A 144179-nucleotide genomic window follows, 5' to 3' on the forward strand; every position below is an offset into this window, starting at 1 on the left:
CTCAGCGGAGTTACCACTCTAGGAGCTAAGACACGTTTTAACATGAGGGAAGAACAATCCAATTGCTTCAAATGGGATTCACATTGGTTTACATCGACCATAGTGGTGAAGGGAGTAGTCAGAAAATTGAAATACCCCGCCCCTCCTTTTCAAACCAAAGCTCTTATGGCACCAAGCAAGCAAAGCAAGTCATTGCGACCCTCCTCAGAAGAGCTTGCTTGTCTCTTCTGTCCAAGTATCAGTCCATTCCTCTCTCCATCCTTCCATCCACCCTCTGATATCCACCATTTCACCGTTACATTCTGTCATTTATTCAATCTTTCATCGGACATTCACTGTCACCATTCCGACCATCCGCCTGTCCATGAATATCCACACCTATCCATCTATCCTCAATCCTATCCATCCTTTCATTTAATCATCAATCCTTTCATTTATCCCCTTTTGTCCATTCATCCATCCATCCTTTCAGTCATCTATTCATCCACCCTTTTACTCATCCATCCACTCTTTCACTCATCCATCCTTCCACTTAGTTCATCCATCTATCCTCCCTTTCCCTCATCCATCCACCTTTTCAATCAGCCATCTATCCTTTCCCTCATCCATCCATCCTTTGGCCCATCCAACTACCCACCCATCCATCCATTGACCCTTTCACTTATTCATGCACCCCCTCTGCAGTTGTTCTGCTAAAGTAGGGGGTTGTCGACGCCCCTGATAGTGGTTCACATATGGACTCTACTTTGTGTAGAAACACTCTAGGCCCCATTGGCCAAACTGGACAACTTCCCACACGTTAAATGTATCCATGCACAGTGTAGGTTTAAACACAATACAACTGACTTGCTGTATCAATATGTTGGTTAATGCAAAGGTAAACAATTGATACATATAGTAACTTCATAGAATTGGTATAAAAGCATATGCCTTTATTTTTGATGGTTTTGAAACAGAAATTATCATTTTACACTCACAATATACCAGATTATGTCGATAGCTGTTTTGTCTATTTAGAGCTGTAATGTATGAAATACTAGTGTGCTTGTGTAACACAAAGGCGTCAGTGTACAATGCGTCAGTTTATAGGAATGCTCTATTGGTTTGCCCTCAACATGTGCTGGTTCATTTGCATTAAAGTGTGGCTGACATAAATGATACCACACTGTTGTACGTGCATTACATACTGCTGATTTATACATATTATGTATCTTGTATATATGCATGTATTAATGTGTATACGTGCGATGTATATACTTGTGTGCCCTCATAATGTAATTTATGTATGCAAAACACATAAGTTTGTGTGAAAGTCATACTGACTATAATGTGGGACACGTTCAATGTACTGGTTCTTGTACATAGTATATTCGTCCATCCTTGTAATGATCTGGTTTGTAAGTGAATGTAAAACCTATTTGAAGACAATATATACTTATATTATGTGAATACATGAACCACTGATTTGCATGATTAACATACTGACTTGCATGGATGCGACACTGATGCACAAGATGCTCGACCATGTTTTATCTGTGCCAGTTTGTTTTTTTCCCACCATCCAGACTGCTTTATGAATGGCAAATGTCTCTGTTTGAACGAGGTTTCCAATCAAGCCTGTGTGTAAACACTTAGGCCCATATTTATACTTTTTTAGCTCCACATTTGCGCCACTTTTTGACGCAAAATCGGCGCAAACTTACAAAATACAATTGCAGCGCTAAAAAAGTATAAATATGGGCCTTAGTGGTTTGACTCACTCAGGGGAAGGAATAAAAGACAGGCTTCTCTGGAAGCTGGAGTTTCACTTTTGTCATGGCCCGTGAGAAGCAATATCTGATAAAATACTTAGGGGGTCATTCTGACCCTGGCGGTCCATGACCGCCATGGCGGAGGGCGGCGGAAGCAACGCCAACAGGCTGGCGGTGCTTCCTGGGCGATTCTGACCGCAGCGGTAAAGCCGCGGTCAGAAAAGGGGAGCCGGCGGTTTCCCGCCGGTTTCCCGCTGGCCCAGGGTATCCGCCATGGCGGCGCTGCTTGCAGCACCGCCATGGGGATTCCGACCGTCTTCCCGCCAGCCTGTTTCTGGCGGTGTCCACCGCCAGAACCAGGATGGCGGGAACGGGTGCCGTGGGGCCCCTGGGGGCCCCTGCACTGCCCATGCCAGTGGCATGGGCAGTGCAGAGGCCCCCTAACAGGGCCCCACAAAGATTTTCACTGTCTGCTTTGCAGACAGTGAAAATCGCGACGGGTGCCACTGCACCCGTCGCACCCCTGCAACTCCGCCGGCTCCATTCCGAGCCGGCTTCATTGTTGTAGGGGCTTTCCCGCTGGGACGGCCGGCGGTCTTCTGGCGGTCGGCCACCGGCCCCGCGGGAAAGCCAGAATGGCCGCCGCGGTCTTTTGACCGCGGAGCGGTCTTTCGGCGGGAGCCTTAATTTTAGGCTAACTGAACTTGAATCTTTAGCTTATGCCGTTTCCTAATAACTGAAAGCTAATTTTTAATAGTTTTAGTTACATGCTACACCAGGTTGAAGAATAACTTGCATTTAACTCTTATTTTGAAGTGGGTGAATTATTATACCATTGTTCACAGTAGCCTTGAACCCATCATGCAACTCCTGTGGGTGGAAATTGCTTGCATCTTTAGTTGTTTTAACCATTTACTGTTCACACAAAATCTATTTGTTTGATTTAAATCTGTTACTGCTCAGTTTGTCTTTTCTTGTCATTTTCTGGCTCACTTGGTGATATGGGTGAGCTCAGTAGTAGTAAAAAGCATGACATGATTTCATGAGACAGGAGGACTCGTATTGTGTTTTTAATAAAATACACTTAACCTTTGCACTTTTAGTCAACTGCTGCCCGAAAAAAGCTAAAGTAACAAATATTGCTGTACTTAAACAACTGTTTTTATTTATTGTGGTGAACTATTTAAAGTTTACCTGCTTTTTGGTACCCCAATGCTGGCATCTGGTACATCTATGGAACAACCCCCCTTTGAAAACCTAAAAGCAGAAAATGTTACCCTATTTTGACTTTCTTGATCCTCCTAAAAATTTTAGGAATGCATTTCAATGATGAATTAACCACGGATCCCTTTCTGCCCCTTAATTCTACAAATGTCAAAATGTTAATGTTATTAGTCTTACTTAGATCAATCACACTTTTGTCTGTATTCTGACCTCTTCAATAATTTAAAAAAGGCTTTATTTTCCTTTGTGCTTTGGAATCTTACAGCATAAATTATATTCTCCTGGTTTCAAGAAAACGTGATCCTTCGTGAAAAAGACTGGTTGAACAAGTTTGTTTTATACATGTGAAGCTACTGTATGTTCTCGCAGTAGGGGACTTAATTAGAGTGGATTTAATTTTACCAATCAACACAAAGAGGCACATTTAAAGATTGGTGGAATGGTATCCGGGAGAAGAGCTCCCTGCCCGATTGCAAGTGGACCAATCTTCCAGACACTGCGCTTGGTGGTGATTCAAATTAGAGCTTTTTTTAATCGCCAACATCCTGATTCCGAAAGGTAAGCTTACAGTTTAATGTAAGTTTACAATGTTTTCCTATTCACAAAGGTATTTTATGAGTATTACCTTTACGACTGCTGAGTCTCCACACTCATTACGGAGACTCCGCACATAAAAAGATAGGACTGTCTCCAAAGTTGTAAAGATACTACTCATGAAATATCTAAGTGTATAGGAAAATTCATAAACTTAAACAAAAGTGTAAGTTTACCTCTTTGAAGTGGTCCCGTGTGTCATGCTAAGGGCACTTCATGTCCCCGGCACAACAGGAAGTTCTTGTGTACTAATGGAACCACTAGCCGCTTGCTAGTACCTAGCTCAGTATTTACTAGACCACTATAAAGTAGGCTATCCTTCCAGCCAACATATTATTTACTGATCATTCCTTTGCTGACCTAATACTGGGCTACCTTCCAATAACCCATAAGGGTAGGGCACTTCTCCTGTGCCTTGCAGAAATATTCCTTGGTAGGCCCCCCTCAGCTAGCAAACTCTGCAGCTAGGGAAGCAACCCTGACTCCAGCAACTGGTCTGCTTTAGGAGCTTCATCTTCCCCTTCCTCCAGAGCAGAAGGAATGCCCTAAATGGCCATTCCCTTCCTGGAGTGTGCCCTTTACTGCAAACTACCTTGTCCCTGCAAATCAGGAATGATCCCAGTCCCACTCTGAGACTGATGTGCAGCCTGTGCTCTGATCAACACAGCTGATGTTGCCCAAGCCATAGAGGCTTCTGGTTCTGGCACCAAGCCAGGGGTAATCAAATCATTGCCCAAGAGACATCCAGCTCCTTGCTTATCCCCTTCCCTGACATCAATCATGGCCACTTTGCCATTGAACTCAATCTCAATCCTGGATAGCAGCTACTCCGTGCCCTCTCCACTGGCTACCAAACCTGTTTCCTTTGTCCCAGAGAGTATCCCCTTAGGTGTAAAGTACTTCTTCTCAACCATAGTAGGGCAGGCTCCAAAAGCTATCAGAGCAGGCATTTTCCTCCAATTGATACTAACTTCCTGCACAAACCCCATCATTTTAGGATGAATGTGCTTCAGAGCATCTGAGTCCCTCTCCTCATAGCTGCTAGACTGAGCACAAAAAGGCATTCTCAGGTCTCTTAACCCATGTCTAAACTGCTTGCTAACATGGGTGCTGCTGGGTCAGAATCTTTTTACCTGACAATCACTTTTAAAGTGTCCCACCTTGTAGCCCTCAAAGCAAGTCACCATCTTGAACCTGGATCATCTTTCCTGTCCTACCTTCTCATGATGACCCTTCCCGGACACACCATTACCATTCCTATGTTTCCTGGGCCCTACTCCAGTTCCATGAAAATTACCTTGGCTCTTACCCTCTGCTTTAGAACCAGTTTACAGAGATGTACTGTCCCCTTTTGGCTTAGCACTATGCTATTGAAGCCCTCTGTGATTCCTGTTAGCTTACTACCTGTCAACCAACACAGCAGATGTCTCTGGATCCCTCTCTGTCAAGTCAGACAGGTATTGCCTATGTGGGGTAGAGCACTCCTCCATGTGTCTCTCTGTCCTCATCAGCTCGGTAAAGGATTAAAAGTCCTTGGCCTCCATCCGTCTTACCCATTCATTCCAATTCTGCAATACACTAAGTATCCACGTTACAAACTGAACTTCATGCCCTCTCTTGCAATTGAGGAATCTCTGAAGGTATTGAGCTTTTATGAGCTCAAATCACCCAATCAGAGCTTCCTTCATTCGTTCATAGACCATTTGGTCTGCCACAGGCCTCCTACCAAAGAAGGCTATCCCTTCCAATCGCATGCACCCATTAAAACAACTTCCTTAGATACCTCATTTAAGATCTGCACCTTAATGAGGTACCTCAACTTCAGAGTTCACAAATCAATCCAAAATATCCTGACCTACCACATGCAAAAGATCTTTTGGAACCTTGGCTCCATCCTGGCCTAAAATGAATGTAAAGTCACTTATCCACCTATCCTAGATGGAGTTGTTTTTGCTGCCCACTTTAATTTTCCTCCCTCAAGCGATATTGTTTTTCCTTTTTCTTCTGCTACTCACCTCACTCTTTCTGGTTCCCCTAATTTGCTCTCTGTTTCTCATCCCTTTCTTGCAATTTCTCTTCCTGGGTCAATTCCTCCTGTTTCTCCCAACTCATCTTGTTTCCAGTGAGCTAGTCATTACTTCTCTGTCTGAAACTCTCTAGATTCCTTTTCTTCCTCAGTCTTAGCTTGCTGGAGTGCCAACTGCAAGCTCAGGGTCTACCCAAGAGATTTACTCTCAGAAGTGTTGACAGTGGTGTCCAAGAAAATCGAGGTAGGAATTCTATAAACTAAAGGTGGTGAGTGTCTTAGTGAAACTCTGGAAAATGCACTAGTGGACACACTCAGCATGTGTCTGTGATAGATATATGCTAAGGATGTCCTAGCCCCTAAATCTACAGCGTTCTCCTCCTGGATTCCTGACGTGGTTCCCTCCCCAGCGTCAACTGTAGCCTAATCCCTTTACCCAAAATCTCAACCTAGTCCCTAATGAAATTAGGGAGGACCTCTCCGACCCCACTTCTGAGAATCCTCCACCCTCCGTTCCTACATAATTCCTTCATCTGATCTATGCACATGGTTCTGAGTCCAATTTCCAGCCCTGTGATTTCCATTGTCTATGTGTGTCACCTTTGTACATTTAATAAATTGGATTTATTGCCCAGCTGAAACAAATTGGAAATGGCCAATGCCATCTGAACCCATGTCCTAAATATTAGGCACCCAACTGCTTATAGCCAATTGTCAGAACCCCTTTAAGAGGGCCACTGGGAAAGCAGAGGTTACTGGCCATAACTATAGGAATTTTACTCCCAGAGCCCAATTTACCATAGACTCTGAGTAACTGGGCCAAGTACCCCTTCTGCATTTGACTCTCAAGGATGTGTGGTCTGAGCAGTCCAAGGCTCCATTGGGAGGAGGGAAAGTGGTGTGGATACGGGATAGTGAACACGGGCTCACAACTCAACATGCATGCAGCAGCAATAAATTGTTGTCCAGCCAAATACTCATTTTTATGGCAAAAGAAAAGTACTCTATTTCTACAGCTAAACATCCAAAGGAAAATACGCCATCCACAAACAAATACAAAGCACTCCCCTGAGGTCAGGGATCTAGTGTTATTTTGGTGGTTCCCTGTCACACTCACTTTTCGTATTAGCAGTCATGATAATTGCCTTATTGGTAACATCCAGGGTATGCCCTCCTAGTGGTCTGAGTCTTAACAGTCCACTATGACTCTAACTTTAAGTCAATTGTGCCCTCTCACTGAATCAAAGAGCACACTTTGAAGTCTACAAGAGAAACCTGTTCTTCCCCTCCTCAATGTATGTCCCACCAAGTTTACAGGAATACAGCATTACACAAATCTGTCTCAGGGTGTCTCTCTGCCTCCTCTCCATGTTTCACCGCACAGGCATGGATCTCGAAAAGTAGAACTCAGGACCCCTCATGAATTGTACAATTCACAGGCACACATACACCCATTGTATGTGTACAGAACACACACACTATACAGAGCTGTTTCCTACATGTAATGTACCTCTCATAGGCACGCATACATTCAGCAAATTGCATTTAACATGCACTGCACACACTGCCCAGCACTGTATCTTTTATGTACTGTACCACTCACAGGTACACCTACACCCAGCACATGCATGCAACCTGCACTTTCCACACAGCACTACATCCTTCATGTATGGTACCAATCACAGGTACCCATACTCAAAGCACATGAATTTAACCTGCACCCACTGCATAGCACATCGTCCAGGTATTGTACCACTCACAGGCACACATATAATCAGGACATGCATTTCCCCTGCATGCATTGCTCAGTACAACGTTATCCCTGTATTGTACTCTTCCCAGCCACACATTCACCACGTGCAGATACTCCACTTCTGTGCTGTGCAGCACTTCACACGAAATTGATGTAGGCCAAGGGGGAGTTAAGGACACAGCAGCAGAACTTTAAAAGTGAGTTAGCCTGTAGGCCTCACTCCAGTGACACAGATTAAAAAAGGCCTGTGCATTCCTACTGATCACTTCATGGTAAGCTGCCACTGTTGAGCTTGTGCAGATGGACTCCTGGTGAAGGCACTTTGGGGACCCCTTCCTGTCCAATGGACAGCAATATATGTGTTAGGTCTATGTCACGGCACGCAAACACATGTTTTCCTGTGACACTAAAAATCAGCATTAGGGATCCAGAAAAAAAGAACAGTTGGGCACCCAGGGCAGAGGTGCACATTTATTACCATGTAGAGGACATTTCTGTACCTACATATTGTCACTAGTCATAAAAATAACTTTAAAATTACACTTGTCAATTGCATTTCTTGTACTGTAGACTCTCTCAATGCTGTTTTGGATGTTTTTCTAGTAAAATGTAAGGGTACTTTCTGCAGACTCGTAAATTTTGTTCTGGAGACCTCAAATACTTAAGTACAAACAAGTTTTGAGGTAATTTTGTTCTTGGATCTGTTAATTTATCAAACTTCTGCCTTCATAGAAGTTATATGAAAGATGGTGGTTTTGTTGCTGGGTTTATTTAGGGATTCAGACCTGGTGACTGTGAAAGTATATACAATATTAGAATCAAAATAACGTATGCCTTTTTGAACATTAAAGTAGGCCAAGGGCCTGATTTAGGGGCATATTTATACTCTGTTTGCGCCGGATTTGCGTCGTTTTTTTTTACGCAAATCTGACTCAAAGCTAACTCCATATTTATACTTTGATGCTAGACCCGTCTAGCGTCAAAATTCTTGGAGTTTGCTTAATTTTTTTGCGTGGACACTTACCTTGCCTTAATGAGATGCAGGGTAGGCGTTTCCACGCTAAAAATGACTCTAAGGCATTTGCGCCTTATTTAAACTCCCGTGCAAAAATGACGCACGGGAGGGGGCTGGCCTTAAAAAATGACGCGCATCCGCATTTGCATCATTTTTGAACGCCTGGTCAGGGCAGGCGTTAAGGGATCTGTGGGCTCGGCAGGAGCCCAGAGGGGCCCTCCCATGCCCCCAGGGACACCCCCTGCCACCCTCGCCCACCCCTGGAGGACACCCATGGATGTGGGGACCCATCTCAGGTAAGTACAGGTAAGTAGAGGTAAGTATTTTTTTTATATTTTTTAAGTGGCATAGGGGGGCCTAACTTGGGCCCCCCTACATGCCACTGTGCCCAATGGCCATGCCCAGGGGACAGAAGTCCCCTGGGCATGGCCATTGGGCAGTGGGGCATGACTCCGACTCCTGTCTTTGCTAAGACAGGAGTCATTTCCATGGTGGTTGTGCGTCATAAAATGACGCGAGTCAGGTTAGCGTCAAAATTTTTGACTCTAACCTGACTTGCACAATTGTTTTACGCACAACCCCCAGTATTCCCTACTCCAGCTCTGCCCGGTTCGCGTCATTTTTTTTACGCTCACCAGGCAGCAGCGCCGGCTAGCGTCATTCCATAAATATGACGCCCGGCTGGCGCGTTGGAATGGGGTTAGCCCACGTTATATTTTTTGACGCAAAACTGCGTTAGCGCAGTTTTGCGTCAAAAAGTATTAATATGGCCCTTAGTGTTTGGTGGAGGGGCTACTCTATGACAAACGTGACAATACGCTGTCCACGTTATTACAAGTACCACAAGATATAATGCGCTTGCAACAAGGCAGACAGAATGTCTGTCACCTATGTGATGGAGCAACCCCTCCACCAAACTTTAAATCAAACCCTAAGACCAGCCTTTCCAACATGTGAAAAGGATAACCTGCCCTGAAAGAGACAGTGTATACTAGAGCACATATCCAGAATATCAAATATGAGAAGAAGTGAAGGTAAATATTTTCTGCAGCTTTGCAACGTCACGACATCCAATCTATCTGCAGGGTTATCCAAATGGATAAAGCCATAGAGCACATGCGTGGCTGAAGTGAACTTCTGGGCTATAATATTCACTGTATTTTGTGACCAAGAAAGTCACTTTGCTGCACTGTGTGACAGGGAAAGGACAGGAATGTGCCTTATTCAAAAGAATACTGTACATCCTGGCCTTTGCCCCTGCACTGGTGCCGTTTTTGCTGCCTAGCTCCAAAGCAGGTACCCTTGCACCTAGGAGGGTTGATTTTGTGCATGGAGGAACACCTTCCTGCACAAAAAGAATCACCTGGTGAATTTCCCTCTTTCTATGTGTGCTGCAAAATGCAGCACACATAGAAAGAGGAAAAAACTAGGAGAAATAAAGTTATTTCTTCTTGTTATGCCTCACCTTCGGAGACATACCTTTTGGTGCATTCCCAGGTCTACCACTTCTGATAAATCTGGGAATGAGTTGAAATCCATGAATGTTGCGTGGGAAAACACATGCAATTCCCATGAAACTCCTCCCTGGGGCAGAGTTCCGCAATGCAGTGATTTGATCTGCATAGTTTTACTCTAGAGTTATGAAGGCACTCAGGGCCATGCAAGATGGCCTTGTGTTGCTTCATAAATTACATTTTGGGCTTGCATCTCACTTGTACCACATTGCACGGTGCAAGAGCAACATAAATCACCTTGTAAATATGCCCTCCAATGCCTGAAATGTTTCAAAAAAATGTCTAGGCATAGGATTTTGCACTGGAAGGGTACACTTCTAGTACGAAACCTATGCTAGACAGAACACACAACACACCCCCTTGTACTATGGTGTAAAGGTGTTTGTTTGGCCTGAGACAGCCTTAAAGAGACCCCACACAGGGTGAGAGAGCAGCAGCAGGCCTCCTCTATTAAATATGGCTCTCCGCTGCTCTGTCCCGCTTAGCGCAACGGAGTGTGGCAACTCTGGTTGCTATGTGACGTTAGGCTATATTTTTTTGTAAATCTGCCCCTGAATTGTGCAGGGACATAAAATAAACTGGGAAAACGTGATGCATCAAAGGGTTGAATAAATCTTAGGCCTCGGTGATTCCTGGAGCTACACCTCATTCCATTGTTTTTTTGCTCACTGTGCTACTCTAGACACAGACTACTCAAATGCAAGCCAGGAAGACAAGCAATCACAGACATATTTTTTGGAGAGGAAGGGGCCTTATGGTTTGAGCTGAATATTTCCCATTGCAGCAGTACAATGCTTGATTTCCGTACGGCGTGTCACTTTCTAGAGTCAAGTATGGGCACATCACTATGGAACAGACTACAATTTGAGTAATTAACTTTGTTTTAGACCAACCCAAGTATCCCACCTATAACTAGACACAAAAAGGCAAATTTGTAAATTGTACCTCAAAACCGCCTTTTGCGCTTCTAGCAAATCACTAGTTGATAAGGCCCATCTGTTTATTACAGTTATAGTCTATACCACGTTGCAGAACTGGTAATATTAAATTTATATTGTGAATTATTTATCCTTTGAATATTTGATAAAAATGTTTATTACAATCTAGTGAGTCTGCAGCTTTACAGTCAGCAGCAAATAAAAACAGCTCTCTATGTGATGGGAAACTATTCTGAAGGGCACTACAGAGGGTCTGCTATTCTTATTATCTTGCGTGAGCGAACACACATCTTTTATCTCTTCTCTGCAAATATCTTCTTTTCCACATGAACAAGCGACTTTTGTTAATTTACAGTGCAGATCTGGGCTTTGTCTGAGCGCAATAGTGAATTGCAGCCCTGTCCGCTAATTTGAAATGACGATTTTTAAGATAGGCCGGATTTGCATTTCCTTGTTCTATTAACAAATTGCAATCTTAGATACGATTTACTTATTTGTGCATTAAGAAGCCCTTTGAATATAACGTCATGGAATTACTGAGAAACCGAGACTGGGAGAGGCACTGTTCTCTTTTAGCTGAGCCATTAGGGATCGGGAGGGGAAGTTCACTAACCTCTTTGACCTTTGGCATGCCCTGACCCTAAGGTTTTTTTTTAATTCTTAGAAGTGATTTTTCTACCACAATAGCTTTTAGGTACAGGACAATTTCAGAAAGATTTTTTAGTCTGCTTTTTTCATTTACTAATCATTTCAATTACTATTTACAAACCTAACATATGTTTGAAGAAACTGTGAAGTGAAATTCAGGAATAGCACAAGGATTTTCAGCGCTCGAGTTTACTTCGAAATTTGCCAGCCAGAGCGAGACCATATGCCTAAGACAAATATTGGCAAAGACAATAGGTGTAGCTTTAAAAGTGGAAGTGCTACTTTACAATTTGACAGGTGTTGGAAAGTCATCTTTTTGCCCTGTTCATCCCAATTTTTGTTGCTGACTGCTGCTGATGGTAACTGACTCTGACTGTGCCCTGGGCTCTGTTAGCCAGACCCAGGCTAGTGCTACATCAAAACACACACATGTAGTAGAGTACACTAGGTATTAGGGTACCCTGCCAATTGACCTGACAGACCCTGTAAGACCCTAGTATATAGTAGGCCTATCTGCCTATAAGCCCCTAAAAGATAATAGGGCATGGAGATTAGACTCCCAACAGAATTTCAACACTTGCATGTGTGCACTGCTGTGTGTTTTCTGTCCTTTTAAATGCAGCCTGCCTTGCAGCCTGTGTTTAAAAGTTACATTCATACCATTTGGGTGACTGCCCCTATAAGTTCCTAGTAAATAAAATGGCAAGGGGGCGCCAACTACATATAAGACCCTAGTAGAAAATGTGGCACGGAAGTAGAGGCCCAGTAGAATTGCTGCCCTTTGCATGTGGGCACAGCTGGAGCTGCACACTCAGCAGGCTGCATTTAAATGGAAATGGTGTCCTAATTCGACGTTGGTGCAATGAGCACTTTAAAAGTGATAATGTACCTTATTTTCACATATTAGGTATCCGGAGTGTCTCCCCTAGTTGTCCCAGGGGTGGGTATCATGTAACTATAAGCAGGGTCCCTATAAAATATGTTTTATAAACCCTTGTGAGGGAAAAAAACTGTTCATTTCATTTTCCCCTATTGTAGATACTGCGTTCCATAGGCTAATATTACATTTAATATTGTAAATATGGGAGGGGAAAGTGTAGATAAGTCATTCAAGAACATCAAAGATTTGTTTTGATAAATCCAATTTGCTATTGGTGAATTCATCATAACACCTCCTGAAGTTTGGAGAAGCTTGGAGAACTTTTGGTAAAGTTGGCCCTTTGTGTTTCTAACCACCAGGAAGTGTTTATTCTTTAAAAATTAATATCTCTGGTTCCAAAAGATCATCCAGGCGATTCCAGAATATTGGATTTGTGTTTTGGACCCTTTGTACTTGCAAGGAGGACTTTAGAAAACACCTCCTGAAGTTTGGACATTTGGAGAATTTTGGAAAAGTTGGTGCATTGTGTGTCCAAGCACTAGAAAAGGTTTAATATTTAAAATGCATATCTCTGGTTCCCTACATTGGAGTTTTATCAGGTTGGTGTCTATTTACTCATAAAAATATAAAATAATTATATTAATTGGTGTGGGGTTTTTATTGTGTTTCACTTATTTACTGTATTGGTGTCTTTGAATGCTTTACACTCTTGTCTCCCAAATTAGGCCTGCCTGCTCGGTTACAGCTACCAAAGTCTGAGCAAGAGGCTAATTTACTGAGACTTTTCTGAACCTACATTTGTTTAGTGGCCTTGTTGCCAGTGGTAGGTTCATACTTAACACCGCCATTAACCCACTTTCCAACATCAGGTTTGTCTTTATTGTGGATGGGTGAGTCTGACCTGTGGGAATGAGTGGGTGTTGGATGGGTGAGTGAGGTCATGGATCGATGAATGGCTGAGTAACTAAGTGCATAAGAAATTAAAGGGTGAGGGTGCATAGATTAACAAATGGGTGAGTGTGTGAGTGAATTGATTAATGAGTTTGGTGAGTGAATAAATAGATGCATGCGTGAGTTATCTGATTGAAATAGTGATAATGTTATGGAAAATGGCCACAGTATGGCAAAATTACAAACAGTAAGCTTGTTCTGGTGTTATTTAATCACACCTCTAGGAATACCTTAACCAGGATAGAGAAAACTTACACTTAGCTTGTGCTCTTTTGATGTTAAACCAAACTCTGGGTGAATGGATGAATGTGGTTTCATACTGTAGGAGGCTGGCCTGGTTTGTAGTGGGTATCCTAGGTAATTAAACCTTATACAAGGTCCAGTTATTCATTATTAGTAGTGAACTGTAGTCAGAGTTCTGGCAGCTTAGGCTGCCTAGAGGTAGCTGTAGTAGAGCAGCTTAGGCTGAACTAGGAGACATGCAAAGCTCCTGCAATACCACTATAGTTACACAGTACTTATACACAATAAAGGACAATACACAGTGTTACCAAAAATAAAGGTACTTTATTTTAGTGACACAAGGAAAAAATACTTTAGAGGCAATACTCCTTCTGGAAGTAAGTACTGTACACAATATATACACTAGAGACCAAAATCGGGTAAGTAAATAGTCACAGAATAGCGCAAACAGTAGAAAATACCATAGAATGCAATAGGAAGAAATAGGCCTAGGGGGCAACACAAACCATATACTAAGAAAGTGGAATGCGAATCACAAATTCCCCCCTAGGCAAGTGTAGTGTGTAGAGGGGTGCTGGGAGTGTAAGAAAACCACAAAGGTGAGTAAAAAAACCCAACCCAGAGCCCAGGAAAGTAGGAGTAAAGTACTGTAAGTTTCTTCAGGACACACTACAAGTCGTGATAAGAGTTATTGCAAGAACCAAGCAAGACTGCAAGCAACAAATGGTGGATTCCTGGACCTTAAAACCTGTGAAGAGAGGAGACCAGGTCCAGAAGTCACTGAAGATGCCAGGAAGGACAGGAGCCCCTGCCAACCTAGAAGATTGTTGCAAAAGAGGATTCTCCGGTTGGAAGAAGTCTGCAGAAGAGCACCAAAGAAGATGGCTGCGGGTTCCTGCATGATGCAAAGGATGTCCCACGTCGAGATGCTGGATACAGGTGAGTTGCAGCGCTGGATTCTTCCAACAAGCCTTGGTTCAAGCAATGGCGCGGTTTGCATCAAAATGGAGTGGCCTGGACCCAGGAGGGATCTGGGGGCCTGAACTCAGACTTAGGAGGCAGAAGGGGTTCCCAACACTGGGGGAACCCACAGATGACTAGGCAGCACCCACGGGAGTCCCAGGACACGGGGACAAAGAAGGTGCAAATTGCAGTTGCTGCAGCACTACAAAAGAAGGTCACATGCCACCGGAGAACAACTCAGCAAGTTGATTGTCGCAGGATAGAGTGCTGAAGACCTGGGCCATGCTGTGCAGGAAGAATTCTTGCCAATAGTGCACAGAGGCCTCAGGCGCTAGAGATAATACAGTGCCCAGGGTACTGTCGCAAACCGATAAGGCAAGCTCTTACCTCCTCCAAATTTGGATAGCTGGACCCTAGGACAGTCTAGGTCGAAGGGGCCCACTACCTGTGTTCTAGGGAGCATGCTCGTCATCAGGAGAGGAGTCCCAGAGAACCAGTCATTGTCTTGGAATGGGCATGCTGGAGCAGGGCAGTGACTCCGTCACTCCACAGGAGATTTCTTTGGTCCTTCTGGTGCAGGGTGAAAGACAGGGAGTCCTCAGAGCATGCATCTTTGCATTTACTTGCCAGGTTTATTTGAGTTCTACAATGAGTTTTGCTTTGGGGGGAAAATGGTTTCCAGGATTTTAGAAGGAGTTGACATAGCCAAGGGTCACAAGACCTCAGATATTGCACTTGGGGATCGAAACTCACTCCAACAGAGGCCACCAGCAGGGTCAGGGCAGGTTTAGTTGGAACTGGTCAACTGGGCTCTTCAGGGTAACAGGTTCTAGCAGCTTGTTGTGTCACTGTAGCTTAAGAGGCAGTCAGGCACCTGACCCTCAGATTCCATTTCTTTGGGTTCAGGACTCCTCCCATCTCTTAAAACCATGTTCATTCCTTCTTCTGTCTCCTGTAGGCCTAGTAAGGTTCTGAAGAGGGTGCTCAGACGTGCCCAATTTATGCCTGGCACTAGCCTACTGGGGGGTGACTACATATAGCCAACATGGAAAAAGTTCTGAAAGGTAACCCTACCTACTTTTGCAGCAGTTCTTGTGTGTCCTTCTACAAACAACCCCACAGTGCACCTCTCTTCCTAAATATAACATGACAGAACCTGTCTTCCTCTCTGCAGAGTCTCTGCACCCATCCAGAGGTATGGCCAGGCAAATCAGCACTCTCTACTCTGTAGTCACTGAAAACCAGTTCTGTTGGCAGCTCATCTCCCACTGAGATTAGTTCTTGGCTGAATAGAGGGACAATGGAGGGGGCAGGCCCTGTGTTAGCTGCATCTGCCTGTGATAGGGTAGGCCTCCTTGAAGTTAATTAAGTTTCTGGGCACAGCCCAAACATTCTTGCTACCAAAGGACCAGAACACATCCTCACACAAAAGGCCTTTCTCACAGCTCTAGAAGCAAGTTCATGCCTCTTTAAGGTGAGATTCGCTCCTTTACGATTGGTGGAAGCTCATGCTAATGGGCTTCTAGAGGTTTTAGGCAGGTAAAATGTGACCTTTTAAATGAACCTTTTGCAAAATATTTATTACAACCCTAACTTTACCAATGAATTGGGTTTATAATAACTATTTTAACAAGTCCAAGAATGATCTTTGAAGGCGTTTCTGAGGCAGAGCTAACATTATTAAAATTAGCATTGTACCCCCTGCTAGAGTGAAAACAGTTTTTAAAGTCTTGTCACTATAAGGCTATATTGAACATAAAACTTTTCCATGTCCTTCTTTTAAATACCATGTACCCCTACTTATGGGCATTAAGGCTTACTTGAGGTGACTTATGAATATTTAAAAACAGGGTTCAGGCCTTTCAAAAGGGTTATTTTCACAGGTTGAGTTTGCAGCTTTAAACCTGAACAGACAGGCTACACTGGCAGGCCTGCAGTCATTTTTGTACTGTCACTGTAGTGTGTAGTACAATGGATGCTTCAGTTGAATAGTCATATTTAACTCACAAACTTGGGTACACATTGTATCATATACAAGAAAATGATAGATAAGTTAATTATGCCAATTAGGAATACAGACAATTTCGATGTGTTTTAGGGGGTCAGAGCAAATGCACTGGAGTCTGGTTAGCAAAGTCCCAGTGTGCAGTCAAAAAACCCAGCAGCATCAGTCCAACCAAATGGGAGTTACCGAGCAAAAGGAGGTATTTTCCTACTCTTAGCATATCAGAAATCAGGATTTTTTTCTCGATGTAGAAAAGGAAACCAGAGAGACAACCAAGCTGTGCTTAGTATGTTTTTCTTTGATAAAACCCAAAAGGTGAAACAACCACTTTAATGGGATCCCTGTCTCACTGTTATGCTGAACAATTTCTATCCAGCACAATGTTTGGACAGTGTTCTTCTCCTAAAGATGCACTCCATGAATATTACTCCAACCCACTATGATATTTACAGTCTTCTCATGTTAACGTGATACGAGAAGCCGGGTGACACTATGTGATTTTATTGGCTTCCTAGCCTTTTTTAAGACCCAGATAGGCAGCTTAGTTTCACTCCCTTCCATCTCCTTGCAAAAATACCCTATACGTTGATGGCTATTTATTCTTACGGCAGCCATCCTCAATGTCTTCCAGAATTGAAAGGCCCCAAGGTGATTCAACATCATTAATAAGGCCCAATGTCTCTCTGGTCCATAGCCTATTTATCTTATGAATGACAAACCATAGGGATGTTCTTGCTTATGATTGACAGCTTGGCACTCTAAACCCCATAATATACAAACAAAAGTAACTGGTGGACTATCATATAGGCACACCCAGACTGACACAACCTCTATAAGTTTTCGTATCCGGTTCCCTGCTGCCTCCTTTTACATCAGTGAAGCCTCTGTAAACTAGCAAATGCTAAAAAGTGGGTCAATTCCATCTCCAAGATCCACTCTCTCTTCTACTTGCTATGTTTGATTTACATCGCTCACACATCTACCATCATTATCTGCCCCACAGGTGACCATAACTGCTAATATGTGGAAGAATCCACTAGGTTTGATTATCACCTTTCATATAAGTTATTATAAACTGATGATCCCACTCTGAATTCTATGATCTAGATAACTACCTAACTGCCCTGCTTTCTTGAAATCCCTGGTAATCACTCAAGATGTGTCTGCTTCCAGTGCAGAACCCCATCTCAATTGTCAGCCATTGCCCTCATCCTATATTCTATAAAAAGGAAATGTCCAATCGTTAGAAAATCACTTACCTCAGTTGCTCATACCCATCATTCACTCTACAGTTAAAACAACAGTTTCCCACTTCCTTCACATACATGCTGCATGAGTCCAAATCTTGACATGCACGCCATGCATACATAGCACACCTCATCAACTATGAACATTCTGGTCCTCCTATGCATCACTGAGTCTTAGCTTAACATGCATTTGCAGTCTATACTTGACTCACCAGTAAAACAAGGCTAGTCCTCAACTAGAGAAGGCAAGCAGTCCAAAAAAGTAAATGCTCATGTGTCTTCCCATGTCTTTCCTTCCTTCCAATGCCTAAAGATTGTGATGTATATTACCACCCACTGGTTACATATCATTTAACATACACCTAAACAGAGAGTGAATCTTGAACAACTAATCGCTGGGTTGTTCTTGGAAAACGAAGTGCTATTATTGAAAAAAATATCTTTCCCATTACTTCAATATTTACCATGGCAGCAACAATGAATGGGAAACTTTCATGTAGAATCAAGTTGTTCTTTTGTTGGACTGCAGATATGACTAGATGTGTAGCTTGTAAATGAGGGTCAGTAAGTTCCTTGATGCATTTACTTTGCTGCCACATTTTCATTTCTGATTAGTGGCCAGGCTATTTAGGATGTGGATACTGTTTGTCAATCCTAGCACATGATAAAGAGACAGTGTGAGTCACTGATCATACCTGGACATTGAGACCCTCATTACAACCCTGGCAGTCAGTGATAAAGCGGCAGTAATAATGTCAAAAGGCCGGCGGTAACAAAAATGGAATTATGACCACTGCGGAAACCACTCAGACAGACAGCCACTTTAACACACCGACCGCCACAGCGGTAGCAACAAGCACCGCAGCAGTAACTGCCAACAGCCAGGCAGAAGACAATGTACCGCCCACACTATTATGACACACCTATCCACCACCTTTTCCGTACCACTGACGTCAAAAGCACGGCGGAAAGAGTGCACAGAAGGCAAAGGACTCACCCATGAAGACACAAGGAAAAACCACGCCTCCATGGAGCCCGGGTTGCAGATGTTCTCCATGCTAGTTTATCTCCTTCTTCACTATGAAAACACCAACACCGGCGAAGACAACCACAATGAGTACTGCCGCCAAGCACACAGGGGAGGGGGGGAGGAAAAAGAGAGTGACACACACACACAACACGCAACTCCCACACCCCCAACACCATACACATAACTAGATGCAGTAACATTACATATTCATCCCGTACCGCTCAGGAATAATGCAAGGACTACAAGAATTGATTAAAGTGAGTGTAATAAGGTAAAAGTGTAGAAAATCGTCCTTCAAAATCAAAACAATATACACATATATACAAATGGAGGGACACTGCCCAGACCACAATGTCCGTGGGCCACAGGGCCACATCACATAGGCTTAGGCCTCACTTGACTCCTGCAACAACACAGAGAGAACACCGCAGGGGCATCAGGCTGAAAATACACAGGCACCTCAGGGGGATGGGGAATGGTGGGCACCTCAGCCGGAAGATGGTACAACACCACTGGTCCTGGAGGGGGCTACATACCCTGTGCGATCTCCTGGGGAGTGCAAGGACACAGTCCCTCAAGTGGGTGGTTTGCCACTGCTTGGTCCTGGGGAGTGCAAGGCCACAGTATCTCAAGTGGGTGGCTTCTCCACTGGTCCTGGAGGGGGCCTTGTGCCCAGTGTGGTTCATCCTGGCAAGGATGGGGTGAGTGGATGACTTCTTCCACTGGTTCTGGAGGGGGCCTTGTGCCCTGTGATGCAGCACTTGGGGAGTGCAAGGTCACAGTCTCTCACCTGGGTGTCACACCCAGAGGATTTGCAGGGTCCAGGACGCACTACAGTCCATGGAGGCAGGACTACACACTGCCCACTGGCGGGGACAACTGCTCAGTGGTGGCAATGGCGGGGCTGGTGTCGGTGCTGGCAGTGGTGGCGGGAGACTCCAGCCCTTCCTCTGCAGTCTTGGACGACTGCCTACTGGGGCTGCTGCTGGCAGTGGTACTGGTGGCAGTGCTGGCAGTGGTGGTGGTAGTCTCCTGCCCTTCCCCTGCAGCCTCGGACGGCTGCCCACTGGGGCTGCTGCTGCTGGCAGTGGTGCTGGCAGTGGTGCTGGTTGCGGTGCTGGTGTCGGGAATGCCAGTGGTGGGGAGAGGCTCCAGCCCTTCCTCTGCAGTCTCCGACGGCTCAACCACCATGGTTGGTGTTGGGGGCTCAGAATCAGTCCCAGCACCAGGCCTCCTGTCCTTCCTGCCTGCAGGGGCAGGCCCGTTGCCCTTCCCAGCTGGTGGTGCCTCCTTGCCCCTGGCAGCTGGTGGTGCCTCCTTGCCTTTCCCCTTGGCAGCTGGTGGTGCCTCCTTGCCTTTCCCCTTGGCAGCTGGTGCAGGCACACTGTCAGTGCTAATGGCTGGTTCCCTGGAGCCTCTCACACCTGCAGTAGCTGCCGACACTGCTGTGGCCTTGGACTGGGTGGCTGAGGTGCTCGGCTGGGTTCTGACCACCCTGGCTGAACGTGAAGGATGGGGGAGTAGGGAAGAGGTAAACGGCGGAGAGGAAAAGCTTCTTAGGAACACTGAGGTGGGAAGAGGGTGAAAGTTTGAGAGTAGAGAAAGAGGGAGTGGTTGTATGAGGGGTCTGTCTGCTGTGTTTGGGTGCAGGTGCAAGTGCTGGATGCTGTTGTGAGGTGGATGGCTGTTGGGTGTTTGAGTGCTTGCGCTTGTGTACTTTGGGAGGAGGGGGCACAGACACACTGGAGAGGACACAGGGGAGGTGTGCATGGATTTGGGGTTGGTGACTGCCAGTGAGGGGTTTGTACTGATAGGCGTGATGGTGGTAGTGGATGAGGATGTAGTGCATGCAGGTGTGAGTGGAGATGCTACGGGAAGGGTGGTGGACGAGGAGGAGGAGGGGGACACAGTGGAGGCAGTGGATGTTGGTATGTCTGCATCTGGATGGTGTTTGTGTGAGTGCCTGTGAGATGATGTGTGGGGCTTGTGTTTGCCTGAGTCATTCCTCTGTGTTGTCTTGGATGCATGCTGTTCTGAATGTGTGCTTGGGATAGGTTGGGGTTGAGGGGAATGGGACTGGGTAGAGGAAGTTGGAGGGGGGAGGCTAGAGACCGGGACAATGGCTACCATTAGGGAGGAGGCCAGAGCCTGGATTGATCTCTGTTGGGCCGCCATGGCAGAGTGAATGCCCTCCAGAAATGCATTTGCTTGTTGCAAATGGCCTGCCAGCCCTTGGATGGCATTCACTATGGTTGACTACCCAACAGAGATAGATCGCAGGAGGTCAATAGCCTCCTCACTCAGGACAGCAGGGCTAACTGTAGCCTTAGGTGCTTGTGGTGAAGGAGATGTCCACCCTCCTGGGTGAGCGGGCACGGGAAACTCGCTGAGGGGCTGCAGGGAGGCCGGTGCTGGTACGTTGGGTGGCGGCTATACCTGTAGTTGGGGTGGGCACAGAGGTGTCCGCCACCAGCAGGGAGCTTCCATCAGAGGACGTATCACTGTCAGAACTGTCCCCACCTGTCTCTGCCATGGTGCTGCCCTCACCCTCCGTCCCACTGGTGCCCTCACCGTCTGTGGATTCAGCCTCATGGGCCGTGTGGGATGCAGCTCCCTCTGTTGCCGGTGCCACTGCTCCTCCGCCAGATAATGCTAATGCACATAAGGACAGGGTGACAAAACAAAAAGGGGGGGAAGAAACAAAGGATACACTTGGTCAATGGCTTCCCCAACAACACGTTGGCGTACACAGCACTCTCACAGAGGGAATAGGCCTACGCACTATGCAATGCACTACCAGTCACAATGCTAGTCACCAGCCCAAGGACAGGAACACCTAACGCCAATAGAAGCAAACCTGACACCCACAGACCCCTGCCCAGTAGTGGATGTCTACTAGCTTTGTAGGAGGTGGTGTTCATCAGCCCCTGCCCAACATGGGACCTACCCTGCAATGTCCGGTCTGGCCTAGGGGCACCCACAGGAAACTGTACTCACCCCCTTGTGGCTGTTGTGAGGCCCTCAAGCGCTGATCCAGCTCCGGATAGGCCACTGCCAGTATGCAGAACAAACAGGTGTCTGGGTTCAATAGGCACCCCTTCCTCGTTGGGAGGCCATCACCAGCTGGGCCTCTGCCGTCTTCTGTGCCCAGCGTCTCAGGTCCTCCCACCGTTTGCGACAGTGGGTGCTCCGCCTGCCGCAGACCCCCAGGGTCCACACGTCCTTGGTGATGGCACACCATATACCCTTTTTCTGATGGGCGCTGACCTGCAGAAAAATACACATAGAAAAAGGTATCAGCCATACCGTCTAACCTGTTACACTCATGTCCCACCGTAGCCCTCCCATCCCTGTACTTACAGACATTGCCCACCATACATGCAGCAGTATGCCCAGGACCCTTCCACCAACCCCCCCTTACACTAGGCCCTCACACACAGCACTACATTCATTCATGCCCCATGCATCGTGCTCACAGTGTACTCACCTGTTGGTCTGGAGGCCCATACAGCACTTGGGATAGGACCCCATTCACCAGTCTCTCCAACTCCGCAGCGGTGAAGGCAGTGGCCCTTTCCCCAGTGACTCAAGCCATGGTCGGTTCCACACACAGGTCATAGCAGCACTTGCAGTGTAGGTCCTCTCTTGTTGAATGTCAGGTAGCAAGTGAGAGAACAGATAGAAAATGGCGGTCACATCCATGGCGGTGCGTAACGTGCTAGCGTACTTCACCATTGGCCACAGTAACCCATAGGGCCCAATGACAACCAATGAGAAGTTGCACGATGGTACTCGACCGCCTCCCGCAACGGCGCATAACGTCAGTGGCATTACCTCATTTCCACATGTCCACCACACAGGACAGGCGGGCGCCATTTCTGGGGGGGCAGGCCATGGCAAGTAACTGCGTCACATTACACATAGGCACCATTTTGGCCTATCCAACACCATACTGTTCCTGTCACAATGTGCAATACAGTGTACAGTTTGGAAATGTGGAACACTGACCAGCTGCTCACTCTTTTGCCCCCTAGAGTACCACCGCTGCAGATGAATAGGAGATGGAGACATCCCCCTGTGTACAGACCCCTGGTGGACTTGGCAACATAGGAGGACAGGCACATTATCCTCACCTATAAGCTGGACAGGGCCACAATCACAGAGCTGTGTACCCAATTGGAGCCAAACCTGATATCTGTTATCCGTCCCCCCACTGGGATCCCCCCTCTTATGCAAGTCCCATCTGTGCTCCATTTCTTGGCAACTGGTTCTTTCCAAGTGACAGTGGGCTTGGCAGCAGGAATATCTCAGCCAATGTTCCCCATAGTGCTGACCAGAGTGTTGTCTGCCCTGATTAAACACATGTGCACCTACATCATTTTCCCCCAGGTGGCGGATTTGGCCACAGTGAAAGCTGATTTCTATGAAATGGGACATATCCCCAACATTATTGGGGCTATTGATGGTACACATATTGCATTTGTCCCCCCTCCCCCGGAGAAATGAACAGGTGTTCAGAAATCGAAAGAGCTTTCACTCGATGAATGTGCAGATAGTGTGCCTAATGGACCAGTACATCTCCCATGTCAATGCTAAGTATCCTGGGTCTGTGCATGATGCCTTTATCCTGAGGAAAAGCAGCATCCCATATGTGATGGCTTAACTCCAGAGGCACCGGGAGTGGCTAATAGGTGAGCCCATGGTTCCAACCCAGTATATGTTGGTGTATGGGTATGGTGTTGGCCCTAAGGGTTAGTGTTTGGCTAACAGGTATCCCTCAATATTTGTAGGTGGCTTTGGTTACCCCAACCACTCATGGCTACTGACCCCAGAGAGGAATCCCAGGACAAGAGCAGAGGAATGTTAAAATGAGGCACATGGGTGAACAAGAAGAAAAATCGAGAGGACATTCGGCCTCCTGAAGGCCAGGTTTCATTGCCTCCATCTAACAGGTGGTTCCCTGTGTTACTCACCCGAGATCGTGTGCCAGATCATCGTGGCATGTTGTATGTTGCATAACTTTGCCTTGAGACACCAGGTGCCTTTTCTGCAGGAGTATGAGGCTGGAGAGGGGCGTGTGGAAGCAGTGGACCCTGTGGACAGTGACGAAGAGGAGGCAGAGGATGAGGATGAGGACAATAGAACATCAATCATACAGCAGTACTTCCACTGACACACATGTAAGACACTGTAACTTCGCCTTCCATTGACAGTTTTGTGTTGGACACTGTACATGGCAGGCTGATTTTCCCACTACTATGGCCACTTACTGTACCCTTTGGCATGTCTATTTTTAGATATCTGTACCCGACTCTGGCTCGTGGTGTGTTGACTTCTGCCAACTACAGGTCATTCCTATGTATACATTACTGTACAGTTGAATTGCAATGTTTACAGCTTGTTAAATGAATACATATTTCAATCAATTGGCTCCATACTTGTATTTGTTCCAAGGGTGTTTATTTAGGTGCTAATAAGTGGAGGGGGTATTGCAATGGGCTGGGTTGCTGATGGAGAAAAGACGAGGGTAGAGTCAGGTCTATTGGTATCACAGGTGCATTGTCCAAGGGAGCATAGGAAGTGGAGCAATGGCAGTTGAAGGTGGACAGGGTGACAGAGTGGGACACAAGGGTGACATTCTAATTAGTCTTATTTCCTGGCGGGGGTCTTGGTAATGTTCTCTGGCTACTGTCTGGATCGCAGGGACCATTTGCGGGGTGGTTCTCCTTCTGCAGAGGGAGGGGTCCAGGTGGCCTGTTGTTCCTGTGGTGTGGCCTCCTGTCCACTAGTGGCAGCGAAGGTGGAAGGCTGTTCATCGTTTTGGCTAGTGTCAGGGGTCCGTTGGTATGCCACTACCTCCCTCATGGTGTTGGCCATGTCTGCCAGCATCCCTACAATGGTGACCAGGGTGGTGTGGATGTCCTTCAAGTCCTCCCTGATCCCCAGGTACTGCCCCCTCTGCAGCCGCTGGTCTCCTGCAACTTGTCCAGTATCTGGCCCATCGTCTCCTGGGAATGGTGGTATGCTCCCAGGATGTTGGTGAGTGCCTCCTGGAGAGTCGGTTCCCTGGGCCTGTCCTCCCTCTGTCACACAGCAGTTCTCCCAGCTTCCCTGTTGTCTGGTGCCTCTGTCCCCTGAACCGTGTGCCCACTGCCACTGACCCCAGGTCCCTGATCGTCCTGTGTTTGTGGGGTGGCCTGGGGTCCCTGTAGTGGTGGACACACTATTGATTGACGTGTACTGGGGACAGTGGTATGGGCCCACTGGGTGAGTGCTGTGGTGGTGTTTCTTGAGGGGGGAGGCTCTGTGGTGGTATGGGACTGTGCCTGGGTTACCGACTGTCCGGAGGTCCCTGATGGGACAGATTGATCATCCAGATCCAGGCGTCCAGAGCTGCTGTCATCACTGTGGGCCTCTTCTGTGGGGGGACTGGATGTTGCTGGCACCTCCTCTCTGTTGACGTTGGATTGGGGTCCTGTGGGGATGTAAATGCAGTGTTATTGTTTCTGTGTGTGCCATCTTCTGCATGGATGTGTTGCCCTCTATGGCTGTTATTGCCCTGGCAGCTTAGCCTTGTGTGAGTAGTGATTTTGTGGACTAGGTGATTGTCTGTAGTGTGCATGCTTTAGTGATGTGTGTCCATGCAGGTCTGTGATGGTGGTCCGTGCATTGGTGTTACGTGCAGGGCTTGGCATTGGGATGAGTGGGTTGTGATGGAGGGGTGTATGTGAGGTGGTGGGGTGATGGGGTGAGGGCAGGGGTGGGGTATGTGATGGCATGCAGGTAGAGGGGTGATAGTAATATAGATTTGACTTACCAGAGTCCAGTCCTCCTGCTACTCCTGCCAGGCCCTCAGGATGCATGATTGCCAAGACTTGCTCCTCCCATGTTGTTAGTTGTGGGGGAGGAGGTGGGGGTCTACCGCCAGTTCTCTGTAATGCTATCTGGTGTCTTGCTGCCATGGAATGCACCTTTCCCCGTAGGTCGTTCCACCTCTTCCTGATGTCATCCCTTGTTTTTGGGTGCTGTCTCACGGCATTGACCCTGTCCACGATCCTCCGCCATAGCTCCATCTTCCTTGCAATGGATGTCTGTTGCACCTGTGATCCGAATAGCTGTGGCTCTACCTGGATGATTTCCTCCACCATGACCTTTAGCTCCTCCTCTGAGAACCTGGGGTGTCTTTGTGGTGCCATGGGTGTAGTGTGTGTGGTGTGTGTGAGGCTGTATGGAGTAATGTGTGGGGTGTGCTATAATGTGCGTGAATGGTGTATGGGTGATGGTGTTTTGTGGCTCTGGTTTTGTGTGTGCTCTTGGTCTTTCTCTCTCAGTTGGCAATATTTTTTCGTTGTAAGGGGTTGTGGGTACTGTGGGTGGGTGTTTTATAGTGGTGTGGGTGTGTGGGTGTGATGTGTGTATGTGTGTCAGGTGTGTGTAGTTTGAATTGTCCAATGTGGTGTTGTTTTGTTAGGTTGTGTGTATTTTGAGTGCGGCAGAATGTACCGCCAATGGTTTACCTCGGTTGAATGTCACACGCAGTGATTCGTGGTTCATAATGTGGTGGCCGTAGGTGTGTTGACGTAACAGTGTGGGTTTTGCTACCGCCAGTTTATCACTGACCTTTGGGCTGGCGGACTTGTGTGTGTGTCTGTATAGTGATGGATTTGTATGTGTGTGTGTGTCATAATATGGGTAGCGGTAATCTGCCGTGGCGCCGGTATGTGGGTGGCGGTCGGCGGTCGGCTTGGCGGTAAGCGGGACTTACCGCCAATCTCATAACGAGGGCCTGAATGTTTTAATGTCCTGTCATGATAACATGTTGCTGGGGCTATTTCTTTCTCCACAAAGTAAGGGCATGTGTGCACCAAGGCTCTCTTAATAAGGAACAAAAATACCGGCCTCTTGTGTATGTTCTACTGCTGCAGACATTTGATATTGTAAAGAAGTGCATACACATGCTTTCCTTCAAATGCAACAAAATACTTATTTGTCTATTGTGCTATTGCCACACTGTTATTCCCATCCTATGACAACAAACAGCCTTGCACTGCTACTTTATATATGCCACTTTTGAATTCTAAAAAAATGCCCTCTTATATACACATAGATGTATTTGTTTATTATATAATACTATCTTTGAGTCCATAACACCTTTTTAACCACCTTTGCTTCCTTAACATGTTTCCATTATCTTTCAGAAAGTCCCCTTTACTTTTTCTTCTTTTATGACACAATGTGCACTTATTTACATACCAAAATAATAACTTCAAAAAAAAAAAAAAACTTCACAACAACTCTAGCTGTAGCATGTTAACAATGGCTAACAGTAAAATAAATTAACCTATTAGATTTTTTATTTTCATTTGATTTCTTTGTGAAATGTTAGACCTCAAAAGATACATCAGATACTGTTTTCCTGACTATTCCATCGTACTGCTTACCTAAAAATTTGCAAAACATCTGTTCATCTGCACGCAATAAACAGTATCTTGACCCTTTCACTCTATATTGGCCCTCCTTCTTACTAAAGGTAGCTATTGACTGACTGCTTATTAGCTCTGCTAATAACGTACGCCAGTATAGCTGTGTCCATCGGTCAATTATTACCCCTTGCATTCCATCCAAATCAACCCGTAACATGGGTGTCCAGCATTAATCCATTTGATCTGGATCCATTGCAGGTTTTCAGGATAACGAGGGAGCATGTAAATACATTACATTAATTGAGTGTAAATATATGCTGTGTGAATATGATGAAATGCTGGTGTGTTCTAGCATTTCTGGACCTACCTTGGCCACCCCGGACCTACAACAAAGATACATTTTGTTTTTCCTGCCTTTCAAAAGACTACGGCCATCATTATGACAATGGCGGTAAATCCGGCTTACCACCACACTGACAGCCACCAACATACTGCCGCAGTGGCGGATATCCGATCACCATATTATGACACACACACACCAATCCGACAGAATACTGCCATATACACATATCCGCCAGACCAAAGGTCAGTGCAAAGTGGTGGTCCCAATACCCATACCGTTACGCCAACAAAACAAACGCCCATCACATTATGACCCGGAAATCACCACGGCGAACATTCAACGGCGGTAAACCATTGGCAGTACATACTGCCACGCTCAGAATGGACACCCACAAACAAAACAACACAACATTGGCCTATACAAAATATACACCTGACACCCATACACTCACCACACCCAAATCACTATAAAACACCCACTCATATTACCCACAACCTCTTACGAACACCAATTGCCACCAGGAGACTGAGAAGAAGAGCACAGAGACAACTAGACACACACACCACTCACACCCATACACCCCTCACGCACTCCACATCACACACCCCACCATATCACCCAACACACCCTCATGAAGACACATCACACAACACCCATGGCACCACAAAGGCACCCCCGTTTCACTGAGGGGGAGTTAAGGGTCATGGTGGAGGAAATTGTCAGGGTAGAGCCACAGCTCTTTGGAGCACAGGTACAGCAGATATCTATAGCAAGGAAGAAGGAACTATGGCGGAGAAATGTGGACAGGGTCAACGCCGTGGGACAGCACCCAAGAACAAGGGACTACATCAAGAAGAGGTGGAACAACCTACGGTGGAAGGTACGTTCCATAGCAGCAAGACACCAGATAGCCATACAGAGGACTGGCGGTGGACCCCCGCCTCCTCCCCCACAGCTCACAGCATGGCAGGAGCAAGTACTGGTAATACTGCATCCTGAGGGACTCGCTGGAGTAGCTGGAGGACTGGACACTGGTAAGTCAATATTTGCTACCTATCACCCCCCCATACCTGCATGCCATCTCACACCCACACCCACACCCTCACTCCTATTTATTTATTTTATTTTATTTAATGCGTTTTTATATAGCGCGGACTTTACCCGAAGGTGTCAGAGCGCTTCACAATAGGCAAAGTAAAGATACAAGAGGAGAAGAATTACAAGTGAGCCTGTTACAAAACAAACGTTACATTACATGAGGCAATAGTGATAATTGTGCAAGTATCAGGAGCAAAAAATACACGAGGTAGCAAACGATACGTTACGAAAGGAAAAAGTGACGTGTGCAGGATACAAGAGCAAATAAAGTACGAGTAGAGGTAAAAAAATTGCAATAAATGGTAGATACTCAAAACACTAAAACAATAGTTACCTTACATGAGGCAGTGGTGGCCGTTGTGCATGTATCAAAAGCAAACAAGATATAAGAGGTAGCAAATGATACGTTGTAGAAGGAAAGGTGCCGTGTACATGTTACAGAAGAGTACAAAATACAGGTAGAGGTATAATACTGCACTAAATGGCAGACACTCAGAACACAAAAAACACCCAGGGAAGGCACTTCTATAGGCATGGGGAACAGATTTTCCTATAATGAAAGGACTTCCTTCAGAAAACAGAGGGCTTGAATTAAATTTGGAAGTGTCTTTGAAGGAGGAGAGCTTTGAGGTCAGTTTTGAAGGCCTGGGAAGAGGTGGTGGTCCGAAGCTGAGGCGGAAGTGAGTTCCAGGTTCTCACTGCGTTGCCTGAGAAGGATTGGGCCATCGATCTTTCCTTCTTGAAAATGGGAGGTTCAAGCAATAACTTTTCTGCATTACGTAATGGTCTGGAGCCCCCAGAGAGTTTCAGTTTATTCACCAGGTAGCGAGGGGAGGAGGAGTGCAAGGCTTTGTGAGTGATACATGCAGTTTTGTAGATAGATCTTGCCTCTATGGGAAGCCAACGGAGGGTGGATAAAATGGGTGTGATGTGGTCGCTTCTTTTGGCCCCATATATGAAACGAGCTGCTGAATGGAGAATAGACTTCAGGGGGGAAAGGTGGGATTTGGGAAGGCCAGTAAGAAGAGAGTTGCAGTAGTCCAATCTGGAGAGAACCAGCGATTGGACCAGGGTTTTAAGGTCGTGCTCCGGGAAGAAGCGACGAATTCCCCAAAGAAGGCGCAGTTGGTGTCGAGCAGACTTTGCAATGGAGTCGATGTGGGAGAGTAGATTGAGTTTTTTGTCAAGAATGACACCAAGGGATTTTGCGCTCTCGACAATGATGGGCTTATTATTCATTAGATTGATCTGATCCATCCATGATTGCACTGGGAGATGAGAAAGTGAGGAGGAGAGGAGGAGGAATTCTGTTTTGGAGGGATTCAGGATCAGTTGATGAGTTAACATCCAGTTTTGGATGGAGTCGAGAGTAGAGCTAAGGAAGGAGAGATCGTGAGTGGAGGCCACCTTCAGGTAGATCTGAGTGTCATCCGCATATAGATGATATTGGATCCCGGATTTACTCAGGAGATTTCCCAATGGTTCTAAATAGAGATTGAACAGTGTGGGTGCAAGTATGGAGCCTTGAGGAACACCTTGACTGACCGCTAAAGGAGTTGAAAGACTGTTAGCTATTTTGATCATTTGGGATCTATCAGAGAGGAAGGAGGCAAACCATTTGAGCACAGTGCCCTCCATGCCCATTCTCTGTTGAAGAATGTTAAGGAGAGTGTTGTGATTGACAGTGTCAAAGGCTGCAGAAAGGTCAAGAAGAATTAGAAGACAAGACACCCCTGAATCGAGTATCCGCAGCGCGTCATCAATCACTAACAGCAGGGCTGTTTCAGTGCTGCAGTTTTGAATGAAGCCGGACTGGAAATTGTCAAGAAGATCATTTTCCTTGATATGGCGAGAGAGTTGTTTCGCTACACATTTTTCTGTGATTTTCGCAAGAAAGGGTAGGTTAGTGATGGGACGGTAGTTGTTGAGGTCGTTCGCATCAGCGGTGGGTTTTTTAAGCAGAGGGGTGACCTGCCCCGTTTTGAAGGAAACAGGAAGGGAGCCTTGACTGAGGGAGAGGTTGACCAGAGTGGTCCAATAGGAACGAGAATTAGTATAGAAGTCAATGGCAATGGCACTAGGGATGGGGTCAAGTGAATGGTTAGAGGGCTTTGTATCGAGGATGCATTTAAAGAGAGCATCGTCAGAGATGGGGTCAAAGTCTTGCCAAATGGTTAGGGATTTGCGCTCCTCTGTAGGGGTAGGATGAATGACCTGATCTACAAGTGATTTAATCTTTCCGTCAAAGAATACAGCGAATTCCGCTGCTTTCTTTGTGGAATCTTCCAATTTGGAGGTTGGGGGAGAGCTGTTTGGGTTCTTGATGAGGTCGAATAGTTTTTTGGGTCTATTTTTGGCTGAGTCAAGGAGGGATTTGTAGTGCGACGCTTTTCCAAGGAAGATGCGCTTGTGGTACTTGGATCTTGCTGAACGAAGCAAGGCCAAATTTTCAGTGGAGGGCGCTTGTCTCCATTGTTTCTCAAGGGCTCTTATGAGCTTCCTTTCTTCATAGAGGGATTTGTTGAACCAAGGTGCTGAGGGAGTGGGCCTTTTCTTTTTGCTTTGGAGAGGAGCGACATTACTGATTTCGACTGCAAGGACTGTGAGGCATTGGGAGGTGAGTTCGTTAACATCTAGGTCCGGGTCTAGCCTTGGAAGTGATAGCAAAGCAGAATCACAGAGGGTACTGAGGTCAATATTTTTAGTGTCACGGAACCAGGAAGTAGCCCTCTTAGGCTGGCCAAGAGTTATAGAGTGTGATAGGTGAAGAGAGAATGGGATGAGGAGGTGGTCCGACCAGTCTACAAGAATAGGGGTAGCGATAGTCAGCAAGCCTGCTTTAGAAATAACAAGGTCCAGGATTGAGCCTTTAGAGTGTGTTGTTTCTGTGCAGTGTTGGATAAGATCGTTTGCAGAGAGGAAGGTGGCCAGCGAATTCGCATAGGAGTCTTGAGGCGAGCCCCAATGGACATTGAAGTCACCCACGAAGATCTGATTGTCACTTTGCGTGTATTGGTCGCTGAAGAAGTCCGTGAGTTCCTCAATAAACGAAGGGCTGCTACCAGGCGGGTGGTAAATAGCATGGAATCTGAGAGGTGAGCGGTGGTGCAATTGAAGCTCAAGAGATAGGCATTCAAAAGTGTGGCAGGAGCTGTTAGGAAGAGCCTTAAGTAGAAGGGAGTTTCTAAAGATGACTGCAACACCTCCCCCAACTTTGTCAATTCTGTCATTTCTAAGTATAGAATAGCCTGTGGGTACAAGGAGATCAAACATAGAGTGAGAGGTATCGTTGAACCAGGTCTCTGTGAGGAAGAGCATGTCAATATTGTGCAAGTTGATGGTATCGGAGATTTCAAGTTTGTGTTTTATTGCAGATCTGCAGTTGTGGAGCAAACAGCGCAGCTCTGACGCAACTGTTTTGGTGATGGGGGCACTTGGGCTATGAGGGGTGATAGGGATATTGTACTTATATGAGGGCGCTCTGGAGGGTTTAGGTGGGCGAGTGGTTCTGGCAGAGGAGATGGTCGGAATAGAGTAGATAACAGGTTTACTGGGCAGTGGAAGTGAAGGAAGGGTGGCGTTCGAATGCTTGTGTGGATTTGCAGACGACAGGCTATGCTTAGCTATAATGGGGAGAGGGGGTGAGGTGCATTTCGTGTAAGGGTGAGTGTTTGCCAAAGGAATTGAGGTGTGTGGAAAAGTCGAGATCTTGGAGCTTAAAACTAAAATGGTAGCTTCAAGTTGGGAGATGGCGGTGATTAGAGAGCCTAGCTTATTTTCCAGAGAGAGTAAGGAAGAGCACGGCATGTTGGGTGGATCGATGGAAACAGGAGGGGGTGCATTAGGCAGTGTCCGGCAGGGAGAGGTGGGGGAACGGGAGGGGAGCAGGGGTATAGGGTTCAGAGGTGCACTAGGCAGTGTACGGCAGGGAGAGGTGGGGGAACGTGAGGGGAGTAGGGGAATAGGGTTCAGAGGTGGGGAAAGGTTTTGGATAAGAGCAGGAGTTGGTGCGCCAGGGGTGAGAGGAGAGTTGTCGTCGTTAGCATTGCAAGAAGAATAGGAATTAAGGGCAGATTTAGGGGGCGAAAGGAGAGGAGTGGGGCGGTGGGGCGGTAGGAGAGGGAAGGAGTGTGAGGAGTGATAGGGAATAGGGAGGTATGGAAGGAAGGGAGGGGAGGGGGTTGGATAGGTCCTGGTAGCTAAGTGAGGTGGCTGTGAGGGAGCGGGTATCAGGCAGAGTGGGGGGGATTGGGAGAAAGGGAAGTTGAAGAAAGGAAGTGATTCTGCTAGGTCAGAGGGAGGGGAGGGGTTACCAGGGGAGGAAAGGGGGTAGCACAGTATTGCTGGAGGAGAGTGGGGAGGGAGAGAGATGGAATGTATTTGTGGGGAAATCGGGGTACATAGTGAGGGGAGGAGTGGGCGGAGGGGCAGAGAGGAGGAGGGAACAAGGGAAACGTAGGGAACATAGACAAGGGGAGAGGGCTGAAGGAGAGGTGTTCTAAGGAGGCGGGTGGCCGGAAGGGATAGGGGGGAGGAGATGAGAATGGAGTGCCGGGACGGTGCAGAATGGACGAGGAGCGTGTTAGCTAGAGGTGAGGCTGAAGTGAAGAGGGGAGGGGCATACTGTGAGGGGGGAAGAATGGGAGGGGAGGTCCGAGGGGAGGGAAAAGGGTCGACCTGTGCCTCCCCAGGGTGCAGCCTATTGGAGATTGGGGGGGTCAAGGGAGGAGAAAGGGAGTAATTGGTGGAGCTAGATGGAGAGTCAAGGGATATCTCAGTCGCAGGGGAGGGGAGTAGGGAAGGGAAGAGGCGGTCAAAGAGAGAGAGACAGGTGTCTTTGGCTTGGATCATAACAGTACCGTTGTTATAGAGTGAGATAGTGAGGGAGCCGTTAAAACCTACAGAGGGGGACATTTTTAGCTGTTTCCCATGAGGGATAGAGGAGGAGGAGGTGACGTTAAATGAATTGTAAAAGCTGGTAGACCAAGAGGGTATGTCGTGCGTGAAAAAAATTAGATCGGTTTTGAGCCCCCCATACCGACCATTGTAAAACTGATCGACGAAAAGGGAATCGGGGAAACATTCAATGGTGTTATGCTTGAAACGTTTTGCTGCAGCTTTAGTCAGGTTAGAAGGGTAGATGATTTTGTAGCAATTAATTCCAGACTTAATTCGAGCGGTGGCCATGTTGGGAAATTGTGGAGGAGGAGGGTCTCCATCCCACACACTGCACCTACACATCTCACTAATCCTAATGCCAAGCCCTGCATGCCATACCAATGCATGGACACCCCTCCCAGCCCTGCATGGATACCCATCATTAAAGCATGCACAGCATAGGGAAACTAACAATCCCACAATACATCACCATACACAAGTAAAAGCTGGCAGGGCAACACCAACCATAGAGGGGAAGCTAGGGAAGTAAAAATGTCATACACTTGAAGCATAATACATCACTTACATCCCCACAGGTATCCCAGCCTGTGTCAGTGGAGAGGAGGTGCCACCACTATCCAGTCCCCCAACAGTTGAGGCCCCCAGTAATGACAGTAACTCTGGACTTCTGGATCTGGAGGACCTGCCTGGCCTATCAGGGACCACTGGACAGCCGGTCACCCAAGTCCAGTCACAGACCACCACAGAGCCTCCCCCATCAGGAACCAACACGACAGCACTCACCCAGTGTACCCAAACCTCTGTCCCCAGGACACGTCAATCAGCAGTGTGCCCACCTGTATAGGCACCCCAGGCCACACCACATACCCAAACAATAAGGGACCTGGGGTCAGTGGCAGTGGGCACACCATTCAGGGGACATGGGCACAGGCCAACAGGGAAACTGAGAGGATTACTGTGCACCAGGGGGAGGACAGGACCAGGGAACCGACTCGCCAGGAGGCAGTCTCCGAGATCCTGGGAGCCTACCAACATTCCCAGGATACGATGGGCCATATCCTAGACAAGGTGCAGGAGAACAGGCGGCTGCAGGAGGGGCAGTTTCAGGGGATCAGGGAGGACTTGCAGGCCATTAACAACACCCTGATCTCCATGGCAGGGGTGCTGGCAGACATGGTCAACATCATGAGGGAGGCAACAGCACATCAGCGGGCCTCTATCACTAGCCAGTAAACTGAGCAGCCCTCCACTTCCGCTGCCGCTAGTGGCCAGGAGGCCCGGCCACAGGACCCACAGGCCACAAGCACCCCTCCCCCAGCAGAAGGTGAACCACCCCGCAAACGTTCTCAGCAACCCAGACAGAAGCCAGAGGCACTTGCCAAGACCGCCGCCAGGAAATGAGACTCTCCTGATTGTTCCCCTTGTGTCCCATTCAGTCACCTTGTCCACCTTGAACTGCATTGCTCCCCTTCCTATGGCCCCTTGGACACTGCACCTGTGCTGCAAACAGACTGGAACAATACCCTGGACTTTCCTCCATCATCACCCCATTCCATTGCACTTCTTAGCCCTACAATAAACACCCTTGGAAAAAATTTGACTACTAGTATATCATGTATTGAACATTTGTACTGATTGAAACAGCTGCATCCATTGCAAATGAACAGTATATAGTGAGAGCATAGAAAAAATGACCTGTAGCTGACTATAGTGATCACATTTGGATATTGAAAGAATAACCTGTAGCTGACTGTAGTGATCACATTTGGACATTGTTGTCATATCAGCAACATCTGTAAAATGATAATCCATAAGTGACAGTAAGTAGAGGTAACAAGTGGGTAATGCCAGCATGCTACTGCCACACAGAATACAACAATAGTCATAGAAATATGAAGTTGCACTGTCTTACCCGTGTGTCATTGGAAGTACTGATGGATAACTGATGTTCTGTTTTCCACATCCTCATCCTCTGCCTCCTCATCCTCACTGTCCCCAGGGTCCACTGCTGCCACAGAGGCATCTCCAGTCACCTCCACCTGCAGAAAAGGTACATGCCGTCTGAGGGCCAGGTGGTGCAACATGCAGCATGCAACTATTATCTGGCAGACCTTCTCGGGTGAGTAGCACAGGGATCCTCCTGTCAGATGGAGGCACCTGAACCTGGCCTTCAGGAGGCCAAAGGTCCTCTCAATCATTCTTCTGGTTCACCCATGTGCCTCATTATAACATTCTTCAGCCCTTGTCCTGGCATTCCTCACAGGGGTCAGCAGCCACCATAGGTTTGGGTAGCCAGAGTCACCTTCAGGCATTGAGGGACAACATTTAGCCACACACTATCCTATTAGGTTAATATCAGAGGCATACACTAACATATACCGGGTGAGGACCAAGGCTCACCTATAAGCCGCACCCTGTGCCTCTGTTGGGCCATCACATTTGGGATGCTGCTATTCCTCAGGACAAAGGCATCATGCATTGACCCAGGATATTTAGCATTGACGTGGGAGAAATACTGGTCGGCCAGGCACACCATCTGCACATTCAGGGAGTGGAAACTCTTATGATTCCTGTACACCTGTTTATTCTGGCAGGTGGGAGACAAACGCAATAAGTGTCCCGTCAATCGCACCAATAATATTCAGGATATGTCCCATTGCATGGAATCCAGCCTTCACAGTGGCCAAATCTTCCACCTCAAGGAAAGCTATGTAGCTGCACATGTGTTTTACCAGGGAAGACAAGACTCTTGCCAGCACGAATAAGAACATTGGCTGTGACATTCCTGCTGCCAAGCCCACTGTCACTTGGAAAGAACCAGTTGCCAGGAAATGGAGCACTGATAGAACTTGCACAAGAGGGGGGATCCCAGTGGGATGAGGATAGATGATATCAGGTCAGGCTCCAACTGGGCACACAGCTCTGTGATTGTGGCCCTGTCCAGTCTATAGGTGGGTATAATGTGCTTGTCCTCCAGTGTAGCTAAGTCTACCAAGGGTCTGTACATGGGGTATGTCTCCATCTCCTATTCATCCGCAGTGGTAGGTATGTAAGGGACACAAGAGTGAGTAGGCTGTCACAATTGGAACAACTAAACCTCAGCAGCAGTCCACATTGTGCAATTATGTATTGGGACAGTGTAAATTTCAAAGTATGTGCTTACTTATCCTGTGACACAGCAATTATCGATAGGCCTGTTCACCCCGTGCATTAAATGGCGACCGCCTGTCCTGTGTGGAGGGACAAGTGGAAGTGAGGTCATTCCGCGAAGGTTTGGGCATCTTGGCGGTAGGTGGTTGTGAACCACCGTGCAATTCCTCAATGGATAATATTGGGCCCTATGGAGTAGGGTGGCCAATGGGGATGTACACCGGTGGTGATGGTGTACACCGCCGTGGACGTAACCGCCATTTTCTACATCATTCCTCACTTGTTTCCTGACCTTCAACAGGAGAAGACCTACACTGCATGTGCTGCTGTGACCTGTGTCTGGAACCTTTCATGGTCCGTGTGACCTGGAAAAGGGCCACAGACTTCGGAGGAGTTGGAGCAACTGGAAGATGGGGTCCTACTCCAGTACGGACTGCTGTATGGGCCTCCAGACCAACAGGTGAGTACACTGTGGGCACGATGCATATGCATGGACGCGTGGAGATGTGTGTGAAGGCATTGTGTAAGGGAGGCATTATCTGTTGGTCGTGTACATGTTGTGCGCTGGGAAATGTGTGTGCCAATCGTGATGGAAACAGGTATGGTGGGCCATGTTTGTGACAGCCTGGACTATTAGTTTAATGGTGTTCTCCTGTCTTTATTGCTTCTGCAGGTCAGCGCCCATCAAAAGAGGGGAATATGGCGTGCCATCACCAAGGAGGTGCTGACCCTGGGGATCTATGGCAGGCAGAGCACCCACTGTCGGAAACGGTGGGAAGACCTGAGATGCTGGACACTGAAGACCGCAGAGGCCCAGCTGGGGATGGCCTCCCAACGAGGAAGGGGTCCCCGTCAGACCCTGACTCCCCTGATGGCCCGCATACTGGTGGTGGCCAACCGTGAGCTGGATGGGCGCTTGAGTGAATCACAGTCACCACAAGGGGGTGAGTACAGTGGGTATCATTACAAAATTTACCTGGTGGGGTGGTATCCGGGTGGTGGTTGTGTGTTAGTGGGTTCCGCTAAGGCCAGGCCAGACATTGCAGGGTGGGTACTCCGAAGGTTAATGTTTGCATGGAAAATACAGGCAACCTAGCTTGTTAGTAGTCACTTTTAGGCAGGGCTATGTGGGTCCCAGGTGTGCTGCAGTAGGCGGTGTGTGCTCATCATCATGCCTTTTTGACTAGCCATATCACTGGTAGTGCAATGCACATTACGTAGGCCTGTTTCCTGTGTGTGAGGGTGCTGTGTATGCCAACGGTGGTATTGGTGTAGTCATTGACCCAGTGTATCCTTTGTCTCTCTCCTCCCCTGTCTTGTTTTGTCATCCTGTCTTTGTGTGCATTAGCATCATCTGGTGGAGGAGCAGGGGTACCGGTAACAGAGGGAGCTGCATCCCACATGACCCTGGAGGCAGAGTCCACCGACGCCAAGGGAACCAGTGGGACGGAGGGCGATGGGAGCACTACGGCGGAGACTGGAGGGGACAACACAGACTCTGTTACCTCCTCTGATGGGAGCTCCCTGGTGGTGGCGGACACCTCTTTGACCAACCCAGCTGCAGGTACAGCTGCCACCCCCGTACCAGCACTGCCCTCCCAGTAGCCCCTCAGCGAGTTGCCCGTGCCCACTATTGACCTCCTGAGATCCATCTCTGTAGGGCAGTAAACCATTGTGAATACCATCCAGGGTCTGGCATCCCAGATGCAGCAATGCAATGCATTCCTGAAGGGCATTCATGGTGGATTTGCGGCCCAACAGAGATCGATTCAGGCTCTGGCCTCCTCTCTGATGGCAGCCATTGTCCCTGTCCCTACCGTCCCCCCTCCAACTACCACTTCCCAGTCCCACTCCCCTCAACTCCAACCTATCCCAGGCACACATGCAGACAAGCATGCACACAAGGCAACTCACAAGAGTGGCACAGGCAAACACAAGCACCACACTTCATCCCACAGGCACTCACAAAGACACCATACAGTTGCAGAGACAACAACATCCACTGCCTCCACTATCTCCCCCTCCTCCTCCTCTTCAAACTCCCTCCCAGTCACGGCCACACTCACACCTGCATGCACTGCATCTACATCCACTATCAGCATCACGAAACCAAGCAGAACACACACTGCACTGGCGGACACCTCCACAACAACCATGCATGCGTTCCCTGCGTCCTCTCCCACCGTGTCTGTCCCCCCCTTCCTAAGGGACACAAGCGCAAGCACTCAGACACCCAACAGAAGCATACAGCCCATGCACCTGCACCTGCACCCAAATCCAGCAGAAATACACCTCTAACAACCACTCTCTCATCCTCCACTCCCATTACTCCTTCCTCCTCCAGTCCCAACGTCTCTAAAAAGCTTTTCTTTCCCAAATTGACCTCTTCCCTATCCCTCCCCCCGTCCTGCACGTATGGGCAGGGTAGCAAGGACACAGCCCAGCACCACAGCCAAACAGTCCACAGGGACAGTGGTAGCACCACTTACTCGTGGTGGTAAGGATACCAGACCTACAACACAGAAGGGGAAGGAACTAGCACCACCAGGGAAGAAAGGGAAGAGTCCTGCACCACCAGGGAAGAGTGTGAAGATTCTTGCACCAGCTATGAAGAAGGGGAAGGGGCCTGCACCAGCAATGAAGAAGGGGAAGGAGCATGCATCAGCTGTGAAGAAGGGTAGGGAGCATGCACCAGCTGTGAAGAAGGGGAAGGAGCCTGCACCACCAGGCAGAGAGGGGAAGAGCCCATCCACCCCTGGGAGGAAGTGTAAGGGATCCACGACCCATAGACAGGAGGAGACGAGGCACTCTACGCCAGCAGAAGCTGTCAGGCTAACACCGCCACCACCACCACCAGCTGTCATGGTGCCCCCACCACCAGCTGTGGAAGTGCAGCCATCAGGGGGTGCAGGGGCTGATCCGGAGGCTCCTTCAACCACAACTACAATGAAGCCATCTTGGACTGCAAGGGCTGGCCAGGAGGCCCCTTGAACCACCACCACAGTACAGATATCGGACAGTGCAGGGGCTGGCAAGGAGGCTCCTCCAACCACCAACACAATGCAGATATCAGACAGTGCAGGGGCTCCCCAGGAAGCCTCTTCCAACCGCCACCACAGTGCAGATATCGGACAGTGGAGGGGCTGCCCAGGAGGCTCCTCCAACGGCCATCACAGTGCAGCTGTCACCGCCGGCAGACGCCATCTAGGCCAACCTCCAAGGGCTGCTCTGCGGGCTGCCCCCTCCAGGACGAGTGGGCAAGTCACCCACTTGAGATACTGTGGCCTTGCACTCCCAGCACAGAGAAATAGGCATGGAGCCCCCTCCAGAACCAGCGGGAAAGTCACCCACTCCCGAGACTATGGCCTTGCACTCCCCAGGACGAAACAATGGGCATGTTGCCCCATCCAGAACCAGTGGGCAAGTCACCCACTTGAGAGACTGTAGCCTTGCACTCCCCAGGACAAAGCAATGGGCATGTTGCCCAGTCCAGAACCAGTGGCCAATAACCCACCTGAGAGACTGTGGCCTTGCACTCCCCAGGACGAAGCAATGGGCATGTAGCCCCATCCAGAACCAGTGGGTTGTGTGCTCTCCTGACTTTGGACTGGGCATTGGCCCTTTATGGACATTTGTATATATTTGGTTTGTGTGGTGGATTTTGCTATGATAATACATTGTCGTTACTCCAGGATTATGGTCCGTGTTTTATCATGCCTTGTGTCGGGTGCCATTCGTTTACGTTTGTAGCTGGTTAGGTGTATGGTGTGTGTGTGGCAGGCGTGTATTGTGCGTGTGTGTGTCACACAAATTTTCCTCCCACCCTCCCTTGTGTGCTAGGCAGCTGTACTCACCGTCGGCGTCTTCTTCGGCGTTGGTGTTCCTGTTGGAGCATGACGTAGAAGATCATCAGGAAGACTTGCAGTTCGGGTTCCAAGGCGGAGTGGTTCCTCCCCGTGTCTCCATTGGTGAGTCCTACACTTCTGAGCTCTGTTTCTACCAGGCCTTTGTTGGCGTTGGTACCGCCCCGGAAAAGGTGGCAGTTTGCAGTGTCTTAATATGATGGCTGGTACATTGTCTCCCACCTGGCTGTTGATGGCTACCGCTGTGGTGACTGTTGTTTCTGCCGTGGTGGTTGTAGTGTGTAGAAGGCTTGCCTGGTTTGTAGTAGGTACCTTGGGTACTTACACCTTATGCCAGGTCCAGTTATCCCTTATCAGTGAAATGTAGTAGTGTTCTAGAAGGTTAGGCTGATAGAGGTAGCTATAGCAGAGAAGCTTAGGTTGAACTAGGAGACATGCAAAGCTCCTGCAATACCACTTATAGTTACACAGTACTTATACACAAGTAAAGACAATACTCAGTGTTACCAAAAATAAAGGTAGTTTAATTGGGTGACACAAGGCCAAAAATATCTTAGAGGCAATACTCCTTCTGGAGGTAAGTATTATACACAATGTATATACTAGACACCAAAATAAGGTAAGTAATTAGACATAGGATAGTGCAAACAATAGGAAATGCTGTAGAATGCAATGGGAGAAAATAGGTCTAGGGGCAACACAAACCATATACTAAGAAAGTGGAATGGGAATCATGAATCCCCCCCTAAACAAGTGTAGTGTGTTGCAAGAACCAAGCAAGACTGCAAACAACAAATGGTGGATTCCTGCACCTGAAGACCTACAAAGGAAGGAGACCAAGCCCAGAAGTCAGAAGAAGTTCCAGGAAGGACAGGAGTCCCTGCCAACCCAGAAGAGGGTGCAAAAGAAGAATCCCTGGTTGGACGAAGACTGCAGAAATGCACCCAAGGAAGATGTCAGTGGGTTCCTGCATGATGCAATGGATGTCCCACGAATAGATGTTGGATGCAGGCGAGTTTTGGCACTGGATTCATCCAACAAGCCTTGGTTCTGGCAAAGTCACGTTTTGCGTCAAAGTTCTGCTGTCTAGACCCAGGAGGGAACTGGGGACCTCAACTCTGTGTGATGAGGAAGAGGGGGGTGTCAGCACTTCAGAGAGACATCAGAAGATCAGACAGCACCCACAGGAGTCCCAGGACACGGGGACAAAGGAGGTGCAAAATGCGGTTGGTGCAGCACTACAAAGGAAGGTCCCATGCCACAGGAGGTCAACTCAGTGAGTTGAGCATCACAGAAAAGAGTGGTGGGGATTTGGGCCAGGCTGTGCATGAAGGAATTTTGAAAATAGTGCACAGAGGCCTCAGGAGGTGAAGAAGACGCAGTGCACAGGGTTACTGTCGTACTCAGGGAAGGCAATGTCTTACCGCCTCAAAATTGGGACAGCAGGACCTCAGGGCAGTCTGTGTAAAGGGGGTCCACCACCTGTGTTCCAAGGAGCATGCCCGTCAGCAGGAAAGGAGCCCAAGAGAACCGGTCGTCGACTTAGAAGCTGCCTGCATGAGCAGGGAAGTGACTCCGTCACTCCACTGCATATTTCTTCGGTCCTTCTGGTGCAGGGTGAAGACAGGGAGTCCCGAGGGCGTGCACACTGTGGAAACTGTTGCAGTTTCTGTCTGGAGCTGAAGTTGCAGAGGAAAAGTAGCCCTTCTGGATACTTTGTTGCTGTTACAGCGATTCCTGGAGCAGTCTGGGGTCAATCCGAGGTCAGAGGATGAAGTAGTAGTTGCAGAGGATTCCTGCTGGAAACCTGCAAGTAGAATTTGAAGAAAAACCCACAGGAGAGACCCTAAATAGCCCCAAGCGGGGAATGGCTACCTTATGAGGTATGGACCTATCAGGAGAGGTCTCTGACGTCACCTGCTGGCACTGGCCACTTAGAGACCTCCAGAGTGTCCCCACACCTTGGAAAACAAGATGACTGAAGTCTGGGACACACTGGAGGAGCTCTGGGCACCACCCCTGGGGTGGTGATGGACAGGGGAGTTGTCACTTCCCTTTTCTTTGTCCAGTTTCATGCCTGAGCAGGGACTAGGGGTCCCTGAACCAGTGTATACTGACTTATGCAAGGAGGGCACCATATGTGCTCTTCAAAGCATTTCCAGAGGCTGGGGGAGGCTACCCCTCCCCAGCCTGTTACACTTATTTCCAAAAGGAGAGGGTGTAACACCCTCCTCATAAAGGAAATGCTTTGTTCTACCTTCCTGGGACTGAGCTGCTCAGACCCCAGGAGGGCAGAACCCTGTCTGTGAGGTTGCAGCAGCTGTAGCTGAATAGCAAGCCTCAGAGAGCTGGTTTGGCAGTATTAGGGGTCCATGGTGGAGCCCTCAGGATGCATGGAATTGGCTCCCCAATACCAGATTTGGAATGGGGGGACAATTCCATGATCTTAGACACCTTACATGCAGTGCATGCTTGTAATGTCGTCCCCACATTCACAAAGTCCTGGGAATTGGCTCTGAACTATGTGGGGGCACCTTTGCTAGTGCAAGGGTGCCCTCACACTTAGTAACTTTGCACCTAACCTTCAGTAAATGAAGGTTAGACATATAAGTGACTTATAAGTTACTTCAGTGCAGTGAAAATGGCTGTGAAATAGTGTGTGCACTATTTCACGCAGGCTGCAATGGCAGGCCTGTGGAAGGGTTTGTCTGAGCTCCTTATAGTTGGTGAAAGAAATGCTGCAGCCCATAAGGATCTCCTGGAACCCCAATGCCCTTGGTACCTAGGTACCATATACTAGGGACTTGTAAGGGGGGCTCCAGTGTGCCAATTGAAATTGGTAAATGAAGTCACTAGCCTATAGTTACAAATTTAAAAGCAGAAAGAGCATAAGCACTGAGGTTCTGGTTAGCAGAGCCTCAGCGACACAGTTAAGCACCATTGATAACACACACATTAGGCCACAAACTATGAGCACTGGGGTCCTGGCTAGCAGGATCCCAGTGACACAGTATTAACACACTGACACATTCACAAACAGGCCAAAAGTGGGGGTAACCATGCTAGAAAGAGGCTATTTTCTCACAGTGTGGTACATTGGCTGTCTATGGGAGCTATCACCGCCATGGTCATAATTTGGCGGTACTTATCGCCAGCCTGTTGGCGGTATTACCGCCACTTTATCACTCACCGCCAGGGTCTTAATGAGGGCCTATATGTGCAGAAACATATTTGTATGAGCCAACCCGAGCAAAACACTCAGCCAAGAACTTTTTTTTTTTTGTTTTCTTTTGTTATTCCCCATCAACATGTCATTTTGAAACCAAGGTTGGTGAAATATTCCATGTAGTATATTATTACAAATCCACATGTTGACATTTCACTGTGTGTTTCCATATTACCCATTGTTGGAAAATGGGTTATTGGTAGGGGCAGGTAAGTACCTACACTTAGCAATAGGCTACCAACCTCCACTTAGGTGCAGTTAGGTCTCAGTAAATGAAACCCAGCAAAACCCTTGGTAGCTTGGCAACGATTGACAAAGCTTAACTTAGAAGACAGAGCGTAAAGCATTCAAATATCACAATATAGTAATTAAATAAAACACAGGAACAGCTTAAAAATCACAAAACCAATTTATAAAAATAGGAAATAATTTTAACTTTAAAATGACACCAAATCGAATAAAATCAGTTAAAAGGGAACCGGAGATATGAATTTTGAAAGAATAATGCTTTTTAGCGCTTGGAAACGAATAGCGCCAATCTGGTCATCTGGTCGCACCTCGATCAGGGCAAGGTCAAAGTTTAAGGAGCCCTGCTCAGCTTCAGCTCGCGTGAGGCCTCGGTCAAAACTTTACCTTCGACTTAGTCAGTTTTTTGAAGATTTTCTTCAGCTGGACCAAGTCGCCAGTCCACTCCGATCACCTGGAACTCTTCCTCAGATACGCGTCGCGGTAGCCCTTGGTGGAGATTTTTACCATTGGACCTAGTCGTTTTTTCGAGATGAAAATCCTTCATCTGGGGCAAACCTGAATCTTGATCCAACATCCGTGGAGCCCTCTTCGGATACACTGCCTGGGAGGTCCTGGTCAACTTTATACGTTCGGACTTATTCACTTTTTCTGAGATTTTCTTCACCGGGACAAACCTGCAAGTCAGGCTGTTGAGGCAAGCTGGCTAGACTTGCAGCGGCAGGTCGGTCCGTTTATGGAGCTTTTTTCAAAAGCTCTCCAAACTTCTTGATCTTCTTCCAGATGATCCTTTAATGTTCTTTTGAGGTCCACAGCTCACCCCAAGGTTCCAGAAGCTCTGAGATGCTCCTTCAGATTGTGGATTACAACTGCCAGAATGCACATGGCGCAAGCTCCTTTTTGGCCACTGGACAGTGGTCAGTTGGTCAGTTTCTTCAGGAGTTGGTGCAGGAGACTCTGGATAGCAATGTTTCACCTGTAGCAAACAGGGAGTCCCTCCTTGAACCAGTTGAAGCCAGGCAAAGTCCCTTTTCTTGTGAAGCTCAAGTGTGCAGCTGGTGCAGTCCTCCAGAGTGCAGTGTCCAGGTGCAGGTCAGGGGTCCAGCAGGGCAGCCCTTCATCTCCTGTAGTTCTTCCTGGTAGTGATCTGAGGTGGGGGTGCAGGTCTGCCAGTTTTATCCTTGCTCCTGGGTGAAAAACAGTAGGGGTCATGGTTCTCCAATCAGGTGCAGGGTCCATCCCCTGTGATAACCACTTCCTGGGAAGTGTGGCAAAAATCAATCCCAGGGAGCAACATTCCTCAAAAATCCATCATGGCTGAGCCTACCTACTGGTGTGGCTAAAAATTCTAAACAGAGCCCTCTCCTGCCCTCTCCTAATCTAACCAATGGGGCACCTAATTATCTGGGTTTGCAAGATGTGGGGCAGGTGCTGGGTTGCTCCAAATGTCCTTCCCTGCCTTTGAAGACCAGTTTGGCAGCCCTCCCCCCTTCCTGCTTCCCCATCTGCTGAGGGAAGATCTCCTCCCCCAGGCACATCTCTTTGTGCTGTGCCAGGCCTCTTCACACCTCATCAAGGCAGCCAGAGGCTGGCCAATAAGAGCAAAGCAGAAAAAACACTGCAAGGCTGAAGTTGGCAACGTTTTAGGTAAAGTTTAAAACTCTTTACCTGAACAAGTTATATTTAATCCAATAATTGTAAGTTGTGGGATGTATTATAACAATTAATTTGATACTAAACTTGTGGTATCTGTCACAATTTGTCTTTATAAATTAAAATAAAGTCTCCCCTTTCTAGCCTGTGAAGGCCATACACTACAATGAAGGAAAATCAGATGTGGCTGTTTCACCTCACCAGTGCTTATAACATTATTTTTATAAGGTCCCTGCTCATAGTTACATGGCACCCAACCCTAGGGGCACATAGGGCACACCATAGGGGTGACATATATGTGCAAATAAGGTAGTATAAGACTGGAAGTACTTTTAATTCCAAAGTCGAATTTGCATGTGCCTTTAATTTAAACTCAGCCAGCAAAGGCAGGCGTACCTTTAAAATGACACTGGGTACCTCAGCAGTGCACCTATGGGTGCACTACCTATGCTCCGGTCCCTAAACCTACATGCCCTACCATATACCAGGGACTTATAGGTAGGTTAATGTTGCCAATTATAATTAGCCTAATTTGCATATCCATTTTACACTGGGCACTGGCCCTGGGACTGGTAAGCAGTACCCAGGGCACAGCCAAGAGTTAGTAACCACCAGTATCTGTCCAAAATGTTTGGGGTTGACCAGGGCAAAAAGGAGGACTTTCCTACACCCATGTGCAGACCAGGAGTTTAAAAGAGTGGCTCCACTGTGTCCTGTGACTCAGTCACTGTAACAGACATGTTCTTTGGTAAAAATGCAGGCCTTCCTTTCTGAACATGCTGTGTATGTGAGCTTTGCAAAAGCCTGTGCTTTTCACTGACAAAACACTGACCTCCTACTTTGCACATTTTCTATAAAACATTGGTAGCATGCTTATTTGGGGGAGTAGGGAATGCGCACTTTGGCTCTGTTCCGTAAAGGGCCTGTCAACACCTGGCCAATGTCAAGAACCCTGGTCCTTCAGGTCCTCACAGATACTCCCCCGAGGAAGTCCTGCAAATCAACACCCGGTGCCACCAAGACTGCTGCAACCTTGCGTACCTCAATCCACAGTCTTACAGTGCAGTTTCACCTGCTGCTAAAGTCTTACACGCTCCAGACACACTAGACACCTACTCAAACTGCACCTCACCTGACTGCACCTCCCACACCCTCACATCACACGACACCTCACCCGCTCACTAACGATTGCCTTCATGCATGCTCCTCAACACTCACTTGCTTAACAAGCATGCCACTGAGGTTTGAAACCTCATCCACACCTACCTACCTGACCTGGTCTTCCTCACCGAAACCTGGCTCAACCCTTCATCTGCTACTGACATTACCAATGCCAACACACCAGGACACATGTCATGCACTAGGACCGTTAGAAAGAAAATGGAGACCCTCACTAGAGCCCGCCTCCAGGAATGCCTTCAAGGTCCCACACAGGACTTACCACCATAACTGAAAGAGACCACAAAGAAATCTCTGACCCAGAGGATTGAAGCCAGTGAAAAGAACTATTCACCATCATGAAGGAATTCACCCATCATGCAGCCACCCTAACTCCATCACCACATCACAAAAACTGTGTAACTAACTGTCTTACTTCTTCCATGGCAAGATATCTACAATCTACAGGAACTTTGACTCCTAAGCACACCTTCCCATACTTCTCTCAGCTCTGACCTCCACCACTAAGGTCACCCCTCTCACAGAGTGGACCTCACTGACCAACGAAGACACAGCGGCCATTATGGCATTCATCCAGTCGAGGGGCCCCTCGTACCCATGTCCCCACTGCTTCTTCAACCTAGGGAGACCCAAGATAAGCTTGGCACTCAAAATAGTCATTAACAAGTCTATCACTAAAGCCACCCTCCAGGATGCCAGAAAACATGCCAAAGTCATCCGGCTATTCAAGAAACCATCCTTGGACCCCGAAATTCTCAGCAACTACCAACCCATCTTCCTGCTCCCGTTCCCAGCCAAAGTCATAGAAAAGGCAATCAACCATCAGCTCTCTCACTACTTTGAACATTATGAACTCCTAGACTGCTTGCAGTTAGGCTTCTGTAGCAACCACAGCACCAAGACAGCCCTCATCATAGCTGCAGACCACATTCTCACCATAGTAGATCAAGGCCAGACTGCTGCCTCATCTTGCTGCTCATTATCCTTGCCCATTCCGTCTCCTTCAACCACACACTCCCCTCAGGACTCCACAAAACTGGAATCCATGGACCAGCTCTCAAGTGGGTAGCCTCATTCCTGAAGGGAAGAACTCAATGGTTCACCTTAGAACCTGAGGACCTCATCTGTGGAGTCCCACAAGGCTCTTCACTCAGCATGACTCTCTTTAACGTGTAAATAACTCCTCTAGCAAGCATCATTGGGACCCAATGACTCAACATCATCTCTTATGCCAACAAAACCCAACTTATCCTATCCTTCTCAGAAGACAGAAACACCACCAAAAGTAAGTTGAAAATGTTCATGACCACCGTGGACAACTGGATGAGAGATAACTGCCTCAAACTCAACACTGACACAATGGAGGTTCTGAGATCCTGCAAAAAGAGCTTACCCTTGGACTCCACCTGGTGCCCCAAAACCCAGGCTCCACCTCCACACCTTCTGACCACCCCACCGGTATCCATAAAAGCAAGACAGGAGACAGGCAGTTATCTTACTTGGCAGCCAAATCTTGGAACAGCCTTCTCCAGCACATTAGGATAGCCACGTCTCTTATAGAGTTCTGCAAGAAACAAAAAAAACGGCTCTTCTGCTGAACCTACTTGCATAGCCCACATCTACTCAGCACCTGGATACCCTCACAGGTGACATGGTTGTGCTCTATAAACCAATGTTACATTACATTTCAAGGAGTGAGAGAATCACCAGAATCACCAGAAGATGCTGAGCCCCGAATTCTAGGAAGTGAAAGAATGAAATACTCCCTCATTTATAGTAATATCTAACAATGAGACCACCAAGCTATCCAGCATGCCTGGAAAACATGGCTTTTCAAACCAGCAAACCAGCTCATCCCACTGACATTATGGGGGTCATTACGACCTCGGCGGTCTTTTCTCAAGACCGCTGAGGTACCGCCGTGCTGAAGACCGCCAGGGGTGGCGGTTTTCCCCGCTGCGCATTATGACCGCTGGCAGCCCGCCGTCCTTTTTTGTACGGAAAGCCGCCAGCAGCCATACTGGCGGACGGCGGGAAAGTGGAAGTTGCTCAACATCCACCGCCACGTCAACAGAACACCGCTCACTGAATCACGTCCCATGATTCGGTGTGGTGGTGTTCTGCTGACGGTGTGCTGGTGGCGGAGCTGCTCCCATGGACCCCGGCCCCTCCCGGAGGATCAACAGACAAGATAAGGCGATCGTCCGTTAGGGAAGGGTGTGGGGGGGTGTTGTGTGTTGTGTGCATGCATGGGGGTGTGAGAGTGTAGAGGGGGTGAGTGAGTGAGTGTATGCGTGCGGGGGTGTTGTGTGTATGGGAAATGTGTGCGGGTCAGACGGTGTGCATGTCTGTTTGTATGTGTGCGGGTATGTGTTGTCGGGGTGTATGTGTGCGTGTAGGGGTGTGTATATGTGCATGTTGGGGGTGTGTGCGTGTAGGGGTGTGTATATGTGCATGTTGGGGGTGTGTGCGTGTAGGGGTGTGTATATGTGCATGTTTTGGGTCGGGGTCGGGAGGGGGTTGTGCCACCTTTGGGGGTGGCAGGGGGTGGGGGGGTGGTGGGAGGATTCGGGGGGGTAGCAGGGGGTGGGAGAGACCCCTATCAGTGCCAGGGAAGGAATTCCCTGGCATTGATAGTGCCTACCGCCATGGATCTCATGGCGGTTCCCAACTACCTGGGATCCATGGTGGTATGCAGGGTCCTGATGCCGTCGGTGGTCTAGTGACGACCGCCGGGCTGGAGACTGCAATCTCCAGCCCAGCGGTCTTCACCGCCATAGCGGTCGGAATGGTGAAGTGGCGGATGACCGCGGCGGTTACATAATTCAATTTTTTTTTCCACCGGCCTGTTTGCGGTCTTTTACCACCGACCGCCACGGTTGTAATGAGGGCCTATATCATTCTGCCACCCACCAGGTCTCTTTCACGTCCACATTAAAGCATGGTCTGGCCCGCCTTTGACATATGCTATTAAAGCTACAAAGGCTCAGGGATGTGGTAGATGGAAAGAGACAAAGGCCCTCATTATGACAGTGGCGGTAAATTCTGCTTACCGCCACACTGACTACCCCCAACATACCTCTGCGGTGTCGGATAACCGTTCTGCATATTATGACTCACACACACCAAACCGACAGAAGACAGCCACATACACAAATCTGCCAGCCCAAAGGTCAGTGATAAAGTGGCTGTCCCAACACCCATACCGTTACGTCAACAGAACAACACCTACCACATCATGACCCACGAATCACCACAGCAGACATTCAATGGAGTTAAACCATTGGTGGTACACACGCTGCGCTCAGAATGGACACCCAAAAACTAAACTACACAACATTGGCCAATTCAAACATCACACACCTGACACCCATACACACACCACACACACCCATTCACACCACTATAAAACACACACAACATTATCCACAACTCTTTACATATGCAAATCATTGCCACCAGACAGACATCAAGACCACTGCGACAAATACACACAAACCCATACATCCCTCACACGCTCCTCTACACACACCAAATCACACCACACAACACCCATGGCCCCACAAAGGCACCCCTGTTTCACAGATGAGGAGTTGAGGGTCATGGTAGACGAAACACCACCATGCTCTCCATAGCTGGGGTGCTGGCAGACATGGCCAACAACATGAGGGAATGGACAGCACACCAGCGGGCCCCTCCCACTAGCCAGTCTATTGACCAGCCCTCCACTTCCGCTGCAGCTAGTGGACAGGAGGCCCCGCCACAGGACCCACAGGCCACCAGCATCCCTCCCCCTGCAGAAGGTGAACCACTCCACAAACGATCCCTGCGAACCAGACAGAAGCCAGAGACACTTGCCAAGACCAAGACCAACACCAGGAAATGGGACTCTCATGATTGTCCCCCTTGTATCCCACCCTGTCACCTTGTCCACTTTGAACTGCCATTGCTCCCCTTCCTATGGCCCCTTGGACACTGGAACTGTGCTACAAGCTGACTGGAACAATACCCTGGATTTTCCTCCACCATAACCCAATTCCATTGCACTTTACACTCAATTATATAGCACTACAATAAAAACTGTTGAATACAATTTGAGTAACACTGTTTTATGTGTTTTTAATGTGCATTTGCGGGAACAGTCACATCGAATGCAAATGATCTGAACACTGTGATAGCTAACAAATAATGACCTGGAACAGTCTGTAGTGATCACATCAGGACAATGTTGTCATATCACCAACATCTGGAAAATGAGAAGCCATAGGTGACAGTAAGTTGAGATGCAAAGGAAGTGAATGCCATCATGCCACAGGCACACAGATAACTCAATAGTCAGAGTAATGGTCAGAACCACTGTCTCACCTGTTTGTCATTGGAAGTATTGTCGTATAACTGATGTTCAGTTGTCCTCATCCTCATCCTCTGCCTCCTCATCATCACTGTCCTCAGTATCCACTGCTGACACAGGCTTGTCTCCAGTTCCCTCCTCCTGCAGAAAAGGCACATGTCGTCTCAGGGCCAGGTTTTACAACATGCATCATGCCACTACTACCAGGCAGACCTTTCTGGGTGAGTAGCACAGGGATCCACCTGTCAGATGGAGGCACCTGAATCTGGCCTTCAGGAGGTCAAAGGTTCTTTCAATAAATCTCCTGGTTCGCCCATGTGCCTTATTATAATGTTCCTCAGCCCCTGTCCTCGCATTTCTCACAGGGCTCAGCAGCCACAATAGGTTTGTGTAATCAGAGTCACCTGCAAGTATTGAGGGACAACATTTAGCCTTACACAATCCTATGGCGAGAATACCTGAAGTCATACACTGACATACAGTGGTTGGGGAATCTGGCTCACCTAGAGTGAGTAGTTTGTCACAATTTGAACCCTGGAACCACAACCACCATTTAGGTGATAGGACACTGGTAATGACAGGTATGTGCAAATCTAGGCAGTGACGCAGTTAAGGTTAATCTGATGGTTGTCCATCTCCATGACATGACGTCCGCCTGTCCTGTATGTAGGGACAGGTGGAAGTGAGGTAACTCCGTTGATGTTGGGTGTCGTGGCGTAAGGTGGTCTTGTACCGCCGTGCTATTCCTCATTGAATAACATGGAGCTCTATGGAGTGCAGTGGCCAATGGGGATCTGTGCCGGTGGTGACGGTGTACACCGCAGCGGACATTACTGCCATCTTTTATCTGATTCCTCACTTGTTTCCTGACCTTCAACAGGAGTACACCTACACAGCATGTGCTGCTGTGACCTATGTCCGTAACCGACCATGGCCCGTGTGTCCGGGTAAAGGGCTCCTTCCTTCACTTCGGAGGAGTAGGAGCGATTGGATGATGGGGCCCTACCCAAGTACAGACTGCTGCATAGGCCTCCAGACCAACAGGTGAGTACACCTTGGGCATGATGCATGTGGGAAGGAGGCATGGAGATGTGTCTTTAAGCATCGTGTCATGGGGGGATGTAATGTGGTGGTGTACATGGGGTGCACTGGCCGATGTGTGTGCCAATGGTGATGGAAACAGAATTGGTAGGCCATATGTGTGACAGGCTGGATTCTATGTGCAATGGTGTCTTCCTGTCTGTATCTCCTCTGCAGGTCAGCGCCCATCAAAAGAAGGGATTATGGCGTGCCATCACCAAGGACGTGCGGACCCTGGGGGTCTATGGCAGGCAGAGCATCCACTGTCGGAAACGGTGGGAGGACCTGAGACACTGGGCACGGAAGACCGCGAAGGCCCAGCTGGGTATGGCCTCCCAATGAGGTAGGGGTGCCCATCAAAACCTGACCTCCCTGAAGGGCATTACTACAATAATTGGTAGGTGGTATGGGATCCGGGTGGTGGGTGTGAGCTAGTGGGTGCCCCTTAACGCCAAGCCAGACATTGCAGCGTGATCCAGCTTCCGGGGTAATGGTTGAAAGGGAAAAGAAGGTAACTTAGCTAGGATGCATTCCGTGTCAGTCAGGGCTTAGTGGGTCACAGGAGGCATGCAGTTGGCGGTGTTTGGCCCTCATCTTGCTGTGGCATCTAGCCAAATCAATGGCAGTACAATGCATAGTGCTCAATCCTGATCCCTGTGTGTAATGGTGCTGTGTATGCCAACTGTGGTGTTGGTTCAGTAATTGACCCTGTGTTCTCTTTTTCTCTCCCCCCTTTATCTTCTGTCATCCTATCCATGTGCATTAGCATCATCTAGCGGAGGAGCATGGACACCGGTGACAGAGGGAGCTGCATCCCACAGGACCCAGGAGGCAGAGCCAAGGGAACCAGTGGGACAGAGGGTGAGGGGAGCACCACGACGGAACCAGGAAGTGACAACACACACTCAGATACCTCCTATGATGGAAGCTCCCTGGTGGTGGCGGACACCTCTGTGACCACCCCAGCTGCAGGTACAGTCGCAACCCCATGTACCAGCACCGCCCTCCTAGTAGCCCCTTAACAAGTTGCCCGTGCCCGCTCACCCAGGAGAGTGGGCATCTCCTTTTTCCCAGGCACATCAGGCCCTGCCCCAGTGAGCCCTGCTATCCTGAGTGAGGAGGCTATTGACCTCCTGAGATCCATCTCTGTAGGGCAGTCAACCATTGTGAATGCCATCCAGGGGCTGGCATCCCATATGCAGCAATGCAATGCATTCCTGGAGGGCATACATGGTGGATTGGTGGTCCAACAGAGATCGCTTCAGGCTCTGGCCTCCTCTCTGATGGCAGCCATTGTCCCTGTCCCTACCGTCCCCCCTCCAACTACCACTTCCTTGTCCCACTCTCCTCAACCCCGACCCATCCCTTGCACACATACAGATGAGCATGCACGCGAGACAACACACAAGTCAAACACAGGTGCCACACTTCAAAACACAAGCACTCATGCAAACACCAGACATTTGCAGACACAACCACATCCACTGCCTCCACTGTCTCCCCTCCTCCTCCACCTCCCTCACAGTCACGTTCAAACTCACACCTGCGGGGACTTCTTCAACAACCACCACCAGCATCACCACACCAAGCAGCACACACACCTCACTAGCAGACACCTCCACAACATCCATGCACATGTCCCCTGTGTCCTCTCCAACCCTGTCTGTCCCCCCTCCTAAAGCACACAAATGCAAGCACTCAGACACCCAACAGCCATCCACCTCACATCAGCACACTGCCCATGCACCTGCACCCAAGTCCAGCAGACGTACTCCTCAAACAACAACTCCCTCAACCTCCACTCCCATCCCTCCTCCCTCTTCCCACCCCACCGTCCCTAAAAAGCTTTTCCTTGCCCAACTTGACCTCTTCCCTCCCCCTTCCCCATCCTGCCCGTAAGAGCAGGGTCCCAACGACCCAGCCCAGCACCTCAGCCAAACAATCCACACGGACAGTGGAGGCGCCTCCTAGTCGTGGAGGCAAAACAGTGATGGTTCCCACTCCACCAGCCAGGAAGAGTAAGGATCCCACAGTCACTGCCATGAAGGGAAATAAGCCCTTGACTTCTGCTATGAATGGGGAAGGATGCCACACCTCCAGCCATAAAGGGTAAGAAACCCTTGAGTTCTGCCATGAAGGGGAAGGAGCCCTCACCTCCTACCATAAGGTGAAGAAGCCCTTGACGTCTGCCATGAAGGGGAAGAACCCCTCAACTTCAGCAGAGGCTGGCGGGTGACACCACCACCAGTGGTCATGGAACCCTCACCTGCAGCTGAGGCAGTGCAGCCCACTCCTCTTGTAAAGGCTGCACCTTCACCCGCTGAGACAGTGCAGCCATCCCCTCTAGCAGAGGCTGACTAGGAGGCACCTTCACCTGCTGACACAGTGCAGGCCTCGCCTCCAGCAGAAGCTGGCAGGATGACATCACCACCACCACCAGTGGTCACAGAGCCCTCACCTCTAGCTGAGGCAGTGCAGCCCACTCTTCCTGTAGAGGCTGCACCTTCACCCGCTGAGACAGTGCAGCCCTCACCTCCAGATGAGACAGTGCAGCCCTCACCTCCAACAGAGGCTGCCCAGGAGGCAACTTCACCTGCTGAGACAGTGTTGAGAAATGGGCATGGAGCCTCCTCCAGAACCAGAGGGAAAGTCACCCACCCGAGAGACTGTGGCCTTGCACTCCCCAACACAGAGAAATGGGTATGGAGCCTCCTCCAGAACCAGTAGTAAAGTCCCCCACCTGAGAGACTGTGGCCTTGCACTCCCCAGCACGGAGAAATGGGCATAGAGCCCTCTTCAGAACCAGTGGCAAAGTCACTCACCTGAGAAACTGTGGCCTTGCACTCCCCAACACGGAGAAATGGGCATGGATCCCCCTCCAGAACCAGTGGGAAGGTCACCCACTTGAGACACTGGTATTGCGCTCCCCAGCAAAGAGAAATGGGCTAGAGCCCCCTCCAGAACCAGTGGGCAAGTGCCCCAACTCAGCTGAGGTGCCCTCCAACCCACTTCCCCCTGAGGTGCCTACCCACTTACAACATGATGCACCTGCAGAGTTCTGTGCAGTTGATGTCAGGAGACAAGTTGGGCCTTGGACTGTGCCCTGTTGCTATGTGGGCGCATTGTACTATGGTCTGGGCATTAGCTCTTTGTGGACAATTGTACATATCATGTTCATGTGGTTGCTTTTCCCTTGCTAATACATTTTCAGTACTTACGTAATCTGGTCCATGTTTTATTGTTCTGTGTGTCATGTGTGATTGGTTTACGTGTACAGCTGGTTGTGTGTATGGTGTGTGTCTGGTGTGTGTTGTGCGTGTGTGTGTCACTCTCGTTTTCCTTCCTCCCTCCCTTGTGTGCTAGGCAGCTGTACTCACCGTCATCATCTTTGTCAGGGTTGGTGTTCCAGGTGGAGCATGCCGTAGAAGAGCATCAGGAAGATTTGCAGTTCCGCTTCCATAGCGTCGGCGGAGTCCTCTGTGTACTTGTTTGTGAATCTTTCGTTTTCTGAGTTCTGTGTCCGCCAGGCTGTTGTTGGCATTGACACCACCCCAGAAATCGTGGCAGTGTGCTGTGCTATAATATAGTGGGCAGTACTTTGTCTTCCGCCTGGCTGTTGATGGCTACCGTCGTGGTGCATGGTGTTAATGCCCTGGCGGATGGTGTGGTATATTGGCTGTCTATGGGAGATCTCACCGTCATCGTCATAATTTGGGGGTAATTACCGCCGGCCTATTGGCGGTATTTCAGCCACTTTATCACTCACCGCCAATGTCATAATGAGGGCCAAAGTGCCCTTAGCTTTTTTCTGGTAATAGCACTTGATGCATTTGCTGAGACTAAAACTCCTTTGCAGTTGGCGGGTAGATACATTTATGTCACATTGTAAAGTCCAGGTCCCTTTCACTGCATGAAACTGTTCACAATGGTCCCCTCTGCAGGGTCACCGCCAAACATTTGGCCTTCCTCCTCCCCATTTTGCTGAATTTGTTTTTGTTGGCTTTAGGATACTAGGCACTTTACCACTGCTAACAAGTGCTAAAGTGCATGTGCTCACTTCCCTAAAGCATGGTAACATTGGTGGATCCACAATTGGCATGTTTAATTTACTTATACGTCCCCAGTGAAGTGCACTATAGGTGCCCAGGGCTTGTAAATTAAATGCTACTAGTGGGCCCACAACAATAATTGTGCCACCCACTTAAGTAGTCCTTTTTAACAGGTCCCAGGCCTACCACTACAGAGCCTGTATGTGGTTTCACTGCCATGTCGACTTGCCATTTAAAACCTCTTGCCAAGCCTTAAAGTTTCCTTTTATTGACACCTCTAAGGTAGGCCCTAGGTAGCCTATAGTGCATAGTGCTATGTAACTAAAAGGCAGGACGTATACTTTTTAGATTTACATGTCCTTTTGGTGAAAAACTCATACATTTGTTTTTCACTTCTGTGAGGCCTACCCCCCTCATAGGATAACATTGGGGAATCTTAATAGGTTTATTAAGTGTAATTCCTGATTGGAAGAAGGTAGAGCTGTCATGTTTACTACATATGGGACTGTAATAATACATAATGGTAGAGTCAAATTTATCAGAACAATTTCAAAAATGCCACTTTTAGAAAGTAGTCATTTTTCTGCTCTTAACCCTGTGTGTCTGCTGCCTGTCTTCAATACCCATCTGGGGAGTGTGATAGCTGGGCCTTGTGCATTCCCTCTACACAGCCACACACAATGGAAGATTCGGTGTGACTTGTTGGGCCTGAATGGGCCATCTACTGGCATGATGGAGAGGGGGAGCTTAGCACTGCCTCACTCACCCTGAATAGGCATGTCCAGTCCACACACAATAGGGCTTAACAACCCTGCATTGTCACTCCAGCCACCGTAGAGTCAGGACAGGGGAAGCAGGGCATCTGTGCACTTCAAAGTATGCCTCTAGAAGCTGCTTTCACCTTCCAGAACCAGGGCACCAAAGTATAAATACTGGACCTCAGACATCACTACTTCAGTACACTTCTGGACCTGTGGATACTCTACCAGGAAGAAGGAATGACATGCTGCTGAAAGCACTGTCACTCTGCTGGACACCTGCTCTGCTAACCTACTGCCTGCTTCCCTCCTTGCCTGGTAGTGAGAAAGGACTGGACATGCATCTCTCCAACCCAGAACCAAAGTAATTCCAAGGGCTTTCTGGCTTGTCTCCTGTTTTCTGACGTCTCAGGGACATAAAAACCTTCCAATTCACCCACTACATCACCTGTACCCTGCCATCTATCAGTCTATCCTGGCAAGAGGGGCCACCCCAGTCCTGGGTCCTTAGAAGTGGGCCTACATTGCTCTGCTTTCTGTGGATCTTCTCTGAACCAACGCCGGACGACACAAAGCCTTGCAAAGCAACGCCTCAGAGACTGCACACTAGGATGCAAGGTACTGCTCCGCTGGCGCAGGTGGGACTGTAGCTGGCCCACGCTCCATTGCGGTTGGTCTGAAATTGTGACTTTGTCTCAGCCTTGCGTGACCAGACCACCACAGTTGGCGCATTTTATGTGCTATTTTCACCTAAATCTTTAAACTTGCATATGTACTTATTGGATTTCTGTTGTTTTGGTCTTGTTTTGTTCACTAAACAAAGCTCTATTTTTCTAAGCGTGTGAACTATTTTTGTGTGATGTTTTCACTGGTTCACTGTTATAAGTGTTGCACAAATGCTTTACACATTGCCTCAATTCAAGCCTGCCTGGTCTGTGCCAAGTTACCAGAGGGTGAGCCGAGATTAATTTAGGGTGTGTATCTGACTAACACTGGCTAGGATTGTGGTTCCTGCTTGGACAGTGTGCATACGTCTGACAACTAGAGACTCCAGTTTCCAGCAGAAATCATACTCAATGAGACCGAGCTTACAAGAGGAGTACTTTTTGCAAGTATTTCTGAGTTTGCGGTGTTTGCATTGACCGCTTAGAAGAATGCAGACTGAGCATCTGGTTAGTTAGATCCTCCAGTTCTGTTGGGAACACTGGGCAAAAGGGTACTCTGAAGAACCTTGGTGTACACATACTTGTAATGTGGGACAGTGTCCAAACAAGACCGGTGTGTTTTTTGTTTCATCACCTATTCACTTCAAATGTTTCTATTTTGAGTTCACCTTACAGCCTCATTTAACTTGTCCATTGCTTTTATATCTTCCCCTATTTAACACTTGAGTGTTTTAACCCATTGACTGTTGTGCAAAGTAAGTAACGTACACATTGTCAGTGTAAATATTTTATCAACGCTCTGATCGTGGGTATTCTCTGAAATAAAACACATATTTCACATTGTTGGGTCCATGGATCATTTAATGTTTATCCTTGTACAGTTTTGATGGACACTTGTGCCTTCCAGAAGCCGGGTAAAACTGGGTAATAAGATATATATATATATATATATATATATATACATATATATATATATATTTATGTGTGTCTATATATATGTATGTGCATATATATATATATATATACATATATATATTTATTTATATACACATATATTTACACACACAAGTATATATATATATATATATATATATATATATATATATATATATATATATATACAAACACCGATGGTCTTTTTAGTGACACACTCTAATTGCTGGTGCACGCGTAGGGTTAAAGACCAAACCCTAATATCAATCCACAAAGAAAAACGCTGCACTCCCAGAGACTCAATGAATCCACTCCTTTAATATGTAAAAGGCAAAAAGCTGACAGACTCCACAACGCGTTTCGACATCTCCGTCTTTGTCAAGTGAATTTGTCTGTTATCGCTTGCTTGCTTCCAACCTCAAAGCTTTTATACTGCATTCTGGGATAGTGAGGAAAACGCTCTGCAGCTGGGAATTATTAATTGTAAAGAGATACACTCCAGTACGATTTCATTCAGTTCTAAATCAATCCTTCATAGATGGACTGTGCCGTAATGTTCTTAACAGTTTGTATTATCACTTTGGTAATATCAAAAAGATATACATAGTAGTTAATACTGTTCCCAGTTACGCATTTAAACATCTTCGTCTTTGTCAAGTGAAAAACGCGTTTTTCTCACTATCTCAGAAGGCAGTGTAAAAGCTTTGATGTTGGAAGTAAGCAAGCGGTAACAGACAAATTCACTTGACAAAGACGAAGATGTTTAAACGCGTAACTGGGAACAGTACTGACTACTATGTGTATCTTCTTGATGTTACCAAAGTGGTAATACAAACTGTTATGAACATTACGGCACAGTCCATCTATGAAGGATTGATTTAGAACTGAATGAAATCGTACTGGAGTGTATCTATTTACAATTAATGATTCCCAGCTGCAGAGCGTTTTCCTCACTATCCCAGAATGCAGTATAAAAGCTTTGAGGTTGGAAGCAAGCAAGCGATAACAGACAAATTCACTTGACAAAGACGGAGATGTCGAAACGCGTTGTGGAGTCTGTCAGCTTTTTGCCTTTTACATATTAAAGGAGTGGATTCATTAAGTCTCTGGGAGTGCAGCGTTTTTCTTTGTGGATTGATATATATATATATACATATATATAGTACCTTCTGCTGGTGGCCAGTAGGTAGTTTTAGTTAGTAACTAGTTTCCTTGGAAAAAGTATTTTTTACTTGCCTATATCTTTGGTTTAGTGCCGTTTGATGAATCTTCACTAAATTTGCCTTAAATGTGCTCCACAAATCTTGTTGTACATGGGAAGTTTTGGGGTGATCCGTCAAGTGGGTGCTGAGAAAAAGGGGGGAGCAAAAAAAACAGTGTTTCTATTATAGAACACAACTACAGCACAGACAGCTGGATGGAATTCCACCCAAAGTGGCAGAAAGAAGCCCTTTTGTTGTTTGGTTGAACCACATTCAGTAATTTTGGGGATATTAAAATAAATTAAATATGTATATATGGAGGTACGAAAGCTTCGCAAATACTCCCGATCTCGTGCAGATCAGCCAGGAAGTGTTGGCAGCCATTTTCTGACTCGTCTGAATCTGAGTTTCAAAACAAAAACAAAAAAAAATGAAAAAGAGTAGAGTACTGTTACCCTACCTCTCTAGCCTTGGTGTGGGGTCCCCCAGGGACCCCACCCCCAAGGCTTAAAAGTATTTTTTTAAATTCATGGTGAAAATCGTGGGCGATCTACAAACTTCACTGTGATTTAAAAAAAAAAGGAAGCACAGTCTCCTGCACTTTCTTTTATAATAGCCCCTGGGTGGGTCATGTCCTTGGGGCATTGGAGTTGTGAAAAAAGGAAAGGGCACATGGGGCCACCCTTCTAGGGCTTTTCAAAGCCAATGGGACCACCACCTTCCCCGGACAAAACATTTATTTTTAAAGTGGGGTGGCTGGTACGGCCTCTCCCGCAGCCTGGGGGACTGACATCTCCTTAGAGCTAATTATGAAATTAATGTGGGTGGCCCCTTTGGCTAAATAGAAACAATGGAAGGGGGCCTCACAGCCACCCCTTGTGGAGCCATACATGGGCTTGGGGACCACCACCCCAAGGGACGACTCCTGTTATGTCCCGGGTGCCCACCCTGGGGACATAGCTGTTTGCTCTGTCTTGGAGGGAGCTTTGACAGCTCCCAACAAGTCAGAGCAATCACTCAGGTTCCAGTGGGTGAGAGCTGTCAAACTGCTATTCCCAACTGGAAGCGGAGATTTAATGTCTTTCCGTGCCCGCAGAGATGCTTCTTGCACCCAGGGAACTGCATGTTTACCAGCTCCCTGTTTGCAATAGCAATACTGGTTTCTGCAGGAGGCGGGAGCCAGCTGGGACCGCAAGGGTTTTGAGGCTCCCCCTGCAGTCCCATTGCACACTGGGTGCCCTAGGTGCACCCAGGAGACATGGTCAGGCCCGGCGGGAAGAGGTCCCTCGGGCAAATTTGGCCCGGGGAGGGGGGGACGCACGGTCCCCTTCCTCATTGAATTGTGTTGAGCCCTGGGATGGGGTCCCCGGGGCCCAAATTGGATGGGGATCGGGGCTGCATGGCCCCTCCCCCACTTGTATTGATATTGACAGGTATTCCTGCCTTTTGCCAGAATTATGAACAGCTTACCAAAGCCCCTCCAAGTGCCTTTGCCACCGATTTTGGTGCACCTTATTGATTGTGAGGGATATGAGGACATCTCCACAAAGCAAACAAGCACTTATGTCATATAGATAAGAGGAAGGACCCTGGTTTGGTGGAGTCTTTGTAGTCTTGTTGGACTCTTAAGGAGTCATGTTATCACAGAATTTTAAGAAAGACACATGAGTCACAATCACATTACCAAACATACACAAGATCACTGGAGACATTCCTCATGGTCAACTACACAGCTGTAGTGTAGAATACATACAGGACGTTTACCCAAGGAGGCAGAAAGAACTCCACTCAGGTAGATATTTTGTGCAAATCTGTGGACTCTTGTTGGTTAAAAAGTCAGGTTAGGTTCCTTTGTGGTCGAATCACTCACACACCCACACTCACATACACACTCAGAGATGCACTCAAACACTTACTCAGGCACCCACTCACAGAAACACTCAGACACTGTGCATGTCGGGGGCTCGAGTTATAGTTACCTTAGGGCACAAGTTATAGTTACTTGACCTAACTATAACTGCTGAATTTCAATGGTTTTGTTTGTTTAAATTCAGATCCTAACAATAACCTCCCTGTAGCCTTTGATTTTTTAAGTAAATATATAGATATCTGTAGATATGCGTACAAAACCATAGAAACTCAGCAGTTATAGTTAAAGTTCTTTCAAGTAACAAAAATTTGTTCCCTAAGGTAACTATAACCCGCGCCTTCGCCAGGCACAGTTGTCTTATCAATACGTTTAATGCAAATGCTGCACTGAGAGTATGAAAGATGGCATAGAATATGTCATCAATGATATAATATGTAGAGTAATTAGCTGTGCATGGTGAAGGCAAGACTTATAGTTACCTTAGGGCGCAAGTCCCCTCCAAAGAAAAACTTTGACCCAATCCATTGCACTACTCTATGGCTCACCCAATACCTCTCATATCCTCTGCTTCCACTCTCTGACTCATCCTAAACCTTCATTCTAGTACTATGATCTCCAAAATAATCCTTTTTAGACTCTTCCCTTCTCCATTCCATCCTGGATCACTCCAAACCTCATTTTACTACTATGATCGCCCAAACAACCCTTTTTTAATTCTTCCCTGGTGTATCCCTCTTTTGACTTATCCCAAACCTCATTTTACTAGTATGATCTCCCTATTCAATTTCTAGAAACTCTACCATCCTTCATCTTACTACTATGATCTCCCATAGTATACTTTCTAAACTCTCCCCTCTCCTGTGCCTCTATTATCTTATTCAATCCTACTAACAGACACCACACACATTAACTCATATCTCCCCATACTAATCCACTATTATTCCTTTTTGGGTTCTGGAGTAGTGTGGTACTCACCAAAAAGTACTTTGATGCCTCGTCAGGGATTGTAAGTGCTATAATATACAATTACAATATATTTTAAATCTCTCCTAGAACTGCATCACCATTTGTCATTATAAACCACAATAAAGGAAGAGATTTAGAGCTTGTTATCACTGATTCTTTTTAAACAAATTGAGTTATTCTACTGACACTGACTCATTTGAACACTTCTCATCCCTTTCCAGCTTATCATTGCATACTAGTGCCCTTGGCGCCACCTTCATCCCCAGATAATCTGGAGGCACTCACACATGAACTTAATGGCCACTGCATCGGTTGGACCCATAACCCAGAAATAGGCTCACTGCTAAAACTACCACAAGCTCATAAAGATGGCGGTAGTCACCCTAGAATCCCTCATGATAAAACAACAATGTAAGAAACCTAATCAGCATTTGTTTTCAGATGACCTCAACACAAAAAGAAGAGATATTCACATGAAGTATGCGTAGAGACAATCCAACTTGCCATCTCTCCTGATAAAACTTAAAGCTCTAAGGAAAAACTATAAGCCATCAAATACAGCATACAAGGTCAACTTTCTTCAAAATAAACTGGAACCCTTCTCCCATACAGCTAGCACAGTATTTCAGTATGGGCATTATAATATCACTACTGCTGACAAAACCATCCTAATTGTTTTTCCAACCAAAGCACCTATTTCCTAACCAATTTCACCAGTAAGATTCTCTCCATCGGAAATGCTTGGACACCCGTATCCCAAACCATCGGACAGTTGTCATCCCAAACCGTCCCAAACCTTTAGAACCAAAGTAGCTCACATTAATAATGAAGAAGCTCAAGCCAATCTTCCATCAATGGGACCAATCCTGGAAAGCATCATCCAAGTAAGGGGGTCATTCCGACCCTGGCGGTCAGTGTTAAAGCGGCGGCCAACCCGCCAACAGGCTGGCGGTCCAAAAAATTGAATTCTGACCCTGGCGGGAACCGCCAACACAGGCTGCCGCATTAACACACCGATCGCCACGGCGGCACAAACAAACAGCGCGGCGGTCACCGCCAACAGGCAGGCGGCAGACAATGTACCGCCCTCCGTATCACGACTCACCAATCCGCCACCTTTTCCGGGGCGGGAGCCCCGCCGATAAAAACACGGCGGAAACAGACATTTCCAATGGAAAACGCTTACCTCGACACACTCCACGCGGAATCGGGACAGCATGGAACCCGAACTCCACATCCTCCCAGCCATTGCCTTCCTGCTCTTCTTCCAGGATCACGAACCTTGCCGCAGACGACAACGGTGAGTACTGCACCTACGACACAGGGGAGGGGGGAGGAGGAAAGGTTACGGGCACACACATACGCGACACACCCACCCCCACCCTCACCCCCACCGAAATACCTACACACCAATGCAGTTAAAAAAGTCAGAGTGACACCCCCAAACCCCCCCAAAAAAACAAGCAAAGACAAAAGCCAATTGTTAGAAATGGGGTTTTTGGTTGGCAGTTAGGTTGCCCTCTGTCCAAGCAAGAACCCTCACTCTAGTCAGGGTAAGTCACACACAATCCAAAATCAGCCTGTGCTCACCCTCCGGTAGCTTGGCACGAGCAGTCAGGCTTAACTTAGAAGGCAATGTGTAAAGTATCTGTGCAATAAATCATACAACACCATAGCATAACACCACAAAAATACACCACACAGTGTTTAGAAAAATATAGAATATTTATCTGGATAATTGTAGGTCAAAACGATCAAAGTTGCAATACGAATTTGTAAAGATATCACTGAAAAAGTGATATTAAGAGTCTTTCAGTCTTTAAAAAGCAATAAAGTGTCTTTCAAGCACAGAGTACCTGGTTTCTGGTGGGAAATCTCCTCAGAGGGCCACAGGAGAAGAGATGCGTGGAAAAAGGGGTGTGTGCGTCGTTTTCCGCTCAGCACACACAGACTTGCGTCGTTCTTTTCCACGCGGGGAAGTCGGGCGTCGTTTTCCGGCGCGCAGACAGTCTCTTTTTGTGGATCGCGGGGATTACCAGATGTCCCGGGTCTGTGCGTGGATTCTCCTGCTTATTTTCCGGCTGCGCGTCGTTCTGCGGGGCTGCGCGTCGAAGTTTCGATCTCACGGTAGGCGTCGCGTCGATTTCTCCTTGGAAGTCGGGCGTCGTTTTCCTTGCGAGGCCGTGCGTCGAAATTTTGGTCTCACGGCAGGCGTCGCGTCGATTTCTCCTTGGAAGTCGGGCGGCGTTGTCCTTGCGAGGCCGTGCGTCAAAGTTTCGCACTCACGGTAGGCGTCGCGTCGATTTCTCCTTGGAAGTCGGGCGGCTTTGTCCTTGCGAGGTTGTGCATCGAAGTCTCGATCGTCCCGAGGGTGTCGCGTTGATCAGCGTCGGTGTGCGGCGTTTTTCTCGCCGCGAAACAAGCTGTGCGTCGAAATTTTCGGCGCACGGAGCGTCCACGTGAAAGGAAGAAGTCTTTTTGGTCCTGAGACTTCAAGGAACAGGAGGCAAGCTCTATCCAAGCCCTTGGAGAGCACTTTCACAGCCAGACAAGAGTTCAGCAAGGCAGCAGGGCAACAGCAAGACAGCAGTCCTTTGGAGAAAGCAGACAGGTGAGTCCTTTGAGCAGCCAGGCAGTTCTTCTTGGCAGGATGTAGTTTCTGGTTCAGGTTTCTTCTCCAGCAAGTGTCTGATGAGGTAGGGCAGAGGCCCTGTTTTATACCCAAATGTGCCTTTGAAGTGGGGGAGACTTCAAAGAGTGGCTAAGAAGTGCACCAGGTCCCCTTTCAGTTCAATCCCGTCTGCCAGGGTCCCAGTAGGGGGTGTGGCAGTCCTTTGTGTGAGGGCAGGCCCTCCACCCTCCCAGCCCAGGAAGACCCATTCAAAATGCAGATGTATGCAAGTGAGGCTGAGTACCCTGTGTTTGGGGTGTGTCTGAGTGAATGCACAAGGAGCTGTCAACTAAACCTAGCCAGACGTGGATTGTAAGGCACAGAAGGATTTAAGTGCAAAGAAATGCTCACTTTCTAAAAGTGGCATTTCTAGAATAGTAATATTAAATCCGACTTCACCAGTCAGTAGGATTTTGTATTACCATTCTGGCCATACTAAATATGACCTCCCTGCTCCTTTCAGATCAGCAGCTGCCACTTCAACAGTGTATGAGGGCAGCCCCAATGTTAGCCTATGAAGGGAGCAGGTCTCCCAGTAGTGCAAAAACGAATTTAGGAGTTTTACACTACCAGGACATATAACTACACAGGTACATGTCCTGTCTTTTACCTACACAGCACCCTGCTCTAGGGGATACCCAGGGCACACATTAAGGGTGACTTATATGCGGAAAAAGGGGGTTCTAGGCTTGGCAAGTACTTTTAAATGCCAAGTCGAGGTGGCAGTGAAACTGCACACACAGGCCTAGCAATGGTAGGCCTGAGACAAGGAAAAGGGGCTACTTAAGTGGGTGGCACAATCCGTGCTGCAGGTCCACTAGTAGCATTTAATCTATATGCCCTCGGCACCTGGAGTGCACATGACTGGGGACTTATAAATAGATTAAATAGTTCAATCAGGTATGATCCAAAGTTACCATGTTTACAGAGAGAGAGCATATGCACTTTAGCACTGGTTAGCAGTGGTAAAGTGCGCAGAGTCTAAAAACCAGCAAAAATGAGGTCAGAAAAAGAGAAGGAGGAAGGCAAAAAGTTTGGGGATGACCCTGTCAAAAAGCCAGGTCCAACATGACCCCCTCCCAGCCTAAAGCCAGGGTAGACTAATCAACACTCTGATGGACTTCCCTGCTTAAGGCGATAGAACATGGACAATGGCCCACTACTGCAGGGGCACTCGCCAGTTCTACGCCTTTCCGAACTCAGTGAGGCTTCTTTGTCTATACTCTCTGGGGCCACTGATCTGGCCCATGGGGAACCCTTCTCATCACCTGAGGACCCCATCTGTACAGCTCCTAACTTTAATTTGCTTACAGATGTATCCCAGTATGCAGACAGTATCACCATGGCCAACAACGTGATGTGGCCCATTCCATTCCTTGGGTCTGACTTCTGTCCCCAACCCAGGGAAAACTCTGCCCACAAGGACAGAAACCAATAGATGCCACTGACAGCTGTCAGTGTCATGAGCCAGGCCCCTGACCATCCACTGCTAGGTGGAGACCCGGAGGGAGGCCGTTGGCTGAGCTTCTCCTCCAGCTGGGTGGCTGGTAGGGAGCTCCCAAGGGATTCCTGTAGCATCCCAGAATGGGGGGTAGTAACCCCAGGGGTCTGGCACCCCTTCTCCACTCTCACCAGGTCAGGGGTGGGTCCCTGATACTGGTCCCTCAGCCCAGGGTCTGTACTCTGAGGCTGAACAGAGGACAGGGGTGAGTCCTTTTTCCCCGTGCCTCCCCATCTGGGCTTCCATACCCTCCTCTGGGGAGTGGTACCGCCAGATATCTGAACTGTTAGGGCACCCTTGGGGGTCGGCCCTCTCAGCTCTCCTGACACTAAGGGAAACTCATTCCCCAGAATGCAGTCAATGGGCAGCTGGGGACTAACTATGACCCGCCTCTGGGTCACCTCCCCACCCCATTCTAGGGACACCCGGGCCAGGGGGCGGAAGAAATCTTCCCCAATGGCTGGAGTCACTCTACACACCTGTCCGGTGTACTGCTCTGGTGACACTAGTCTCTCCACAATCATGGTAAGACTAGCCCCCGTGTCTCTCAGAGCGGTGACTGGGATCCCATTCACTCCCACCTGGTGGAAGTGACGACTCCCACCCTCAGGGATCACCAGTTTACCCTCTGAGTCCACCTCCCAACTGAAGGAGATGGAGGCATGATCTACGACCTGCCCCTGGGGATGACATTCCCCTAAGGCCACATTGGCCACCCCTGTAGAGGTCCCAATAGTGGGTGAGTTCTTTGGACAGACAGAGTCCCCCTTCCTGTGTCCTATCTGGGAACACTCAAAGCAGCGGGGTTGGGAATGGGATGCTTTGGGCCACTGCCCACCAGAACCCCCACCCTGTTTCTCAGAGGGGGTATGGGAACCCTTTCTTCCCCCCTTACTCTGGAACTCGTCTGGGTCATCTCTAACCTCCCCCTCACTTTGTTGGGGGGAACCGGAACTACCCTTCTCGGGGTCACTCCCAGATACCTTTTTGGACACTCTGGTGCTTGCCCAGAGGTCCGCCTCCTCAGCAAGCTTCCTGGGATCAGTCAGCTTACTATCCACTAAGTGCTGGCGCAACTCTGTAAAAGTAGTATTAAGCATATGCTCTCTCAGAATCAAGTCATATAAACCTTTATAATCAGTTACTTTGTTGCCCCGCACCCATCCATTCAGTGCCTTACTAGAGAAATCAAAGAAATCTACCCATGTTTGTGTGGTTTGTTTGGTGCTGTCCCTGAACCTCTGACGGTATCCCTCAGGGGTCAGCCCAAACTTGGCAAGTAAAGTGGCTTTCTGGAGTGGGTATGTGTTTTGATCCGGTGGATCCAATGTGAGAAGTGTGTCCCTCCCCAATGGCGGCACATAACCCCACATAGCTACCCCCCATTGCCCTTCAGGAACCTCATGAGCCCTTAGTGCAACTTCATAAGCAGCTAACCATTTATCTATGTCATCTCCCACCACAAAACTGGGCACCACATTTTTGGGTATACGAACCTTCTTTTCTCCAGCAGGTCCTGTCTGTATGCTGCCACCATTATTGCTGGATTCAGACTGTCTTGCCTTGATCTCCAGCTCCTTGAGACTCAGTTCATGAGCCAACAATAGTTTCTTTTCAGCCAACGCTCTTTCAGCTTCTGCTTGTTTGGCTGTTCTTTCAGCTTCAATCTGTTTGGCTGCTCTTTCAGCCTCAGCTTGTTTGGCTTCTCTTTCTGCCCTCCTCTCCTCCTGTTGTGCCTCAATTTTCAGTTTTGCCATTTGCAATTGGAACTCCCTTTCCTCTCTCCTTTCCTCTGCGGTCAGGCTTTGCATGGAGACACTGCTCCCTGGTCTGGAAGGGGGCACAATTGCAATGGTAACACCATCCATAGATAGTGAAAATCCTTCTGAGGGGCCATTTTCTGGCTCCTCTTCCTCATCATCCTCTAAATGGGCTTCTGCCCAGGCCCTCAGCGCCACTTGAAAGTCCTCCTTTCTGGAGGCCCCTTGGGTGGGTACCCTTAATGCCCTGCAGAATCCTCTTAGTTGTTTGACCGTGTATGTATCCAACTGGACTAGGTCAAAGTCCCCTGTCTGAGACCCAGTCAGAGACATGTTGAGTGAGGATTTAGTTTTTGAAAATTGTCAGGAACAAAACGGATTTTCAAAAAGAGATAAAAACCAAGTTGACCTTCAACTGTGGGTATGTAGTGAAATACTTAGCTACTGTATGTCACTGCACAAATACAAGTCCTATCCTCACCGCTGATCACCAATGTTAGAAATGGGGTTTTTGGTTGGCAGTTAGGTTGCCCTCTGTCCAAGCAAGAACCCTCACTCTAGTCAGGGTAAGTCACACACAATCCAAAATCAGCCTGTGCTCACCCTCCGGTAGCTTGGCACGAGCAGTCAGGCTTAACTTAGAAGGCAATGTGTAAAGTATCTGTGCAATAAATCATACAACACCATAGCATAACACCACAAAAATACACCACACAGTGTTTAGAAAAATATAGAATATTTATCTGGATAATTGTAGGTCAAAACGATCAAAGTTGCAATACGAATTTGTAAAGATATCACTGAAAAAGTGATATTAAGAGTCTTTCAGTCTTTAAAAAGCAATAAAGTGTCTTTCAAGCACAGAGTACCTGGTTTCTGGTGGGAAATCTCCTCAGAGGGCCACAGGAGAAGAGATGCGTGGAAAAAGGGGTGTGTGCGTCGTTTTCCGCTCAGCACACACAGACTTGCGTCGTTCTTTTCCACGCGGGGAAGTCGGGCGTCGTTTTCCGGCGCGCAGACAGTCTCTTTTTGTGGATCGCGGGGATTACCAGATGTCCCGGGTCTGTGCGTGGATTCTCCTGCTTATTTTCCGGCTGCGCGTCGTTCTGCGGGGCTGCGCGTCGAAGTTTCGATCTCACGGTAGGCGTCGCGTCGATTTCTCCTTGGAAGTCGGGCGTCGTTTTCCTTGCGAGGCCGTGCGTCGAAATTTTGGTCTCACGGCAGGCGTCGCGTCGATTTCTCCTTGGAAGTCGGGCGGCGTTGTCCTTGCGAGGCCGTGCGTCAAAGTTTCGCACTCACGGTAGGCGTCGCGTCGATTTCTCCTTGGAAGTCGGGCGGCTTTGTCCTTGCGAGGTTGTGCGTCGAAGTCTCGATCGTCCCGAGGGTGTCGCGTTGATCAGCGTCGGTGTGCGGCGTTTTTCTCGCCGCGAAACAAGCTGTGCGTCGAAATTTTCGGCGCACGGAGCGTCCACGTGAAAGGAAGAAGTCTTTTTGGTCCTGAGACTTCAAGGAACAGGAGGCAAGCTCTATCCAAGCCCTTGGAGAGCACTTTCACAGCCAGACAAGAGTTCAGCAAGGCAGCAGGGCAACAGCAAGACAGCAGTCCTTTGGAGAAAGCAGACAGGTGAGTCCTTTGAGCAGCCAGGCAGTTCTTCTTGGCAGGATGTAGTTTCTGGTTCAGGTTTCTTCTCCAGCAAGTGTCTGATGAGGTAGGGCAGAGGCCCTGTTTTATACCCAAATGTGCCTTTGAAGTGGGGGAGACTTCAAAGAGTGGCTAAGAAGTGCACCAGGTCCCCTTTCAGTTCAATCCCGTCTGCCAGGGTCCCAGTAGGGGGTGTGGCAGTCCTTTGTGTGAGGGCAGGCCCTCCACCCTCCCAGCCCAGGAAGACCCATTCAAAATGCAGATGTATGCAAGTGAGGCTGAGTACCCTGTGTTTGGGGTGTGTCTGAGTGAATGCACAAGGAGCTGTCAACTAAACCTAGCCAGACGTGGATTGTAAGGCACAGAAGGATTTAAGTGCAAAGAAATGCTCACTTTCTAAAAGTGGCATTTCTAGAATAGTAATATTAAATCCGACTTCACCAGTCAGTAGGATTTTGTATTACCATTCTGGCCATACTAAATATGACCTCCCTGCTCCTTTCAGATCAGCAGCTGCCACTTCAACAGTGTATGAGGGCAGCCCCAATGTTAGCCTATGAAGGGAGCAGGTCTCCCAGTAGTGCAAAAACGAATTTAGGAGTTTTACACTACCAGGACATATAACTACACAGGTACATGTCCTGTCTTTTACCTACACAGCACCCTGCTCTAGGGGATACCCAGGGCACACATTAAGGGTGACTTATATGCGGAAAAAGGGGGTTCTAGGCTTGGCAAGTACTTTTAAATGCCAAGTCGAGGTGGCAGTGAAACTGCACACACAGGCCTAGCAATGGTAGGCCTGAGACAAGGAAAAGGGGCTACTTAAGTGGGTGGCACAATCCGTGCTGCAGGTCCACTAGTAGCATTTAATCTATATGCCCTCGGCACCTGGAGTGCACATGACTGGGGACTTATAAATAGATTAAATAGTTCAATCAGGTATGATCCAAAGTTACCATGTTTACAGAGAGAGAGCATATGCACTTTAGCACTGGTTAGCAGTGGTAAAGTGCGCAGAGTCTAAAAACCAGCAAAAATGAGGTCAGAAAAAGAGAAGGAGGAAGGCAAAAAGTTTGGGGATGACCCTGTCAAAAAGCCAGGTCCAACACCAATGAATGTAAAAGTAGAACTATATTATTGCAACAATAAAGTAGAGCGATCTTACCAATATATAAAGAATTTTTACACATCTAGAACTATATCCATACAAGTTGCAAAAGTCCGGCACAGTTTTTCAAAGTCCAAATGTCCGTGGGCCAATGTGCAGCAACAGATGGGCAAAGCCCACACACGAGATCGAGTCCATTGGAGAGAACACTGCTGGTGCATCACAAAAATAAAAAACAGGCACCTCAGGGGGAAGGGAAGGGGGGGCACCTCAGCCACATGAGTCCACAACGCCAGATTCACGAAGGGCCTCCATGCCCACTGTGCCATCCTGGGAGTGCAAAGCCACAGCCTCTCAAGTCTCTACAGTGGGTGGCTTGCCCACTGTGCCATCCTGGGGAGTGCAAAGCCACAGTCTCTCAAGTTGATAACAGTGGGTGGATTGCCCACTGTGCCATCCTGGGGAGTGCAAAGCCACAGTCTCTCAAGTCTCTACAGTGGGTGGATTGCCCACTGTGCCATCCTGGGGAGTGCAAAGCCACAGTCTCTCAAGTCTCTACAGTGGGTGGCTTGCCCACTGTGCCATCCTGGGGAGTGCAAAGCCACAGTCCATCAGGTGGAGTACAGAGTCCACTGGTCATGGAGGAGGCATGGTGGGCAGAGTGCCTCGTGAAGCCCTGCCCGACACAGAACCGGGACTGCCAATGGGCCAGCGGTGCTTGAGACGGCGGTGCCCAGCGGAGCGGTGCTTGACAGGAAGGGCCCAGCGGAGCGGTGCTTGACAGGAAGGGCCCAGCGGAGCGGTGCTTGAGATGGCGGTGCCCAGCGGAGCGGTGCTTGACAGGAAGGGCCCAGCGGAGCGGTGCTTGACAGGAAGGGCCCAGCAGAGCGGTGCTTGACAGGAAGGGCCCAGCGGAGCGGTGCTTGACAGGAAGGGCCCAGCAGAGCGGTTTTTGAGACGGCGGTGCCCAGCGGAGCGGTGCTTGACAGGAAGGGCCCAGCGGAGCGGTGCTTGAGACGGCGGTGCCCAGCGGAGCGGTGCTTGACAGGAAGGGCCCAGCGGAGCGGTGCTTGAGATGAAGGGCCCAGCGGAGCGGTGCTTGAGATGAAGGGCCCAGCGGAGCGGTGCTTCTCACGCCGGGGTCCTGTTCAGCGGTGCTCCTCATGGCGGGGCCCTGTTCAGCGGTGCTCCTCACGGCGGGGCCCTGTTCAGCGGTGCTTCTCACTGCGGGGCCCTGTTCAGCGGTGCTCCTCACGGCGGGGCCCTGTTCAGCGGTGCTCCTCACGGCGGGGCCCTGTTCAGCGGTGCTCCTCACGGTGGGGCCCTGTTCAGCGGTGCCTGTCTTGTGTTTCGAGTGAACCACACCTGGCCAATACTTGCCGCTCAGTCAGCATCGGACCTTTCCGTTGCGGGGCCCTCCTGTGATGGAGTCCTGGGGCCCTGGCTCTCCTCCGATACCTCCGGAATGGGGCTGGTGGGGCATTCATGGCCAGGTCGGCTGCTCCCTGCCTTTTGCTCTTTGCTGCCCTTGCCCTCCTTGGCAGACTGTCCGTGGCCCTTGGCTCCCTTACCTGATGTGGCAGGTGACGGTGCAAGGCTACCCTCCTTGGGGGCAGGCGTATCAGGCCTGTCGCGCCTGCCCTTCAGTTTTTTGCTCCTCTTCCCAGGGGGGAGGCTGGCTGTGCCTTTGCTGCTGGACGATGTCTCAGCCCAAGGAAAGGGCGGACTCCAAAAACCAGGCACGACGTTCTTGGGAGCTGCTGGGCTGGTGGTGGCTGAGGTGTTTGTGGAACTCTTACGGGATGGAGGGGGTGGGTCAGGTGAGGAAAAGAGGTCCACTTTAGAGAGGAAATTTTTTTGGGGGAGCCATGGGAAGAGGAGCGGGAGTGGGTATGGGAGTGGAGGAAGAGGATGTGGTTGTAGGAGAGTCAAGTGTGCTGTCTTTGGGTGCAGGTGCTTGGCCTGGAGGCTGACGTGAGGTGGATGGCTGTTGGTTGGGTGCCTGCCTGCGTTTGTGTGGTTTGGAAGCTGGGGTGACAGACACACTGGGAGAGGACACAGGGGACGTGTACATGGCAGTGGGGGTGGTGACTGCACGTGTGCGGACTGGTCTGGAGGGTGTGCTGGTGATGGGTGTAATGGCTGATGGTGGTGTGCTTGCAGGTGTGAGTGTAGACGTCACAGGGAGGGAGGAGGGAGACGAGGAGGTGGTGGACACAGAGGAGGTAGTGACTGTTGGCATGTCTGCATCTGTATGTTGCTTTGGTGAATGCTTGTGTGATCTGTGGTGCTTATGTCTGGATGAGCTTCCCTTGGGTGTTGAGGTGTGTGCAGGCTGGTCTGTAGGTATGGATGGGATAGGCAGAGGAACAGGGGAGTGGGACTGGGTGGAGGGAGTTAGAAGAGGGAGGCTGGAGACAGGGACAATCGCTGCCGTCAGTGCTGAGGCCAGAGCGTTGAACGATCGCTGCTGGGCAGCCTGACCCGAATGAAGGCCCTCAAGGTATGCATTGCTTTGATGCACCTCCCTCTCCACACCCTGGATGGCATTCAAAAGGGTAGACTGCCCAACAATGATGGTCCTCAGGAGGTCAATGACCTCCTCACTGAGGGCAGCAGGGGTGACTGGGGCAGGGCCTGAGGTGCCTGGGGCGAAGGAGATGGCCGGCTTCCTGGCCGTGCGGGCACGGGCCGAAGGCCGAGGGGCTGCTGGGAGGGCAGAGCTGGTGCGCTGGGTGGCGGCTGTACCTGTAGGATCGGTGGGCACGGATGTTGCCGCCACCGCAAGGGAGCTCCCATCCGAGGACGTGTCGGTGTCACTGACGTCTGCACGGGTCCCCGTGGTAGAGCCCCCCTCGCCCTCCGTCTCACTGGTCATGTCGGAGTCCGTTGCATGGCCCTCCGGGGCCATGTGAGATGCAGCTCCCTCTTGCGCCGATGCCACTTCTCCTCTGCCTGATGATGCTAAACCACACATTCACAGAAAAAAAAAGAAAAGGGGGGAGAAAACATAAAGACAAGTTGAGAGCTTGCATTGGGGACACTGTTGGCGGAGAGGACAGACACAGAAGCCCCCTGCACTACGCTGCACACTTGGGGTACACTACTCATTCACTGGGACATGCCCTACAAGCCTATGGGTGACAACTGCCCACACAGAATACACAGGTCCATGAATCGCGTTACTAGGCACCCTACAGAGGTGGGGGGCGGGGGCACAGGATCATACCTCACGGACGGGCCTATCCTACAGAAATCGCCCTGGCCTAGGGATACCCACAGCCCTCCTCCCCCACCCAGGCACCACCACTGCGCGCAAAATAGCTGAATGTGCTGGTACTCACCCCCTTGTGTCTGCTGTGATGTCCTGAAGCGCCCATCTAAATCGGGGTAGGCCACCGCCAGGATCCGGGACATCAGGGGGGTCAAGGTACGACTGGCACCCCTCCTAGGTTGGGAGGCCATCCCCAGCAGAGCCTCGGCGGTCTTCCTCTCCCGCGGCAGATGTCCTCCCACCTCTTGCGGCAGTGGGTGCCCCATCTGTTGTGGACCCCCAGGGCCCGGACGCCCTTGGCGATGGCACGCCAAATGTCGATCTTCTGATGGGCGCTGACCTATGTGACATGTACAGGGGGGGAAGAGAAACATCATTACTTTTCTGCATGCTCGATGTGAGTGGCCCCCCCTCCCCAAACTTGCCATGTGGCACATGCTCTCATCTGTCGTGCCATGCATTCGTCATTCGCTGCCCTCCCCTCCATCGTACATCCTCCCCACTCATCACAGGCATAGCCCACTATGCATTGCCCCCCGTGTACTCACCTGTTGGTCTGGAGGGCCGTAGAGTAGCGCATACTGGGGGAGGACCCCGTCCACGAGCTTCTCCAACTCTTCGGAACTGAAGGCGGGGGCCCTTTCCCCAGTCGCAGTAGCCATTGTCACTTCCAGACCGAGGTCACAGCAGCACTTGCAGTATAGGTCCTCTCCTGTGGATGCTCAGGTCTCGTGTGATTAAGCATAGAGAAAATGGCGGTTACGGCCGCGGCGGTGCGTACCGCGACCGCCGGCGCTCACCGCCATTGGCTCCTGAAACCCATAGGGTTCAATGTTGGCCAATGCGGCTTTGCGCCGCAGACTGCGACCGCCTACCGCCACGGTGTGCCACGCCAGCGCAATGACCTCACTTCACATTGTCACACTTCACAGGTCAGGCAGCTGCCATTTCAAGGGCCCACATGGCTCAATTCCTACTGCGTCACACATGGCTAGGCCTTGCACCGACAATCATACTAGCCATTCAATCCCGAGAGATTCGTGTTATGTGCATGCTGTGGGCACTTACCTGTGGGTTGCTTGACTCTGTGCTCCATGTTTCCTTCCTAGGCACCGTCCACTGGGACTTGCGAGGAGACGGAGGAATGTTCCTGTGTACAGACCGCTGGTGGACCTGTCGACAATGGAAGAACGACACGTCATCCTCACCTACAGACTCAACCGTGCCACTATACAGGAACTGTGTGCCCAGCTGGAGCCAGACCTGATGTCCCCCATCCGCCAACCCACAGGGATTCCGCCTCTAGTGCAGGTGCTGTCAGTACTGCATTTTTTTGCCAGTGGATCATTTCAAACTACAGTGGCCATTTCATCTGGGATGTCTCAGCCTATGTTTTCAAAGGTGTTGTCCAGAGTGTTGTCTGCCCTGATGAAATACATGCGGAGCTACATCGTTTTCCCTGAGGTGGGTGACTTGCCAACAGTGAAGGGTGATTTCTATGTCCTTGGACACATTCCCAATATCATTGGTGCCATTGATGGTACCCATGTGGCTTTGGTCCCCCCAAAAGACAATGAACAGGTGTACAGGAACCGAAAAAATTATCATTCGATGAATGTCCAGGTGGTCTGTTTGGCTGACCAGTACATCTCCCATTTAAATGCCAAGTTCCCAGGGTGAGTGCATGACGCGTACGTCATGCGAAATAGCAGCATACCTTATGTGATGGAACAGCTACAGAGACACCGTGTGTGGCTAATTGGTGACTCTGGTTACCCCAACCTGCCTTGGCTATTGACCCCAGTGAGGAATCCCAGGACCAGGGCAGAGGAACGGTACAATGAGGCCCATGGGCGTACTAGGAGGGTGATCAAGCGGACCTTCGGGCTCCTGAAGGCCAGGTTTAGGTGCCTGCATATGACAGGTGGATCCCTAATGTACTCAACAAAGAAGGTGTGTCATATCATCGTGGCCTGCTGCATGCTTCACAACCTGGCTTTGCGACGCCAGGTGCCTTTCCTGCAGGGGGATGGTCCAGATGGTGGTGTTGAGGCCGCTGTGGAGCCTGCGGAGAGTGAAGAGGAGGAAGACGAAAAGGACGACACAGACAACAGGGACAAAGTGATACTGCAGTATTTCCAGTAACACACAGGTAAGAATCTACTCCTGCATTGTATTATATCTGTAACAGTACTGGCTCTCTACTGTCTGACCTTTCACCCCAATGTATGGTAACTTAGTTGTGTATTTCCCTTCCTATTTCAGTGATCTGGTCCCCACGGAGTGCCCTCTGGTTTATTTCCCCATGGACTACCGCTGTGTGACACTGGTATGTTGTCTTCACAATGTAATTGGACATTTTTGGTTGGTTATATCGAATACATTTGGTTAAAAAAAAAAAAATAGCAGACTCCAGATGGTTTTTGTGCAATAATTGTGTTTATTGAAGTGCAAAAAATTGGTGTATAGTTCAAAAAGGGTGATGGGTGATGGTGGAGGCATGTCCATGGCAGAGTCCAGAGTCTCGTTCGCACAGGTGCATTGTCCATATGCCCGTGGAAGGTGGAGCAGGGGCAGTTCAAGGTTGGACAGGGTGAACAAGTGGGACAGTGGGATGACATCCGGGGGGATCCGTGCATGGCGGGGGTCTTGACATCCTACTCTGGCTTCTTCCTAGGTCTCAGGCCTTTCTTGCGGGGTGGTTCATGTTCTGCAGGGGGTGGGGTCCGGGTGGGCCGTTGCTGTTGTGTCGGGGCCTCCTGACCACTAGCGCCGGCGGAGGTGGTGGGCTGTTCTTCCTCCATGCTAGTGGCAGGGGTCCTTTGGGGGGCCACATGGTCCCGCAATGTGGTGACAATCTGGTTGAGTGCCTCCACGATTGTACCCATTGCGGAACTGATGCTGCGCAGTTCTTCCCGGAACCCCATGTACTGGCCCTCCTGCATGGCCTGGATCTCCTGGAACCTGGCCAGGACCGTCGCCATCGTCTCTTGGGAGTGGTGGTACGCTTCCATGATGGTGGTGAGGGCCTCTTGGACAGTGGGTTCCCTAGGCCTGTCCTCCCTCTGTCGCACAGCAGACCTCCCAGTTCCCCTTTGTTCCTGGGCCTCTGTCCCCTGGCCGGTGTGCCCACTACCACTGCCCCCAGGTCCCTGTTGTTGTTGGGGTGGTGGGTTGCCCTGGGTGCCCTGTAGTGGTAGACACACCGCTGCTTGACCTGTCCTGGAGACAGAGGCATGGGCCCGCTGGGTGGGTGCTGTGCTGGGGTTTCCAGAGGGGGGTAGGTCTGCTGTGGCCTGTGGCTGCCTGAGGGGAACCGACTGTCTAGAGGTCCCCGATGGTCCGGGCTGGTCATCAGGTTCTAGGTCGACAGAGCTGCTGTCATCACTGGGGGCCTGTTCTGGGGGTGGGATGGACATTTCTGGACCCTCCGGGCCGGTGTGTTGGCTTTCGGGCCCTGCAGGGGTAAAAGAGTATAGTTATTGCTTCTGTGTGTGCCATGGCGTGCGATTTTGGGTGCCCTTGTCCCCCAGTGCTGGCATTCCCTTGTGGGAGGAGTTGTGAGGGTGGTTTGGGGGGGGATGGGTATGTGCAGTGGTCATGCTTAGGTGATGGGTGTCCATGGTTTGTGTTGGCATTCAGGGGTTGGTGTTGGTTTGGGTAGGTTGTGCTGGTGAGACATTAGCAGGGAGGATATGTGCTGGGGGGTTGGGGGTGAGGTTGGGGGTGTGGGTTGGCATGCTGGTGGTTGGGGGGGTGAAGTAGTTGAGATTAGACTTACCAGAGTCCATTCCTCCGCCTACTCCAGCGAGGCCCTCAGGATGCAGGATGTTCAAGACCTCTTGCTCCCATGCTGTGAATTCGGGTGGAGTGGGTGGGGGTCCGCCGCCAGTCTTCTGCACAGCGATGTTGTGTCTTGACACCATCGCCCGCACCTTCCCCCGTAGGTCGTTCCAGCGCTTTCGGATGTCTTCCCGATTTCTGGGATGCTGTCCCACAGCGTTGACCCTGTCGACGATCCTTTGCCATAGCTCCGCCTTCCTGGCTATTGTGGTGTGCTGCACCTGTGTGCCGAAGAGCTGGGGCTCTACCCTGAGTATTTCCTCCACCATGACCCTGAGTTCTTGGTCCGAGAACCTGGGATGTCTTTGGGGTGCCATGGGGTGGTGTGGATGAGGTGTGGGGTAGTGTTTGTGGTGATGAGTGTAGTGGTGTGTGGTGTTTTGTGCGTAGATGTAGTGTGGGGGATGATGTTGGGTTCCTGTGTGTGTTGTGGTTTGCGTTCCCTGTGCTCTCTCTCTGTGTATTGCGCCTTGTCTCTGAATTTCGAATTGTGGGGGTTTGTGGGTGATGTGGGTGTGTGTTTTATATAGTGTTGGGTGTGTGGGAGTGGTGTGTGTATGTGTATCAGGTGTGTGTATTTTGAATTGTCCAATGTGGTTGTGTTTTGTAAATGTGTGTGTATTTTGAGCGCGGCGGTGTGTACCGCCAATGGAATACCGCGGTTGAAAGACCGCCGCGTGGATTCGTGGGTCGTAATGGCATGGGCGTATTTCTGTTGGCGTGACAGTGGAGGTTTGGTCATCTCCAGTTTATCGCTGGCCGCTGATGTGGCGGCCTTCAGTGGAGGTCTGGTTTCTGGCGGTTTGGCTGTTGTGGGTCAGAATGACCATGGCGGTTTACCGCAGCCGCGGCGGTGTTATGGCGGTCTTCTGACTGGCGGTAAGCGCCTTTTACCGCCGAGGTCAGAATGACCCCCTAAATGTCTCATTTTTGGCTGCACTTTGGCACAAGCTTATCACTGCCTCCCTCATCCAGGGAGCCTTCCCTGACATATTGAATTGTGGCTACATCTCTTATTAAATAAACCAAACATCGAGCTGTATTCACCAATCATCAACCAGAATGCATCCTGCGCTTGGACAAAGCAATGGAAAATTATGTCTTTATTCATCTGTCATCTTATACCTACTCTAAGAATCACCTGCCAGGCTACAAATTGGACTTTCAGGCTGGATGCAGCATTTAGAAGGTCATGATAAAAACTGAACATCCCTGGTACAAATTTTGGTCATGTTCGAACTCAGATCATGTGGGTGTGCAACGACCTCAGTCTGTCCCACATTAATGCGGACGGCAGAGACCACAATGATCAAAAACAATGTGAGCCAGTACTGCTCAATTTATTGAAAACTATGACTATTTCAGTGTAATGTGATCTGATTAAGCTAAAAAGATTCAATACCCAGTGCTAATTAACAATTTAATGACTGATGACTTTTCTCCCTCTCTCTCTATTGCACTATAACCTCATTTGGCATTAGATGCTTACCTTCCCATGATTCTGTATACAACTGATTTGCAAACGTGGCTGTAAGAAATTGAGGTATTAATAGACAGGGCTGAAAGCCCTACTCAAATAATAAACACACTGTCATTGTGAACTTCAAAAGTCAATAAATAAATCTGTGCTTAACCCTCTGATAGCTCTGCAGAAACACAGTCAGGCTTAGCTTAGGGGCAATATGTAAAGTAATTATGCAGCAATCAAACAGTAATACATTGAAAGCACAACACAAGAAACATTGCAAACTGGTATAGAAAGATAGACTAAAATAAAATTGATAAAATGACACAAAAACAACAAAAATGCAAACAGAAGAACCTGAGGTATGAATTTGTAAATATGTTAGGTGAAAATAGTGCCAAAAAGCACAAAGCAGCACTCACAAGTGTGTGGTCACATTTGACTGGGTCAAAATTACAAATTCAGTTTGACCTTGATGGAGCACAGGTCAGATACAGGAACCAGATTTGTCCCAGTGAAGAGTTTACCTTCCATGTCCACATGAGGAGCATCAGCAGGAGCTTCATGTTGGCAGGGGTCACGAGGAATTTGTTGTGAGCAGTAGGAGCAGTTGTCAGTAGAGCACTGCATTGTTGGTTGACATGTCCACTCTAGCAGAGGCCAGCATCAGCGCTCAAGCAAGTCCAGATGGTGCTGGTCAGCAAGGCAGTTGCAGGGAGGCCTCGGGAAGTATGTTGTGTCTCTGTAGTTCAGACAGGAGCTAGCCAACTGACCCCTGGTGCCACTTCTGAGGATCCTAGGCTTAAGGCAAGGAGACCCAATCTTTCTTATTCGGAGACCAGGGCAGCACTTCCTGTGAATTTTCCACAGGTCTAGGAGTGTTCTCATGAAAGGTTCTGAAGGTGCTATTCTTACACTGAGTGCTTGCCAGTGTGTGAGTGTGTGGGGATGCGCTCTTTGTCTAACCTTCTCCCTTTCCACGTTTTGACTGTGAACTGTCTGAGGTAACAAAGAGCTGGCAAGCCTAGGTGTGAGTTATTTGTCATTGGCAGATGGCCTCAGGTGTCAGGAAGGGTGTAGGCATAAACCTTTGGCTAGCCTTTGAAATTGAGGAAGGCTGGGTGTAAGCCCCCAGAACATCCTGCTCAGAAAATGAACACCCTGTCCACACCCAAGGCCCTTTGGTCCCCATGGCTAAAAGAAGCACTCAACACACCACTGGAGAGTCATTCACAGTAAAATGACCCTAGCCACTGGAAGTAAGTAACATTTGGTTTAGGCAGAAACATGCCAGCTTTCATAAAATTGGCATTTTTAGAATAGTTCCTTATAATCCAATTTAACCAAGAGGATTTAAAATTACAATTCAAATGAGTGAACAAACCATTCTCTACCTGTACCAAAACTGAAGTTATCACTAGGTAAGGGCAATAGGATAACCCATTGTTAGTCCATGGGAGAGATAGCCTTGCTGCAGTGTCAAAATACCTGATAACGATTTCCTCCGGAGCAGAAGATTTCTCATCAGTCCTCACCACCACTGCATGCAACAGACAAAGAACATCTGCTTCATGCACCAGTGGGACGGAAAGTGGAAGGGAATAGTAAGATAAACTGCCTCAGAGGCTTGGTGCTTCTACTTCACTATTGGACTGAATCTTTTAGTGTAGTAGTTTCCTGAAGAGGCACCTATATTAGATTATATCAACAATAACTAAGTGAACATGCTCTGTTATCTCAACTTTTACTCAAACAACATGATATTTAACAACCTTACTTTTACTCGACTATTCTTCAGATCTCATTACCTGAGCTCATCTGAGATTTAGCTTCTTTCTTTTTAGATTGATAGAAATCTGTGTATATTAGTTCTTTTAGCAATGTTGAATCTTTCTTATTCTAACTTCTTTTTTTTACAAGTTAGCATTGTAGTTGAAATGTTTGTTTGTTTTTAGTTTCTCTGAAGTCTTTACTTATTTAGAATAATACCTTAGATAGTATCTCATTTCTGTATGGGTTTTGTGTTCCTATATATATATATATATATATATATATGTATATATAGCGAGAGAGATAGTTGAGAGGAATCTTATTTAGCGGTCTCTATTCTTTTATATCGTATTGTATTGTATTTTTCATTTCAGCAATGTACAAATTCTCAATAACATTGCAGTTTCTTCAACAAGTGACACGTTGTTCAGTTCCTTCAATTCTGTGTTAATTGCTGTCAAACACATTCATGAAGCACCTTCTAACACTTTGCAGGCTGCTTGCTTCTTGAGGCACTATGCTCTCTGACTGGAATTCTCTTCACTGTGACAACAATAACTAAAAGCACTGTGACAGGAAAATTGCGCCACTTTGTAACTTCTTGTGCTACCTGCCTGCCAAGGCATAATGTATGAAAAGGGAGGCGTTCCCCCTTTAGGGGAGGCCGAAAAAATGGCAGAAAGAAATCTAAAAGATTTATTTGCACCATTTTTTTGTGCCATTTTTAACGCCTGCTCAGAGCAGGTGTTAAAAGTGGCACACCATTATCTATAATGGACCCCCAAGTACTGTTCAGGGTTAGCTCAAACATTTTGGCACTAACCCTGAACAGTACATCAATAGCATCCACAATTTTAACGCTATCACCCCCTAACCTGTGCCATGGTGCACCTTATTTTGAATATGGTGCACACATGGTGGCAGTAGGGGGCGCTAAGGGGTTCAAGTGCCACTATTCTTAAATCTGACCCAATCTCTCTTCATCAAAGAAAACAGTTGATGTGCTCAGGTCGAAGTTTGCATGTTCACATTAACGTGAATCTCAATTTTTAAGGCCCAAGCAACTAGACAGCATTTTAAAAAAAAAATAGTAGGATTTGTGAGCACACAAAAGAATGATAGACATGAAGCAGCAATGAGTAGTATGTAGGGCATTGCGATAAAACCTTGTATTCAGTTGGTAACAATATTAAAACACCTTATATAATTGCACAGCAAGACTGTTGATTAGGTAAAGAACTGGTAGTTGTCATACATAAATGCCCAGTTTCCTCCCTAGATGCCACTCTGCTCTTTTCTGGAACAAAACAACGCCCCACCCTCCACCCCCCAACTAGCACTGTGTCTATACATTGCCTTATTTGCTCTAAGCATATTGACTCCTAGGGGAAGGCCAGGGAAGAGTACACTGGTGTAGGTGTAATACACAGATTTGTAACTGATGTGAGGAAATCAGGATGATGCATCAGTTTTAGTGCAGGCAGATCCATACTTCACAATTAGCTAGGCCAACCCTCCATTATTTAACAATAGGCTATTGGTTGTCAGACTCTTGATGTTGTAGCTATTCTAACATCAAGTCCCAAGTTGCGGGTATGGGACACTTCCGCAGTCCTCTATACCCCTCTCCCACACGTGAGGCTGAGCTTTCCACTTTTCCCCAGTGGATCCTCTCCACCCTCCATGCCATCTCTGTTAGGGAGGGGGCTGATGATTTCCAAGGTATAGGTATTAGTCGTTTTGCTAGTATTAAGGCCAAGTCTACAAATCTTTTCAGTATGCTAGAACCCCTGGATCTTGTCTAAAGTCCCAGTATGCAGTGTCCTACTGAGTCGCAATATGCCAATTCAGCTATTGCCCTTAGTGAATCACTGATGCCTTCCAAGTAGGATCTCAAGGAGGGGCTTGCGCTCAGCATGTGGAGGAGGTCAGTGTCCTCCACGTGGCAGCAGGGCATGTGGATGCTGCAGAAGGAAAGAGATTGTGCACCTTCATTGGCATTAGATATGCCCTACAGAATGTTGTGTATAGTATCACTTTAAAATGTGAGGTGCAGGAGATTTGGGTTGCATATTCCATCACAATTTCCATAGTTTGTCATGGAATGGGCAGGATAAGTCTAATTATCATTTCTCTTGGTGCGGGCCAGTGATATGTGTGAGTGCGAGCGCTGAGCTTTGTACAACCATCTCACCAAGTGTCTACCTGACCCCATGTTGTAAAGTGCCTGCACCTGCGCGTCTTGAGTTCTTCTCCGGAAGTCATCCAGTGTTGACTTATATATTGCAATATATTAGCATATGTTAGGAAAAGGGTCTCAGGCAGTCGGTACGCGGTCATGAACTCTCAGTGAGGGATCAGTGTGCCCTCCTCAAACAAATCTCCCAAGGTGGCCACACCTGCTTCCCAGTGGTGCTGCCTTGATAGTGACAGTACTCTTGTCTGTGTGGGAATACCACCCAGGGGTATGTTCGGGGCATACATGATCGTGGTACTAGTCTGGCGGATCGCCATGCACCAATACCACAGTGTATTATGTAATAAATGCAGTAACTTTTGCTGGCGGTTGGTCTTCCCGGGTAAAAGCAATGCATATAGCTCCCCACTATTTAATCGCGCTTGCGTATAGTTTATTTACTGAGAATGTATACCCCTGAGCCAATGAGAGAGACATAGTAACTGTACTGCTAGGCAGTAGGCACGAAAGTCAAGGGCTCCAATCCCACCCTCATCTGTGGACATCTGTAGTTTTTGGAAGCTAATACGGCATCGTCCCCTAGCCCAGATCAGCTCTGTCAATAATGTGTTCAGTGTTCTGAAGACCCCTTGCGGTATAACTGTGGGGAGATTCACAAAGTAATACAGCGTCACCATCTTGGCCAATGCCAAGCAGCCAACTACTGCCAGAGGATGAGTAAATCCAGAACTTCACCTGGGCAGTCAGTGATGTTATAGTCTTTTGTAAATACCCATCTTACAAATCAGTGTGGGAGTGACATATGTGGATTCCTAAGATTCTAAAAGTGTGCTGGGTGCATGGGATCACAAGTGTCCCAAAGGAGACTGTGTAAGATAGAGTGTCTCGGAAGGAGAATGCCTGTGATTTTTTATGGCTCACCGCAGGTCAGACGTTGCTCCAAATCGATGGAGAGTATTGCCTATTTATGTGAAGTTCTTGTCCATGTCCTGAACATAGATGAACATGTCAACTGCATATAGGGAGCCTGTGTGCAATTGACATACGTCAACTATGCCCCACAGTTCTCCTTCTTGTCGTAATCGTTATGCCAGTGGCTCCATTGCAAGGACAAACAGCATTTGGGACAAAGGGCACCCTGGCGCGTGCCCCGGGATATTAAGTAAGACAGCAAAATATTTCCTCCAGTTTTTTATCTGCCAGTTGAATGTGCATATAACACTTTAATTCATTTAATGAAAGCAGCCAGAAAGTTAAATCTCCTGAGTACTGAAAACAGGTATTCCCATTCTAGCAAATCGGACACCTGTTGTAAGTCCAAAGAATAGCAGGCTGCTCATGGGAAGGCAGCATGTGCTGACTCAATGACCTGGCATAGGTGTCTAATATTTAGGGACGTGCTCCTATTGTGTATAAATCCACATTGATTTATATTGATCAAATGACAAAGGTGCAGGAGTAACCTCTGTACTAAGACCCTGCAAAGGCTCTTGTAATCTGTGGTTAAGATTGACAGCTTTCTGTATGAAGATAGTGCTTTTAGTGGACGACCCAGTATCAATAAGGTGACAAGGGCCTGGCTCGACGTCACCGGTAGTTTCCCCACGTCATATATGTTTTCATACAGTTTCACTATCCTTGTTATTAATCGTGTAGTGAACGTCATGTGAAATTCAAGGGGCAATCCATCCATCCGTGGAGGTTTATTGTGAGTCATCTCCCTCATGGCCTTTCGGACCTCCTCTTCTGTGATAGGTGCTCCCAACTGTGAGCGTGCCTCTCTATCCAGCTGAGGGAGCTGAAGGTCCCCAAGGAAACTCTCACAAAGGTCAGGAGGAGGTGGATGTTCAGCCTTGTATAGTGCAGTATAATATTCTTAGAATGCTTGATTCACTGTTAAAAGACACTAAAGATCGGGGTAGAGGATCTGGGGAAGGGTTGTATCATGTGTGCTTAAAGTGTACCAGCTCTTTCCCCTTCCACCTGGGTTTGGTGCGTATAGGTGATGAGGTCATAGGTATGCGATTGTTCCAGTGCTTTAGCGTGCTGCATCCTAATTTCTTGCAGTTCTGTGTATTCGGTAGGGTTGTTAATTAGTTTCTGCTCTAGGCTGCCCATGCAATTTTCAATATGGACTAGGTCCTTTCGAATTTTACGTCTGGTCCCTGTCATTGTGTTTATAGACACCCCCATAACTACCAGTGTAAAAGCTTCCCATTCCTTCAGCAGTACCCTCATTAATAGCAAAGTAGTCATCTATGGTAGTGCCTATTTTGTCTCTAAATACTGCATCTTCCAGAAGGGATAGTTGCATGTGTCATGTTGGTATGAGCGCAGGGACTCTGCCCCACTGCAGTGCCACCTCCAGCGGATTGTGATTTGAAAAAGTCTTGCCTAAATAAGTCAAGCCAGTACAGAGCCCTGACCTGTGGGTGAGGCAAAAGATATGGTTTAAAGGGGCATCAAGACCGTGTGGGGGGGAGAAGAATGAATATTCCAGCATTTCTGTGTTGTGCACTCTCCACACATTTACCAGGGCCCAGTGAGAGATCCAGTCTGTGAGGGAATGAGCTTGTCTAACTGAGTTTGTATGTGGTAGGGGAGGATGAAAGCAATCTAAGGTAACATTCAGCATTGCGTTGAAATCCCCTCCAATGTACCAAGGTACATGCACACTATCCACTAGTATTGTAGACAGGCGCTGTAGACAAATACCTTGTTCGTATTAGGTCTGTATATGCTACCCAAAACCACTTGTACCCTATCTAGTTGTCCCTGAGCAAAGGCATAACATCCTAGGGCGTCAATCTTGGTTTATTGGATCTTAAAGGCGACCTCGGAACAGATCCATATGGTCGCCCCTCTATCAAACCCTGGATATTTTGTGGCAATTAATTGACCTCTCCACTTCACCTTTAGCTTAACCACTTCAGGAGCAGAGAGGTGTGTTTCCTTTAGATAAATTATGGAAGCCTTCCAGTGATGAAGTTGTGCCAGTACTCTATGCCATTTGTGAGGGGAACCCAGTCCTCTGACGTTCCACGTCAACATCTTGTATTGATTCAGTAAAGTCACCATAACCACAAATGTGAAAGAATGTACTCTTCGATGTACCCCGTCTCCTCTGTAGACAGTAGGGCTGTAAGAGACAGCTGGTGCAACGACAGGTAAATCCCAACTACAAGGTCCAACATAAAATGCCTGTTTGACCAAACAGAATCGTTCAACTCAACCATAGTTAACTGGTGATAGTAGATACAATTGCTATTGGGGGACCCAGCAAGGCCTTTGAATAACTGGGTAAATCCCACCGAGCATGCGTTGAAGGCTCCTTCTTATCGTGCCCCTAACGCCCCCTGAGAACCCTTGGTGGCAGGCAGGCCGGTCGCCAAGCAGTGTGGTGTGTAAATGTCAGAAGACTGATGGAGGGAGGGGAGAAATTGAACTAGATCATCTTTCTGTGTATGCCTCGCTTGTTTAACATCACCGTCTTTGTTACTTTCAGAAAAAAAAAGTGGGGAAAGGAGAGAGTAGTTATTAGAACATCAGGCATGGGTGTAAAATAGTAGTTAAAGGAAATATAGTATAAAAATACATAATTTAGCATTTAAACAGTTAATTGTGTGGATTATTTTTGCATAGTTTAAATGATTGAGTCTGCCATTTGTGGCATCACTGTGGAGAAGAACACTAAACTGGCATTCGAATCTGAGTCAGAGTGGGATGTGGTGGAGGAGAACAAAGGCGACTAGGGAGGCTGACCATCCATGAATTCCACAGTCAACAATGCTGCTTCTCTTCCCTCGTCTGCTGCGGTGAAGGCATCATGGCTGCTACTCCTTTCTGTTGGGATTTAAGTTGTTTTGTCAGTTTGCAGTTGTCTTTTTAGGAATGTACTACTGTGAGCTGTTGATGGGACGTGGGTATTGGCCAGTCCCAGGCCACTTCAGGAGAGTCAAAAAACAAAGATTAGTCCTCATGAATAACTTTCAGTTGAGCTGGAAAAAGCAAGGCACAGCTGACACCCTCATTGCAGATATGTTTCTTAACTGACTGGTATGATGCCCGATGCCTTTGTACCTCAAGTGTATAGTCAGGGAAAAGAGAGATTACATCATTGTTCACAGTAATGGGTGCCACCTTCCGGGCCATTTCGGAAGATGATCTTGGTCCCGATAATTCAGGATTTTGGCCAACATTGGGCAGGCCAACATTGGACAGGGCTCTGTAAGCCCTCCCCATGACAAAAATGGTGGGGAGGCCCTGGGGAGCCACAGTTTTTTGAAGCCACTCCTCCATGGACAGGGTAGGGTTTAACCTTCTACACCCTCCGGCAGGCCAATTATTCTCACATTTTTGCATCAGGCTCGACCTTCTGCATCTTCTGCATGATCATGTAGAGTCTGGAGCCGGCTTTGGAGATCAGAAATTACATCAGTGTTCGGAACATGCTGGGGGACCAATTCCGCAAGGGTACTTTTGGCTGTATGCATCTTGTCGGCCAGTTTATGATGTTCGTCCATCAAAGTACCAAGGTCTGTGGCGATAGTGTCTATGCAGTATTCAAAGGCAGTATGCGAGTAGTGTATTTCCTTTAAGATCATCCAGCTTGTCAGTAGGAGTTAGATTGGTGGCAAGAATACATTCCTGTGTTGCTGGTAGGTTAAGGTCATCAGATAGGCGCTGGTGGGTGGCTGTGACCATGTCCCCGGATGAGGTTCATGCTGCCTTGGTATGCCCCTTAACAGCAATCAGTGGTGTTGGGCATGGATTGTGCAAGCATAGTCAGCATTCGGGGCCCCCAGGCTGTTGATATATAGCACCCAGATCAAGAGACAGCAGGGGTGAGGGCCTGAGTAAGGCGGGCTGTACTATATATTGCCCAAGGGGGCGACCCGTCTTGCGGTGTTCACCCAGTACTTCTATGCCCACTCAGGTGAGGAGGGACAGAATGCGCACAGATGTGTGATTGTTACAGGTCGGTTTCCTTGTTGGGTGTTTGCCACTGTTCAACAATCTAATGCTGTCTGTCTTTCAACCTCCTTCAAGCTGCGGAGATTGCAAGGTATAAGCCAATAACATATTGATTTTCCTCAGCAGCTGGTTCTGACAATGGCTGGGGGGGAGTCACCAGGCCAATTGATTTCCACGTGGTTAAAGTTGTCCCAGTATCCCAGCCAAATACCACCCATTGGGCAGTTGCAGGAAATCAGCCATCTGCTGATGCTAATGCGGGCCGCATGCTCAACAGGGTCTCATTCAGGAATGGAAGGGCCTTGTTTATAGGCCCAATACAGCACTCTTGGCCCCTGCGGCTATTCAGTTGTGTGCCAGTTCTTTCTATATGCCTGCTCTCTGTGTCCAATCTGTTATTGTGAGGGCGCAACTTGCCTCACTCCAGAGCCGTCGGGCCTGCGGCATCAGGCTCAGCATGACCCCAGCCTGCCTCTGCTTTACATTCACTCACAGACGCCTCTCTCTGCCAAAATGCAGCATGGGCAAGGGTGCCTCCACTCCGCTTCCTGGGAGCCACACCATCTGGGCTCAGGGCAGCTGTGACTCATGTCTCTCCCTCACGTCCCCGCCCCTCCTCCAGGCAACAGTACTGACTGTGCAGGTGCCGCGACCTCACTCCTCCGGTGCCGGAGGATGAATCTCAGATGATTCTTGCATTTCTGCAGGACTGTTGCAAGCTTGTGCAGGTCCCCTGACTTTGTTCGATGTGCATCCCTGTAAAATTATGACAAGATGGAGGTGGACTCTCAGGTGGACTGCGGGAGGAGTTGTGTTCGCCATGCTTGGCGTTAGGCCACGCCCCAAACAAGACAATTAGACAGCATTGTGGCATCTTTCAGGACTGTGGTGGCCATATTGTGAATCTGTCAGAGTCACCAGATCCTCGGGGTCTGTGCACGTACCCAACAATTCCACCACAAGACAGCTCCAATACTCTGATTAGAATTATCACAGAGTCTAAGAGAGTCCAAGTGGGGAAAAGGGGATTAGGAAGGGAACAGCTGGGGAGGAGACCTGTGGGAAGCAAAAGATTAAAACACACAGGCCCATATTTATACTTTTTGACGCAAAACTGAGTTAACCATGGTAGGCCAAGGATTATTCCATATTGGGGAGCATGGATCACGTCTCTTTATGTTTCTTTCTTTGATTCTTATCCTGACAACTCATCCACAAGGGGACAGTCTGATGAGTTACTGGACCTCCAGTCAAGAGTTTTCCGTTGACTGCCTGGATAATTTCTGAGGTCTTCTTTTCAATACATGGGATCCCCCATGCACAAACCAATTGGGTGTCAACAAAGTTCCCAGTAGCTCCAGAATCAACTAGAGCCTTCTTGAAATAGGTCTTTTTTCTTAACCTGAACCCTTATTCCCAGTTTGAGATGTCTAGATTGTGAAGGGTCCACGTTGACACCCAAGAGCAACCCTTCTCTGCATCTTGGGTGCTTTAGTTTTCCGACTCGACTTGTGCATTGGCTGCAACCTTGAACTGGACCTCATTAGCTCTTTGGTTTGATTGAACAATCTTTGGCAAAATAACCCTTGCGTCCACAATAGAGACATTGTCCATTCTTTCTACGTAGGTCTTTTTCATCTTTGGTCAACGGTCTCCTGATGGTTCCGATTTCCATCAGTTCCGGCGTTCTTTCTTTCGGAGTTCTTGAGTCTCTATTACCATGAACACGCCAGAAATATTTTTCCATCCTTTTGAGTGTTCCTTTACGTTCTGATAGACGATGACCAAGCCTCAAGACAAGGTTTATCAATTCTTGACAGTCTGTAGGTTGCGGATCGATTTGAGCTAGGATATCTTTCAACTCTTCTTTGAGTCCTTTATAGAACAAGGCTGCTTGTTTCTCTTCAGGCCAGGATGTCTCAGTGACCAATTGATTGAAGTTGGCTAAATATGATACTAAGGGGGTGATTCTGACCGCGGCGGTCGGCGGTCGCCGCCCGCCAAGCGGTTCCCGCCGAAAGACCGCGGCGGTCATTCTGGCTTTCCCACTGGGCTGGCGGGCGACCGCCGAAAGTCCGCCCGCCAGCCCAGCGGGAAACACCCTTCCCACGAGGAAGCCGGCTCAGAATGGAGCCGGCGGAGTGGGAAGGTGCGACGGGTGCAGTTGCACCCGTCGCGAATTTCAGTGTCTGCAAAGCAGACACTGAAATTCTTTGTGGGGCCCTCTTACAGGGGCCCCTGCAGTGCCCATGCCATTGGCATGGGCACTGCAGGGGCCCCCAGGGGCCCCACGACACCCCATACCGCCATCCTGTTCCTGGCGGGCGAACCGCCAGGAACAGGATGGCGGTATGGGGTGTCAGAATCCCCATGGCGGCGCAGCAAGCTGCGCCGCCATGGCGGATTCCCATGGGCAGCGGAAAGTCGGCGGTACACTGCCGGCTTTCCGCTTCTGGACGCGGCTGTACCGCCGCGGTCAGAATGCCCGGCGGAGCACCGCCAGCCTGTTGGCGGTGCTACCGCCAACCTCCGCCATGGCGGTAATTACCGCCAGGGTCAGAATTACCCCCTATGTCCTGATTCCCTTGGTGTAAGTCTAATAATTCACGATATGCTGACAGTGTTACAGTTCTATGATCAAAAACTCGCTCAAACTCTCGAACAAAATTTCTCCAGTTGTACAACAGAGGACTATCTTTACGCACAAGAGGAATAGCCCAGGTAGCTGCATCTCCAGACAAATATGATAACAAGACAGCTACTTTGGACTGGGCATCAGGGAAAGTCTGTGGTCTGCAGGTAAAGTGTAGTTCCACTTGAACCAGGAAAGATTTCGCTTTCATGGGGTCGCCTGGGAAACGTTCGGGGGAGCTAAAGGAATGGCTGAAGGGACATTGAGGGCGATGTTTGTCGGATTACCTCCAGAAGTTTGAGAAGAAGGACCTGGCCAAGACACACCTGTAGGATGTTGTTCCTTCTTCTCTACCTTATCCTGTAACTGACTCACTCTCTCAGTGAGGCTAGATGCCAAATCTTTTGATGATACCACCTCGGCTTGGAGCTGAGTGATAGCCTTGACTAGCTCGTCCAGTATGGCCATGCTGAGAACATACCAAACGAGGAGGATAATAACTTGTGGGCTCACTATTCTGTCAGAGTCACCAGATCCTCTGGGTCTGTGCACGTTCCCAACACTTCCACCACAAGACAGCTCCAATACTCTGATTAGAATTATTACAGAGTGTAAGAGAGTCCAAGTGGGGAAAAGGGGATTAGGAAGGGAACAGCTGGGAAGGAGACCTGTAGGAAGCAAAAGATTAAAACACACAATATCAAGATTATATATAAAGAATCAATACTAGATTAGAACTCTAAGCATTGTCGTTCTGAAATCATAGACAACCTATGAATGGACTTAAAACTACTAGGCTTCAATATTACTGGATACCTGAGAGGAAAAGCAAGGAATGGTTAAATGCAATGTTCAGATCAAGTTAAGAAAAAACATTAGTATATATACTCTACATCACATCTAGAACTCTATCATTTTGTTTTCTAAAGAAAACTGTAGGTAACATGAATTGTGCACATTGTATACTTTCACAAAGAATGTAAAAACCATAGAATGATGGTGCACCATGAATAACATAAGTTAGACTTGAGAAATAAATCACGCGTCTTACTGGCTAGAAAACCACCCCGTAAAATGTCATGAAGAGGTATCACATTATGAACACCGTGATATTAAAAACAAGAAAAGAATCGCGCTTCCTGCCGATTCAAATGTCACTATGAAAATGGACATTGTGAACGGCCTAACTGGGATCCGTAACAGAGCGGTCCGGAAGAAAGGTGATGACCTAACTGGGCACCAGTAGGCTGAAACATGTTGACATTTTGATGAGCAGGACATGTAATTTGTTCCCATCACATCACATTGTATTTATTTTTTATCCTACCTCAGTTATAATAAACTAGGAACCTACTTGGGTATAGAGGTAATTTAAATTCACTTTCACCATCACTGCACTTTTTCACAGATCCCACCATGTCTCCATAACCAGTGGTGACATTCTCTCCTGGTTGAAGGAAAAAAAGCTCCACTGATGATGCTATCAGCTACTAGTACACCATAGGCAACACCATACCACTGGTAGGAAATAGCTGGGAGGGTCTCAGAATTCATGGGTAACCCTGGTGAATTGTATGGAGAGGTTTTACTTGTATTGATGTTTATAATGATTTGATTGGAAACTGACAGCTTTGTACTGCTTCTATATTCCCCTTTTTTTATTTGTTGCGTACTACACACATAGCCTAGGAATCACCCAGAGTCCATCATCAGAAAAATGCAAGCACCTTGTGTAGTGCAGGAAAAATCGCTGTATAAAGAGGATGTATTGGTTCAAACAATAAATGAATATGGGTGAACAAAGGTTTTTTCTTGTGAAATGTTCGTATTTCTTGCAAAATTGTGAAAAATATGAGGTCTAAAGCAAATTGGGCTTCTACCTGAAAATGTGGACTTTAGCAAGCAAGTATTAAGGGGGTCATTCTGACCCTGGCGGCCGGTGACCGCCAGGGTCACCGACCATGGGAGCACCGCCAACAGGCTGGCGGTGCTCCCAAGGGCATTCTGACCGCAGCGGTTCAGCCGCGGCCAGAAAGGGTAAACCGGCGGTCTCCCGCCGGTTTACCACTGCCCTACAGAATCCTCCATGGCGGCGGAGCGCGCTCCGCCGCCATGGGGATTCTGACACCCCCTACCGCCATCCTGTTCCTGGCGGGTCTCCCGCCAGGAACAGGATGGCGGTAGGGGGTGCCGCGGGGCCCCTGGGGGCCCCACTGTGTATTTCAGTGTCTGCAATGCAGACACTGAAATACGCGACGGGTGCAAACTGCACCCGTCGCACATACCCACTCCGCCGGCTCCATTCGGAGCCGGCTTCCTCGTGGGTTGGGGTTTCCCGCTGGGCTGGCGGGCGGCCTCCTGGCGGTCGCTCGCCAGCCCAGCGGGAAAGCCTGAATGGCCTCCGCGGTCTTTCGAGGGAATCACCCCCTAAGTCTGTTTTGTGTTAGGAATAGTTACGCAAAATATGCACTTACATACAGAAAATGTTCCCTATGTTTTGTCTTGAAATAATGTCTGAGCTCAAAAAAAGCTGAGCAATAGATGCTCCCACTCAAAATGCTTGCATGATACTTTCTCAATGTGGTTTCAGATTACTTGCAAGAAAAAGCTAAGCAAGTTATGTACTCACAACAAAACACTAGTCAGTTACTGGTATCCAAATATACTCACAACAATAAAAAAAACAAGGCAACTATGCAGGTTTGTTAAAATACCGAGAACTCTGTGAACTATGACTGGGACAAAAATTCAGAACTCCATGTAACTAAGCTCATATTATAAAAAGAAGTACTGCCTCCCTAGCCCTCTTCCCCACGCTGGGAATGATAAGGATTCAAAGAAGAATCAGAAATGAGCATTGACCTTCAGATTTAAGTTTTTCTCCTAAACAGGTACTATTGCGATTTTATTCAATTTTTTTTATATAAGGCAAATATAGCCAAAGAGCACTCTAGCACTTTACATGAGCACCAGATTACATTAGACAAAATCAGATTATGTTTTTTTTTATTACGGGAAGATTAAGGGAATTGCCTAGAACCACAGAACCTTGAGCAAACACCAGGATCCAAACCTGATTTCTAAGTTCCAAAACCAGCAGCTCTGGCCGTGAGGCTACATCTCCTGCGACTGACCAGGGAAAAGGAGTAAACTGTGAAAAAAAAGGGTGCAAAAATTGTTTTAGCAGCGAAACCAAAGTGAAAGGCGTATAAAAGGCATATTTCTAATTTCATCTGCACTGCTACATAAATACTCTATCTTTGAATGTTGAAAGCAAAGAGACAACTCTGTTGTGTACCACTGCTAAAATTTACCTTTGGACAGAAGAACACCAACTATCCTTATTTGACCAATATTCTGTGATAATGGTGCTTTATTTGTAGTTTTTAATCATCAGTGCTAATGAACTGGACAAAGGCGTACATTATGTTATGGTGGATGGGCTGACAAGGCGCTTGGGCAGGGTAGTATGACAATATAGAATTCCAGAATATAGTCCTAAATGTATATAATGACCAAAACATGGCGCACAAATATATATTTTTGGCATGCCCTATGTAGTTTTACTAGAATATCATGTACTCAAATCATAAGGTATTGTAACAGTCGGATGTATGTTTTAGATATAGGTGTAGACAACAATTGTAAAATACATATTGAAACAATCATTAGCAAAGTCAATAGGTCTGTTGTTGGTTGCCAGTTTGCCAATACTGTTTTGTTTCGCCTTGTCTTTTGTAAAAAATATAACACTGGGGAACAGAGTTCTGTTAGGTACTCACACACATTAAAAAATTGATTAAAAGCAATATTTATGGGGTCTCAATGTAGCTGAAATATTATTGCTACTTTGACATCACATTAATCATCTGTATATGACATAATTTGCATTATATCAGTAGAACAAGTTAACTATAAAGTGGTGCTCTGAAAGCCCATATTAGAGTGAATTTATTGTAGAATAGTGAAATAATGTGAGATGGTATAGCCTAAAACTCTGAGTATGATTAAATAATTTTATTCCTAATTATGTTAATTCATAGTTTTTACTGAAACAATAATGAATTTCTGGAAGAAAATATTTTAGATGGCACATGTGAATCTGGTTCTCAATTATAGCAACTGAAATGCATTAAGAAGTTAATTTTCTTTTGCTTTCACTGTGACATGAACACTGAATAAGGTTATTAATGATGATTTTATAATTTGAGTGTTATATGCACCTTGCTTGATATAAATGAATGTGCCATTTTAATTCTCTTCAGTCAGCCTATTTGAGGCTTGCAAAGCCCTGTTTCTTAAAATGTGAAAAACATGTTTAGCCATCCTTGCTAATGTCACATTTCTTTCAGACTTTGTTCCCATAGAACGTTAGCTTGAAAACAGATGTCCTATTGTTTTATGCATAGTGAGCCTGAGAAAGTAACCTTGAATTTGTTACATTGAGGAACTTTGTACATAGACAATATACAAATGTTTCAAATCGCACAAGAGAGAAAGACAGATGCTTTTCCCATGTTGGTAATAGGACTCTTTCCTGATGTTTCAAGTAACTGTCATATGGTGGATTATGATTAGACAGTTAAACCTTCTGATTCCTGTGGTGTGATGGATGCACAAATCACCACACACTTTGGACTTTAATTTTACTGTTCCCCAGTTGGATTACAATGAGATCTGATTTGGACATTGAGCAGACATAGTTGGATTTTAAGAGGTACAGACCTCTTTGCCCATACCCAGCAGCTTCCCAAATGCTGATATGAAAAGACAGATTTTTCTTTTGGCCCAAGAGAAGACTCTTGACCAGGCTTCTGACATGCTGACACCTTAGTGTATTATTTACTTTTTGCCAACCTCAGTTAGCTATATCCTGTCCCAGATGTAATTTTTCCAAAATGTTTTCATCCTTTATTTCCTTTTTGCCCTCTGTCTTGTAGCCCAGCACTAAGAGAAATTGGACACATTGAAACTTTGAGGGATCCCCACTTGTTTGGAGAACTGACTGGATAGTTGAGGTTTATGCAAATGCTTAGAAGAACTGGTCAACATTTATTCTCAGAACACCAGGTTCTGGTTCTCATGTTTTGTATTGTGTTGATAGATCTCAGTCTGTTGGATGTTAGTTAAGCATTGGTTGTTCCCAAGACTTGGACATCCAATGGTAATTCTGTATCTTCATATTTTTGTTTTGAGAATTGTCCCTTCTGGAACTGAAGGGACATTTTTTGTGTGCAGAGGTGCTGCTTGTGAAAAAGCAGAATGTCATTACTCACAGTGACGTAAGCCAATAGATGAAGTGGGCTGACTAACTTCCCCATACCCTATGCTCTAGTGGGCGACAGAAATATGTAGATTACACAACAACAGACCAATAGAGGAAGAGAGTTAGTTAAATCCCCGTATGTAAGTATAATATGTATGTAATTTTATAAAATCAAAGAATCTTTGCAAATGCAAGACCTAACTGTACGAGCATACTCAGCCCTATCCCCCAGTCAGAACCCTAACCGTAAACCTGACCGTACATCTGATTCTAACCCTAGATCAGAACCTGGCACTAGACATGAACCTTACCCTGGTTCTGAACCTAACTTTTCCCCTAAACCTATCCCTAACTCTTACACTTACCTAATATGTATCTTAATACTTACCTGATGATATAAGTGCACATGATATTTTGGCTTCTGATGTCTTTGTCTTGTCTTTGCAATGCCCACAATATTTTTATAGCATGATGGTTTGGAGTAGATATTGTGGTGCTATGCCATGGTCAGTAGAAAAACCCATCCACCAACCCAACTGGAGTCCATCCCTCTGATTAAACAGCTCTCTGACAGGTTGGCAGAGCATTTCTCCCTAAAGTACTGCAGCTCATGTGGTAGAAGTAGTGGTGTAATGCAAAAGGTGGTCCCTGAGAGGTTACGGGTCCCCTAATAGGGTGGGCCCCCCTGCCCCAGACGGGCTGCAGGGTCTTGCATTATGCCCTTGGGTGGGAGTTCTTTTGTTAAACAATCGTTCTTAGGCAAACCACCATCTCGTCTTGATATGCTGTGTAATCTTGTTGTTTCTCAAAAATAAACCCCCAGAGCAGTGGTGTTCTTTAGAGAAAAAAATGATAAATGTCCCTGATGCGCTTGTAATTTCTCCTTTCATGCTAGGGACATTTTATCTTTTTTTAAATTACTCCCAGGCCTAGTCTAAATCTGTGGCAGAACTTTTGCAGTGGAAAATTACGATTTTTAGGTACACATATTTTTCGAAGTTTGGAAACTACCTGTTTGTTTTTGCTTCTCTACCTAAACCTATTATCAGGGAAAAATAAAATGAACTGTGACTGGTGCCAAGGCAGCAGAGCCACAGTGTCAGATATTAATCAATGCTAGCAATACTACAGGCACTAGCTGGGTGCTCATTTATTCTAACAGCAGCTTAGCTATTATGCAGGTGAGTGAACAGCTGCATATTACGTCTATGCATATAAGATGTCTAGCAAAGGCCACTTAGTCACCCAGTGATTCATGTCCCCTGGAAATAAAAGTGGTAACTATTTGCAAATAATGTCGTCCAAGCAAAGATATACGAGTGTGCAGATACACTGATAAGACACAGGAAGGTTGCGAAACAGAGCACTTGAGCCTGTGGTTGTAGGTGGGACCACCAGCACTCATTTTTAGGGACTGGCACTCATTAGGAAATTGTGTCTCAAGAGAAATGTGTACGACGGGAGGCATAGACTCTTTATATTTCACTTACATTGTTTTCTAAACTTTGAGGAATTTCGAAAATAAATAGTGCAGTGATGTACTTATTATTTTTATTATTTTGACCTAATAAATAATACCACAATTTTCAACATCGTTAACACAGATTTTACATCATTTTCCTTTTGAAATTTGATAATATACGACATTTTCTACATACTATTTTGCATAAATTTAAAATGCTGCTAGTATTAGGCCCATATTTATACTTTTTTAGCGCTGCATTTGCGTCGTTTTTTGACGCAAAAGCGGCACAAACTTACAAAATGCAATTGTATTTTGTAAGTTTGCGCTGTTTTTGCATAAAAAAATGATGCAAATGCAGCACTAAAAAAGTATAAATATAGGCCTTAGTGTCCCCAGTTATAGGTCCACTTGTGCTTACTAAGAACAATCTATATGGCCTCGTGAGCAGACTGGTGTTGTGCTGCCCACTTAAATGCACTTCTGAAGAATTCAGGGCTAGATCAAAAAATATTCTGAATGGTGCTATTTCATGCCCTTTGTGGTAAGCTAAGGCAGTTGTTTCTCTACACACCTTTCACCAGTGTACTATGAAAACAGGTTTCTGGAGGAGGTAATGTGTGACAAGACTGTTTGTGCACATTTAGGGGCATATTTATACTCTGTCTGCGCTGAATGTGTGTCAAACATTTGACGCATATTCAGCGCAAACCTTGCCCCATATTTAAACTTTGACGCCCGAGCCCGCGGACGTCAAAGTCCTGCCTTGTGCGTCATTTTTTGGATGCGGCAAAACACCTTGCGTTAATCATGTGCAAGGCAGGCGTTCCCGTCCAAAAAATGACTTAAACGGCCCTGTGTCGTATTTATGCTTTCAGGCAAAAATGCCGCACGGCCGGGAGGCGGAGTCGGAAAATGATGCACAGCCCGATTTGCGTCAAAAATTAACACCTGGGTCAGAGCATCGTTAAAATGGGGCAAACACACCTGCATTTAATCAGAACACACAGAAGCAACAGCAGAGCAGCAAAAGGGAGACATGGAGGTGCTTCTCATCAAGCGTGCACGCAGACATGGAGCACAGCAGCAACAACAGCAGCTACCACAACACCAGCAGGGACCCCAAAGGCAGCGCAGAAGGCAGGAGAGGATATTCCGCACCAGAACAACCCTTCATGGCATCAGGGAACATTACATCATCCAGAGGTACAGGTTGAACTGGCAGGCCATTCAGCAGCTGCTGCGCAACATAGAGCCACAGTTGGCAACCACCTTGCTGACACCCTGCACCATCCCAACAGAAACCAAGCTGCTTGCCGTACTTCACATGCCGGCAAGTGGCTCTTTTCAAACAACTGGTGCCCTGGTTCCATGAATATCACAGCCATTATTCTCTGCCTTTTTGCCCAAAGTACTGGATGCCATCATTGGACTCACCCCCGCCACATCTGCTTCCCTAACACACTGCAGAAGCAGCAGGAAACAAAACAGGGGTTTTACCTCATTAGTGGCTTCCCACACGTCCTTAGTGCAATCGACTGCACACATGTACGCCTTGTGCCACCTGCTGCAACTGAACACCTCTACCGCAACACTCACATTCCATCAATGTGCAGGCCATTGTCGATCACCAAGGATTGATCACCAACATCGTGGCAAAATATCCTGGGAGTGTCCATGACTCATTCATCTTCCGTCACTCTACCATCAATCAGCACTTCCAGGATGGACGGTATGGCAATGGACTACTTGTTGGTAAGTGCAAAAACCTACTTATATACACACTGCACAGCAACCCTCTAGGACACACAACACATACACCATAACAGCAACATGTCGGCAGGAACACACTGAGGTCGTGACATCGCTAGCCATGTTTCATAGGTCAGCATTGAACCTGTCACACATCTGAAATGAGTGTACAGTCTAATGTTAAGAAGTCAATGATCACAACGTTTGGAGTGGTTTGCCTATTTGTCACCTTGCAAAATGTAAGTGTCTCAATTATGTTTAAATTAATCCATTGCATAAGTCTAAAGGTATGGGATGTCCAGGGCACATAGATGTGAATGTGTTAACAACACTGTCAAAATGAATCTGTGTATGGAACTATCATCTCACCCCCAGTGAAGACACAGGGACACCTGTATCACAAGTCACAATGCTAGGGAGTGCACACTGTACTGCAAATCCCAAAACATACTGCTGACAACCGGTCAGCAGCCAAACACTTGTTCAGCCAAGGAAACAACCCAATGCAGATAGTACATCCTAGAAGCCTATGAAACAACACAATAACACATTAATGGGGCAAGCTACATCAACATGATCCCAATCACTTTCTCTTTCAGCTGATCAGGGGTATGGGATCCAGCCATGGATAATGACACCATTTGGCAACCCAAGCACTGCAGCAGAGCGTGCCTACAATGACGCACATAGGAGGGCATGCAGCATAGTCGAGAGGACCTTTGGCATCCTCAAGTCGAGATTCAGGTGCCTCGACATCACTGGTGGTAGCCTCCTATATTCCCCTGAAATGTTCTGTAAGAGCATTCTAACATGTGCCATCCTGCACAACATTTGCATAAGAAGGAACATTCTCCTCTTGGAACCAGAGCCACACATGCCTGAAGAGGAGGAAGAGGAGGATGGTGGCCTGCAACATGAGGGGGAACAACAAAACACGGCTGCTGGATTGCGTAGGCACCAACATATCGTGAACAATTTCTTTTAAAAATAATCACCATCACCACTGTATTAACTAATGTAAATAAACACCGATAATAATCACCATATCATGGTCTGGCTAATCATTTTTGATCACCTTTATCTCTAACTATAAGAATAAGAGTGTAGCCTCATGGAGCATAGCTGATATACCGATCAGGACACAGAAAATCCCAGAGCAATTGTGATGCGTATCATACAACAGTCACATACACAAACACTGTAAATGACATATATCCTGTACATTTCACCTTTGAAGGGCAATAGCAGAGGACCACACCTATTTCACACATACATGTTGGAAACATGGTTCATCGCAGCATATGGCACACAACTAAGACACCATCACTCAATAAGGGGAAAACAAGCCTCATACATGAGGCAGTTGATGTGATATTGCATTGGTAACAGGAATGTATGACCAGACCCTTGACAGCAGTAAGTCCAACTGCATCCAATCTTTGCAAGGACTATCTGTGACCAGAGTTTCATATAAGCAGAACATAGACAGCACAAGTGCCACACATATGACAAGCATTGCGCACATGACATTCCATGTACATGTCAGCCCATTTCCTAACTCCTGACCCACCCATGCTCCTGGTCACAACCCACCTGTCTGAAGAGGTCCCTTGAATAGTAATATGTGTACCCCAATATTCCCTCCTCTACACACACAGACAAACAATAGAAATCCAGTGTGCTACACCCTTTCCTATGTTATGCCATTGTCATAGTACATCTGACTGCATGGACGTCAGGTCAATTAATACACTGGCTTGTAGTTACTAAGCCCTGTTAGCACCTGTAGATTGCATCCCATGTGAAAGGTATTGTTGGCCATTTGAATTCAATACTCACATACAGGACTTGTGAGAAACAAATGCAGCACACACCTGTGAGCACCTCCATGCACACCACCCATCTGAACATGCACTGCCCCTGCTGATGCCTGGAACAGCATAGAAGTTGCCATTTTGTCAAATACACTGTTATGCATTGCTAGTAATTAAGCCGTGTAACACAGCCCTTGGGTTCATGTGTCACCTTCAAAAACACAGGACATACACAGTTTTCCATGTCAACTGTCTTGTTCTTCCTCCGACCAGTCTTAGTCAGACCACTGATTATGTAACTTGTGAAATTGCTGGATCCAGATATACCCTGCATCCTGTCAGCCTGACTGGCACCTGTCTATGCGTTACCCTAAAGATTCCTTGTGGCTACATATGTACCACACTTGCTTTACCAAACCTCACATTCCTCAGAGGGTATTTTGTCATGTGCTTCATTAATGCATACCCAAATACATTGTATAGCATCATCTGCCTTTTAGTTGTACCATATTTGTTAAATTGTCTTTGAATACCAAAATCATGGCCCATCCCTTGTCTGGTTCTCATGTATGCATGAACAACAAAGTGTGACAGTGTACCAGGGCCGTATGCAGGGATTGGGTGCAGTGCCTCCAGCAGAACCAGCTACCTCTGATAATGTCCATGAAAAGTCCACACATGTTAGGACCCTGACAGTTCACACGCTGAATCACATTGCTCACAACATATTGAGGGGCCGTGCATGGTGAATAGCTGCGAGAATAATCAGCACAGAGGCTATGATGCTCCCAGATGCAGTGGGAATTTTAGAGGCCAATCTGTGTACAAATGTTGTAATGATACCTGCCGGAACATGACACCTGAGACATTATCTCACTCAGCACACCAATGTTGCCCTGTTGACAGTCTCATTACACGTCTTCAGTGACAGGGTGGGACCATCTCCATGTAGGTACTCATGTCCTCATCGACTTTACTCACATTGATCTCCGAAGGATACTCAGTAGATACAGGAATAGCTGCCACTGACTCATGATGAGACCTGGACGTAACTGTGACAACATACACCCCTAAAAATACACAGGATCAACATTGGAACACACACATGAACAAGATACCTCTGTGCAATTGATCACTGGAAAAATGTGGACATGTGCTGCCTCATCTGCTGGTCCACCACAGCCACTGGAGAGTTGTGGCTCCGTCATATGACCACAACTGTGGCGTCATATTACATTTGTGGTTCACCTTTGGCTGTATGGGCCAATTACATGGTACCCACTTTGTCTATGCATGTGCCTGACTCACTGTGGGTTCACCAACAAATGCCTAGGAAGCAGTTACCAAAAATCTAGGACATGGGATGGGCAACTTGTGGACCATTGACAAGAACAAGCGTCTGCCATCTATCTGGTGCATGCTTTGTCATTTGTGGTGTCTACGTTACCCAAAATCTTGGAAGTGCACACAACAGATGTTGCTACATGTATGATTAGCACATTTCTTCTCTCATTTCCACAATGACTTGCATCTAAGGTGTGGACACATTGACTTCACATTCATACAAGCATATTTGCAATAATGCATCTTGTGATGCACACACACTGGGTCGACTAATACATTATTAGCCACTGCACACACATTGAGCCATAGGCATTGAGGTATTGTACTAATGTGCCCCACCTTGCTCTCCTCTCCTGATGCCAAACCTGCCCAAATTGTGCAATACATATATGTAGGCCACACATAAAGCCATCTAGTGCGTCAGCCAAGCGTCAAAATCCTGTTAAGGAAGTAGCGGGTCATGGTCCGCTGCAGTATGATGTCTCACATGTGAACATACACCATCAACACCAAAGTGGGTGCAATCAGCCTATCTCAGTTGTGTCCCAAATGTAACATTACATTAAAATGGAAAAAATACCCAAAACCAGTTCATGCCGTGAAATGTTGACGTTTTTATCGTTATGCGTCATATTTTTTATGCATACAGATTGTACGTCATATTTTTCGACGCACAGGAGTGAAAATTAGGCCGCATCCAAATAATTGTAAAGACTTTTTACAATTATTTGGATGCGGCCTAATTTTCACTCCTGGGCGTTGAAAAATATGACGCACAATCTATATGCGTAAAAAAATATGACTCATAAAGATAAAAGCGGCAGCCATTTTATGCAGGAAGTGATGTAATAGGATATCATGTTTACAGATTATGTACAGTGGGTGTCCTTTCACTTTCACTTTGCAGTCTGTGATTCTTCTAGACTGTGTGGCTGTGTTCAGAGTGTTGTCCAGTGATTTTGTGCTTTTGTGTCCTGTGTGCTACATTACTTGTTACTTTGTGAAATAAATATTGTTGTTGTATTCTGTCTGAGTGTGATTTGTTTACAATTGTCCGGTATTGTATTGTATTTGTTGTTTGTGGGAGTCTTTTGTGGGTAGTGCTAGTTTGGGGATAGTTGGGCTCTTTTAGTTGTTAAGTTTACTTATTTTTTGTACTTCTACTTTCCCCCTTTTCTCCTTTCTTCTCCTTTCTTCTTCTTTATCCCCTATTCCCCTTTTCGTTGCTGAGATGTTGGGTAGGCCACGTCTTGGCAGGATGGGTGAGGAGGAGCTTGGGGGTTTATATGGCTGGTGTGCCATTTCCTCCCACTAATGATCGAGGCAGGGGGCAGGGTTATACAGGGGTATCACACTGAGGCACGACTAATCCGGTGGGGAAAGGTGCTGTATCACTTGCAGCGCGTGTATGGGAGTCAGAGGAATGACCACCAGCTGAAGCATCGCTGGGCTGACCTCATCACCAGGGAGCAAGATCTGCTGGACCACCTGGGAATAGTGATTGGTGGCCCTGTTGGCGAGTACAAATCATGTAAATCTGCACAATTAAAAGCTCTGTAGTGACATCAGATGATTTGTACAATATCTGCTGGCTAAGTTGCTGACTGTGTGAAATGCTGCGGAAACATACAGGGTCATTGATGAACTATGTGAAGGACCACAATTGCTAGCTGTCAGGAAGCACGTGATCTGCAAACTTACAGAATACTTTTGCTTAATGTAATTTGGTGCCACCTTTCTGTCAGACAGCAACACAAAATAGGAGCCAATCATGTCTATATAGGTCACATTTGGCAGTGAAGTATACATTTACTAAAATATTGGCAACCTTTGTTGACGCAATAGCTAGACTGACTTTAGAAACACTACATGATGTAGAAAATGAGTGCTGGCTTCACGTCAATTGATGATAGCAATGTGGCCCAGACATATGTCTCATGTGTGTCTGGTGAGTGTGTAAGGAAAGCATTTTTGGAATTTCTATGAATGTTAGGGATTATTGTGGTCCTTCATCATTTTGGATACATGTCAGATCTGGATTTGAAAACATCGGGAAAAGGTGTAAGGTGCCCTCAGCTAACATCTTACACTGGTATTTGGAGTTTGTAGTGCTACATTCCAATTAGGGATGGCAGTCCAAAGGTATGCACATGGGTTCGTATCTCTATGTTTGGTGCAAATCACCATTGCTGGGCCACATCAAATGAAGAAACTGTAACAACATGAGGGCTTACAAAAGTCCATGCCCCTCTGTACATTGTACATATGTGTCATAAATGTGTCATGGCTACATAGGCTTTTTGACTGGTAATACAGTCCTCAAGTAACCAGGCTTAGGATGTCTCTCTTGGATGCACATGATGAGACGATTACACTCCATTATTATTTCTGCTCACTAATGAAGGAGCATGGTTGCCACCACATGATAGTTAGGGCCACTGCATGTGTGCAGATATGTGTGTAATTGTCACAGGAGACCCATGCTATGTACATGTTAGTCGTGCTATATCGGATGCAGTATCATCATGTCTGAATGGCTTTAATTACTTGTGTCATCTTACACATAGTTTTTGTCTTTGGAATTGTTGGTCAGTGCACAGATTTTGAGCACATTTCTTCCTTCCATGCCTTACAGGTGGACCGGCACCCTACACTGTGGGAGAGGTTGCTTCATTTGAGGACCCCGACAACTCCAGTAAGTGTTGATATGTCTGTTATGTGTTGTGTTTGCTGGTGATGTGTGATGGGCTCCTGTGTGTTGAACACATAGCAAGGTATGAAGCGCTGGCCCATCATTTGTCTTGTTCCATGAGTGGGATTTCATTTTCTCACCATATTTGAGTTGGCCAATGCTCATCCTATTGTCTTATCTAGGGATTCTAGGTCATTCCTGTAGGCCCCGCAATGAGAACTGGCAGAGTCATGTGGATAGCACTTGTATCAACAAGACTCGCACTGGAACTCATCTCAGATTTAGTCTGCCTGTCAGACCCACATTCTCCCAGATTGGGACTGCAAAATGCTTTCCCACAGACTTCTACTTCCCTATTCACCAAAGTACTTATTAAAATGTAGGTTGAACTTCCTAGCAGCATGTAGCTCCACATGTAGTGCTACAAGTATGTGGCACTTGAGTGCAATGGTCTAGGTGTGCATGCAAATCATGATCATGGGTGTTCTTGCAACTCTGTGTCTGTTGTAAGTCATGACTTACTGGAAGTATATGATGTGGACAAAGGTCTGCATTTCCTGACATGTGTGGCGCTAGGATTGGTCAAGTGTTTGCTGTCTCCTATTTGTTGATAGACCTTACCTGTGGTGTGTGTTTAGAGCCAAACACATGTCCAGCTTTCTATAGACTCCTGGGTGTCCATGTTGTTTGGAATTGTTAGTTGTTTCTCCACCCCCCACCTTCAAACACAGGCATGTGTTTGTGAATAGTGTACCTAGGACTGATGCTACCAGTATGTTACAGAGACATGTAAATCAGTGAATGTTTGTTCGGAACCTAGTATACACACTCAGGTATAGCACATTAGTACTATGCTAGCAAGTCCATTTACAACTTGCAGATCATGTGGCTTTAGATTTCCATCCTGTACACTGACATTTGTAGCCCTGGCATTGGAGGAGGATGTGCAGCATGATTGTTAGCTGACAACTGGCAGAACTCTGATGCCAAATTAATGCCAGTTGTTACCCATCTTGTAGGGTTTGGATGTGCTATGTGTGATATGACCTTTGTAGGCTGTCCTGCCATGTACTTCCTCAGGGACATTCAATGATCTGTATGATGATATGAGCTGTTACAAGTACAGTAGATGTACTGTCTGATTTACTTCTTGTGCCATTTCACACAATGCAGTTCCTAATGTAAATTGTTTGCCTTTGTCTTCACAGCTGCGAACATGACACCCATCCAGGTCTGTGAGTTCCAGAGGCGGGCTATGAGGTACCAGCATATCCTGCTGGTAGAGTCGGGGTTCAGACGGATGGACCGCAGATACCGGAAAAAACGGGCCTCCGGAGCATGGAGGGCTTTCCCACAGGGTGGCCCTACTTTGCCCACCACAGCCAGCACAACCACCACTTCCACCCAGGTGGCACCACCCACAGCTGGGACTGTGTCCCAACGTCTGCAGTTGCCCCAGGCCCTAGCAGTGGAACACCTTCAGGGCAGCCCACAGGCATAGACTCTACACGCCCACACACATCCTCAGCTGGTACCCAGACTGCCCCAGCTGCTACAGTTGACCCTGCAGCTTTTCAGGCAATGGAAAGAAACATGGACCGTGTCCTCCGAAAAATTGGTCACCTGCAGCGGGATGTTCGCCATATGAACAGGCGTGTGCGGTCCATAAAGCGGACCCTCCAGAGGGCCAACCTCTAGACTTTTAAAAATTGACATGATTCCCTCCCCCTCGCTCCTCTTTCCTTGTTCTTATACTTAGTGGGCTTAGGGGGCTTAGTCTCAGGTTAGTACAGGCTGTTAGTTTAGTCAGTGTTAGTGGGTGGGGGATGGGGGGTCCTGATTATTTCTATTTTTTCTTTTTAAGTGTGTGGGTGTGGGGCTATGTTGGGGTTCTTGTGTGTTTACAAAAAAAAAAAAGTTTAAAAAAAATATCAAAAAATACAAAAATATATATATTTGTTTAGGATAGTATAGTATGTGTTTAGGTTAGTATCTGTTGTCCTCCATGTGTCCCGTCTCATAAGGGGGTGGGGGGTTGATGTTTAGAATGTTTTGTGACATGTGATAAGTACGTTTATCTTAGGTTAGTTAGGGACAGTTATGGGTAATGAGTAGTTAGGGTAGATTAGGGTAGGTAAGACTTTTCCCTAGGATTCCTCTTCTATTATTACCGTTTAATAAATATATAGTGAACCCTTTACCGTATGTGTTAAATGCTTGTTGATCAGGGCCTTGGCATAAGTGTACATGAATTTTGTTCTATTACATTTGTGTCCTATGCTACGAACAAATCCCAACTGAGCTGTAAGATTGGCAGCTACCCCAGAGCTACATTGCAAAGATTCCACCATTCATTGCAACCACCAATCACAGTTAATATGAATGCCAACGTGTTTTTGTCAATAAGTATGTTTTCAAAGTCACAAACAGTGCTTCCAGATTTGGTATTGGGGGAACTGTTTTAGGTCTGACTGCAGTGTGATGTTCAAGGACACCCTTATAAGGTGAGTGGTCGTAAGCACTCTTGTAGTATCATCTTCATGACTCACAGACATCATTTGTGACACTGTTCAGCATGATTACTTATTTGGATGCAAACTCAGACACCTTCATTCATGCAGTTTTTGGGGTGTTTACTTAGATTTGTGGGCACTGTTATATGTGTTAGTATTGCATGGTGACAACATTTTGCTGCCACTATTTGATGACTTAAATATCCCTTGAGGAAGCATTATTCTGTCCAACACAGCATGATGGTGTATGTTTTCTCACTTCATCAGATATTACCCTCAGGAAGGGCAGAGTATGATGCAAACCTGGCCACTGTGCAAAGTTATCTGACTACATAATTTCAGGACAGTTGTATTGACAAGCTACGTAATGTGACAGGAGGCACATTTCAGTGATCTACTGCACAGTTGATGTGTCATATTACACAGAGAAAAAGTGGTTGTGTAAGTGCTATTTATTGAAAAGTGCTGTAGTGCTATATGTACATTGTCCATGATTGTGAGTCCATTATAGTGACATCTTCCATTGTGATCCTACAAAAGTGGTAAAGGAAAATGCTTTTGACATGCTGGGGTGATGTGTCAGACAGAGCAGATGGACAGGATTTGCGAATGAGTAAGTGAGAGACAATCACTGGGCAGGATGACAAGAATACAGTGGTTTGCAGAACAGTCATGGAGTACAGTTGTTGTAAGACTGGCATGTTACAAAGCGCTGGACCTTGGTAATAGTTGACCATGTGGCAGGGACTAGTGCTTCCGGGTACTTTTCCGTTTGAAGGTGATCTGTTTCATGTCTTCTTCTTCTGATGTGTGTGTTGCCTCCTCTGTTCTTGGTGGTGGTGGTTGTGAAGGGGCAACACACACCTCAGTGTTAGAAGACGTGGAGTCAGACATCCCGGTCACTGCTACCTGTGAAGGTCTTAAGGGCAGTCCTGCTGCAAAGAGGATCTGCTGATTCTTAAATAGCAGCCACATTACGATGGTATGCAGCGAGGTCGGCCCTGAGGGGTTCAATGTTGCATTCGTGCACGCGTTGACAGGATTGTTGTTGTAGGTGTTGAGTCAACTGTATTACAGCTGTGCTGATTTCCTTCAGCCTTTTTTCTACTTCCTGCAAGATAGTTGTTCACCCTTGCATTGCTGCTGCCTGTTCTTCAGTTGACATCATGCACAAATGCAACCCCTCTAGGCTGGCTGCCATAGTTTGCATCCCCACCCGGACCTCATTGGCCAGCTCCCGCTGTACTCCAACTACAGTTCACTCAAAGCTGGTGCCTGTGTCGTCTGAGTCCTTAGCTAGCTGAATTGGAGCTGGCAGGTCTTACAATTGGGATGGTGGGTGGATCCTCTGCGAGGGCTGCTTGTTCTGTGCTCCTCCTTGTGACTGAAGGTGGGGGCTGGAGGGTTCCAAGGACATCTTGGATGGTCTGCTGGGGGATGTTTGTCAGCTCGTCATCCATGTCATCAAGGTATTCCTGGACAGGCATATCCGCAGGAGATCCATCGTCCTCTGCAATGAAATAGGGTACAATTAGTGTGTCTGTGTTGTTGCATTTGTGGTATGACATGCCTGCCTTGAAATGATTTCACATTGTGATCTTGTTTCCTGTTCATTGCTCCAGTCTTTCAGATGGGCATTCTCCCAGGCCTATGGCCCACCTGCATGTCACATGTATTGTATTAAGTTATTATACTTGTCAACATCATCTCCTCTAGTGTTGTTTTAGGCCAAATAATGAATTGCCACCTTCTTGTCCTACTCAAGCCTCCGTCTACATCCATTCTCATGGTGAGACCTTTCACTGGCTGTGGGTGTTCTGATGGCACTAGCAGCACACTTAACAATCTGGACCTGCCCCAGTCTCTGATCTTTCACATCTACTTATATGTAGTTGAAATGTAGCGTATTCTAGGCATAGCATTGTTATGGCACGATATGGATGTTAGCATTGGTAATGTGTACAGCTGATGTTGGGGAATGTGTGGTAAATTAGATTACCCTGATAGGCGTAGCAGTGTCCTATTTCCTCCTCTGACTGTGCAGGTGTATGCCAGTGACCAGTTACATGTGTCCTCCCCCTCAATGCTGTTGTCTGAGCAGTATGACATTTGGGATGTTGCATTGTGACCCAGGCACAGGATGGACCCTGGCATATGCAGCATGGGTGTGTCCTTAGTGCTGTGCAGCTCCTAATGTTGATGGCATTGGCTGATGTTTGTGGCAAATATGGGCATTCACAATTGACAGGACTGGAACATTTGTCTTGTTTCAGGGGATTGTTGAAGTTGTCATCCTCAACCCTCTAATTTCGGTGTGTATGATCCATGGGGACGTTACTGCCATTGGCTACTTGACCAGCACACAGAGCGGAGGCGGTAGTGGCAACTGTTGTCACTGTTACATTCCAGTTGTCGGTATGACTAGAGGTTGTTAATAGGGCCTTAGTTATTGTAGGGGGTATAGTGGCTGACGTGTGCCGGGATGTCAGTTTGACGTTGTGCCCTTCCCTCCTGGCGTGGCTTTACCTTTGCTCCATCGTTGGCATGGCAGCATGCCCCCATGGGACTGTTGTTGGTGTAGTGTTATGGTGTGCTCCAGCTTCTCTCTGTGCAGGCCATGCCCCCATGCCATATCCCTTTATCCATGCCAATCCATGTACATGATGACTTCCATGCATTTTGTGGTCCGTATCCCCCCCCTGATTACAGTTAACATTAGTGCATTTTAATTCCCCATGCGACTTACCCTGCATGTGCATTGTCACCTGGTAGTCTGCGCTGTCCTGTCCTTGAATCCCTGTGACGATCTCCTCTGGGATGACGGCTGCGACCATCTCCTCCATGTGGTCCAGGGTCTCCTGGTGTGCTGGACTCCCACCTCCAGTCTGCAGTGCTGCCTTTCTGTTCCTGGCCATCTTTTCCTTGGTCCTGCGCTTGCAGTCATGCCAGCGTTTCTTGCACTCGATGACTGTCCTGCGTACTTCTGCCACACTGTTAATCTTGTCAACAATTTGTTGCCATATTGCCTCTCTCCTACTGATTGGCAACTTTGAGGTGACAAACAGTTGGTGCTGGTGTTCCGTCACCTCTTAACCAGAACTTCCTGCTCCTCTGCACTGAAGCAACACTTTCTTTTCTTCTTAAAACTGTCCTGGGTCTTGTGTGGGTCCTCCTGACTGGTTCCTGGTCTGTTGTCATCTTCCTGGGGTCTGTACAGGCATCAGGGATCCATTGTGGCTCTCCTCTGCTGAAATGGCTGTGTTCGCGGGGAATTTTGACTTTATTGCGTCAAAAAATGCCACATATCCGGTTTGCGGTGTCGTAAATCGACCCACAGTCATTTCCGCCGCGTTAACGTCTTTTTGCTTTACGACTTGACGCTGCGGTGTGCGTAAAAAAAATTACTTACACCTGTGGTTTGCGCCGCTGTGCGTCAAAGTATAAATTTGACACCCGCACGGCGCACCAAATTGGCGTTAGCCGGTGGTAATATTTTTTACGCAAAACTGCGCCGGCGCAGTTTTGCGTCAAAAAGTATAAATATGGGCCTTAATGTGTGGCATTTTGTTTTGGTGGTCATATGTTCTGCTTTTTTATGTGCTGATGTGTTTCTCTGAAACAGTATTGCAGAGTGATTTTGTTGTGAAGTACTGCGTTTGTTGTCTTGCATTCTGCTCTGCAGTTTTGTTGTGATGAGCCCTGTTATGTTTTAATTGGGTAGTTAAGTTGCTCTGCATATGTTATTCTGTTATGTTCTGCTGTTTACTTTCAATATGTCAAAGAATGCTGCTACATTTCCAATGAAAAACAGCACATGCCTTTAAGCATCCTGTGACAGGCAAACATTTACCACTGTCCAAGGTGGTAAAATAGCACTGCTCCTGCTCTTCAGATACTTAGGACAGCAGTCAGACAAAAACTGTGGCGAAGATAGGGTCTTAGTTTAGCACTCACAGAGCTCCTTTTTCTGTGATATACACTTTCATCTTCATGAAACAGAAGTCACAGAAAAGATGTCTTATTGTGAAAGATTTCAGGATCCTTCACAGAATAATCTTTAAACCAGTGTAGTGTAAATTAATGTGCACTGTTGAATTATGTTGATGTGTGCTGCATATTCCCTTTCTTTAAAAAGTTTTTCTTCATCATCAGTAACAATAACATAATAGAAACTCTACGTTTTGTCATCGAATTCCTATTATTTGAGTATATTTTGTTTTGAGCAGTATATATTTACTTACTCCCTCTCCTTGCTCTGATTTAGGTAGCAATGGTTGTACAAAATAAGGAATCCCCAAAACCTTCACTCTATGACCAGTGAGAGGAAATTAAACCATTGAGTCATTGCTAGTGTGCAAGGTGTCAAAAAAATGCCATGTCATATTTGATGATGTGGTGACCGAACACAGAGAATTATTTTGTTACCATTTGATAGATGGGCCCACACAATGGCCGGACATAATGAAAACTTTACAGTGACTTTGGTATTATAATATGTATTTTCTGATGTACTTGCTGCTTAAAGGATACACCTAAATGAATAGAACATTCTCAGGCCTGAATAAGGGCCTTATGAGCACATGTTGGCTACTGATGATTTCATTACAAGGCCGGAGGCTACCATTATGCGTTATTCCTTTAATACCACTCCACACATGTAGGAGGCTGGCCTGGCTTATAGTGGGTACCTTGTGGTACTCACACCTTGTGCCCGGTCCAGTTATCCCTTATTAGTAGATTAGTAGTGTTCTAGCAGCTTAGGCTGATACAGGTAGCTATAGAAGAGCATCTTAGGCTGAACTAGGAGACATGCAAAGCTCCTACTATACCACTTATATCATATAGCACTATATCATAAGAAACACGATACTCAGAGTAACTAAAAATAAAGGTACTTTATTTTAGTGACAATGTGCCAAAAGCATCTCAGAGGATCAACTCCCTTAGGAGGTAAGTAAAATACACAAAATATACACACAAACCAAAATCAGGTAAGTAAACAGTTAGAAAAGTTGTGCAAACACTGTAGAAGACAATAGAATGCAATAGGAGACAATAGGCCTAGGGGCAACACAAACCATATACTCCAAAAGTGGAATGCGAACCACGAATGGACCCCAGGCCTAGTGTAGTGTGTAAAGGGTCACTGGGAGTGTAAGGAAACACTAAGGGTGTCCAAGATACCCCACCCCAAGACCCTGAAAAGTAGGAGTAAAGTTACCCCACTACCCCAGAAAGACAGTAAAGTTGAGATAGGGGATTCTGCAAAGGCAACAACTGACTGCAAAGCACTGAAGATGGATTACTGGACCTGAGGACCTGCAAAGGAAGGGGACCAAGTCCAAGAGTTACGCAAGTGTCCAGGGGGGGCAGGAGCCCACTAAACCCTGGATGAAGGTGCAAAAGGGCTGCCTTCAGGTGGAAGAAGCTGAAGATTCTGCAACAACGAAAAAGGCCAGGAACTTCTCCTTTAGTCAGAAGATGTCCCATGGTGTGCTGGAGGATGCAGATTTATTTCTAAGCAGAAAGACTGCAAAAAAGCCTTGCTAGCTGCAAGAGTTGCAGTTGAAGATAATGGGAGCGGTCTGGTCCCAGGAAGGACCAGGAGGTCGCCATTTGGAGGAGGAGGCAGAGGGGGTGCTCAGCAACAGAGAGAGCCCACACAGAAGCAGGCAGCACCCGCAGAAGCACTTGAACAGGCATTCAAGAAATCTGAGCACGGCGGTCATCTCAACACAACAAAAGAGGGTCCCACGAAGCCTGTGGTCAACTCAGCGAGTTGAGCAATGCAGGACGGAGTACTGGGGATCTGGGCTGTGCTGTGCACAGAGGAATCGTTGCAAAAGTGCACAGAAGCCCTAGTAGCTGCAGATCAGGCAGTACACAGGATTACTGCCTGGCGTGGGGAGGCAAGCACTTACCCCACCAAATTTGGACAGAAGGACCACTGGACTGTCGGGGTCACTTGGATCCTGCTCCTGTGTTCATGGGACCATGCTTGTCAAGATGAGAGGGATCCCAGAGGACCGGTGATGCAGACGTTTGGTGCCTGCGTTAGCAGGGGGAAGATTCCGTCGACCCACAGGAGATTTCTTCTTGGCTTCCAGTGCAGGGTGAAGGCAGACAGCCCTCAGAGCATGCACCACCAGGAAACAGTCAAGAAAGCTGGCAGGATTAGGCGCTACAAAGTTGATTGGTAGTCGTCTTGCTACTTTGTTGTGGTTTTGCAGGCGTCCTGGAGCAGTCAGCAGTCGATCCTTGGCAGACGTCAAAGAGGGAGGTGCAGAGGAACTCTGGTGAGCTCTTGCATTCATTATCTAAAGAGGAACCCACAGGAGAGACCCTAAATAGCCCTCAGAGGAGGATTGGCTACCTAACCAGGTAAGAGCCTATCAGTAGGGGTCTCTGACGTCACCTGCTGGCACTGGCCACACAGAGGTCTCCATTGTGCCCTCACACCTCTGCATTCAAGATGGCAGAGGTCTGGGACACACTGGAGGAGCTCTGTGCACCACCCTTGGGGTGGTGATGGACAGGGGAGTGGTCACTCCCCTTTCCTTTGTCCAGTTTCGTGCCAGAGCAGGGGCTGGGGATCCCTGAACCGGTGTAGACTGACTAATGCAAGGATGGCACCATCTGTGTCCTTCAAAAGCATTTCCAGAGGCTCTGGGAGGCTACTCCTCCCCAGCCCTTAACACCTATTTCCAAAGGGAGAGGGTGTAACACCCTCTCTCAGAGGAAATCCTTTGTTCTGCCTTCCTGGTGACTGCGCTGCCCTAACCCCAGGGGGGCAGAAACCTGTCTGAGGGTTGGCAGCAGCGGTAGCTGCAGAGAAAACCCCAGAGAGCTAGTTTGGCAGTACCCGGGTCCATGCTGGAGCCCCGGGGATGCATGGGATTGGCACCCCAATACCAGATTTGGCTTGGGGGGACAATGCCATGATGTTAGACATGTTACATGGCCATGTTCGGAGTTACCATTGTGAAGCTACACCATAGGTATTGACCTATATGTAGTTCACGCGTGTAATGGTGTCCCCGCGCTCACAAAGTCTGGGGGAATTGCCCTGAACAATGTGGGGGCACCTTGGCTAGTGCCAGGGTGCCCTCACACTTAGTAACTTTGCACTTAACCTTTACTAAGTGAGGGTTAAACATATAGGTGACTTATAAGTTACTTAAGTGCAGTGTAAAATGGCTGTGAAATAACGTGGACGTTATTTCACTCAGGCTGCAGTGGCAGTCCTGTGTAAGAATTGTCTGAGCTCCCTATGGGTGGCAAAAGAAATGCTGCAGCCCATAGGTATCTCCTGGAACCCCAATACCCTGGGTACCTAGGTGCCATATATTAGGGAATTAAAAGGGTGTTCCAGTGTGCCAATCAGCATTGGTGAAAATAGTCACTAGCCTGCAGTGACAATTTTAAAAGCAGAGAGAGCATAAACACTGAGGTTCTGGTTAGCAGAGGCTTAGTGATACAGTTAGGCACCACACAGGGTACACCTATAGGCCACAAACTATGAGCACTGGGGTCCTGGCTAGCAGGATCCCAGTGACACAGACAAAAACAAACTGACACACAAGTAAAAATGGGGGTAACATGCCAGGCAAGATGGTACTCTCCTACACAAGCCCTCTCCCCCAAATGAGGGACAATAAGTCTAACATTGCCCAGATGAGTCTTCATTGTCTAAGTGGAAATGTCTGGAGAGTCCATCTGCATTGGAGTGGGTACTCCCAGGTCTATGTTCCACTGTATAGTCCATTCCCTGTAGGGAGATGGACCACCTCAACAATTTAGGGTTTTCACCTTTCATTTGTTTTAGCCAAAGTTGAGTTTTGTGGTCTGTCTGAACAATATAGTGAGTACCAAACAGGTATGGTCTCAACTTTTTCAGTGCCCAGACCACAGCAAAGGCCTCCCTCTCTATGGCAGACCAACACTTTTCTCTAGGGGTCAACCTCCAGCTGATGAAAGCAACAGGTTGATCCTGGTCCTCAGTATTAAGCTGTGATAGCACTGTCCCAACCCCCAATTCAGAAGCATCAGTCTGGACTATGAACTTTTTGGAGTAGCAAGGGCTTTTTAAGACAGGTGCAGAACACATGGCCTGTTTGAGCTCATCAAAAGCTTTTTGACAGCTAGCTGTCCACAGTACCTTTTTAGGCATCTTCTTACTAGTGAGGTCATTAAGAGGAGCTGCTATGGAGCCATGCTTCTTAATGAACCTCCTATAGTACCCTGTAAGGCCTAAAAAGGCTCTCACCTGGGTTTGAGTTGTAGGGGGAGCCCATTCCATAATGGTTTGGATCTTCCCCTGCAGTGGTGCAATCTGTTCCTCACCAACAAGGTGGCCCAGATAAACCACTTTCCCCTGCCCTATCTGGCACTTTGAAGCCTTGATAGTGAGGCCTGCCTTTTGCAGGGCCTCCAAAACTTTCCAGAGGTGGACCAGGTGATCATCCCAGGTGGAGCTAAAGACAGCTATATCATCCAGATATGCTGCACTAAAAGCTTCCAGCCCTTGCAGGACTGTATTCACCAACCTTTGAAAAGTGACAGGTGCATTCTTCAGACCAAAGGGCATCACAATGAATTGATAGTGCCCTCCAATGGTTGAAAATGCAGTTTTGGGTTTAGCATCTTCTGATAATTTAATCTGCCAATACCCTGCAGTTAAATCAAAAGTGGTTAGATACTTGGCAAAAGCCAGTGTATATTTCAGCTCATCTGCCCTGGGTATGGGGTGAACATCTGTCTTGGTTACTTGGTTGAGCCCTCTATAGTCAACACAAAACCTCATCTCTCTTTTACCATCCTTACTGTGAGGTTTTGAGACAAGCAGCACTGGGCTAGCCTATGGGCTTTCTGAATGCTCAATCACTCCTAAGTCTAACATTTTCTGCACCTCTTGTTTAATGCAGTCCCTGACATGGTCAGGCTGCCTATAAATCTTACTTTTGACAGGTAAACTGTCTCCAGTATTGATTGTATGCTCACACCAAGTAGTGGTACCTGGTATCAGTGAAAAGAGTTCAGAAAACTGACTTAAAAGATTTACACAGTTGTCCTTCTGCTCAGCAGTAAGGCAGTCTGAAAGTACTACTTCCTCCACTAAGCCATCTGCTTCAGTGGTGGAGAAGAGATCAGGGAGAGGGTCACTCTCTTCTTCCTGTCCCTCATCAGTTGCCATGAGCAGGGTGAGATCAGCCCTGTCACAATAGGGTTTTAGGCGGTTGACATGGAGCACCCTAAGGGGACTCCTGGCAGTGCCCAGGTCTACCAAGTAGGTAACCTCACCCTTTTTCTCAACAATTAGATGGGGACCACTCCATTTGTCCTGGAGTGCTCTCGGGGCCACAGGCTACAATACCCACACCTTTTGTCCTGGGTGGTACTGGGTCAGGACAGCCTTCTGGTCATGCCATTGCTTTTGCAGCTCCTGGCTGGCCTGAAGGTTTTTACTGGCATTTTTCATGTACTCAGCCATTCTTGATCTTAGGCCAAGTACATAGTCCACAATGTCTTGTTTAGGAGCTTTTAAAGGTTGTTCCCAACCCCCCTTAACAAGAGCAAGGGGACCTCTCTCAGGTTGCCCAAAGAGGAGTTCAAAGGGACTAAAGCCCACTTCTTTTTGGGGTACTTCCCTATAAGCAAAAAGAAGGCAAGGTAACAGGACATCCCATCTCCTTCTGAGTTTTTCAGGGAGTCTCATTATCATACCTTTGAGAGTTTTATTAAACCTCTCAACCAGACCATGTGTTTATGGATGATAAGGAGTAGTGAACTTGTATGTTACACCACAGTCCTTCCACATTGCTATGAGGTATGCAGACATAAAGTTACTACCTCTGTCTAATACCACTTCCTTAGGGAAGCCCACTCTGGAAAAGATTCCCAGGAGGGCCTTTGCCGCTGCAGGAGCTGTAGTGGTCCTTAAGGGGATTGCTTCAGGGTACCTAGTGGCATGGTCCACTACCACACGGATAATCCTATTGCCTGAAACTGTTGGAGGGTCAAGGGGGCCAACTATGTCAACCCCTAACCTTTCAAAGGGCACCCCAACCACAGGAAGTGGAATTAAGGGGGCCTTTGGTGTGCCAGCAGTCTTGCCACTGGTTTGGCAGGTCACACAAGAGCAACAAAACTCTTTGGTGTCCTCTGACATATGAGGCCAGTGAAACAGGGGAACGAGCCTGACCCACGTTTTACTCTGGCCCAACTGCCCAGCCAAAGGAATGTCATGTGCCAAGATAAGAAGAATCTCCATGTACTGCAGAGGGATGACCAATCTCCTGGTAGCTCCAGGTTTAGGGTCCCTTGACTCAGTATACAGGAGGTTGTCTTCCCAATACACCTTATGGCTATCACTGACATCCCCATTCTGCTGTTTGACAACTTGTTGTCTCAAACCCTCTAGTGTGGGACAGGTCTGCTGTGCCACTCTCAGCTCTTCCCTAGCAGACCCCCCTGCACCCAACAGCTCAGCAGTGTCTGCTGCCAGCTCCTCTGGTGTAGGTTCTGCACAGGGAAAGGATTCCTCTTCCTCAAAAGGGGAATCTTCTGGTGAGGGAGGGATAGTGGGCAAGGAGTTACCCTTACTACCCCTAGCTTTTGGGAGCACTTGGTCCATTGTTCCAGGATCCAAGTTTCCCTGTCCGTTTTGCTTTTTGGCCTGAGCCCTTGTCAAAGCAAAAATATGCCCAGGAATGCCCAGCATTGCTACATGAGCCTCCAACTCCACTTCAGCTAAATCATTGCCTAGTAAGCATTCTACAGATAATTCAGTGGCTACCACAACTTTCTATGGACCAGTAACCACCCCCAGTTGAGATTCACAACAGCCATGGGGTGGCTAAGTGTGTTATTGTGAGCATCAGTCACTTGGTATTGCTGACCAAGTAGGTGAGGATCAGGGTGAACCAGTTTCTCTATAACAATAGTTACACTGGCTCCTGTGTCCCTGTAGGCCTCAACACCATTAATTAGGGGAAGTTACTTGTACTTATCCATATTAAGGGGACAAGCAACCAAGGTGGCAAAGTCAATGCCACCATCAGAGACTAAAACAGCCTCTGTGGCTCCCTAACAAGACCAACCCCAACTATACTGCCAATGGTGAGCCCAGCTACACCCTTGGATTGGCTATATGTAGTAGACTTCCCACCACCACTGCTATTACTAGGGGCACTAGAGGTTACAGTTGGGGTTGTGGTAGTGGAAGCCTTGGTGTGTTTCTTTGGACAAGTGGCATCACTTGCCCAATGGCCTTTTACTTTACATAAATAACACCATGGCTTTTTCTGACTGTGAGAAGAAGATTTGGACCCACCACCCCCAGAGGATTTTTGTGGGCCTGATGAAGACTCAGAATGTTTTTTATCTTTGTCCCCACCCTTGTCACAAGACTTACCATCCTTCTTCTTGCCATCCTTGTCACCCTCTGTATGAACTTTTCTGTCCACTCTTGTTCTGACCCATTTGTCTGCCTTCTTTCCCACTTCTTGGGGAGAGGTCAGATCTGAGTCTACCAAGTACTGGTGCAACAAATCAGACACACAATTGTTCAAAATATGCTCTCACAGGATTAGATTATACAGGCTTTCATAGTCAGTCACCTTACTGCCATGTAACCAACCCCCCAAGGCCTTCACTGAACAGTCTACAAAGTCTGTCCAGACTTGAGAGGACTCTTTTCTGGTGTCTCTGAACTGAATCCTGTATTGTTCAGTGGTTAAGCCAAATCCATCCAAGAGTGCATCTTTCAAAACTTTGTAGTTATTAGCATCACTTTCTCTGACAGTAAGGAGCATATCCCCACCCTTACCAGTGAAAGATAGCCACAAGATAGCAGCCCACTGCCTTTGAGGGATCAGCTGTACCATACAGGCCCTCTCAAGTGCAGCAAACCACTTGTTAATGTCACCCCCCTCCTTGTAAGGGGGGACTATCTTATGCAGGTTTCTGGAATCTTGCTCTCTAACAGGATTACTATCAAAAACACTGCTGCTGCCACCATGGGGAACTAACCCTAACCTCTGCCTTTCCCTTTCCACATCCAGAGATTCCCTGTCTAAAGCCCGCTGCTGCTGTTTAAGCTTCAGCCTGGCCTCTTCCAATCTCAGCCTTCTGAGTTCCCTTTCCATTAAGTTATCCTCAGGGTGGGAGGCTTGGGAATTGTGAGACACAGAAGAAATATGGGAATTTGCAGAGTTAGACCTGTCCGTAACTAGCTGGACTCTAGTAACCTGGCCTTTAGGAGTGAAAGGTGCCCTACTAGTGTGTGACTCCCTCCCACTACTAGTGTCACTAGGAGGCCTGCTAGAGGGCAGGTCTTTGTAAGAACCCTCCCCAATCTCTTCAGGGACCTCCTCTGAGTCTGACTGGGTATGTTCCCCTCCTTCCTCCTGTTCCTGAGATGGGCCAGACTGGTTCTGGTCACTTTCTAGGAGAAGGCCAAGGAGAAGATCTTTGGCAGTATCCTTACCAATACTTAAACCTCTTTCAATGCAGAGACCCGTCAAACTTTTAAAGTTTAGACTACCATAGGTTGCCTGGCCAACTGTGGGAGTAAGTTCTACTGCAGACATGATAGTTAGAAAGGGTTTAAGACAGAGAGAAAAAAGTTTAGAAACTTTTAGAGAAAAGAGAATAACTTTTTTTAACTTTTTAAAACATTTATAAAACGTTTTAGAAAGTTTAAAGAAGGAAAGTTAAACTGTTTAGGTTACCTGTGTATATTCTGAAGTATTTGGTATATGTTTTTCTTATGAAAAGCATCAATGTTAAAGTGGTAAAACAGTTACAAGTACTTATCCCATCGCTGCACCACCAATGTAGGAGGTTGCCTGGCTTATAGTGGGCACCTTGTGGTACTTAAACCTTGTGCCAGGTCCAGTTATCCCTTATTAGTAGATTAGCAATGTTCTAGCAGCTTAGGCTGATAGAGGTAGCTATGGCAGAGCTGCTTAAGCTGAACTAGGAGACATGCAAAGCTCCTACTATACCACTTATATCATATAGCACTATATCATGAGAAACACAATACTCAGAGTTACTAAAAATAAATGTACTTTATTTTAGTGACAATATGCCAAAAGTATCTCAGAGGATATACTCCCTTAGGAGGTATGTAAAATACACAAAATATACACACAAACCAAAATCAGGTAAGTAAACAGTTAGAAAAGTAGTGCAAACACTGTAGAACACAATAGAATGCAATAGGAGACAATAGGTCTAGGGGCAACACAAACCATATACTCCAAAAGTGTAATGCAAACCACAAATGGACCCCAGGCCTAGTGTAGTGTGTAAAGGGTCGCTGGGAGTGTAAGAAAACACCAAGGGTGTCCAAGATACCCCACCCCAAGACCCTGAAAAGTAGGAGTAAAGTTACTAAAGTCGAGATAGGGTATTCTGCAAAGGCAACAACTGACTGCAAAGCACTGAAGATGGATTCCTGGACCTGAGGACCTGCAAAGGAAGGGGTCCAAGTCCAAGAGTCATGCAAGTGTCCAGGGGGGGCAGGAGCCCACTAAACCCTGGATGAAGGTGCAAAAGGGCTGCCTCCAGGTGGAAGAAGCCAAAGATTCTGCAACAACGGAAGGTGCCAGGAACTTCTCCTTTGGTCAGAAGATGTCCCATGGTATGCTGGAGGATACAGAGTTATTTTTATGCAGAAAGACCACAAACAAGCCTTGCTAGCTGCAAGAGTTGCAGTGAAACATAATGGGTGCTGCACGGGCCCAGGAAGGACCAGGAGGTTTCCCCTTGGAGGAGGAGACAGAGGGGGTGCTCAGCAACAGAGTGAGCCCACTCAAAAGCAGGCAGCACCCGCAGAAGCACTTGAACAGGCATTCATGAGATCTGAGCATGATGGTTGTCTCAACACAACAAAAGAGGGTCCCACAAAGCTGGTGGTCAACTCAGCGAGCTGAGCAATGCAGGACGGATTGCTGGGGACCTGGGCTGTACTGTGCACAAAGGAATCCTTGTAAAAGTGCACAGAAGCCCTAGCAGCTGCAAATCACGCATTACACAGGATTACTGTCTGGCGTGGGGAGGCAAGGACTTACCTCCACCAAATTTGGACAGAAGGACCACTGGAATGTCGGGGTCACTTGGATCCTGCTCCTGTGTTCCAGGGACCAGGCTCGTCAAGATGAGAGGGGACCCAGAGGACCAGTGATGCAGAAGTTTGGTGCCTGCGTTAGCATGGGTAAGATTTCATCGACCCACAGGAGATTTCTTCCTGGCTTCCAGTGCAGGGTGATGGCCGACCTCAGAGCATGCACCACCAGGAAACAGTCGAGAAAGCCGACAGGATTAGGCGCTACAATGTTGCTGATAGTCGTCTTGCTACTTTGTTGCGGTTTTGCAGGCGTCCAGGAGCAGTCAGCAGTCGATCCTTGGCAGAAGTCGAAGAGGGAGATGCAGAGGAGCTTGGGTGAGCTCTTGCATTCATTATCTGAAGAGGAACCCACAGGAGAGACCCTAAATAGCCATCAGTGGAGGATTGGCTACCTAACCAGGTAAGAGCCTATCAGGAGGGGTCTCTGACGTCACCTGCTGGCACTGGCCACTCAGAGGTCTCCATTGTGCCCTCAGACCTCTGCATTCAAGATGGCAGAGGTCTGGGACACACTGGAGGAGCTCTGTGCACCACCCCTGGGGTGGTGATGGACAGGGTAGTGGTCACTTCCCTTCGCTTTCCTTTGTCTAGTTTTGCACCAGAGCAGGGGCTGGGGGATCCCTGAAACAGTGTAGACTGGCTTATGCAAGGAGGGCACCATCTGTGCCCTTCAAAAGCATTTCCAGAGGCTGGGGGAGGCTACTCCTCCCAAGCCCTTAACACCTATTTCCAAAGGGAGATGGTGTAACACCCTCTCTCAGAGGACATCCTTTGTTCTGCCTTCCTGAGACTGGGCTGACCAGGCCCCAGGAGGGCAGAAACCTGTCTGAGGGTTGGCAGCAGTGGTACCTGCAGAGAAAACCCCAGAGAGCTAGTTTGGCAGTACCCGGGGTCCATGCTGGAGCCCTGGGGATGCATGGGATTGGCACCCCAATACCATATTTTGCTTGGGGGGACAATTCCATGATCTTAGACATGTTACATGGCCATGTTCGGAGTTACCATTGTGAAGCTACACCTACACCATATGTAGTACACGTGTGTAATGGCGTTCCCGTTTTCTGAGTTCCTTATGGGTGGGAAAAGAAATGCTGCAGCCCATAAGGATCTCATGGAACCCCAATGCCCTGGGTACCTTGATACCATATACTAGGGACTTATAAGAGGGGTCCAGTGTGCCAACTGAAAGTGGTAAATGAAGTCACTAGCCTATAGTGACAAATTTAAAAGCAGAGAGAGCATAAGCATTGAGGCTCTGATTAGCAGAGCCTCAGTGACACAGTTAAGCACTATTAACAACACACACATTAGGCCACAAACTATAAGCACAGGGGTCCTGACCAGCAGGATCCCAGTGAAACAGGCAAAAACATACTGACATACAGGTAAAAATGGGAGTAACATGCCAAGAAAGATGGTAGTTTCCTTCATTTCCTTAGCAGATAAGTATTCCAAAAGTACACTTTTCTTGGTGAAAAAGAAAGACAAGGGGTGGAAGCCCATAATAAACGTACAAGATTTGAACAGGTGCCTTGTTTAAAGACATTTTCAGATGGAGGGTATCTATTTCTAAAGGGATAAGAAGAGAAGGATTGGTTGGTAAAATAGGAACTAAAGATGCCCACTTTAAAATTCTAATGGCTAGGGAGTGTCAGCAGTGCCTTCACTTTTCTTGGCAGGGCCACCTTTATCAACTCCGCTCACTCCTCTTTGGTCTCTCGTCAGCCCCATGGTGCTTTACCAAGGTGATGAGAGCTGTAGCTTCCTACCTCAGGGATCGGGGTATACATATTATAGTCTACCTGGACGATATCCTAATCATGTCTTAATGTCAGACACAAGTTTTGAAGGACTTGAACAATGGCTATAGGCCTCATAGTAAACAGGGAAAATTATATTCTTACACCCTCCACGTCTCTCATTCTTAGGCTTCACAATTGGCACTGTGACTTTGGTTCTCCCTTTGCCTGTAAAGTAGATCAACAAAATGCAAAAGGAGATAATGTATGTGCTGAAGTGAGAGTCTGTCTTTGAGGGAATCAGTCAGACTCCTGGATCTTCTATCCTCTTCCATTCAGACTATCTTTCCAGGCTCTGTACATTACCGGGCACTGCAGAGAATAAAAGCGAAGGCCCTTCGTGCAGGTCTGTGGTATGTAGACAAGCTAGCTCTAGATCAGGAAGGCAAGGTGGAGTTGAACTGGTACCTGGAGAATCTGAACACCTGGAATGGCAGAATGATCTTTGGATGCTCCCCAGATTGGGGTGCACACTAGTTTGCACTGGACACTGGGGGATTGTGGTCGCACACAGAGAAATCGCATCACATAAATTATTTCGAGTTGACTGCAGGCCTCCATGCCCTTATGAGTTTCAAACATTATTTACAAGGCAGAACAGTTTTGTTAAAGATGGGCAATGTTTCTGCAGCAGCAAATATAAATGGCCTAGGGGGGACAAGAAAACCTATCAGACTTCGTTAAGAAACTTTGGCTGTTTTGTTTGGAACACAAGATCAGGTTGAAGGTAGAATATGTGCCTGGAAAGGCAAATGCATTTGTGGACTGGAATTCAAGGTTTTTAAGGGATTTCAATGGAATATGACAGCAAACTGTGTCAGTTTAGGGGCCCACTAGATTTAGACCTCCTTGCGAGCAGGCTGACATTTCAACCGAAGAGGTACTACAGTTGGATGCCAGACTCAGATGCTCTAGTGGTGAACGCCTTTCTTCAGGCCTGAAAGGGGTCCACCTTTTACACATTACTGCCATTCATGAGGATTCTGAGGGTTCTTCTGAAGGTGAGACAAAAGAGATGTTCCAATGTTCTGATACCTTCCTTATGGGTGTCACAGGCATGGTTCCAATGACTTTGGAATTAGCTCACAACATTACCTTTTTTCTTCCTGCCTGAGAGGGCCTATTGAGAGATGTAGACAGAGAGGAGCATCCTGTGGTTTTTTCAGGGACTTTGAACCTTCTTGCTAGGAAAATTATAAGGAGATCTAAAGAGATGTCAGATCTTTTGGAAAGAGCTGAGGAACTCCACGAGAAACAGGTTATAGGTGTAAAGGAATATGTAAGATGTGGGTACATTGGTGCTTGGAAAGGGACTTGGGTCCCATGGAGGCTCCTATAGTTGAGTAGGTGAATTTTGGGGGGGAACCCCTCTCTTGCATACATTATGCCTGGTGCAGGCATAATGTGGAACAAGGGTTTACAAAGTGGTGCAATGCATGCATTGCACCACTTTGGAAATATGTCATGTGTAAAAAGCCACTTTAGTGCCTCCTTAGTGTAATAAGATGATGCTATGGCAGCGCTAAGGTGGCAATAGGGCCTCTTAAATCAGGCCCTTAATGAGCTAATAGTGGGCAGTAATCTAAATGTAGCCTTTGCATGATAAATAATCCCTCACCTGGAGCCTGATTCTCAAAGGTAAATTTACACTTTTGTGTAAGGCACTCTTATTTGGTATTCTTATTTGGTATTCACAAGCTACGATAGGCCTGTTCTATTTATTTGAGGGGCACAGTTCTCCACCCTGACTACAGAGTCTCCACACCACTAAAGTTACTATTAAACTGTAGTTTTGTAAATACTGAAAATGAATACACTTATACAAAAGTGTAGGTTTACCTTAGTTAAGAAGGCACGTGGGATATTTTAGTACCACCAACATGTCTATTTTCTTGGGTGTAATTATACAAGATCATCTATGAAATATCCATCTGCAACAATGTCAACTGCAAGATATGAAATAGTGCGTTATCCTTAAAGTAGGTAGGTGGTGCAGAGAGAATGGTAAATCTACACTTCCCTATGCATGCTTACTTTGACCATATCATGCAAGTCGATATCTTGTGTTCTATTTTGCTGCACGTCAATGTTTTTGTCCTAAATGTTTTGAAATACAACTGTTCTAAGACACCTTTTGATAGGATTTAAATTTTTTCACTGCTACATTCTACCCAAATGGGTCTGCTGACAAAGAATTATGCATCAAGTGGACAAGTATATGCTCTCTCACACAGACGTAACACATGTAATCTTCACATAAAATTACATTGAATGGAAGTTGATATTTGTACTGTATGAACTGGATGTTCAAATGAAAATGAAAAGATTACCCTTGAGTGGAATCAATGCTTTCATTATTCACTGCACAGTCACAGCCCTACTCAAATCAGCATTCTACCTCCCTTTCACTGTGATGGAAGTAGTAACTACACTTTTTCAACAATTAACATATGTTTGTTTAAAGAAGAGCGTGTCAATCTCGGACAGACTGATGTCACTGAGCAGATAACTCTGTACAACATTTCAGAGGAGCCACCCTGCATTCAGAGAAATAGGTTTTCAGATCACAAATGTTTTTGGAGCAGGGCTATATTTTGTCCTTTGGGGGTTAGCTAAGGCTCTGCTGAATGCAAACACCTTACACTCCCTTATTAAGAAAGTAGGCTTCTGGAGGTTTTAATGCATGACAATAAGTGTTTTGTGCTATGTTATTGCAGTGGTTGTTAGGAATGAGGCTTCTGGTTGGATAGGGTATGCACCTCAGCCAGGCAGGACCCATCAATCTAGTCAGGGTGAGTAAGTTACACACCAAAGGTAACCTCTGCTCACCCACTGGTAGCTTGGCACAGAGCAGTCAGGATTATCCCAGGAGATCTTGTGTAAAGCATTTCTGCTACACACACTCAAATAGTGACCCAATAAATACACCACAAAGGGCAGTGCAGTGGCAGGCCTGAGGCAAGTTTGAAAGGCTACTTCTGTGGGTGTCACAATCAGCTCTGCATGCTGCTAGTGGCATTTAATTTACAGGACCCGGATATACGGTATACCACTTTACAAGGGGCTTACAGGTAAATCAAATATGCCAAAAGGGTGTAAGCTAATCATACCAGGTTTTAGGGGGGAGAGCCCATGCATGTCAGCACTGATTAGCAGTGGTAAAGTGCCCACAGTCCTATAGCCAACAAAAAGAGGGTCAGAAAAATAACCCTGCTTAAAGAGCAATTTCCAACAGTGATGTATAGTACTTTGGTTGTTGTGTTGAATTCTGGTTTAACTGTTATGCTGCTTTGTGAGCATTGTTGTGTTATGTTCTCTTGTTTGCTTTAGATTTGTCAACAAACGCTAACACATTTTCAGAAAAAAAGTAGCACATGCCTTTAAACTTCTGGTGAAAAGCAAATTGCCCACTGCCTAAACTGGGAAAATAGCACTATCCTGGCTCTTCAGCTATGCATGAAAACAATTAGTCCAAAACTGAGTCCATAGACTTGGTCACAAATAAATTTGACCGGTACCAACTCATGTCCTTGATGGTTAGTTAAGGCTGTGTTTGGTGAAAGCAGATTTCTACAGGTGGCAAAGTGTGATAACTATGTTTAAATATATTTGGTGTGTGGCACTTTGTGGTGGTGGTGATGCATTCTTTTGATTTTCGTGCTGCTGTGTTTATGTAGTATCTTACTGCAACATAATGTTGTGTTTTACTGTGGTTGTTGTCTTGCATTAATTATTGACTGTTTTATTGTTGTGCGCCATGTTATGTTTGACCTATGTAGCCATGTTGCTTTACACATTTTATTGTTATTTTCTGCATCTCCTTTAGATATACCTGCAAATGCTGCTCGATCCCTAGCCAAAAGCAGCACATCCTTTTAAATTTCCGCAATGAGCAAACATTTGCAGCTGTATAAGATGGTTTACTTTGACTTTTACTACTGCATAATTTGATCCTCTATTGCTGCATAATTGCAGTGGGCCTGGCTATTGAGCATGTAGCTATGAAGTACGACTGAAGGCACAGTTTTTTCCTCATTTTAGCAGGATTATTAAATTGATATCAGAAGGTGGGTGTGGCTATCAGCACTGATAATGTTAAGCTTTTCTGAGGTTCATTCCACAGGCCTTAAATAAAGTTATTACCGCTGGTGCTAATTTAAGATGCGATCTATGCCACAGTTGTTTTTTTGTCTGATTGGTGTCTTAAATTGTTGAAAAGCTGAATCAGCACAATTATCAAGGATAATGTGGCTCTTTCTATACTATTTCTCCGTTTTGGAATTTTAAAACACACCAGTGGAACTCCTGAATGGTGCAATCAACCACTGAATGTAACTGGTTAACAATTGGTAAGGATATTTCACTACATAGTACCCCTTAACCTGTTCTGTGCCTTGGACGAGTTGATCTCGTCCAAGGCTACAGTTCCCCTGTGCCTTGGACGAGATCATCTCGACCATGGCACAGGGGAACTTGGGGGCGCGCTAGCGTGCCCCCGTGCACCCCCCTCCCCCCCAAGGCGGGATGGAAGGGGAAGACCTTCCCCTTCCACCCCCGACCCCCCCCACCCCCCCCTGTGACATCAGCGCATGAGCGCGCGCTGATTTGTCACAGGGGCCTCCCCAATCGCGCTGGAAGCTCTGCTTCCAGCGCGATTGAAAGAGAAATGCAAAAGCATTTCTCTTTCAATCACTGGGGAGGCCCGGAGGGGCTTCAAAGGGAAGGAAAAGTATTTCCTTCCCTTTGAAGTCTCTCCGAGGGTTTCAAAGGCCGGATTGCTTGCAATCCGGCTTTTGAAACCCCACTAGACACCAGGTTTTTTTTTTTTCTTCTGAAATTGTCATAAGGGAGCGACCCCTTGGGCAAGGGTCGCTCCCATGGGGGGCATTTTTTCAGGAAGGCCTTTTCTGCCCCCAGGGGGGGCAGAAACCTCTAGGCACCAGGGACCATATTTTTTTTTTTTATGTTTCATTTTATTTTTTAGGTGGGGAGCGACCCCTTAGGCAAGGGTCGCTCCCCTTGGGGGAAAATTATATTTAGGCCATTTCTGCCCCCCTTGGGGGCAGATTGGCCCGTTTTGATGAGGCCAATCTGCCCCCAAGGGGGGCAGAAACCACTAGACACCAGGGAGTTTTTTCTTTGCGTGAATTTCACGCAAGGGGAGCGACCCCTTGTGGTTTTTTTTTTGTTTGTTTGTTTTTTTTAGAGATGGGGAGCGACCCATCAGGCAAGGGTCGCTCCCCAGGGGGGCAAATTGTATTTAGACCATTTCTGCCCCCCTGGGGGCAGATTGGCAGAGTTTAGGTCAATCTGCCCACAAGAGGGCAGAAACCACTAGGCACCGGGGATTTGTTTTTTGGCACCAATGTCACTCAGGGGGAGCGACCCCGTAGGCAAGGGTCGCTCCGGGGTGGGGGGGCAAATTTATTTTAGGCCATTTCTGCCCCCCCTGGGGGCAGATCGGCCTATTATTAGGGGGAGCGACCCCGTAGGCAAGGGTCGCTCTGTTGGGGGGGGGGGGAATTTATTTTAGGCCATTTCTGCCCCCCCCGGGGGCAGATCGGTCTATTATTAGGCCGATCTGCCCCCGGGGGGGGGCAGAAACCTCTAGGCGCCAGGGGATTTTTTTTTGTTTTTGTTTTTGTTTTTTTAGAGATGGGGAGTGACCCATCAGGCAAGGGTCACTCCCCAGGGGGGCAAATTGTATTTAGACCATTTCTGCCCCCCCTGGGGGCAGATTGGCAGAGTTTAGGTCAATCTGCCACCAAGGGGGCAGAAAGCACTAGGCACCAGGGGATTTTTTTTTTGTTTGTTTTTTTAGAGATGGGGAGCGACCCATCACGCAAGGGTCGCTCCCCTGGGGGGCAAATTGTATTTAGGCCATTTCTGCCCCCCTTGGGGGCAGAATGGCCGATTTTAGGTCAATCTGCCCCCAAGGGGGGAGAAACCGCTAGGCACCGGGGATTTGTTTTTTGGCGCCAATGTCACTCAGGGGGAGCGACCCCGTAGGCAAGGGTCGCCTCCCGGGGGGGGGGGTTGGGGGGCAAATTTATTTTAGGGGGGCAGAAACCTCTAGGCGCCAGGGCAATTATTATTATTTTTTTTTTTTTTTTGTTTGTTTGTTTTTTAGAGATGGGGAGCGACCCATCAGGCAAGGGTCGCTCCGCAGGGGGGCAAATTGTATTTAAACCATTCCAGCCCCCCTGGGGGCAGATTGGCAGAGTTTAGGTCAATCTGCCCCCAAGGGGGCAGAAACCACTAGGCACCGGGGATTTGTTTTTTGGCGCCAATGTCACGCAGGGGGAGCGACCCCGTAGGCAAGGGTCGCTCCCGGGGGGTGGGGTTTGGGGGGGAAATTTATTTTAGGCCATTTCTGCCCCCCCTGGGGGCAGATTGGCCTATTATTAGGCCGATCTGCCCCCGGGGGGGGGCAGAAACCTCTAGGCACAAGGGGAATTTATTTTTTTTGTTTGTTTTTTTAGAGATGGGGAGCGACCCATCAGGCAAGGGTCGCTCCCCTGGGGGGCAAATTGTATTTAGGCCATTTCTGCCCCACTTGGGGGCAGATTGGCAGATTTTAGGTCAATCTGCCCCTAAGGGGGGAAAAACCGCTAGGCACCGGGGATTTGTTTTTGGCGCCAATGTCACGCAGGGGGAGCGACCCCGTAGGCAAGGGTCGCTCCCGGGGGAGGGGGGTGGGGGTTGGAGGGCAAATTTTTTTTAGGCCATTTCTGCCCCCCCTGGGGGCAGATCGGTCTATTATTAGGCCGATCGGCCCCCAAGGGGGGCAGAAACCTCTAGGCACCAGAGGAATTATTATTTTTCTTTGTTTTTTTAGAGATGGGGAGCGACCCATCAGACAAGGGTCGCTCCCCAGGGGGGCAAATTGTATTTAGACCATTTCTGCCCCCCTGGGGGCAGATTGGCAGAGTTTAGGTCAATCTGCCCCCAAGGGGGCAAAAACCACTAGGCACCAGGGGATTTTTTTTTTGTGTGTGTTTTTTTTTGTTTGTTTGTTTTTTTAGAGATGGGGAGCGACCCATCAGGCAAGGGTCGCTCCCCTGGGGGGCAAATTGTATTTAGGCCATTTCTGCCCCCCTGGGGGCAGATTGGCAGAGTTTAGGTCAATCTGCCCACAAGAGGGCAGAAACCACTAGGCACCGGGGATTTGTTTTTTTGGCGCCAATGTCACGTAGGGGGAGCGACACCGTAGGCAAGGGTCGCTCCCGGGGGGGGGGTTGGGGGCAAATTTATTTTAGACCATTTCTGCCCCCCCCCTGGGGGCAGAAACCTCTAGGCGCCAGGGGAATTTTTTTTTTTTTTTTGTTTGTTTTTTTAGAGATGGGGAGCGACCCATCAGGCAAGTGTCGCTCCCCTGGGGGGCAAATTGTATTTAGGCCATTTCTGCCCCCCTTGGGGGCAGATTGGCCGATTTTAGGTCAATCTGCCCCCAAGGGTGGTGAAACCGCTAGGCACCGGGGATTTGTTTTTTGGCGCCAATGTCACGCAGGGAGAGCGACGCCGTAGGCAAGAGTCGCTCCCGGGGGGGGAGGTGGGGGTTGTTGGGCAAATTTATTTTAGGCCATTTCTGCCCCCGGGGGGGGCAGAAACCTCTAGGCGCCAGGGGAATTTTTTTTTTTTTTTTGTTTTTTTTTTTTTTGTTTGTTTTTTTAGAGATGGAGAGCGACTCGTCAGGCAAGGGTCGCTCCCCTGGGGGGCAAATTGTATTTAGGCCATTTCTGCCTCCCTTGGGGGCAGATTGGCCGATTTTAGGTCAATCTGCCCCCAAGGGTGGTGAAACCGCTAGGCACCGGGGATTTGTTTTTTGGCGCCAATGTCACGCAGGGAGAGCGACGCCGTAGGCAAGGGTCGCTCCCGGGGGGGGAGGTGGGGGTTGTTGGGCAAATTTATTTTAGGCCATTTCTGCCTCCCTTGGGGGCAGATTGGCCGATTTTAGGTCAATCTGCCCCCAAGGGTGGTGAAACCGCTAGGCACCGGGGATTTGTTTTTTGGCGCCAATGTCACGCAGGGGGAGCGACCCCGTAGGCAAGGGTCGCTCCGGGGGGGTGGGGGTTGGGGGGGAGAAATTTATTTTAGGGCATTTCTGCCCCCCCCCTGGGGCCGGCTGAGCTACAGTCCAAACTCCACAGGTAGGCACCTTGCAAAAAACACCTCATTTTCTGTGAAAAAATATGTTGTGTCCACGTTTTTTTTTTGTTTGTTTTTTTAGAGATGGGGAGCGACCCATCACGCAAGGGTCGCTCCCCTGGGGGGCAAATTGTATTTAGGCCATTTCTGCCCCCCTTGGGGGCAGAATGGCCGATTTTAGGTCAATCTGCCCCCAAGGGGGGAGAAACCGCTAGGCACCGGGGATTTGTTTTTTGGCGCCAATGTCACTCAGGGGGAGCGACCCCGTAGGCAAGGGTCGCCTCCCGGGGGGGGGGGGGTTGGGTGGCAAATTTATTTTAGGGGGGCAGAAACCTCTAGGCGCCAGGGCAATTATTATTATTTTTTTTTTTTTTTTTTTTTTTGTTTTTTAGAGATGGGGAGCGACCCATCAGGCAAGGGTCGCTCCGCAGGGGGGCAAATTGTATTTAAACCATTCCAGCCCCCATGGGGGCAGATTGGCAGAGTTTAGGTCAATCTGCCCCCAAGGGGGGCAGAAACCACTAGGCACCGGGGATTTGTTTTTTGGCGCCAATGTCACGCAGGGGGAGCGACCCCGTAGGCAAGGGTCGCTCCCGGGGGGTGGGGTTTGGGGGGGAAATTTATTTTAGGCCATTTCTGCCCCCCCTGGGGGCAGATTGGCCTATTATTAGGCCGATCTGCCCCCGGGGGGGGGCAGAAACCTCTAGGCACCAGGGGAATTTATTTTTTTTGTTTGTTTTTTTAGAGATGGGGAGCGACCCATCAGGCAAGGGTCGCTCCCCTGGGGGGCAAATTGTATTTAGGCCATTTCTGCCCCACTTGGGGGCAGATTGGCAGATTTTAGGTCAATCTGCCCCTAAGGGGGGAAAAACCGCTAGGCACCGGGGATTTGTTTTTGGCGCCAATGTCACGCAGGGGGAGCGACCCCGTAGGCAAGGGTCGCTCCCGGGGGAGGGGGGTGGGGGTTGGAGGGCAAATTTTTTTTAGGCCATTTCTGCCCCCCCTGGGGGCAGATCGGTCTATTATTAGGCCGATCGGCCCCCAAGGGGGGCAGAAACCTCTAGGCACCAGAGGAATTATTATTTTTCTTTGTTTTTTTAGAGATGGGGAGCGACCCATCAGACAAGGGTCGCTCCCCAGGGGGGCAAATTGTATTTAGACCATTTCTGCCCCCCTGGGGGCAGATTGGCAGAGTTTAGGTCAATCTGCCCCCAAGGGGGCAAAAACCACTAGGCACCAGGGGATTTTTTTTTTGTGTGTGTTTTTTTTTGTTTGTTTGTTTTTTTAGAGATGGGGAGCGACCCATCAGGCAAGGGTCGCTCCCCTGGGGGGCAAATTGTATTTAGGCCATTTCTGCCCCCCTGGGGGCAGATTGGCAGAGTTTAGGTCAATCTGCCCACAAGAGGGCAGAAACCACTAGGCACCGGGATTTGTTTTTTTGGCGCCAATGTCACGTAGGGGGAGCGACACCGTAGGCAAGGGTCGCTCCCGGGGGGGGGGGTTGGGGGCAAATTTATTTTAGACCATTTCTGCCCCCCCCCTGGGGGCAGAAACCTCTAGGCGCCAGGGGAATTTTTTTTTTTTTTTTTTTTTTTTTTTTTTTTTTTTTAGAGATGGGGAGCGACCCATCAGGCAAGTGTCGCTCCCCTGGGGGGCAAATTGTATTTAGGCCATTTCTGCCCCCCTTGGGGGCAGATTGGCCGATTTTAGGTCAATCTGCCCCCAAGGGTGGTGAAACCGCTAGGCACCGGGGATTTGTTTTTTGGCGCCAATGTCACGCAGGGAGAGCGACGCCGTAGGCAAGGGTCGCTCCCGGGGGGGGAGGTGGGGGTTGTTGGGCAAATTTATTTTAGGCCATTTCTGCCCCCGGGGGGGCAGAAACCTCTAGGCGCCAGGGGATTTTTTTTTTTTTTTTTTTTGTTTTTTTTGTTTGTTTGTTTTTTTAGAGATGGAGAGCGACTCATCAGGCAAGGGTCGCTCCCCTGGGGGGCAAATTGTATTTAGGCCATTTCTGCCTCCCTTGGGGGCAGATTGGCCGATTTTAGGTCAATCTGCCCCCAAGGGTGGTGAAACCGCTAGGCACCGGGGATTTGTTTTTTGGCGCCAATGTCACGCAGGGAGAGCGACGCCGTAGGCAAGGGTCGCTCCCGGGGGGGGAGGTGGGGGTTGTTGGGCAAATTTATTTTAGGCCATTTCTGCCTCCCTTGGGGGCAGATTGGCCGATTTTAGGTCAATCTGCCCCCAAGGGTGGTGAAACCGCTAGGCACCGGGGATTTGTTTTTTGGCGCCAATGTCACGCAGGGGGAGCGACCCCGTAGGCAAGGGTCGCTCCGGGGGGGTGGGGGTTGGGGGGGAGAAATTTATTTTAGGGCATTTCTGCCCCCCCCCTGGGGCCGGCTGAGCTACAGTCCAAACTCCACAGGTAGGCACCTTGCAAAAAACACTTCATTTTCTGTGAAAAAATATGTTGTGTCCACGTTGTGTTTTGGTCCATTTCCTTTCGTGGGCGCTAGGCCTACCCACAGAAGTGAGGTACCATTTTTTTATCGAGAGACTTAGGGGAACGCTGGGTGGAAGGAAATTTGTGGCTCCTCTCAGATTCCAGAACTTTCTGTCACCGAAATGAGAGGAAAAAGTGTTTTTTGGGCCAAATTTTGATGTTTGCAAAGGATTCTGGGTATCATAACCTGGTCAGAGCCCCGCAAGTCACCCCATCTTGGATTCCCCTGGGTTTCTAGTTTTCAAAAATGCGCTGGTTTGCTAGGTTTCCCCAGGTGCCGGGTGAGCTACAGGCCAAAATCCACAGGTAGGCACTGCTTTTTATAAAAAAATCTGTTGTGTCCACGTTGTGTTTTGGGCCCTTTCCTTTCGTGGGTGCTAGTCCTACCCACACAAATGAGGTATAATTTTTATCAGGAGACTTGGGGGAACGCTGGGTGGAAGGAAATTTGTGGCTCCTCTCAGATTCCAGAACTTTCTGCCACAGAAATGTGAGGAACATGTGTTTTTTTTAGCCAAATTTTGAGGTTTGCAAAGGATTCTGGGTAACAGAACCTGGTCCGAGCCCCGCAAGTCACCCCTCCTTGGATTCCCCTAGGTCTCTAGTTTTCAGAAATGTACAGGTTAGGTAGGTTTCCCTAGGTGCCGGCTGAGCTAGAGGCCAAAATCTACAGGTATGCACTTCGCATAAAACACCTCTGTTTTCTTCCAAAATTTTCGATGTGTCCACGTTGCGCTTTCGGTGTTTCCTGTCGCGGGCGCTAGGCCTACCCACACAAGTGAGGTATAATTTTTATCGGGAGACTTGGGGGAACGCTGGGTGAAAGGAAATTTGTGGCTCCTCTCAGATTCCAGAACTTTCTGCCACAGAAATGGGAGGAACATGTGTGTTTTTAGCCAAATTTTGAGGTTTGCAAAGGATTCTGGGTAACAGAACCTGGTCCGAGCCCCACAAGTCACCCCTCCTTGGATTTCCCTAGGTCTCTATTTTTCAGAAATGCACAGGTTTAGTAGGTTTCCCTAGGTGCCGGCTGAGCTAGAGGCCAAAATCTACAGGTAGGCACTTCGCAAAAAACACCTCTGTTTTCTTCCAAAATTTTGGATGTGTCCATGTTGCGCTTTGGGGCGTTTCCTGTCGCGGGCGCTAGGCCTACCCACACAAGTGAGGTATAATTTTTATCGGGAGACTTGGGGGAACGCTGGGTGGAAGGAAATTTGTGGCTCCTCTCAGATTCCAGAACTTTCTGCCACAGAAATGTGAGGAACATGTGTTTTTTTAGCCAAATTTTGAGGTTTGCAAAGGATTCTGGGTAACAGAACCTGGTCCGAGCCCCGCAAGTCACCCCTCCTTGGATTCCCCTAGGTCTCTAGTTTTCAGAAATGCACAGGTTTGGTAGGTTTCCCTAGGTGCTGGCTGAGCTAGAGGCCAAAATCTACAGGTAGGCACTTCGCAAAAAACACCTCTGTTTTCTTCCAAAATTTTGGATGTGTCCACGTTGCGCTTTGGGGCGTTTCCTGTCGCGGGCGCTAGGCCTACCCACACAAGTGAGGTATCATTTTTATCGGGAGACTTGGGGGAACGCTGGGTGGAAGGAAATTTGTGGCTCCTCTCAGATTCCAGAACTTTCTGCCACAGAAATGTGAGGAACATCTGTTTTATTAGCCAAATTTTGAGGTTTGCAAAGGATTCTGGGTAACATAACCTGGTCCGAGCCCCGCAAGTCACCCCTTCTTGGATTCCCCTAGGTCTCTAGTTTTCAGAAATGCACAGGTTTGGTAGGTTTCCCTAGGTGCCGGCTGAGCTAGAGGCCAAAATCTACAGGTAGGCACTTTGCAAAAAACACCTCTGTTTTCTTTCAAAATTTTGGATGTGTCCACGTTGCGCTTTGGGGCGTTTCCTGTCGCGGGCGCTAGGCCTACCCACACAAGTGAGGTATCATTTTTATCGGGAGACTTGGGGGAACGCTGGGTGGCAGGAAATTTGTGGCTCCTCTCAGATTCCAGAACTTTCTGCCACAGAAATGTGAGGAATATGTGTTTTTTTAGCCAAATTTTGAGGTTTGCAAAGGATTCTGGGTAACAGAACCTGGTCCGAGCCCCGCAAGTCACCCCTCCTTGGATTCCCGTAGGTCTCTAGTTTTCAGAAATGACAGGTTTGGTAGGTTTCCTTAGGTGCCGGCTGAGCTAGAGGCCAAAATCTACAGGTAGGCATTTCGCAAAAAACACCTCTGTTTTCTTCCAAAAATTTGGATGTGTCTACGTTGCGCTTTGGGGCGTTTCCTGTCGCGGGCGCTAGGCCTACCCACACAAGTGAGGTATCATTTTTATCGGGAGACTTGGGGGAACATAGATTAGCAAAACAAGTGTTATTGCCCCTTGTCTTTCTCTACATTTTTCCCTTCCAAATATAGGAGAGTGTGTAAAAAAGACATCTATTTGAGAAATGCCCTGTAATTCACATGCTAGTATGGTCACCCCGGAATTCAGAGATGTGCAAATAACCACTGCTCCTCAACACCTTATCTTGTGCCCTTTTTGGAAATACAAAGGTTTTCTTGATAGCAATTTTTTACTCTTTATATTTCAGCAAATGAATTGCTGTATACCCGGTAAAGAATGAAAACGCACTGCAGGGTGCAGCTCATTTATTGGCTCTGGGTTCCTTGGGTTCTTGATGAACCTACAAGCCCTATATATCCCCGCCACCAGAGGAGTCCAGCAGATGTAATGGTATATTGCTTTCGATAATCTGACATTGCAGGGAAAAGTTACAGAGTAAAACGTAGAGAAACATTTATGTTTTTTTGACCTCAATTTCAATATTTTTCTTTTTCAGTTGTTATTTTCTGTAGGAAACCCTTGTAGGAGCTACACAAATGACCCCTCGCTGAATTCAGAATTTTGTCTACTTTTCAGAAATGTTTAGGTTTCTGGGATCCAGGATTGGTTTCATGCCCGTTTCTGTCACTGACTGGAAGGAGGCTGAAAGCACAAAAAATTGCAAAAATGGGGTATGTCCCAGTAAAATGCCAAAATTGTGTTGAAAAATTGGGTTTTCTGATTCAAGTCTGCCTGTTCCTGAAAGCTGGGAAGCTGCTGAGTTTAGCACCGCAAACCCTTTGTTGATGCCATTTTCAGGGGAAAAACCACAAGCCTTCTTCTGCAGCCACTTTTTCCAATTTTTTTGAAAAAAACGAAATTTTCCCTGTATTTTGGCCAATTTCTTGGCCTCCTTCAGGGGAACCCACAAAGTCTGGGTACCTCTAGAATTCCTAGGATGTTGGAAAAAAAGGACGCAAATTTGGCTTGGTTAGCTTATGTGGACAAAAAGTTAGGAGGGCCTAAGCGCGAACTGCCCCAAATGGGCCAAAAAAGGCCTGGCACAGGAGGGGGAAAAGGCCTGGCAGCGAAGGGGTTAATATTTGGTAAGGATCTTCCACTACACAACACCCTATTTGTTTACTTTTCGGTAATAATTGTTTGTGATCAAAACATATTTTTGGTAAAATTTGCAGATATTGCAGCCGATGGATGATTATGTGGTTACTATTCCAAATCCATATCCCTGTAGAAAACATTGAGGCTGCAGAATTACGTTGGGACAGATGTACTAAAAATCTGTTAGCAAAAGTAATCATAAATTGTGCACAATATTTTGTGAATGGGTTCTGATTTTTCAAACCGACATATGTGCTAATAATCTGGTTCTCAAAACTGCCATTCAGAGTGTGTCATGATCCAAAATACCTCATGAAATATTAATAAGGTATGTCATAAATTGTGACTCACTTCAATTGAAGGCCATCACAGTTATGGTGGCTTGCAAGGGTCTGTAGACCACCATGTCTGTAAGCAACTATAAGAATAAAGTAAACATTTGTTTTCCTTGAATGCAACCTATTTTCCTCAAATGGGTCAGTGTTTAAAAAGAACAATGTGCTGTCTGTTTTTTAAAAGTTTGTTTGAGATATTTTGTATATTGCATGGTTTGCAACAGCAAATTTCTTAGTACATCTGGACCTGTTCCAATAAATATTTGTGACTGAAAGCCATATAGCCCTTTGTTAGAAGTCAAGGGGGAATATTATGTTATCCATAAGGAAAGTGCAACTTTTCTGAGATGAACAACCTCCACTGATCTTGTAGGAACAATAGCATTATCATGATTGCTCATGTTTTATAAAGCTGAAAACAATAGGTAAGAAGTCTCATGTGCTAATGAGGCTCAGGTACTAGGATGTTTCTTTCCCTGTGTTTCACTGTTTTAATGTTGATGGCTTCTGGGGCTAGACAAAGAAAACTTTTTTTATCTTTATTGTATTTTCCCCATGTTTATACTTTCACTGGAAAGCACCATATACAGACCTGCCAACTTTCATGGTGCCACTGTGTGTCACACAATATTGGCTCCATTCACATGGCCACCAAATGAGGAGCCAATATCACACAGTGACAGACAGTGTAAGTTGGGAACCCCTGCAGAGAGCAGATTTCCAAATCATTGTGTGGAGGCTGAGTACAGTTGATGTCCATGTGGGTTTTGCAGCCTTGCCAGAACATCAGCTGCTGCCTTAGAAGCCTCTGTTTGTTTTTTTAATAGGAGGTTAGAGTGGCTGTTGGGCAGAGACCTGTATAAAGCGCTTCCCCTCTCAATGGCTCTCCCCCTCAGAAGCATTCTGTTGATGGAGAGGTAATGGGCACAAGGCCCCACCCCTTCCCTAGACCTGTGGCCCCTTGGAGTTACCTCTTCTCACACTGTGAGTTTTTGGGAAGTTGGCAGGTCTACAAATATCATTAATTTTGCATTATATTTATGTATTAAATAAGTGACGTTTGACCCCTACGGGCAGCCTTACCCTAAGACATCTCTTCATCTCCAAACCTACCTGTGCATTGAAATATGCACTATAACTTAATAACTCCAGCAACTAATAGCATGTGAGAACTCAAAAACAAAGAATTTCAGGCACATTGTACTCTCCCTTTTAAGATTCTGTATTTTCCTTTTGACAGACGCTCTGAAGTAAATGAGAGGCTACCCTTGGAGCTTTTATAAAATAGGATAAAGAGGCTTGTGTCATGGTGACAGCTCCTAAGGGAGACTCGTGTTTTTCATGCTTTCTCTCCTTTTTAACCCCTTCACTGCTGTGATTTAGTGAACAGAGACACTGCAATTCATGGAATTAATACACAAAACAGTACTAGAAGTGTCCACAACAATAACGTGAATGACATTAAATACCTACATCAAACAAAAGAGATACCTGAACACACAAGGAAACAGTTAGAATTTCGTGGAGAGGCTACTGTGTCATAAACAAGGTCTGCCTGCCTAATTTATGGACGGGTGGACCTTCAGTATGTGACAACTCTGTCTCCACCACCTACCTAATCCTCTGACAGCCTGACAGAGTAAGGGTGTACTCATATGTCCATCTGCCTGATTAAGAGTGGGTGGATACATGGCCAATTTGTGCTTTTACACACCTATTGTGGGTACACTTTTTAGCACCTAGGGTGGACATCCATATTTTAGTCTTTAGGCCCATTGCCTGTGCCTTTAAGGCACACACACATTTTCTTCATCTTTATTCATTTTATTGTATTTTTACCATAGCCAGCTTTTCAGCTTGTTGCTTTTAGGCTTTATCAACCGCCATTCTTAGAAAACACATTTTATTAGTGTTCCATATTTCTCTGCACTTTTAATGTATTTTGTTCTGTGCTGAGCTCAAGGCTGTTAAAATTATCCACAATAGTTTAGTAAGTATGGCTGTTACAAGAATGTGAAGTCACAGACACATAATCACGTTGGGCCTGTTCTCAGAACACAACACGTTTTGTTATAAAAACACCACACAGGTCAAAGGTGGGTGGATTGGACATTCCAGCCAGAGAACACAGTCTTATGCTGTGTGCCACTTTGATGCAGCTTTGTGATCTCTGTCTTGTTTTTCCAACCAACTGGGAGGACTGCCTAGCAGACCAACAGGCAAGACCCTGGCCTATCTCTCAGGTATGGGGTCATGGTTTCTTCCATAAGACTGGGATGGGCGGAAAAACTCCCATGCTCTTCTGTTAGAGAATAGGGTGTAGGTAGAATTCTTTAGACACATGTTTATTCCAGGATCTTGGGTCTGTTTATCTGTTTCTCTCTAATGGGCACAATCCTTACTGTGCTATGTTTCATCCTCCTAATAAAAACAGTTCATGTCTTTTATCGTAGAATGCAGCCATTTCAATAAATATATTGAAACTTGTCCTGCATCTCTTTGTTTGCCTTGGCATTCCAGTGGTGGAATGTCATGGCCATCGTTTATGATATTACTGCTCAACAAATAAATTCATTTTAAAAAAAGAGGAAAACAATTGCTTCAGGAGTGACATCAAACCTTCAGTAGCTGGGACTGATTGGCTAGAAAAAAAGAAGAACAAATGTTGGACTTGATTGCCCATGTGGTGTTTTAAGAGTGAACTTATTTAGTTGGATTCAAATACATTAAAAGCTGCAGTGAGATTGAGCAACTCAAAAAAAGGAGCAGAAGTCCCCTATATATTAAATTATGTAGATATCCTAAGATGTTTTGACCATGTAAATGGGGTATTCAGGAAGTTAAAAATTTCTATGAGCCACGAGAAGCTGCTCTTTATTGACATACGTCTTACATTGACGGGATGAGTCTCTTGCCAACTTTGCTTAGCCAGGTAAGGTTGATAACAGTTATGACACAAGAAGAGAGTGTAGGGAGTGACCTAACCCCACACAAACTCCCGTTTAAACTAAGACTGTAAACACACAAAGTGTGTGGGGTGATAAGAGAAAAAACAGGACTCTTAGGGCCTGTTCAGAAAGCGAAGGTTGAGCGCGTAGTCAACAAGAAAAGTATGAGTGTGATGGGTGGCTAAACCCTTTGGGGAGTTCTCTTTACGGATGGGTGGCCTCAAAGGTTGATAACAGGCCTGCAATCAGAGAGAAGTGTGGCATTGAGATTATTTTATTCTGATTTAGGTGATTTTTCTGATTCATAAAATCAGACAAAATGTAATGGAAGAGGAAAATATTGATCAGGATGCACCATGATGAAGTAAATTGGTGAAAATTGGCTTTGCTAATATTCACTGATAGGAGTTCCAAGCCCCAGTTGATGATTTAAGGCATTTGATCAGCATGAGTTTAACTGTGCTATTAGGGCCTAAAGTGCTTCCAGTTGTGATGGTTTTGAGAGGGCTGCTCAGTATAAGGTGAAAGAGGTAAATATCTGTGATAGACGACATTTTGGCAACTCATTTCATGTATTGTCTGAAGGGCAGGGTTTTGATGAGGCAGTGATGGTGAAACGTTTGTATAGAGTTAATGATGTAGCTGCATTAGAGGCTGGGTCACTATGACCTTGATAAAACGTGGTTTTGAGGTTGGTGAAAGTACACCTTTAATGTCTTCTAAAGTCTGTTACTTTCATGTGAAGCACTGAGGTTCTGGTAGCAATGCAACTATTTATAGGCAGCATCTCTCTTCTGTAATCTTTCAAAGCCTCAGAATACCATGGCTGATCCAGTTTCAAATGTTGTTGCTTAAACTAAGGCGGATCTAGGGTGTAAACAACTGAAGCAAGATTGTTATTGTGCTCTGTTTTTTGAAAATGAGCTTCTTCCAATTAGGTTGAGATAACCCTGGAGGGACAACGTTCTCTCTGTCAAAAGTTGTTTTTTTTCATGGATGGTTTTCAGATTTACATAACAAAAGGCTCTGGACTTAGGAGAAAAGGCGGAAGCAGGTAAAAGGAAAGGATTAAGGAAGTGGCCGGGCCAGTCTATTTCAATGTGGGGAATACATTTGAGCTAACAATAATGAGCTGCAAAAACGTATTTTTAGTGTGTGTAGGTAAACTAGAGTGTTGATGGTGATTACGCATTTTTAGGAAAGATCCAAACGTCACCAGAGGACAGTATTTGATTGATGCGGCAGTAAAAAGAAAGCTCTGCAAGGAAATTAGATTTTAGATTTGGTGAGTGGTAAATGATATCCATGTATCCTATTTTGAATAGTGAGCAAGCAAAGGCAATTTCTGGACATTTATTAATAGAGTCAATCACTTCAAACTTTTTTACTACTGTTTCTAGAATGTTTGACTCAGATTTCTTTATGAGATGAGGTGCACGAGTACCATACACCATAGCAGGCTTGTGTTCTTTTGGGCAGGTTTAAGTTCAGTAGTCAAAAGGAAGTGGGATAAGACATTCAACTTGGATCCATGCCTATGGTCTAAATAGTTGTTGTGACACAGTGTAGAAAAGACATTGACGTTGTTTTGATAGGTTATTACAAAGCGGTAGAGTGGGGCTTCCACGTACTTGGAAGTAGTTACATAGTAATAGCTTTCAATTGCAGGTTACAACAACATGCATGTTGAAATATTAAACATTCATGTGAAAGTAGAACTTTATCATGTAGTACACATTAGTCAGAAGGATTGTAGCTTGGTCAGTAAGACTGGGGGCAGGTTTGAGCTTTAGATTTTCCAACAATCACACTGCATATAATGTTAAAATACATCATACAACAAGCAGGGCACATGAGAGGGGCTAAAGGGACAATGGAAAGGGAGACAAATGCAGATGGGTAAGGGTACTAAGTGAAAAAAAGAAAATGCTTTGTAAAATAACCAACATTTTTCAAGACTTTCAAAGCAAAGAGGGAGAGAGTGTGTGCGTTTTTGTTTGTGTGGATGTAAAAAATCCTAGTGAAATCCTACAGGCACCTCACCATACCCGGCTGAAAGCACCTGTACCCAACTATTTTCCTGAAAATACATTTGTTAGGGAGGTCTGAGACCCTAAACAGCCCCCTGAAACTATGCCCCTGTTAGCCAGTGCTGTTAGGCTATTCTTCAAGAAGAAGTGAAGGGCATTAGTATGTACACAAAATTGAAGCATGTGCAATATACAAAGATGCCAGAGGATGTGGTCTAATGGCCAGAACTGCCAACTTTGGAATTGGGAAACCAAGTTCACATCTTGGCTTGTCTCAACACCCTATGATTCTAGGAAAATCATTTAATCTCCTGTGCCTAAAAAATGAAAAAAATGAATGTGTCCTCATGTAATGTAACTGGTGCTCATGTAAAGTGCTTCAATACCTTGGGGTCTAGCTTGAGCTACAGAAACCTGTGAAAAAAATGG

This window comes from Pleurodeles waltl, chromosome 8 (genome assembly GCF_031143425.1).
Source record: "Pleurodeles waltl isolate 20211129_DDA chromosome 8, aPleWal1.hap1.20221129, whole genome shotgun sequence".
Lineage (NCBI taxonomy): Eukaryota > Metazoa > Chordata > Amphibia > Caudata > Salamandridae > Pleurodeles > Pleurodeles waltl.